Source organism: Sus scrofa, chromosome 2 (assembly GCF_000003025.6).
Source record: "Sus scrofa isolate TJ Tabasco breed Duroc chromosome 2, Sscrofa11.1, whole genome shotgun sequence".
Classification (NCBI taxonomy): domain Eukaryota; kingdom Metazoa; phylum Chordata; class Mammalia; order Artiodactyla; family Suidae; genus Sus; species Sus scrofa.
In genome coordinates, this window is record NC_010444.4 from 48,984,755 (window position 1) to 49,128,933 (window position 144,179).

The 144,179-nt window shown below is 44.8% G+C and overlaps 2 protein-coding genes across 9 annotated transcripts; one reads left to right on the forward strand and one right to left on the reverse strand.

Annotated features, from left to right (window-relative positions):
• On the forward strand, positions 765-44,137 carry RNF141 (ring finger protein 141). 2 transcript variants are annotated; one of them, NM_001252196.1, is given in 6 exon segments: positions 765-800; positions 14,348-14,547; positions 17,822-17,930; positions 30,385-30,569; positions 35,837-35,944; positions 40,966-43,736. In NM_001252196.1, coding segments are annotated over 5 exon segments (696 nt in total). In that variant the 5' UTR covers positions 765-800; positions 14,348-14,404; the 3' UTR covers positions 41,117-43,736.
• AMPD3 (adenosine monophosphate deaminase 3) lies at positions 41,941-100,228 on the reverse strand. Of its 7 annotated transcripts, none has more exons than XM_013994571.2 (15): positions 100,047-100,228; positions 84,956-85,181; positions 72,228-72,432; positions 70,857-71,019; positions 67,238-67,457; positions 65,173-65,302; positions 60,064-60,258; positions 58,234-58,365; positions 57,084-57,247; positions 55,689-55,815; positions 54,084-54,247; positions 52,996-53,116; positions 51,444-51,617; positions 48,670-48,780; positions 41,941-47,409 (listed from the first exon to the last, which is right to left on the reverse strand). In XM_013994571.2, the coding sequence occupies exons 2-15, from the start codon at positions 85,174-85,176 to the stop codon at positions 47,236-47,238; spliced, it is 2,301 nt and encodes a 766-aa protein (XP_013850025.1). In that variant the 5' UTR covers positions 85,177-85,181; positions 100,047-100,228; the 3' UTR covers positions 41,941-47,235. The 7 variants fall into 7 exon arrangements, with proteins under 7 accessions (XP_013850025.1, XP_020938994.1, XP_013850024.1 ...); XM_021083335.1 differs by lacking the exon at positions 100,047-100,228 and adding an exon at positions 99,129-99,273; XM_013994570.2 differs by lacking the exon at positions 100,047-100,228 and adding an exon at positions 98,784-98,896.

Here is a 144,179-nt window from a genome sequence, read left to right on the forward strand (position 1 = left end):
CCAATTCCTGGAGTTAAACCTTTGCCTTGCTGTTTATATACGGAGTGAACTATTTAAACAAGAGCAATGCCTGTAAAGTGCCTAGTAAAGTATTTAGTACACAATAGATGTTTAATAGAGAGTAATTATTACCTACAAATGTTCTGAAACGCCAAGATTTGGCCAACATAAGTTCATAATAATAATAGTTGCCATGTATTAGGCTTACAATTTTGAACCTGTACTTTGTATTCTCTTTCACACTTCTTAACCTAGGTAGGTGAGCATATGGTCCCTTTTCATGATAAAGAAACGAGACGATATTTGTGTAGCTATACCAGTGGGAGGTTGGAAGCCTAAGTAGTGGCTTGCACTACAACACTCGACCAAACCGGAGCTCGCAGTGCCTTTGTCACCAGCTGGGCTTTTGCTAGGGAGATGGGGCCAGGAGAGGCAGCAATCTGCCAGGCCGCAGCCATGGCCGCCTCATGGAGCCTTAGCCACGGGGAGCCTGCCAGGCAAGGCCTCTCCCGCCGCCACTAGGTCACGGCACCCTTCTCGCCTTTCGCCGCCACCGCTCCCTCTCGGATGGCCTCTGGGCCTGGCCTGGAAGGTGTTCAGAAGAAGGGAAGCCAGAGATCCTGAGCCGAACTTTGCGGAGGAAGGTTGAACACTGTTTCCAAGCAACGCGCTGGAGGCGGGGCTTGTGCGTCACTGAAGTGCGACCAAGTAGCGGACCTAGCAGCCCCGCCGCCCGTGGGGCTGAGCCGCTGGCTGGGGCGGCGCCGCAACTGCCGGAAGCGGGATGCCTTGAACCTGGGGTGAGCTCCGCCTGTCGCCGCTTCTTTTCCCAGCCTCTCTATCACCCTCGGTACAGGAGTAGAAACATAGGCCAGGCTTTGAGTGCCGCTCCGGGCTTCTGTAGGGAAACAAACCCCACCCCGTCGCCTTTTCTAGGCCTCGGCTTAGGACTGGCGCAGTCTTTCTCACTTTGTTTGTAGTAGCTGGGTGTGGAGGTGGCTTTTCCCGTTGTGAGGGGGCGGGTGGTGGCGTTGGAGGGGCGGGGGCGGGAGAGAGCTTTTCTTCCTCGAGCGCGGACCCGCTTTTGAATATTGGCGCCGGTGCAGTCTGTCCGCCAGTGGAGGCAACTGTTGGTCGTAGCGCAGGTGCGCTTGAGGAAGGGTGGTGGTGGGAGGGTGGCGGTTGTGTTTAGTAAACGCCCTGGTGGGGCTGGAAACTGTGAGCCCACAGCGCACTGGACACCCGGTATTAGAAAGCCTTGCCTGGGCTCGGTCTCCTTAACCTGCCTTCCCTTTCTAAATTAGCTTAGACTACTCTTCTTCCCAAAGGTCTGGCCTTGTCGAACCAGCTGCCGTGAGACCCGAAGTTTGCTTGTTAATGGTGGTACTAATTCCTGGAAAGGAAACTTTCTGTTTTCGTTTTTGAAATGATTTATTTCAGTTGTTTTTATTATGTTACAAAATGTAGGTTTATTGTTATTGTTCAAGTTTATCCCCAGTCCCATTAAAATTGTAGTGTACAACCATATTCTGACCCTGTCCTGTTTCACAGTGCCAAATGATTCAGTTATCATCTCTGGCGTATTTTTAAAGAGGCATTGACACTTCCTATGGTTTATAATTCTTTTTTTTTTTTTTTTTTTTTTTTTTTTTGTCTTTTGCCTTTTTAGGGCCCCACTAGCAGATATGGAGGTTCCCATGCTAGGGGTATAATGTGAGCTGTAGCTGTCGGCCTGTGCCACAACATCGCCGGATCTGAGCCATGTCTGAGACCTACACCGCAGCTCACAGCAGGGCCGGATCCTTAACCCACTGAGGGAGGCCAGGGATCCAACCATGCCCTCATGTATGCTAGCGGGGTTAACCACTGAGCCAGGACGCGAATTCCCCTATGGTTTATAATTCTTAGCTCTTGTGCATGAAATGATTCTTTTCCACCACCTTCCGCCCATTTTTTTTTATTATAAAATGAGCTTCCAGTTCTGAATTTCTTCTGGAACATGAAGTGCCCCGGACAAATGATTCTGAATTTTCACCTCTGTATTGAAATCACTCCACTAAAAAGTGTTACTTTCTGAATTTAAAACTCAAAAATAGTGGGAATTTTTCTCCTTTCCTTTGATGCTGACTGCCCGCAGTTTCTAGATGTTTTCTTCCAGGATATGGTTATATGTTTCCAAAATAACCATTTGGTATAAATGAACTTTATATTTGGTGTCTGTAGCCTGATCCTTCTTTTCACATCTGAACTCTTGACACACTTCCTGTCCCCTTCTCCTCCCCAAAAGGCAGAGAAGATCCAGAGAAAATTCTTACAAGTCTAGTTAGTGCATTTTTCCAAATATGAAATTTATCTAGTAAACACACTGGTGATATCAGAAATCTGTTTCGGTCTTAAAGTACTGTCCTTTTATAGTTTTTCTTTCTGTAAAATTTTTGTCTGATTAAGATCTTCGAGCCCAGAAAAGTATTCCAGACTCCATAGTGCTTCTGACTAGTTGTTATAACTGCTGTTAATTTCTTGTCTTGAAAGACCCTGGATAATCTGTTTATAGATTTAGAGTCTGGGTAAGGAATGAGAAGCTATCTTTAGGAACCTAGTTTTTTTGTGCTTAGCACTGATACTAAAGCAGACTTAACAGTGAAATTAGTTGATGATTATTTGGACTATAAATATCTGGTAAGTAAAGAAGTTGATACAAAATTTCATGGAGAACAGGTTTCAGAGGGTTTTCTCAGTACTACAGTGTTTGTGAACCAGTCATGTTGCACTTCCAGGCTTTTCATCTTTGCTTTAATCCTTTTATGAATGGATATGGTTTAAATTTTCATGGAGATTTTTTTTTTCCCCAGCTACCCATGATGTGATTTTCATATCTTTCTAAAGAATATTTGAATCACAACAGTTCATTTGTTAGAAAAATAAGTAACTGAGTGTATGTTACCACCCATCAGAGAATGTGGCATTTTTGGAATCCCTGATATTCTTATGAGTTTCAAAATAACAGTTATTCTTTATTTAGAAAATCCTTCAAATATTTTCTGAAAGCACATTGTTATCCTGCTTGAAAGGACTAAATTATAGGTGGTACAATAGTATGAGAGCTGCCAGTCCTTTGAGAAATCTTAACCAGAGATTTGTCTTGATGAATTCTATGCCAGTGGTTTGCAAATTAACTCCTATTCAGTACTACTGTTTCATGATACAGAGGGAAATATTCTGCTCATAGCAAATAATGAACATTTCTCAATTTACATAAACATTAATGATAAGTTTTTTACAATTTTTATATTTTTTCTTCCATGTATTTTTTTTGTTTGTTTTTGTTTTTGTTTTTGTTTGTCTTTTTGCCATTTCTTGGGCTGCTTCCGTGGCATATGGAGGTTCCCAGGCTAGGGATCTAATCGGAGCTGTAGCTGCCAGCCTACGCCAGAGCCACAGCAACGCAGGATCCGAGCCGCGTCTGCAACCTACACCACAGCTCACGGCAATGCCGGATCGTTAACCCACTGAGCAACGGCAGGGATCGAACCCGCAACCTCATGGTTCCTAGTCGGATTCGTTAACCACTGCGCCACGACGGGAACTCCTGCATGTATTTTTTGTAATTTCAGCATCTCTCCAACTAGTAGGTGACTGAACAAGTTAACAAATGTCAGAATACTAAATTAATAATAAAAAAAACTGTCGACAATATTTACTATATCCATTCGTAAACATTTATGGTGTGCTTATGTATCTGCTAGGAGAAAGAACACAGCTTCCACCCTCATAGAGGGGGATGTTTAAGTGACCTCACTGATGACATGTGCTGTGATAGAAGAATGTGCCGAGTCACCAGAGAGGGACTTTGAAAAACCTGGGGTGGGTGACTAGAGGGTGGCCTCAGCAGATTGTTTTGTGAGCATGCTTGCACACTCTATTGTGATTTTATTGCATATAGATCACAGAGGCATTTTTTTATGCTCATGATGGAGATTAATATTTATCAGTTTATAGTATTCAAAATGAACTGTAAATCTCAGGCCTTTCCACTGAACCAGGTTGAGAACCACTGTTTTTAAGAACAGTGATCATCTCATTTGGAGTGGATAAGCAATGAGATCTTGCTATATATAAAGTGAACAGTGAACTGTATCCAGTCACTTGTGATGGAACATGATGGAAAATAATGTGAGAAAAAAAATGTGCATATATATATATATGTATAACAGGGTCACTTTGCTGGACAGAAGAAATTGACAGAACATTGTAAGTCAACTGTAATAAAATATCTTTTAAAAAGAACATTGAAATAAAGAACAGTGAGGAGTTCCCATCATGGCTCTGGTAACGAACCCAACTAGCATCTATGAGGATGCGGGTTCAATCCCTGGCCTTGTTCACTGGGTTGAATGATCCGGTGTTGCTGTGAGCTGTGGTGTGGAACACCTGCAGCGTATGGAGATTCCCAGGCTAGGGGTCAAATGGGAGCCCTAGCCGCTGGCCTAGACCACAGCCACAGCAATGCCAGATCCAAGCCATGTCTGCAACCTACACCACAGCTCATGGCAAAGCAGGATCCTTAACCCACTGAGTGAGGCCAGGGATCAAACCTGTGTCCTCATGGATACTAGTCAGATTCATTTCCTCTGAGCCACAACAGGAACCCCAATACTGTTCCCTTTTAATCTGAGGAGTTAATGATCACATTTCCCAGATACTAAGTGCAATTATAAGATAACAAGTTAATATGTGACCTCAAATTTTAAACCTTAGTCAAAGTTAGGACATCAGATCAAAACAATGCAGAAACAAAAGGTACTATTTTATTTTAGCGTGGGGGGGGGGGTTTATGGCCACACCAGCAGCATATAAAAATTCCAGGGCCAGGCATTGACCAAGCCACAGCTGCCAACTGGGGCAACCCACTGTGCTGGGCCAGGGATCAAACCCTCACCTTTGCAGCAACCTAGCAAACCACTGCAGTCAGATTCTTAATCCACTGAGTCACAGTGGGAGCTCTGGGAACATTTTTATTGAGGTATAATTGAGGTAGAGTATTATATGAGTTTTGGATATGCAACATAGTGATTCACAATTTTTAAAGGTTGTATTCAATTTATAGTTATAAAATATTGGCCATATTCACTGTATTGTACAATATATCCTTATAGCTTATTTATACAACAGTTGTTTGTACCTCTTAATGCCCTATCCCTGTCTTGTCCGCCCCACTTCCCTCTCCCCACTGACATCTACAAGTTTGTTCTTTATATCTGTGAATGTTTCTTTGTTTTTTTTTGTTTGTTTGTTTTTATGTTTTCTTTGTTTTATTCAAGGCTTATGCTAGGTCTTGGCAATTTCACATAAGTTAGAGAATTAGCCTCTAACACAAAAGGTTGCTAGTGATTTGATTGGGATTGTGTTAACTTATGGATTTATTTAGGACAATTGGTATCTTAACACACAGTCTTTAGATTCATGTGATATCCTCTTTTTTTTTTTTTTTTAAACATAGGTCCTCTCTAATTTCTGGTATTAATGGAGTAATTTTGGGGTTTTTTTGGGTTTTTTTTGTTTTTTTTTTATAATTTTTTTATTTTCCCACTGTACAGCAAGGGGGTCAGGTTATCCTTACATGTATACATTACAATTACATTTTTTCCCCCACCATTTGTTCTGTTGCAACATGAGTATCTAGACAAAGTTCTCAATGCTATTCAGCAGGATCTCCTTGTAAATCTAATCTAAATTGTGTCTGATAAACCCAAGCTCCTGATCCCTTCCACTCCCTCCCCCTCCCATCAGGCAGCCACAAGTCTCTTCTCCAAGTCCATGATTTTCTTTTCTGAGGAGATGTTCATTTGTGCTGGATATTAGATTCCAGTTATAAGTGATATCATATGGTATTTGTCTTTGTCTTTCTGGCTCATTTCACTCAGGATGAGAGTCTCTAGTTCCATCCATGTTGCTGCAAATGGCATTATGTCATTCTTTTTTATGGCTGAGTAGTATTCCGTTGTGTATATATACCACATCTTCCGAATCCAATCACTGTTGATGGACATTTGGGTTGTTTCCATGTCCTGGCTATTATGAATAGTGCTGCAATGAACATGCGGGTGCATGTGTCTCTTTTAAGTAGAGTTTTGTCTGGATAGATGCCCAAGAGTGGGATTGTGGGGTCATATGGAAGTTCTATGTATAGATTTCTAAGGTATCTCCAAACTGTTCTCCATAGTGGCTGTACCAGTTTACATTCCCACCAACAGGGCAGGAGGGTTCCCTTTTCTCCATACCCCCTCCAGCACTTGTTATTTGTGGACTTATTAATGATGGCCATTCTGACTGGTGTGAGGTGGTATCTCGTGGTGGTTTTGATTTGCATTTCTCATATAATCAGCGATGTTGAGCATTTTTTCATGTGTTTGCTGGCCATCTGTATCTCTTCCTTGGAGAAATGTCTATTCAGGTCTTTTGCCCATTTTTCCATTGGTTGATTGGCTTTTTTGCTGTTGGGTTGTATAAGTTGTTTATATATTCTAGAGATTAAGCCCTTGTCGGTTGCATCATTTGAAACTATTTTCTCCATTCTGTAAGTTGTCTTTTTGTTTTCTTTTTGGTTTCCTTTGCTGTGCAAAAGCTTTTCAGTTTGATGAGGTCCCATGGGTTTATTTTTGCTCTTATTTCTATTGCTTTGGGAGACTGACCTGAGAAAATATTCATGATGTTGATGTCAGAGAGTGTTTTGCCTATGTTTTCTTCTAGGAGTTTGATGGTGTCCTGTCTTCTATTTAAGTCTTTCAGCCATTTGGAGTTTATTTTTGTGCATGGTGTGAGGGTGTGTTCTAGTTTCATTGCTTTGCATGCAGCTGTCCAGGTTTCCCAGCAATGCTTGCTGAATAGACTTTCTTTTTCCCATTTTATGTTCTTGCCTCCCTTGTCAAAGGTTAATTGTCCATAGGTGTCTGGGTTTATTTCTGGGTTCTCTATTCTGTTCCATTGGTCTGTCTGTCTGTTTTGGTACCAGTACCACACTGTCTTGATGACTGTGGCTTTGTAATATTTCTTGAAGTCTGGGAAAGTTATGCCTCCTGCTTGGTTTTTGTTTCTCGGGATTGCTTTGGGTTAGGGTTTTCCCTTAGGGTTTTCTAGGTATAGTATCTTGTCATCTGCATACAGTGACAGTTTTATCTCTTCTCTTCCCATATGGATGCCTTTTATTTCTTTTGTTTGTCTAATTGCTGTGGCTAAGACTTCCAAAACTATGTTGAAGAGCAGTGGTGAGAGTGGGCATCCCTGTCTTGTTCCAGATTTGAGTGAGAAGGCTTTCAGTTTTTCCCCATGGAGTATTACATTTGCTGTGGGTTTATCATAAAGGGCTTTGATTATATTCAGGAATGTTCCCTCTATACCCACTTTGGGGAGGGTCTTGATCATGAATGGATGTTGGACTTTGTCAAATGCTTTTTCTGCATCTATTGAGATGATCATATGATTTTTGACTTTTTTTTTGTTAATGTGGTGTATGATGCTGATTGATTTGCGTATGTTGAACCATCCTTGTGAACCTGGGATGAACCCAACCTGGTCATGGTGTATAATTTTTTTGGCATGTTGTTGGATTGGTTGGCTAAGATTTTGTTGAGAATTTTTGCATCTATATTCATCAATGATATTGGCCGATAGTTTTCTTTTTTGGTGGTATCTCTCTCTGGTTTTGGAATGAGGGTGATGGTGGCATCATAGAATGTCTTTGGGAGTATTCCTTCTTCTTCAACCTTTTGAAAGAGTTTAAGGAGGATGGGCACCAATTCCTCTTTATATGTTTGATAAAATTCACCTGTGAAGCCATCTGGTCCTGGACTTTTATTTGTAGGGAGTGATTTTATGACCTCTTCAATTTCATTTCTAGTGATCGGTCTGTTCCGTTGGTCTGTTTCTACTTGATTCAGTTTTGGCAGGCTGTAAGATTCTAGAAAATTGTCCATTTCTTCCAGATTGTCAAACTTGTTGCCATACAGTTGTTCATAGTATTCTCTTATGGTTTTTTGTATTTCTGCTGTATCCGTTGTGATTTCTCCTTTTTCATTTATAATTTTGGTTATTTGGGTTCTTTCTCTCCTCTTTTTAGTGAGCCTGGCCAGGGGTTTGTCAATTTTGTTTACCTTTTCAAAGAACCAGCTCTTGGTTTTATTAATTTTCTCTATTGTTTTTTGAGTCTCTATTTTATTGATTTCTTCTTTGATCTTTATAATTTCCTTCCTTCTGCTGACTTTAGGACTTTTTTGTTCTTCTTTTTCTAATTCATGTAGGTGGAGGGTTAAGTTGTCAATTTGGGATCTTTCTTCTTTTTTGAGAAAGGCCTGTATTGCTATAAATTTCCCTCTGAGCGCTGCTTTCGCAGCTTCCCATAGATTTTGAGAGGTTGTGTCTTCATTATCATTTGTTTCAAGGTATTTTTTAATTTCCTTCTTGATTTCCTCATTGACCCATTGGTTTTTTAGTAGCATGTTGTTTAGTCTTCATGTAGTAGGTTTTTTCTCTTTCCTTTTCCCATGGTTGATTTCTAATTTCATGGCATTTTGGTCAGAGAAGATACTTGAGATAATTTCTACACTCCTAAATTTATTGAGATTAGCTTTGTGTCCCAATATGTGGTCGATTCTTGAGAATGTTCCATGAACATTTGAGAAGAATGTGTATTCTGATTTTTTTGGATGTAGTGTCCTGAAGATATCAATTAAGTCTACCTTTTCTATTGTTTCCTTTAGGATCTCTGTTGCTTTATTGGTTTTCTGTCTAGAGGATCTGTCCATTGATGTGAGGGGGGTATTAAGGTCTCCTACTATGATTGTATTCTCATCAATATCTCCCTTTATGTCTGTTAATATTTGTTGTATGTATCTGGGTGCTCCTATATTTCGGGCATATATGTTGACGATCCAAGGATCCTCTCCTTGGATGGATCCCTTAATCATTAAGTAGTGTCCTTGTTTGTCTTTCTTTATGTCTTTTGTTTTAAAGTCTATTTTGTCTGATATGAGCATTTGGACTCCTGCTTTTCTGTCATGTCTATTGGCGTGAAATATTTTTCCCCACCCTTTCACTTTCAATCTATATGTATCTTTTGTCCTAAGGTGAGTTTCTTGTAGGCAGCATATTGAAGATTTTTGCCTTTTTATCCACTCAGCCACTCTGTGTCTTTTGATTGGGGCATTCAGTCCATTGACATTTAAGGTAGATGATTATTTATTGCCATTTTGAACCTCATGTTCCAGTTGATTCTATGGTTCTCCATTCTTCCTTTCTTTTTTTTTTTTTTTTTTTTTTTTTTTTTTTTTTTTTTTTTATTGGATGGTCTCCTGTTATTATCTGCTTGAGTGTATTTTTTTTTTCATTTTTTTGCAAATGCAATATTTGGTTTTGGTTTGTGGTTGCTCTGTTTTTTAAGTATGCTAACCCCTTCCTATAATTGTGTGTTTTAGCCTGATGGTCCTGTAAGTTCGAACACTTCATTACTATATTAAAATTAAGAAGAGAAACATACAAACAAACAATCAAAAAGGGTTATTTATTTCCTAACATCCCTTGCCCACATTTTATGGTTTTGATGACTCTTTTTTATTTTTTTCTTTTTAATTTTATTTTGTTTGAAGCATGTTCATGATTAAATCTGTATGCTGGCTTATTTGAGTGACTGCTCTCTGATTGCGGTTTTCTCAGTCCTAGTTCTTCCTCTTCTTCTTTTTTTTTTTTTTCTTTTCTTTTTTCTTCCCTTTCCTTCCTTTCTTTTTGGTTTAGAGAAGCCCTTTCAATATTTCCTTTAACCTGGGTTTTGTGTTGCTGTATTCTTTTAGCTTTTGTTTGTTGGAAAAAAATTTTTGTTTCCCCTTCTATTTTAAATGATATTCTTGCTGGATAGAGTATTCTAGGTTGCATATTTTTTCCTTTGAGCACTTTAAATATCTCTTGCCATTCCCTCCTGGCCTGTAGTGTTTCTGTAGAGAAATGAGCTGATAATCTTACGGGGGTTCCCTTGTAGGTAACATTCTGCTTTTCTCTTGTGTTTCTTTGTTTTATTATATTCACTAGTTTGTTTTATTTTTTAGGTTCTACAGGTAAGTGATATCATACAGTATTTGTCTTTCTTTGTCTGAATTATTTTACTAAGCATAATACCCTCCAGGTCCATCTATGTTGTTGCAGATGGCAAAATATTCAATTGTTTTATATATATATATATATTTATATATTTATATAAATAAATAAACACACACATCACATCTTCTTTATCCATTCATCTGTCATGGACATTTAGGTTGTTTCCATGTCTTAGCTATTGTAAATAGTGCTGCTTTGAATATGGAGGTGCATGTATCTTTATGAATTAGTTTTTTCCAGATATATGCCCAGATGTGGAATTGCTGGATCATAAGGTAGCTGAATTTTTAGTTTTGTGAGGAACCTCCATACTATTTTCCATAGTGGCTGCACCAGTTTACCTTCCCACCAACAGTGTAGGAGGTTTCCTTCACTCCACACCCTGTCCAGTATTATTTGTAGTCTTCTTAACAGTGGACTTTCTGACTGGTGTGTGGGGATACCTCATTGTAGTTTTGATTTTCATTTCTCTAGTAATTAGTGATGTTGAGCATCTTTCCTGCCTGTTGGCCATCTGTATGTCTTCTTTGGAGAAGTGTCTGTTTAGGTCTTCTGCCTATTTTTTTATTGGGCTGGCTTTTTTTTTTTTTTTTTTTTTTTGTCTTTTTGTCTTTTTGCTTTTGAGGGCCACTCCTGCAGCATAGGGAGGTTCCCAGGCTAGGGGTCCAATCTGAGCTGTAGCCACAGGCCTACGCCACAGCCACAGCAGCAACTCAGGATCTGAGCCACATCTGTGACCTACACCAGAGCTCACAGCAACGACAGATCCTTAACCCACTGAGCAAGGCCAGGGATGGAACCTACAACCTCATGGTTCCTAGTCAGATTCGTTAACCACTGAGCCATGACAGTAACTCCAGCTTTTTTTTTTTTTTAATTGAGTTGTATGAGCTGTGTGTGTGTGTATGAGATATATATATATATATATATTTTTTTTTTTTTTGGACATTAAGCTCTTGTTGGTTGCATCTTTTGCAAATATTTTCTCCCATTCTCTAGGTTCTTTTGGTTTTGCTTATGGTTTCCTTTGCTGTTCAAAAGCTTGTAAGTTTGATTAGATCCCATTTATTTTTGCTTTTATTTTCATTGTCTTGGATGACTGACCTAAGAAAACATTGGTATGATTTATGTCAGAGAATGTTTTGCCTATGTTCTTTATATTTTAGTGTTGTAACTTTTAATTTTTTGATTAAGTGATAAAGCAGATTTCCTGACAAATTTTTTAGTATAAATTGTTAATGTTTTACCTGCGTTATATGATATGAGTGTTAATTCAGGTAAAGTAAAATGATAGTCTTTTTAAAAATTTTATTGAAGTGTAGTGTTACTTTCTGCTGTACAGCAGAGTGATTCACTGATACATATACACATGTTTCTCCCCATCTAGTTTATCACAGAATGTTGAGTAGATTTCTCTGTGCCATACATAGCCAGAAAATGATAGTCTTTGATAGGTAAATAAGATGGAATTTCTTGGAGGAGGGGGTATCAGATTTTTTTTAATTGTAATGCTTTTTTTTTTTCTAACTTTATTTTTTAACTTTACTCTTAGCTTTGTGACTTTGTTATTTTAACCTCTGCACTTATTTCCTTAACCATCCTGTTTCTTCATCTATAAAATGGTTATCATGGGGATTTAAGTGATTGAATTCCTGAATACATGTAAAGTTCTTAGAAGATTGTGTTACACAATGGAAGTGGTCAATGGGTATTAGTTAATTTTACTATTATTAATGGTATTCTTACTGAATTAGGATTTCTATCTTCAGTTATAGAATATATCATGATATATAAATACCAAAAAAAAAAAAATTATAGGAGTTCCCGTTGTGGCGCAGTGGTTAACGAATCTGACTAGGAACCATGAGGTTGCGGTTCCATCCCTGCCCTTGCTCAGTGGGTTAACGATCCGGCGTTGCCGTGAGCTGTGGTGTAGGTCACAGATGTGGCTCGGATCCCGAGTTGCTGTGGCTCTGGCGTAGGCTGGCAGCTACAGCTCCAATTAGACCCCTAGCCTGGGAACCTCCATATGCCGCGGGAGCGGCCCAAGAAATGGCAAAAAGAAAAAAAAAAAAAAATTTATTTTCTGTTTTAACCATATCTCAATGCTTGATATTCTGATAAATCATTATTTACCAAAAGGGAAAAAAAACTGTCTAGAATAAAAACATTGAACTCTTCTCTAGCCATAGTACATAGAATTATGTCTTTCAAGAATTTAGAATAAGTGATGATTAAATGTTTCGTGATTAAATTTAAAGCCAGTTCTGTAAATTACTGATTTACACTGATAGTAGATTATTAAAGTAGTGATGCAGACTTGTAACTAAAATATCACCTTCATATTTAGGAAAAAAATTAGATAAATTTTAGGTTAAAAATACCAGAAGGAGGAGTTCCCGTCATAGCACAATGGAAATGAATCTGACTAGTATCCCTGAGGATGTAGGTTTGATCCCTGGCCTTGCTCATTTGGGGCTCTGGTGTTGTCATGAGCTCTGTTGTAGGTCAGACATGGCTTAGATCTGACATTGCTGTGGCTGTGGTGTAGACAAGTAGATGCAGCTCCAATTAGACCCTGAGCCCAGAAACTTCCATATGCCACAGGTGCGGCCCTAATCAACAACAACAAAAAGCAAAAACAAACAAAAGCTAAAGGAGTTGAAAAGCAAAAGGTGATTTTTTTTTCCTAATTGGAAAATGTAAGGTAGTTGAATAAGCTAACTTTTTTTTTTTTTTTTTTTGATCTTTTTAGGTATATGCAGCATATGGAGGTTCCCGGGCTAGGGGTCGAATTGGAGCTGTAGCTGCTGGCCTACACCACAGCCACAGCAACATCAGATCCGAGCTGCGTCTGTGACCTACATCACATTTCATGGCAATGCCGGATTCTCAACCCACTGAGCGAGGCCAGGGATCAAACCCACATCCTCATGGTTACTGGTTGGGTTCGTTAACCACTGAGCCATGACAGGAACTCCAAATAAGCTAACATTTTAATTTCTAGATTTTTCAAATAAAAGTCTTTAATTTACATATATATATATGTATATATATATATATAGTTGTTGTTTTTGTCTCGTCTTTTTGCTATTTCTTGGGCCGCTCCCGCAGCATATGGAGGTTCCCAGGCTAGGGGTCCAATCGGAGCTGTAGCCACCTGGCCTATACCAGAGCCACAGCAATACGGGATCCGAGCCACATCTGCGGCCTACACTACAGCTCATGGCAACGCTGGATCGTTAACCCACTGAGCAAGGGCAGGGACCGAACCTGCAACCTCATGGTTCCTAGTCAGATTCGTTAACCACTGCGCCACGACAGGAACTCCTGTTGTTGTTTTGCTTTTTAGGGCCACACCTGCGCCATATAGAAGTTCCCAGGCTAGGGGTTGAATTGGAGCTACAGCTGCCAGCCTAGGCCACAGCCACAGCAACACTGGATTGGAGCTGTGACTTTGACCTACACCACAGCTCACAGTGACACTGATCTTTAACCCACTGAGCGAGGCCAGGGATTGAACCAAATCCTCATGGATACTAGTTGGGTTTGTTACTGCTGAGCCACAACAGGAACTCCTTAATTTACATATATTTTACAATTAAGTTGTACATTTATAAAAGTAAACAAAATTTTTAGCTAGCCTATTTATATCATGATTATATCATTTATAGCATGTATACATAGTATATCAGTGTTTATGAGCAGTAGAATTTGAAAAACATGAGTTCAAAGTTCACTCAAGCCATTTACCAACTGTTTAACTTTTACTCAGCTCTATTTCTCTATTTACATTTTATCTGTAAAATAGGATTATAATAATGCCTACCTCTTAGGGTTGTTGGGAGAAATAAAGGAGATAATATATGGAAAGCCCTTAGTTTGGAACCTGACATGTGGTAAGCAGTCAGGAAATGTTCTTAGGAAAATTATATAAGATAAACAAGCTCCCTGTTAAATACAGTCACTTAAATGTGTGTGTGTGATGGTTTTGACTTGGCAAAATTACAGGAATTAGAGGTTCATTGCCCTCCCAGTAAGGTAAATGAGTCCTCTTCTCATTTAACTATATAATCTTAAAAAATAAAACTGTAAATCTCTACTTAAAATATAGTTGTTTAAATATATTCCACTTTAGGCTTATGTAAGTCTGTTGACATCTCACTTAAAGATATTCCTATTTTTCTTCATTTTCTCGAAGGAATAGAAACTATGTGAAGCAGTATTCTTTCTGGATTTCATAAGACGTCACTTCATCATGGGACAGCAAATTTCGGATCAGACGCAGTTGGTTCTTAACAAGTTACCAGAAAAAGTAGCAAAACATGTCACATTGGTTCGAGAAAGTGGCTCCTTAACTTATGAAGAATTTCTTGGGAGAGTAGCTGAACTTAATGATGTGTAAGGCGTGCTCTTTTTTCATTTTATTTTCCCCTCTGATGTGTGCCCCGATGTTGTGACTATCTGAGAGGTAACTGGAAGTATTGATTGGTAAGACAATATTTTCAGTAGCAGAAAATATTTATTGAATACTCTAAGCTTCTATGTGGCTACTTAAAAAAATGTCATAGGACCAAAAGAATGGAGGGAACTTCAGTTTGAACACAAACGTATAAATTGACCCTTGATTGAAAGCACTAAAGGAGGTGCATATCAGAAGTGAATATAGGAGTTCCCGTCGTGGCGCAGTGGTTAACGAATCCGACTAGGAACCATGAGGTTGCGGGTTCGGTCCCTGCCCTTGCTCAGTGGGTTAACGATCCAGCATTGCCGTGAGCTGTGGTGTAGGTTGCAGACATGGCTCGGATCCCGCGTTGCTGTGGCTCTGGCGTAGGCCGGTGGCTACAGCTCCGATTCAACCCCTGGCCTGGGAACCTCCATATGCCGTGGGAGCAGCCCAAGAAATAGCAACAACAACAACAAAAGACAAAAAAAAAAAAAAGAAGTGAAGAAGTGAATATACCAGTTAGTCACTGTAGAGAATGGCTCCTAGGACAGTTGAAGAGCACTCAGGTTTCTGTACATCAACCAGTTCATCTAGATAATAAATCTTCTACTTGTTCGCTGAATCATTATTTTGCCATATATATATATATGGTAATAATTGATTTGTCATCACTGATAAGACATTTTGTTTATAAGTATTTTCTAATTAGCTAACATCTTTAAATCTCTACTTAACTTTTTTTGTTAGTTTTTTGTTGTTTTTGCTTTTGGCTGCACCTGTGTTAACGTGTAAGTTCCCTAGCCAGGGATCGAACCTGAGCCACAGTTGGGACCCTAGCCACAGCAATGACAATGCTCGGTCCTGAACCCACTGTGCCACCAAGGAAATCCCTCTACTTAAAATTTTGAATGGATTTCTAAATGGAATATAAACTTCTCTACCTCCTTAAAGAGCACACCTACTAGAATTTAGTTTAGCTTTCTCTTTGTGAGTTATTCTTTGTTAAAGCAATTTTTAAATTGATCTCTATAGAAATTATTAAAATACACAGGGCTCTTTTTCCCTGAATAACCCCAGATTGTCACACTTTTAAATATTCCATTTTTGTTTCTGTGTTCTTCCCTAGTGACAGGAGTGCAGATGTCACTTCTCTCTGTTAAGTCTTCCTTTAGCACCACCCATATCCACCTTTCTATGTCTACATATCTTCATTCTCCCTGGAGTTATAACTTACTGGCATAAGTGAGATCTTAAAGATTCTCTCTTTGGTCTATTCAATTTAGCTAACATTCACTGAGCACAGAGTATATGCAAGGCACTCTGCCTAAAGTGGTTAATCCAAGTATTAATGACAGATCCAGCTTTCCCTAAGCCTGAAGTTCTTCCCACTATCACAAATTACCTTTCCTTATACCCCAAAAAGGCCAAACAAAATCACCTAGCAGTCTGGGGCCACTTAGTGTATATAAATTTATATTATAGTTGTTATTAATGGTTTAGAGTAAAATACACGGGTGTACTCCCTAAGCTTTGTGATAGCTCTGTTGGGTAAGTGACGTACTTGGCTATCTAGAACACACTAGATAAAGAGAGAAATACAGCCTTTTTATGGACATGGCTGGAATATCCTGTTATAAGCCAGTCATGAAGAATAAAAGCAGTCTTAACTCTTAGTCTTAGAAGATCATTTTTTTTAGGAACACTGGATTTCACTCATTAAAAAAAAAGTATATGTAAATGCATAAAAAATGGACTAGAAGGATGCACACTGAGTCTCAGGAGAGTTGATAGAAGGCAGGGAGCAGTGAAGGAAGGTTTTATATTTAACTGTGTATAATGTGTATTGTCTGATCTTTTATAATAAAAATGTCATGGGTTTTTAAAACTCTAGCATTTTACTTTGTTCCCTTTTTTTCCTTTCTTTTTTTAAAGGATCATCCAAATGGTAACATTTGGGGCATTACTTTTGAGACCATATTCTTAAGGAATAAAATTATATTGAGAATTTAATTGTGTCATAAGGTTGTAATACTTTTTTATGTTTGTTGTTTCAACTTTTTTGAAGATTAATCAATGACATTTACCATCCTGTTAGAGTCTTACAACTTACGTACAATCCACCTAGTCTACTCTGTGAAATTTTGTTTTCTGGCCTAAAGATACTGGATAAATCGTATCCTTTGAAAGCATCCACAAGCTCAGCTCACTGCATATTACAGAGGTGATGGCAAAGAGTATCTCCCTTTTATTTATTCTTTTATTTATTTAGCACAGAATGTTTCTGACTGGATTTGCTTCTTAAAACCAACTCCCCAAGTTCAGTGGTGTCTGAGAACTGTAAAGTTAAACCTACACAAAAGAAGCCTGGCTTGGTATCTAGAAAACAGAACTGGAAACTGGCAGTACTACTTTTCACTGGCAGACTTTGTTACCTAGGGCTGGTTGCTTAATTTTCAGTGACCTCAATTTATTTAGCTGTAAGTCCCTTAGTTCTGAGTGTGATATCCCCACTGGTACTCAGAGAGAAATGTGAATAATGATAAAAGGGAGCTGCAGTACTTAATTATGTCTTTGAATTGATGTAAATTGGCATTGAAGCACAATATTGAATTATCCTAAAAAGTGTTATATTTTTATGTTAGTATCCTGTCACTTTCTAAATTTGAATTACTCTGCTAGGGGAAGACAGTAAAGTTATATAAACATCTCAAAATCATTTGCTTCACTGACAGTTTCAAATTGTCTAAAACTTTTCTTCAAAGAGGTATGTAAATGTTGTTTAAGGAAAGACTTAACCAAGAGCACGACTTTTTCCTGCTTTATGTATACCCAAGGCAATAGTCAAAATTTGGATAAATGAAACCAGCTAACTTTTTTAAGTATCTGATTCCTTGCACATGTTTCTCCTAGCTGTCTTTGTTAGAAATTTAAAGACCATTGAGATATAGATATGACAAAAAGATATTTGGAAATACCATTCCCTTATGTTGTTGACCTTGGAAATTAAATTGTATGTTTATAGTCAAACATTCTGTATACCCCAGTGTTTTAAGAATCTAATTATTACAGTCATTGTTATTTGTCTTTGTGTGTTTTCTTCACATTCCTTCTCTGTTTTAAACTTTCTCTGTTTTTAAACTTCTCTGTTTTAAACGAAACCTGGTTTCGTAGCTCCATTATTTTATATAACTTTTCGTAAAATTAACAAATGTGTTTGTCTCTTTTCAGGACTGCTAAAGTTGCTTCTGGCCAGGAAAAGCATCTTCTTTTCGAGGTACAACCTGGGTCTGATTCCTCTGCCTTTTGGAAGGTGGTTGTACGCGTAGTCTGTACCAAGGTGAGAGTGATAGAGACTTCCAACTTCGAGCTTAGACTACTGTGGTGGTTAGAACCACATTTAGTAGTGTAATATAATGTAGTGGAAATAAATGTTTATAATTTGGTTGTTATTAACATTTATTTGTACAACTACGTAGAACAGTTTTGATACTATTTTTGCCTACCAAGTTAACTGTTTGAATCTCACTAGTTGTGTAATTGCCGTATAGCAGAAATTGTTATAATCAAGAAAGATGGTAGTAAACTCTCATCCTTACCTTCTACCTCACTTTTTGGATTTCAACTGACTGTGGAATCCTAAGGTGACACCTCACTTAGTTCTAGGATGACTCTTTCAAAATTTAGTTATCTTAGGAGATCTTTTCTTTTAAAGAATACTAGGTTTTATTCATTAAATGATAATTTAAAAATCCATTAGAAAGTTTCGGTTTTTTGAAAGGTTTTTACAAGCTGACTTTTAATTATAGAATGGATTGTGAGTTTTTTGGATTTTTTTAGTAATTTTTAGATATTGAATGGATTTTTCATCATCAATGTGCTGTCTCAGTTCATCTTTAAATTTTAGGTAATTGAATATATCAACTGTGCTAAAAAAGAAATATAATAAAAGCTATCATAGAGAATAAGGAAGGCTCTTCCCCTAATAGGTAGATTAGAATAGCTGGTTCTTAACCTTTTCAAGGCCACAGAACTTTGGGTGAAAATGAAGGAATGGATTTTATTAAGCTTCCTCCTGTCCCAACCCCTACTCTAAAATCATCCATATGCATATAAACAGCAAGTTGGTCATTCGTGAATGCCCTTAATTCTACCCCTCATCAATCCATAATGAACTTCTGGATAAGGAGATTTTTCTTCTTTTGTATTATGGACTCTGAAGTTACCGAAATAAAATGCTGCATTTTCCCAGAGGATTGTTTGCTACTACTGTGCTATGAGTATGGTAGGATTTTGATCAAACTTGAAAGGTAATCAATTTAAGTAGTAAAAGAACTTTAAAAAGGATTAGAGGAGCAAAAATCTTAATTTCAGACTTGGCCAAGTACCTGAAATTGAATGGAGCCTGTTAAAGATTACAGTTGATTAAGAGAAAATATGCAGTATAGTTTAATACCATTCAGCTGAATCTGTCCACATCTAACATTTGCTTATTTTTTTTAAAAGTCCAAATATTAAAAAGCATTGTAATAGCTGCCAGAGAACCAAATTTTTTTTGCATTATTCATCACAGAGGTAGCTAATGTGATTCTAGTATGGGTAGCAGTGTAACTTTATATAGTGTATATATAATGTGTTACAAATCATAACACAGTACACGGAAATATTGACAACTTGGATCATATTTTGTTATTTATACTTCAATTCCTGGGCTCAAAAATTGTATACCAATTATACATTTTTCCATTTTCTGTTTTCTTTGTTTCTGTTAGTGGGTTTGTTAATATCTATATTTATAAATAAATATTAATTATTTTTATATTTATATTTTTATTTATATTTAATTAGAGGTTTTTATAGTGTTATAAATATGCATACTCCCAAAAGAATTTTGGGGATATGAAACTTTTGACTTTGCAAAGGAATAAGGTAAAGAAGAAATGACCAGTTGGGCTTAAAACATGCAAAATCTGGAGTTCCTGTTGTGGCTCAGTGGAAACGAATCTGACTAGCATCCTTAAAGATGCAGGTTTGATTCCTGGCTTCACTCAGTGGGTTAAGGATCTGGCCTTGCTGTGAGCAGTGGTGTAGGTCGGGGGGATCCTGCGTTGCTGTGGCTGTGGTGTAGGATGGCAGCCGTGGCTTGGATTCAACCCCTAGCCTAGGAACGCCATATGCAAGTTTACACTAGACATAGTCTTTCGGGACTATTTGAAAGTCAACTTCAGAGGACACATGGGTGAATTTATAAGAACTCTAGTGAAAAAGGTCGTTTCTGAAAAACACGCTTTTTTTTCTCCTTTTCTTGCTCTCTCCTCAGTAACTAGCCAGCTGATCTTGCCAGTTTTACCTCTACCAAGTTTCACTGGAGTTTATTTGTAAGACAAAGTTTCACACTCTAAAGAAGACTATAATTAATGCTAAGGCCCCTCTTTTCTCATCCAGATTGCCTTAGATTCTGTGGTTAATCTCCACACCTTAAGACTTTTCTCCTAATTCTAATTTACAACGCTGTGAGAATAACCTTTCTAAAGCACAGCTCTTATCAGGCAGCTTTTCTGCTTAAAATTCCTCAACAGTTCTTTGGCCTCAAAATAGTCCCAACTCTTTAACCTGGCATTTGAGGCCCTCTATAATATGGCTCCAAACTATCTTTTCTGTTTTACCACTGTCCCCTTTTGCAGTCTATTAGTCTCACCAGGTTTAACTAATTTAAGACTGTATAGCTGTTACTTTCCCATCTTGGTGCTTCTGCTCATTGAGTTCCCTCACCTGAATATCCATTCCTTTGTCATTTAAATTGCCGTCAGCTGTAAGTCACAGAAAACCCCTGTCCCACCATTTTAAACAAAAACACATTTATTTCCTCACTTGACAAGAAATCCTAATATAAAGTATCTTCTGGACTGGCTAATTCAGAGACCTAGCAGATCCTTCAGTATTGGATCAGTATTAGCTCACATCATCTTATAACTATGCTGGCAGAGGATGTGACTCCTGTGATTGGTTTAGATTAGACTAACCAGGATTGATTCCTGAATCATTTCAGGGAGTGTTAAGCACCAAAACAAAATTAGGACTCTACTGGCAATGAAAAGTAGGAATGGCATATGAAAAATCAGTTTTTGGCCCATCATTTATTTCTGAATGTCTAAACTTGATGTCTCTTTAAAAGTCCACCTCAAATACTATCTCATCTGTAAAGTCATCCCTAACAAATTCTCTTGGCTCTTCTAAACTCCATCAACACTTTGTTTATACTTCATGATTAAATCCTACATTAAGAATAGAATTATTGGAGTTCCCGTCATGGTGCAGTGGTTAATGCATCCGACTAGGAACCATGAGGTTGCGGGTTCAATCCCTGGCCTTGTTCAGCGGGTTAAGGATCCAGCATTGCTGTGAACTGTGGTGTAGGTTGCAGATGTGGCTCGGATCCCGCGTTGCTGTGGCTCTGGCGTAGGCCGGTGGCTACAGCTCCGATTCGACCCCTAGCCTGGGAACCTCCATATGCCGTAGGAAGCGGCCCTCGAAAAGGCAGAAAGACAAAAAAAAGAATAGAATTATTTATTTAGGTTCTTAGTTCACCTGGTAGATAGTAAGCTCCCAAGGGCAGGAACTCTGTCTAGGTTCATCCTTGAATATCTTACAGCCTGTAGTGCTTTGTACTTAGTAAGAATGCAGTATATGTTTTTTGTTTGTTTTGTTTTGGGGCTTTTTTTTTTTTTTTTTGCTTTTTTTAGGGCCGCACCAACAGCATATGGAGGTTCTCAGGCTGGGGGTCGAATCAGAGCTCTAGATGATGGCCTGTGCCACAGCCCCAGCAACGCAGGATCTGAGCCATGTCTGCGACCTACACCACAGCTCACAGCAATGCCACATCCTTAACCCACTGAGCAAGGCCAGGGATCAAACTTGGGTCCTCATGAATGCTAGTCAGATTCATTTCCCCTAAGCCACAATAGGAACTCCAAGAATTCAGTATATATTGAGTGAACAAAAATCTGTTGAAGAAATATTCTCATTTTAAATGGAATAGGTTGAAGCTTTCCTTATTTATTATTTTTAAAGTTTAATTGAAGTATAAATCAATATTGTGTTAAATTCTGTACAGCAGAGTGATTCGGTTATACATAAATATTCTTTTTCATTTTCTTTTTCATTATGGTTTATCACAGGATATTGAATATGGTTCCCTATGCTATAGAGTAGGACCTTGTTGTTTATCTGTCTTATATATGATAGCTTGCCTCTGCTAATCCCAAACTCCCAGTCATTTCCTTCTCCACCTCTCTTCCCCCTTGGCTGTTCTCTATCCATGGGTCTGTTTTTGTTTCAAAGATATGTCAAATTGTGTCATATTTTAGATTCCACCTATAAAGTGATATGTGGTACTTAATCTTTCTCTTTCTGACTTACTTTGCTTAGTATGAGAATCTCTGTGGACATCCATGTTGCTGCAAATAGCATTATTTAATTCTTTTTTATGACTCATATTCCATTGTATATATCTACCAGATCTTCTTTATCCATTCATCCATCCATGGACATGTGGGTTGTTTCCATGTCTTGGCTATTGTAAATAGTGTTGCTAAGGAAGTTCCCATTGTGGCTCAGCAGTAACGAATCCAACTAGGATCCATGAGGACATGGGTTCAATCCTTGGCCTCGCTTCGTGGGTTAAGGTTCCAGTGTTGCCGTGAGCTGTGGTGTAAGTTGTAGATGCAGCTTGAATGTGGTGTTTCTCTGGCTGTGGCATAAGCCAGCAGCTGTAGTTCTGATTTGACCCCTAGCCTGAGAACTTCCATATGTCATTAAGTATGGCCCTAAAAAAGAAGTGTTGCTATGAACACAGAGGTGCATGTATCTTTTTGAATTAGAGTTTTCTCCAGAAATATGCCTAGGAGTGGGATTGCTGGAATATATGGCAAGTTCTATTTTTAGTTTTTGAGGAACTTCCATACTGTTTTCCATGGTGGCTGCACCAATTTACTCTCTCATCAACCATGTAAGAGGGTGTCTTTTCTCCACATCCTCTCTAGCATTTATTATTATTTTTTTTATTTATATATATTTTTTTCTACTATACAGCATGGTGACCCAATTACACATGCATGTATACATTCTTTTTTCTCACATTACGTGTTCCATCATAAGTGACTAGACAGAGTTCCCAGTGCCACACAGCAGGATCCCATTGCTAATCCATCCCAAAGGCAACATTCTGCATCTATTTACACCAAGCTCCCAGTCCCTCCCACGCCCTTCCTTCCCCTTTGACAACCACAACTCTGTTTTCCAAGTCCATGACTTTCTTTCCTAATGAAAGGTTCCTTTGTGTCGTATATTAGATCCCAGATATAAGTGATATTATATGGTATTTGTCTTTCTCTTTCTGACTTACTTCACTCAGGATGAGAGTCTCTAGTTCCATCCATGTTGCTGCAAATGGCATTATTTTGTTCTTTTTTACGGCTGAGTAGTATTCCATTGTGTATATATACCACATCTTCCTAATCCAATCATCTATCAGTGGACATTTGTATTGATTCCATGTCTTGGCTATTGTGAATAGTGCTGCAATGAACATGAGAGTTCATGTGTCTTTCTTAAGTAGAGTTTTGTCTGGGTATATGCCCAAGAGTGGGATTGCTGGGTCATATGGTAGTTCTATGTATACATTTCTAAGATACCTCCACACTGTTCTCCATAGTGGTTGTATCAGCTTACATTCCCACCAGCAGTGCAGGAGGGTTCCCTTTTCTCCATACCCCCTCCAGCATTTCTTATTTGTGGACTTATTAATGATGGCCATTCTGACTGGTGTGAGGTGGTACCTCATGGTAGTTTTGATTGGCATTTCTCTAATAATCAGGGATGTTGAGCATTGTTTCACCTGCTTGTTGGCCATCTGTATCTCTTCCTTGGAGAAATGTCTGTTCAGGTCCTTTGCCCATTTTTCCGTTGGGTTGTTGGCTTTTTTGCTGTTGAGTTGTGTAAGTTGCTTGTATATTCTAGAGATTAAGCCCTTGTCAGTTTCATTGCCTGAAACTATTTTCTCCCATTCTGTAAGTTGTCTTTTTGTTTTCTTTTTGGTTTCCTTTGCTGTGCAAAAGCTTTTCAGTTTGATTAGGTCCCAATGGTTTATTTTTGCTTTTATATCTGTTGCTTTGGGAGACTGACCTGAGAAAATATTTGTAAGGTTGATGTCAGAGAATGTTTTGCTTATGTTCTCTTCCAGGAGATTGATGGTGTCTTGCCTTATATTTAAATCTTTCAGCCATTTTGAGTTTATTTTCGTGCCTGGTGTGAAGGTGTGCTCTCGTTTCATTGATTTGCATGCAGCTGTCCAGATTTCCCAGTAATTCTTGCTGAATAGACTTTCTTTTTCCCATTTTATGTTCTTGCCTTCTTTGTCAAAGATTAATTGTCCATAGGTGTCTGGGTTTATTTCTGGGTTCTCTGTTATGTTCCATGGCTCTGTTTGTCTGTTTTGGTACCAGTACCACACTGTCTTGATGACTGTGGCTTTGTAATATTGCCTGAAGTCTGGGAGAGAGAGGCCTCCTGCTCGGTTTTTGTTCTTCAGAATTGCTTAGGCAATTCTGAGTCTTTTGTGGTTCCATATAAATTTTTGGATTGTTTGCTGTAGTTCTGTGAAAAATGTCATGGGTAATTTGATAGGGATTGCATTGAATCTGTAGATTGCTTTGGGTAGTATGGCCATTTTTACACTATTAATTTTTCTAACCCAGGAGCATGGAATATATTTCCATTTCTTTACATCTTCTTTAATTTCCTTGATTAATGTTTTATAGTTCTTGGCATATAACTCCTTTACCTCCTTGGTCTGGTGTATTCCCAGGTATTTGATTTTGGGGGGTGCAATTTTAAAAGGTATTGTATTTCTGTATTCCTTTTCTAAAGTTTCGTTGTTAGTATACAGAAATGTGACTGATTTCTGAATGTTAATCTTATATCCCACTACTTTGTTGAATTTGTTGATCAGTTCAAGTAGTTTTTGGTTGAGTCCTTAGAGTTTTCTACATATAGTATCATGTCATCTATATAGAGTGACAGTTTTACCTCTTCTTTTCCTATTTGGATGCCTTTAATTTCTTTTGTTTGTCTGATTGCTGTGGCTAGAACTTCCAAAACTGTGGTGAATAGTAGTGGTGAGAGTGGGCATCCTTGTCTTGCTCCAGATTTTAGTGGGAAGGCTTTCAGCTTTTCTCCATTGAGTATTTGCTGTGGGTTTGTCATAAATAGCTTTGATTATGTTAAGGAATATTCCCTCTATACCCACTTTGGTAAGAGTTTTTATCATGAAGCAATGTTGGACTTTGTCAAATACTTTTCCACATCTGTTGAGATGATCATGTGGTTTTTGACTTTTCTTTTGTTAATGTGTATGACGTTGATTGATTTACATATGTTGAACCATCCTTACGAACCTGGGATGAATCCCACCTGGTCGTGGTGTATGATCTTTTTGATATGTTGTTGGATTCGGTTGGCTAAAATTTTGTTGAGAATTCTTGCATCTAAATTCATCAAAGATATTAGCTGATGGTTTTCTTTTTTTGGTGGTATCTTTGTCTGGTTTTGGAATTAGGGTGATGGTGGCATCATAGACTGTCTTTGGGAGTGTTCTTTCTTCTTCAACCTTTTGAAAAAGTTTAAGGAGGATGGGTAGAAGTTCCTCTTTGTATGCTTAGTAGAATTCTCCTGTGAAGCATCTGGTCCTGGACTTTTATGTGTAGGGAGTGTTTTTATGACATATTCAATTTCATTTCTAGTGATCAGTCTGTTCAGTTGATCAATTTCTTCTTGATTCAGTTTTGGCAGGCTGTAGGTCTCTAGAAAGATGTCCATTTCTTCTAGGTTGTCGAATTTGTTGGCATATAATTGTTGATAGTATTCTCTTATGGATTTTTGTATTTCTGTGGTCTCCATTGTGTCTTCTCCTTTTTCATTTCTTATTTTGTTTATTTGGTTTTTTTCTCTTCTTGGTGAGTCTAGCCAGAGGTTTGTCTATTTTGTTTACCTTTTCAAAAAACCAGCTCTTGGTTTGATTGATTTTGTCTGTTGTTTTTTGAATCTCTACTTTATTGATTTGCTCTCAGATCTTTATGATTTCCTTCCTTCTCTTGACTTTAGATTTTGCTTGTTCTTCTTCTAATTCATTTAGGTGGTGGGTTATCGATTTGAGATTTTTCTTCTTTTTTGAGGAAGGCCTGTATTGCTGTGAACTTCCCTCTGAACACTGCTTTTGCAGCATCCCATAGAGTTTGAGTGGTTGTGTCTTCAGTCATTTGTCTCGAGGTATTTTTTAATTTCCTTCTTGATTTCCTCATTGACCCATTGGTTTTTTAGCAGCATGATGGACTTCCCGTGTGGCTCACAGCATTTATTATTTGTAGACTTTTTATTGGTGGCCATTTTGATTGGTGTGAGATGTTACCTCATTGTAGTTTTGATTTCCTTTTATTAATACTTAGCAGTGATGAGCATCTTTTCATGTGCTTACTGGCTGTGTGTCTTCTTTGGAGAAATGTCTATTTAGGTCTTCTGCACCTCCCTTTATTTAATTGGGTTGTTTGATCTTTTTGTTATTGCATTGTATGAGCTGTTTGTATATTTTGGAAATTAATCCCTTCTTGGTTGCATCATTTGCAGATATTTTTTCCCAATTTGTAGGTTGTCTTTTCATTTTGTGTGTGGTTTCCTTTGCTGTTCTAAAGCTTATGAGTTTGATTAGGTGCCATTTGTTGCTTTCCTTGTTTATTGATACAGTATAGTACCTAAATTACATTCTCTGTCTTTATTTTATTAAGTATTCCACTTACATGAGAGGGGCTGGTATGAATTTTAGAAAGATGTAGGAATATAAATGTAGCAGATTTCTGATCCTGTAGTTTTCTCTTGCTCCATTTTTCAAACACAGAATTAATGTTTAATTTTATTATTAGTCAAAAAAATTGTTTTGCCTCAGTATCTCTAATCATTACATCTGTATGGTAATTAAACATTATCCTGAAAATAAGATTCTAAGTTAGAAAAACAAAAGTATTGAAGACCTAGGCAATCAGATCTTTCATTTGTGTAATTTTTCTCGATTTTAGGTCTACTCCAAAGAAATGTTTTACGTGCATTTCTTAGTTTCTTTTTGAAAGAATCTGTGAGAAATCAGTGTTTACATTAGAAAAAAAAGAACTGAAGTCCATTGTAAAGAAAAAAAATGATAGCAGACTGAAATTTCATACTTCTTAATCTTAAGCAACTAAAAAACAATTTTCAATAAGACCTTATCTTGGCTATCTGCTGTGATGGTTATATTCAAACACTATTTAAAAAAAAAACCCTAAACAATGTTTAAATGGGATGTTTTGTGGGAATGATAGTAGAAAAATTAATGGGTTAATTAAAATTATGGACAAAGTTGGCTGTTAAGGAACTTCATGAATTATATTTTTATCCATCTTGTTACTTAGACCAGAATCTTGGAGTCATCCTTCTCTTTTTCTCTTATACCCCACAATCAGTGCATAAGTGAATCCTGTCAGTTTTTTCTTCAAAATATACTTAGAATGTGACCATCTCTAACCAAAATCATTGCTATCACCTTATTCCTACCGACCGTCATCTCTCACCGGGATTATTCCAGTAGCCTCCTAACTGTTCTCTTTCTTTCTGCCCTTGTCCCCATTCTGTCTCTAGTATTAGCACAACCACCAATCTGTTCCACTCATAATCTGAAATGAAATCATCTTTTTTTTTTCTTTTTGCCTTTTTAAGGCCACACCCATGGCGTATGGAGGTTCCCTGGCTAGGGGTTGAATTGGAGCCACTGGCTTACGCCACAGCCACAGCAATGCCAGATCCGAGCCACCTCTGCAACCAGCACCACAGTTCATGGCAATGCCAGATCCTTAACCCACTGAGCGTGGCCAGGAATCAAACCCACATCCTCATGGATCCTAGTTGTGTTCGTTAACTACTGAGCCAGAAAGGGAACTCCTGGAATCATATCTTAATACTCTTTGACTCCAAACCCTCCAGTGATTTGCCATACACTTGGAATAAAAGCCAAAGCCCTTTACTAAGATCAGCAAAGTCCTATGTGTTCTCTCCCTACCTCACTCCCTAACCTTATCTTCCGTCTCTCATCCTGTTGCAGCCACCCTGGGCTCCTTGCTGGACTCTGCTCCTTGACAGGTTCACTTCTGCCTTGCACTTCCTATCTCTCAGGCTGGAATACTCCTTCTCCCAGATATCCATATGACTCATTCTTGCACCTCCCTAGTTCCTAAATGTCACCTCCTCTGTGAGGCCTTCCTTGTAGCCTTTCTTCTCCTCATTTTAATATTCTCCATAGCACTTATTTCCATTTCATCTAACCTGAGTTTCATTTGTCTGTCACTCCTGCCTATAGTGTAACCACCATGAGGGCAGGAGTTTTTGTCTGCTTTTTACACACCATGTCACCAGTGCCTAGAGCAGAGCACATAGTACCTAGAACATCCACATGATGGGTACTATATTTGTTGGGTGAATCCTGCAATTATAATAATTACAGTTTGTGTTGAATAGAACAAAAAAGAAGCAGACTTACAGATACAGAGAACCAGCTAGTGGTTACCAGGGAGGAGATGGAGCGGGGAGGGGGGAATATAAGGGTAGGGAATTAAGAGGTACAAACTATTAGGTATAAAATAAGCTACAAGGATATATTGTAGAACATAGGAAATAGAGCTAATATTTTGTAATAACTGTAAATAGAGTATAACCATTAAAAATTAGGAATTACTGTATCGTACGCATGTAACTTATATAATTGTATACTGACTGAACTTAAGTTAAAAAATTGCAGCTTGATAAACTTTTGCTATTTTCCCGAATTTCTTCTGAAGGAAGACTGGCCCAGTTTGCTCAGCTCTGAAAGTCTTCTTTTGTAAGGCTATGTATATCCCTATCACCTTTAATTCTATTTATATGTTCCTTATCCTATATATAGTCTTTTATTACAAAGGATCTTACATATTTGCATATCTCGTGGATCTTTTCACATTTAATCAATTTTTTGATGATTAGAGATGGTTCTACCGTTTTCACAATAAAGAATCTTGATTCCTACTTGATTCTCAGTTTTTTCTCTTACTGCCTTCTCAAATAATAAACAATTAGTAGGGAGTTCCCTTTGTGGCACAGCGGAAATGAACTTGATTAGCATCCATGAGGATGCGGATTCCATCCCTGGCCTCACTCAGTGGGTCAGGGATCTTGTGTTGCTGTGGTTGTGGCGTAGGCCAGCAGCAACAGCAGCTCTGATTACCCCTAACCTGGGAACTTCCATGTGCTGCAGGTGCAGCCATTAAAAAAAAAGAAAAAGCAGAAAATAAACAAGTAACAAATGTTATTCACAACTGTTATTTTATCACAAATATTGAAATGTTGCTACAATTGTGTGTTTTAAATATGTAACCTATTTCACTTTCTCACATCCCAATTCCATCAGCACATTTAAAAACCTACTTCATTTGCAGTTTTAAGCCCCTCTCCGTATCTCTCCCTCCATTCTTGATTTCTTTCTGAGTATTTTATGTTGTTTGTTCCATTTATTTTCCTGTGTACTTAATAGATTTCATTGCTTACTTCCGTTCCCACAGTCTTCCCTATCATCTCCTGTGCTGAAAGGAAGTCTTTCACATCTCTAGTCTGTTTCTGATTACTTCAAGTTCTTCATCCAAGAATATTGTACCATCAGCTTTCCTAGCTTTGGTCATTTTAAAAGAGAATATATGCCCTACTGCTTGACTTCCCAAGATGTATGAAGGCAATATTATCTATTATATAGAACTTAAGATACTCAGGAGCTCAATGGAAGTGAATCTGACTAGCATCTCTGAGGACACAGGTTTGATCCCTGGCCTTGATCAGTGGGTTAAGGATCTGATGTTGGTGTGAGCTGTGGTGTAGGTCATAGACTCGGCTCTGATCCTGCGTGGCTATGGCCATGGTGTAGGCTGGTAGCTGTAGCTCCAATTTTACCCCTAGCCTGGGAACCTCCATATGCCAAGAGTGTGGCCCTAAAAAGACAAAATATATATAAATATATATACATATATATTCAAGAAAGCAGTCTGGTGTTTCAGTTATGGTAGAATGGCATGTGGTCATTGGACTCAAATCTTTTTTTTTTTTTTTTTTTTTTTTTTTTTTTTGCTTAAAAGGCCCACACTCACAGCATATGGACGTTCCCAACTAGGGGCTGAATCAGAGCTACAGCTGCTGGCCTACACCACAGCCACAACAACTCAGGATCCTTAACCCATTAAGGGAGGACAAGGATCAAACCCACATCCCCATGGATCCTAGTCAGGATCGTTAACTGCTGAGTCATGAAGGGTACTCCCTCAAATAAATCTTTAATTAAGAAATTCTTTAAGTAAATGAAAATGAAAAGAATTGTCAATACTGATCTCTAAAATTCATTTCTTAAGTTTGGGCAAGTTGCCTGACCTCAACACCTTCTAAACAGGATGATGCCACATCAACCCTACAGGTTACTTTGAGTATCACATGAGATAATTTTGTGTATTTGAACCCCACAAATGTAGGGGACATGATATTGTTCATTTGCTCAGACTCTTGCTCTGTTGTTAGGTAATTTGCAGACTTGAAAACTTCTATTTCCTAGGAGGTTTGACTAAATATTTGCTTCCCTTTTGGGGAAAAATCAATCAGAAAAATTACCTTTTTTTTTTTTTTTTTTTCATTTACTTTGTGTTTAGATTAACAAAAGCAGTGGCATTGTGGAAGCATCACGGATCATGAATTTGTACCAGTTTATTCAGCTTTATAAAGACATCACAAGTCAAGCAGCAGGAGTATTGGCGCAGAGCTCCACCACCTCTGAAGACCCTGACGAAAACTCATCATCTCTAACATCTTGTCAGGCTAGTTTTTGGATGGGAAGGTATACAGTGCATAAAGACCATGTTTCTCTTATTTTCCAACTTGCAAACTACTGAAGTCACATTAATATTTTTGCTGGTGTTCTCCATGAGGTCTTAAATCACATTGCTTTTTGTCTTAGTTGATACTATATCACAGTTAAGCTTTTGCATTATTCCGCGCTTCAGGACAGTGATATAGCGCCAAATTAAATAATACTTAAAGGGACTCACAGCAGGTAATGTTTTTTGTCAACCAAGTTTCCATGAATCCTCTCTGCTCTCCCTGCTCACATTTAATGACAAAGGATATAGTTAATACCCCTCTTAAAATAGGTGTTGAGGATCTTAGAAAACCAAAGGGGATTGAGGGAATTAGGTCCAAGAATCTGGCAAAACCATCCCAGTTTGTCATAAAGGTATCTGATAGGAGCATGAACATTGTAAATATCGGCTCCAGGACCTGGCAGTCATTCAGGAATGAACAAGTAGTTGGTTCACATGTTGCTTGTACCGAGTTATCAGAAGGAAATGAAGTCAGCCAGCATTTTCTGTGATGGTGCTTGTTTACTCAGGCCTAATATATTATTGCTGTATCTAAACTTTCTTTTCCTTCTCTATAATGCTTTTGGCATGTGAAAGCTCCCACCTGTTGCCATTTGACAACTATGACCATAATTGAAATTTGTAAATGCCTCATTGGAAAAAGGCTTACGTGGGTCCAGAGATGTTGACATCCTGCCGGGGGGGACAGCACAAATCTGTATTGACAGTGGAATTTCTTTTTTTTTTTTTTTTTTTTTTGCTTTTTAGGGCCTCACCCACGGCATATGGAGATTTCCAGGCTAGGGGTCCAATTGGAGCTACAGCTGCCGGCCTACACCACAGCAACAGCAATGCAGAATCCGAGGTGCGTCTGTGACCCACACCACAGCTCATGGCAATGACAGATCCCCAACTCACTGGGTAAGGCCAGGGATTGAACCTGCAACCTCATGGTTCCTAGTCAGATTCATTTCTGCCGCACCACAATGGAAACTCCTTGGCAGCGTCTTTTAGTTAAGAATATGCTTAACAGGAACTTCTTTTTTCTTGCTCTTTTTACAGGTGCATTTTCTAATCCATTCTTAACCAACTAGTTTCCCAGTACTATGTTACAATAAAACTGTATCTTTTCATTTCCTATTTATCTTTAATAGGGTTTTTGGTTTTCTAGGTTTGAGCTGTCAGGTGTTACTGATAAAATGCCAAATGAGTGTTAAGAGTATTTTAGCAGCATTTAAGCATATTTTTACTATATTTTGTAAAGTTAATCTTTCAACGACAGACATCTGATTTTCTCTTTTTCTTCCTCTCCTTCAGAATGGTGATTTTTTTTTAAAGCATTGTGAAAGTCAAGAATAATATTCACTAAGCTCTATGGTAGCAAATGAAATTAATGTAACACTTTTTTTCTTGTTGCCGTCATTTTAATGAAGGAGGTAAGGTTGTTACCTTTTCATGTGCGCTTGAGGCTGGGAAACTCAATGCCTGGTTGGTAGGTTAGTGCTGCTTCTTGCCTTTGTATGTTTTTTGGTCTTTTGTTATACCCTGATATACTTAGTTCATAGAAAAATAGCCTTTTCGGGTTGAGAGGAATCTTAAGAGGTATTTTATTTGGTTCAGCCTTATATCTGATGCATATTTCTATTAGTGGTTTACATTTATGAAGTCCTTACAGGGTATTAGGCTTTGTGATGAGTGATTTACAGGCATAAGCTCATTAAATCTTCTTCGCAACAACCCCATAGGAATACAATTGGCTTATTACAGATACAGAAACTAAGATTTAGAAAAAAAGCGACATGGCTAGATATTGGCCTAGGTGAGATTCCCAGTCAGCCCTGTCTGGCAGTACAGCCATCCTCCTAGCCTCTGCTTTAGTACTCTCTGGTACACAAACGTCCTGTGCTGCAGTGCTGCTTAAACCTGGATATTCTTGGTTTTGAGAAGGAAGGGGTTTGAGAGTCTATCAAGCTTCCAGGTGTTGTCACTACTGCTTATCCACAGATAGCACTCTGAGTAGTGAGACTCTACTTACCACACTTAGCCAGGTGGTAGACCAGCTTGTACTTGAACACCTGCAGTTGTATGGGACTCACTGCCTCAGAAAGCCTTATAAGACACAAATGGCTTTAATTACTATGCAGTTTTCCCTTTTGCATGATATCCCACAAGCCAAAATCTGGCTCTCCTGAGCCAGCACAGCTTTGAGAACCAAATTGCTTGTGTTCAAATCCTGGCTCTATTCCTAGCTGTGTCACTTTGAGCAAGTTATTAAACTCTTTCCTCAGTTTCCTCATCTTTTAAAAGAGGATGATAGGAGTTCCCATTGTGGCTCAGTGGGAACCCAGCTAGTGCCCATGAGGTTGTAGGTTCAATCCCTGACCTCAGTCAGTGAATTAGGGATCTCGTGTTGCCACAGGCTGTGGTGTAGGTCATAGACGTGGCTCGGATATGGCGTGGCTGTGGCTGTGGTGTAGGCCTGTGGCTGCAGCTCCTATTTGACCCCTAGCTTGGGAACTTCTATATGACGCAGGTGCAGCCCTAAAAGGACAAAAAGAATAAATACATAAAAGAGGATGATAATAAGAAATACTTGAGAGAGTTAAGTGAGTTAATATATGTAAAATGCTTAAAACAGTGCATGGCCCATTAAGAAATGTCTGTAGGAGTTAACATTATTATTAAATTAATACTTATTTCTACTTAATTCAGTGACAGTGACTTCTGGAATTTCCCCAAATTATGTTTTCTCTTTCAGCCCTTCAAAGACTTAAAAACAGTAATCGCTGAGCCTCTGTTCTGCTGGATAAGCTTCCCAGTTCCTCCAGCCTTTGTTTATATGGGTCTTTTCTACATCCTGGAGGCTTTTCCTAAATCTTTTATCTGTCAGTTTATCTTTCAGGGTAGGGAGCAGAGAACTGAATTCTCCACTCGATAAATAATCTGACAGGGACAAACAGAGCAAAACTTTCTCCTTCCTTCTTCTGGTCACTGTACTCTAGGAAGGTAGTGAAAAAAATCAAATGAACATAGTACAGGTTCCACTGGCTGCATCAGTGTCTCCTGTTCTTTCTTTCACCTCAATCTAGAATGCTTTTCTTCACAACTTTCTACCCCTCACTTTAAAGTCTAACCTTCAGAACTCTGTCACTCTGTAAATTCAGTTATATTCTCTGCTACTGACACCCAAGTCCATATCCTTAGACATAGATTGTAAGCTCCTCAAAAGCAGAGGCCCCAGTTCTTTGGGGTCTGGCATAGTATATGGCACCTAAAAGGCATTTAAATGTTGAACTGAATAGATGGAGAAAAAAATCAAATCTGTTAGATCCACATCTGTCTAGGTTTTCATTCAGATTCCCCATTTTGGTTCAGGGACTGCCCTGTTTTACACATTGCTGAAGCAAAACATTTAACCTGTTACCACATCCTGATGATTTGTCTTTTGTAATGCCCCTTGGACCAGACCCTAATTATCTCCCAGGTGAATTGCTGAACTAAGGATCTAGTTGGTGTTCCTCCCTCTAGACAATCTCTTTTAGTGCTCTCCCAGTTAATTAATCTGCTGAAGCATTATTTCCAGTGGGTGTTCACTTTCCCCTTGATTAAACTCTGTCAGAACAAGTTTAAACTTACTGTTTGGACATAGAAGGATCAGATTATCTCTGCAATATTTAAGCAATCTTTTAGTTTTCTCTCCAGAGCATCACGCCAGCCTCCTGGTTACACATATACACAGAATTTTGTTTTGTTTTGTTTTTTTCCCCTACCTCTGTAGCTTTGTTTATGCATATAGAATGAACTCTGCCTGTCAGAATCCTATCGTTTTTCTACCTCATCTTTCTAACAATGTTGGAATATACTCATTTCTTCCTTCTTAATACCTACTACATGTAATGTACGTTTGCCTTTGCTTATATTCTACATGCAAATTGACAGATTTTAAAGTACTGTATCACTGTCTTGTAGGCAGTGGTATGAGCACAGCAGGGAATGACATTCAGGGATAGTTCTGCCCTTAAGAAGCTTATAGTCTATACTTTTAAACATTTAATTTTTGTATAATTATAAAAGTAATAAATGCTTAGTTAAGAAAACTTAAAAATTACAGAATAGCACAAAAATTAAAACAAATTAAAATCACTTTAAGGAGTTCCCATTGTGGCTCAGCAGAAGTGAATCTGACTAGCATCCACGAAGATACAGGTTTGATCCCTGGCCTCGATCAGTGGGTTAAGGATCCAGCGTTGCCATGAGCCATAGGTCACAGATCACAGGTCACAGATGTGGCTCAGATCTGGCATTGTTGTGGCTGTGATGAAGGCCAGCAGCTGCATCCGATTTGACCCCTAGCCTGGGAAACCGCCATATGCCTCAGGTGTGGCCCTAAAAAAACAAAAAAATAAAATAAAATGACTTTTAAGAAACATGTTTTGACAGCCTACGACAAACTCCTTATGTTCGAAGAACTTACAGTTTAATGGAAAGACCAACCAATAAACAGCCAATTAAAATGCAGTATTTAAGTTCTTTAGTTGAGGGAAATGCTGGTTTTGAGAACAGAGAGAAGATGATATTTTGAGCCACATTACTGAGGTTGGCATTTACCAAACTCACGAGGGTATTCCAGGGAAGAAAAACACTGTATACAAAGGCCTTTGGCTCATTCAGGGGCTTTCTAAATTGTGGCTGGAGTAGAAGGTTCAACATCTCTTTTTCTTCCCAAGATGAAAGAGCTCCTTGAGGACAAATACTTTGCTTTCTATCTCTTTTGCATTTCATATAGCACCTGATCCTTAAGACTAAGCCATCTTTCACTTATATTCACGTTAGCAGTAGCAGCATAACCAGACCCTGATTGCAAGGTTCATATTTTAGAGAGTTTTGTATCCAGCATGGTGAATAAATCGTATTGGTTGATTTTATTTGTGAAAATTCATGTGATTAAAATGGGCCAAGTTATTTCCAGAAAGACCTGAATATTTCCAGTTTAGATCCACATTTTCTTTTTAACTATCACAGGATTTATCTTTTATCCAGTCTTTATGAAATTTGCCCCTCTAGTTCTCCTTCCCCAATACATTTGCCATCCCTAAAAAATAAGTTAATTTACTCTGATATTGTATGAATCATACTGTGCTTTATGTTGAGGGCACATAAATGCTTGGGAATTGTTTTTAAGGCATTGGAAAGAAAGTTTACAGCACTGTGACATCGTTGCTCCAGCTCAGTTTTCACATTGCAGGGTCAAGCAGCTGACTGACGAGGAGGAGTGCTGTATCTGTATGGATGGTCGAGCTGACCTCATCCTGCCTTGTACTCACAGCTTTTGTCAGAAGTGCATTGACAAGTGGTAAGTAATCTGCTGTCTTCACGGGGTAGGCAAAGGTCAAATGGGAGAGTGTGTATGAATAAACTTCCAAGAATGCAAAAGTATTGTAGTTAAGTATAAGGGATTTTATTCTTTTTTTTTTCTTTTTCTTTTTAGTGCTGCACCCGTAGCACATGGAGATTTCCCAGGCTAGGGGTCTAATTGGAGCTACAGCTGCCAGCCTATACCACAGCCACCGCAACTCGGGATCTGAGCTGCGTCTGTGGCCTACACCACAGCTCACAGCAATGCTGGATCCTTAACCCACTGAGCAAGGCCGGGGATCGAACCCATGTCCTCATGGATGCTGGTCAGATTCATTAACAGCTGAGCCACGACAGGAACTCCAGACATGGAGAGAACTTCAGAGAACATCTAGTCAAGCTTATTATTTTACAAAGTATGTAAGATTCCAGCATTTGGGAGAATTATAATTAATACATAATAAACTACATGTACTTGAAGTACAATTTGATATGTTTTTATATAGATACATATCCATAAAAAACATCATCACAGTCTAGATAATGAACAAATTCATCACCCTCAAAAGCTACCTCATGCCCCTTTGTAAGGTTTCCTTCACCTTCACCTCTCCTTCTGGTCCCCAGACAACTACTAATATGCTTTCAGTCACTATAAAATAATTTGGATTTTCTAGGATTTTTATAAATAGGATCATTCCTTTTCATTGCTGAGTAGTATGCATTGTATGGATATACCACTGCTTATTTATCCATTCACCCATTGATGAACATTGTAGCTATTATAAATAAAGCTTGGTATATTTTTGTGGCTAGTTGTTTTTATAGACATACATTTTGTTTTTTTTTTTCATGGATAAATACCTAGAAATGAAATGGCTAGATCATATGGTAGGGATATGTTTAAGAAACTGCCAACTGCTTTCCGAAGTGGTTGCGCCATTTTATACTCCCACCAGCAGTGTGTGAAAGTTCCAGTTGCTCCCCGACTTTGCCAGTACTTGGTATGGTCAGTCCTTTTGATTTCAGCCATTCTAATAGATGTGTAGTGGTATCTCATTGTGGTTTTAATTTGCCGTTCCTTGCTGACTGATGATGTTGAGCATCTTCTCATATCCTAATTTACTCACTGTGTTATTTCATCTTTGATGAAGTATTCATTCAAATCCTTTGCCCATTTCTTTATTGGATTGTTTTTGTATTAAGTTTTGAGAATTCTTTATATATTATGGACACACGTCCTTCTTCAAATATGATTTGCAGATATTTTCTCTGTTAATTTGTCTTTTCATTCTCTTAAGAATGCCTTTCAAACTCTAGAAGTTTTGAATTTTGATGAGGTCCAGTTTCTCAGTTTGTGATTAATAGAAAGTTATTTTTTACTGTTACATCTAATAAATCTTTGTGTTACCCAAGGTTGCAAAGATTTTCTTCTATTTTTTTCTTCCAAAAGTTTTACCGTTTTAGGTTTTACATTTAGGTCTGTGATCCATTTTGAGTTAAGTTTTGTATATGATGTGAGGTATAGATCAAAAGTCTTTTTTTTTTTTTTAATCCCATATGGCTTTCCAGTTGTTTCAGCACAATTTATTGAAAAGACTAGATCGTGGCTCAGTGGGTTACGAACCTGGCCAGTATCTATGAGAGTGTGTTTGATCCCTGGCCTCGCTTAGTGGGTTGAGGACCCTGCATTGCCATGTTCTGTGGTGTAGTTTGTGGACACAGCTCGGATCTGGCATTGCTGTGGCCGCAGCTCCGATTTGACCCCTAGACCGGGAATTTCATATGCTACAGGTGTGGCCTTAACAAAAGCCAAAAAAAAAAAAAAAAACTATCTTTCTTCACTAAATCGCCTCTGCACCTTTGCTGCAAATCAGTTGTTAAAATACGTGTGAGTCTTTCTGGGCTCTATTCCATTGATCTGTTTTCTGTTTCACACCAATACTATACTACCTTGATTAGTATAGCTTTGTAAGTCTTAAATTCAGGGAGTGTTAGTCCTCTAACTTTGTCCTTTTTTTTCAAGGTTGTTTTGGTTTTTCTAGATCTTGTACATATCAGTGTGAATTTTAGAATCCATTTGTCATTTTCTACAAAAAAAGAGCCCTAAGAATTTTGATTGGGATTGTGTTAAATAATTTGGAGAGTGTAGACTTCTTAACAATATTGAGTCTTCCACCCCACATCACAGTATATTTCTCCATTTATTTAGGTCTTCTTTAATTTCCATGATGAATTTTTATAGTTTTCAGTGTGACATATCTTTGACAGATATATCCCTAAATATTTTATAATTTTATACTACTTTAAATGGTATTTTTTATCATTTATTTATATTTTTTCTACTGTACAGCATGGTGACCCAGTTACACTTACATGTATACATTCTTTTTTCTCACATTACATGTTCCATCATAAGTGATTAGACAGAGTTCCCAGTGCTACACAGCAGGATCCCGTTGCTAATCCATCCCGAAGGCAATATTCTGCTTCTATTTACCCCAAGCTCCCAGTCCCTCCCACTCTCTCCCCTTCCCCCTTGGCAACCACAAGTCTAAATTTTAATTCTGATTGTTTATTGCTAGTGTATAGAAATACAGTAGATTTTTGTGTATCAATCTTGTATCCTGCAACCTTACTAATTTATTTGTTAGCTCTGATAGCTTTTTAGTAGATTGCATAGGATTTTATTGAGTGTCTGAACAGTATGTTTGAAAGATATTTTTTCTGCATGTAGAATTCTAGACTGATAGTGTTTTTTCTGTCAGTACTTTAATGATGTTGCTCTAGCTTCTTTTTTACGTCGTTTCCTGTGAGAAATCTGCTGTCACCCTCATGTTTTTACAAAACCCTGTAGGTAACATGCCTTTTTTCCTCTGGCTGCTTGTAAGGTTTTTTTTTCCCCTTTATCACTGATTTTGAGCAATCATTTTGATTATGATGTGTCTTAGTTTTTCTTCATGTTCTTTACACCTAAGGCTCATTGAGCTCCTTGGATTTGCAGGTTTACAGTATCATCAGTTTTGGAAATTTTCCAGCCAGTTTTTTCTCAAATGTTTTTTTCTGTTCTCTCTTGTCCCCTCTCCTGGGAATCCAGTTACACATGTATATATCACTTGAGGTTGTCCCACAGCTCAGTGATGCTATTTTCCTTCTTTTTTGAGTCATTTTTTTTTCTGTATTTCAGTTTGGAAAGTTAATGTTGCTGTATCTTTTCAAATTCACTCATCCTTTTTTCCCCTTCAGTGTCTCACTTGCCATTAATCCCAGTCAGTGTGTTTTTTTCTTCAGATATTATAATTTTAATCTAGAAGTTTGAGTTTTTTAATATCTTCCATGTCTCTGCTTAATATGTTTAGTCTTTTCCTGTAGCTGTTTAATATATGGAATATAGCTATCATAACCTTTCATTTTCTCACTGCTAATTCTTATTTCCGTATCAGTTCTGGATTCTTTTTGATGGATTTATGCCTCTTTGTGTGACTGGTAGTTGCTAACTGGGTACCAGACACTGTGGTTTTTTACTTTTTGGGGTACTGGATATTTTTGGTATTCCTGTAAATATTCTTGAGTTTTGTTCTGAAATATAGTTACTTGGAAACAGTGTGATCCTTTCGAGTCTTGCTTTTATGTTTTGTCAGGCCAGACCAGAGTGATGTTTAGTTTAAAGCTAATTATGCGCCCCGAATGAGGGAAGCCTTCAGAGTATTCTGCCCAGTGCTCCATGAATTATGAGGTTTCCACTCTGGCTGGTGGGAACAGGCAGTGTCCCAGGCCCCGAGCGAGCTTTGGGTGCTGCTCCTTCAAATCCTTTCAGGTGATTCCTCAGCCTTGAGTAGTTTCTTTACAAGCACACACTCATCATTCCTCTACTGAATATACTCTCCGGAAACCTTCAGTAGACCCTGGGATTCTCGATGTGTAGCTTTCCCTCTCCACGACTCTGTCATATGAACTCTAGCTGTCTTGGCTTCCTGCCGTTCTCAGGTCTTTTCAGTGTCCTCTGTGGCCTGGAAACTCTCAAGGCAGTAAGCTGGGGTGATTATTGGGCTCACCTTCTTTTGCTTCCCATCTCTCCAGGTTATACTCCTTTGTCATCTCATGTCTAGTGTTGACAACCATTATTTCATGTATTTTGTCCTATGTTTTAAGTGGGAAGATAAATTTGGTCCCAATTGGCCAGAAGCAGAAGTTGACTGTTTTAAAATCATGATTTTTGTGCACAGATGAACACACATAATTATCTTGAAAAACATCTCTGAGAAACCAGAAATTAGTCTGAATAATATATGCCATCTCTACTTTGCACATTTGGTTTTGGGAACAGATTTCTAACTTTTTGCACAAAAGCCAAGGAGCAATTGATATAATTTAATTACTTTGGTTTCAGACTTCACTGAGGGATAGAGAAAAAACATTTTCCCTGTATGACATGTTTCTGGCTCAAGTATGTTATTTTTGAAATTTCCAAAATAATATTTGACAAGACAAAAAAAAATCCCTTTGGAAAACATAATCTTATTTAAGTGATTATATAAAGTTCTTTCCTCCCCCCCAAAATCATTCTGTATATAAATCTCATTTTGTATTTTAAATCTTGAATGCTTCCATTTCACTGTTTGTAGCAACAAAAGATAGGAAAAAACCTAAATACCCTTTTATGGAAGACAGGTTAAATGAAAAGGCCTGTTCAAACAGTGTATGTTTAAAAAGAATAGACAGCTCTAAAATGGGCTGATACCTAATAGCCTACAAGATATATTGACAAGTGAAAAGAGTAGGATGTATAGATACACACAGCTTGATCATGCCTAGTCTCTCTCGAAGAATATTTAAGAAACTTCGCAGTACTTGCCTCTGGGGATAAAAACTAAAGATCAGGATAGGAGGGAGAGATATGTTTTTCACTGTATACTTTTTATGCTGTGTACTTTAAAAAAAAAATCATATACTATGTTTCAAATCAATTTTTTAAAAAGAAAAAGAAAACAAACTATTCTTTATTTGACCTCTCTATAGGAGTGATCGACACAGGAATTGCCCTATTTGTCGCCTACAGATGACTGGAGCAAATGAATCTTGGGTGGTGTCAGATGCACCCACTGAAGACGATATGGCTAACTATATTCTCAACATGGCTGATGAGGCAGGCCAGCCTCACAGGCCGTGACCTTGGGGTAAAGTGTTCTGTTGCTATTGTGGGCTACAAACACTTTGGTCACAGGGGAAGAATGCAGGGTTGCTGTAGCACAGAAATCATTTTTTCCCTACCTTCTTATTTTCGCTATTCTAACACTTTGTCTCATTGCTTTTGATAAAGTTTCCATGTCTTCCATTTGTGGTAGACTATAATTTGCTACTGTTTTAGGCCAATTTTTCCTATTTACCTGTTCTAATATATATTAGAACTAATTGCTCTTGAATCCTTTGCTGAGGTAACAGCAACATTTCCAGGGGCTTCTGAAACATGACTGATTTTCAGGGCAAGAGTATTCTGGAATCTAGTTAGTTAGGTTTAAAATAAACCTTGAATGTTAAGAAGTTGTAGCCATCTGAGAGAAAAATCCAAAATGACTGAAAATGTAGACTCTGTCCAAGTGCATGTTACTACTTAAATTAGTCTTTCTGCTGGAATCCAAGGAGTATGTATGCCCCCTTGTGGTTAACTATTGCTCCTTTCATAATTTTTTACTTGAAATCATCCGCAATTGTTTCATAACTTTAACAGTGTTTTGGAACTACACTTTTTTAATTTAAAAGTCTTTCCCCCTCCCCCATGCCATATAATTTGGGTGAGAACTATAAATTTGGGCATGTCTTTGCCTTGTAAATAGATTTCTGCTGGGGAATCTTCTTGGCTGTTCTGGAAATGCTTTCCCAAAGCTGGGAAACTGTTCTAGCTTTAGATGGAAATTTTTATTCATCACAGACCCTAAATTTTATGTCCAAATTATAGTAAATCATTAAATATTGGTTTATGGTGCTTTTTTTTTCTCTCTTAACTTGAAGGCATCTGAGGTCCCAAAGTCTTCAAATTTCTTGGATTAAGAGAAAATAGAGTATAATAGCCTTTTAAGCATACGTACATAAAACACCAATGAAAATTAGGAGATCGACTCTGTTACTGTTTCAGTGTATTTTATTTGAAATACTCTATAAAATAGTTATAATGGAATTATAATGTTCAGTGGCACTTGAACCATTTTTTTTAAAATTTTGCCAATAGTCAAAATAAGTAGGTACTTTTACTTATAAGTTTTTATTTTCTGCTAAGCATTAACATTTCAGCATATAATAAACTAGGGTCTGATGACCTTTTCTGACTTGTAGCAAATACTGCTATTTTTCAAAGTACCAAAATATACAATCTAAGTTGCTGCCTATTGTTTGGCAAAATTTTCAGATACTAGGATTTTACTATGCATGCAAATTAAGTAATTCATTTTTAGGAAAAATATCTGACCAAAAGTAGCTTGATTTTACCCCCAAATACTGATGATGAAATGGTTGACATTCATGGTGAAGGCAGCTCAGTACCAAATAGCTAAACATTTGCTATGGATGTGTGCAGGCGGAGTACTGGGGACTCTATCCTGTCAACCTGGCAAAGCATTTGATGGTTGTATGACCTAGAGAAAGCCCTGTCCTCTAGTTTGTAAGTTCTTATTTTAGAACAGGCTTTATCTATTGTTTTCACACTTTAATTCAGCAGTAGAACCTTTTTTCCCCCAAGTAAAAATCTTAGAACCCCTAAACACACACACACACACACCCTACCCTACAATGTATGTCATTTTATTATTACAAATTTCCTTATATAAACTTTATATACCATATAACTAAATATTTATGAAGTCAACCTACAAAAACATGTAACAATGCACTGGTGATATCTGGTATATTGGAATTTGACGAGCAACACACAGTGGCATGTTGGGATTTGTTTTGTAGGGTTTTTTTTGAAAAAATTTTAAGTCAGAATTGCAGAACTCTGAATTTCCTCGATGGATTCTTAGTATTCCACATTTTAATAAAGGACATATTTTGAAAGCCTTGAGATAAGATAATCTTCTGAGGTCTTTTCTAGCTGTAAGATTTTAAATTGCCTTTTTGGATTAGACTGGCTGAGTCTAATTTAGAATGCTCACTTTAAGAATGTTTCTGAAAATGAGCAAAGTTGTATAGATTTTTTGATCTTTCCAGGTATAGCCAATGACTTTATCCCCCAGCATCCTTCACCTTTCAAGGAAATAAACAGCGAGCCTAATGACTTGATATTACCCAGACCTCTTCCTTTTCTAGTATAAGCTCCAAGGTACTAACTGATCTACTGTGAAATATGTTTTTACTAGCCTTATCAAATAAATGAGCACAGTTTTTTGCTCACTCCATTAAACTGGGTGATAATTCCGTAGATGTGAATGTTAGGTTCTACTGTGATAACTAATCGTAAAAGTTGTAAATTTGTTAAATGGATGAAATGTATACTTTTTGTATTCTGTACAGCTTGTCTTTTATAAATATGAACTACTTATATGCACTTACTATGATAGGAAATATGGGTGCCTTCTAGGATTTATGAAGTGGTTTCATGAACTCTAAGAAGTTTGTTTTGTAAGTTATAAAGTTTCCCTATCCTAACTCAATAACAAAGGGTTTACTCATAATATTGTAGAACTTTAGTTTGAGAAAATGGATTTGACTGTGTACTGAATTTAGAAGTTGAGGATAATATCTGTTTTATTCTTAGGGCAAACTGACCTATTGTGCAATAAATAATCTTTAGCAAGTAAATTTTAGCTAATTGAAGAGGGTTTTTTTCTTATCATGTAGTTTCACACTCTTATATACTAATTGTTTATATTCCTTAGAGGATTGTTTTGTATTGTACTCTGGGGGGTTGTGATGTTTTATGCTGTTTGAAAACTCATTTAAATTAGGCTTGATTTCATAATATAATGTATCTGGGTAATAAGGTTGCTTGAAAATATCTTTCGGTTCAGTGATTTTTTTTAACATTGGGAAGTTGGATTCATTAAAAGGCAGTCCAAAGAATTTGCATTTTAACTTTTTTTTAAATTAAGTCCAGCTTACTTTATCTAGGAATAAGAAAGCTCCTTAGAGATTAATCAGCTGATCACTCACATTTATAATGGGCAACACAATGACAATATAGACAGCTGGCAACAGACTTTGTTTTCATGTCTTTTTTTTTTTTTACTCTATTGGACAGTAAAAATTACTGATAAAATCTTGCTATTTATAGTCTAACTCTCTGGCATCTTCTATCTTTCTAATAAGGTATTTCTTTCTTTAGAGGTTAAAGGTACAAAAATTTTCAAGAAACTGTGTCTGGTTAGTGTTCCTTTTATTGCAGGTACTTATTTATGCTTGTTCTTTATAACAGTCATAGATCAGGTTGAGAATACCTGGGTATATTACCAACATAGCACCTCAGTTGTGTCTGCAAACCCAGAAAAAGATGAATATTGTTTCACCAACACAGCACTCAGAACCCAGAGAAAACCTAGAAGGATGTGCTTTCAACATGGCTTTATCAAGGGTAAGAAAGTCAAGGCTCAGGACAGGCCTTGGTAAGGACCAATCCTGGAGCTGTGATTTGTTTCCATTAGGCAAAAATAAATAAATAAATAACACTGGTCATTTCAACAATGCATGTTGAAGTGATACATAACATGAACTTGAGCTTTTGAGGCAAGGGATAACACCTGCCTCAAAAACGTTTTTTTAACGTGGGCTAGTATCAATTGGCTTTGATTCCAACTGTGATCACAAAACAAAGTAGAGATTCACCCAAAAAAAGCCAGTTAGGTACAATGATGTAATAAGAGTGCAAAGGGCTATAGAAAATGGTGTCTGAAAAAGCTTACAGGACAAGGAAAATCCAGTAGGTGTTGGCTGAACAGACTGAAGTTATATCCAGGGAAATGAACATGACCGCATGAGGCTTTGCTCATGAACTGTAACAGCAGAAGTTAGAGAAAAAGAGCAAAGGTTTACCTTCTGGATCTAGTGTGCTTCAGTTCAAAATCTTGAGTTTTCCTAGTGAGTGTCATCCATAGTGACTGTCCGAGTCTTAGAAAAGATAAATTAGTACTTATTACTGATAGTTGATTTTCATGATGCCCATCTTAAAAACTTAAAGGAGTGCCTGCTGTGTCCCAGTGAGACTGGCAGCATCTCTGGAGCGCTGGGACCCAGATTTGATCCTCAACCCAGCACAGGGTTAAGGATCCCATGTTGCTGGTGTCTGACCCAGGAACTACATATGCCATGGGACAGCCAAAAATAAAAATAAAAACTTAAAAGATTTGCTTTAAATAGTGTTAACTTAAAAGTTTTAAATTATTGATCCATGGTCCTAACAGACTTTATTTAAAAACTAAAACCAAATACTTCATACAGATAAAATGACAATGAAAAACTGTACAATACTTGGCTATATTAGGGCAAATACAAATGGGGGCTTTTCAAAAATAATGCCTAAGATAAATTCAGTTTCATGATTAGCTGTAAGATAGCATATGTTTGCCTAATAAAAAGACCGAATTTATGTCCTCTATGCTGAGTTGACCGGTGGAGGAGACAAGTATTATACAGTAACAGGAGAAGACAATAACGTCAGGTAAGCATTTTCACAGGCAAAAATTTCTTCCAACTCTGAACGATTCAAAAGGGCTTCCCATAGTCTGTGTTTGCCCACAGAAATGGAAAAGTCCTTGAGCAGCTTGTTGAGTACTAGGAGCACAAATTCTCAAAAAGTTGCCAGAAGAGGAAATCCATTCAGTTATTTAATAACATTTATTGAGCACCTACTATGTACCAGGCACTAGTAACACACACGAAGAGTACCTTGGTAAAACTTGACTTCACACTGGCCTTTAAAAATGCTTTCTACCTGGCCCCTGAGACCACTTAGATCTTCTGAGAAGTCTGTGTATTGGTTAAGGAGATTTCACCGGCAGGGCGGGGGGAGAATGCAATGGTTAAAAAAAAAAAATCTGGAGTTCCAGTCGTGGCGCAGTGGTGGAAAGGAATCCTACTAGGAACCATGAGGTTGCGGGTTCAATCCCTGGCCTCACTCACGTGGGTTAAGGATCCAGCATCGCCACGGTGTAGATCACAGACGCAGCTCGCATCCTGCATTGCTGTGGCTGTGGCAGAGGCTGGCAGCTATAGCTCCAATTAGACTCCTGGCCTGGGAACCTCTATATGCCGTGGGTGCAGCCCTAAAAAGAAAAAAAAAAAAATTTAAATTTCTGAGGCCTGATGGAATAGTGGGGAAAGGACTGGATTAGGATCAGGGAAAGCCAGTTCTAGTCCTAGTACTTAAGCAAATTTCACTTCTCTGACCTGAAGTCTTCATAAGTAAAATAATTGGGCTATAATCCTAGAATATTGGAGCCAAAAGGACTAGAAATCATCTAGTCCTGTGCTTTTTTCACAGTCCTTAGTTCAAATGTAAATATGTAGAAGCCCCAATGTAAAACTGATGAAAGCAGAGTCACCTTGAAGAAATAAGAGCAGCAACCCTGGAGCCTCCCTCCCCCGCCACTGTCCATCCCTGCCCTGAATGGTCCAGGAGGGGGGACTTGAAAACCAACCACTCACCTAGTCTAAACCCTCACCTTTCGGATGAGGAAACTGAGACGCAGAATAGGAGTGATGGTTTCAGTGTGAACATTTGGTTTCCTAAATAGAAAGGGAGGAGGTCTAAATAAAACAGTTTTAAAATTCATTTAAAAAAAAAAACAATCAAAAAGAATGTTTTCTAATTCTCTTCAAGTGGTTCCTTTATGAAAAAGAGCTTTGAAGTAGAAGGTTTTAAGGCAGCCAGCCAATCAGAGGCTGAAACAAACAACTACCAACGAGCCTGTAGGGCCTACAGAGAGGACTATGGCAGACCGCCCCTCAGACCTCATGTCTATCACTGGGCACTGGACCATGTAAGATCCTGGCTCCAACAATGCAAACAATAGCACTTTCAAGAGAAACATTTGGAAAACTAGGAATGAGCATAGACAAGTGTCCAGCTCCCAGATCCCCAAGGAGGAGTCACCATCTTTTACTCAAAAATATTAATACAAGTGGGCATATATTAGACCTTAAAGTGAACAGTGCAACCAAAATCACTAGTTTTTGAAAGTTCTTCAGAGGCATCATCCTCTTGATGGAGGAAAGTCCTAGTTTGGTATCTTGACCACTGTTAACCACAGCAGACTTGAAATTAAACCAGAAAGTTAAAATGCATGTCCAGTGCTGGACCTCTTAGGTCAGGGCTGTGATCTCTTCTGATTTCATGGCATCAGACAAGAAGCTGAGCTCATTGCACAAGGTCTCATATCGGAACGCCATCCGGATCTGAGCCACATTTGTCTTTCGAATATCATTTCCTTCAGGGCCTTCTTTATAATAATTTTGTCCCAGAAATTTTTGCTTTTCCTGTAGACCAAAAGAAATACAAATGAAACAACATGCCTTGGAGTCACTTTCTTTATCCACCTGGCAGCTCTGACATGAGTTACACCAAAGCAGGCTAGTCCCCCAACGCAGTTCCTGCATCAAAACATCTTTCCCCACAGGGGAAATTCCTCCAGGCCTCTGACAACCACAGTCATTCTCTTCACTTCTGACTGTGCTTTCCTTGATCAGAGAGGAAAGACAACTGCAAGAACTGCTGGTGATAAAGAAGCAAGGTGACGGTGTGGTCCCTCCCAAGAGCTGACCAGGGCAGACAGGTGATTCTAGGGAGGGCCCATCCTAGGAACCAAGTCCCACACAATGAATCTTGAGCCCTATTTATTTGTCTTTTTAGGGCTGCACCCATGGCACATAGAGGTTCCCAGGCTAGGAGTTGAATTGGAGCTGCAGCTGCCGGCCTTCACCACAGCTTCAGCAACACCAGATCCGAGCCACCTCTGTGACCTACACCACAGCTCATGCAACGCACTTAACCCACTAAGCAAGGCCAGGGATCGAACCTGCAACCTCATGGTTCTTAGATTCGTTTCCACTGCACCACACCGGGAACCCTGAGCCTTATTTTAACTCGTCTGCGTCAGCATCCAAAAGGAGCAACCCAATGCAGCCCTCTTGCTGTACCGGTGACACCCCCATGGGAGGTGCCCAGGGACCTAAGACATCAGCTAGAGCAATGGTTCTCAACCCTGGCTCCCCATCACAATCACCTAAGGGAGCTGGGTGGGGGGGGAACAGGGGAGGAAGGAAGGAAGAAAAAATAGTGTCTGGGTCCCATCCCTAGAATTTGATCTAGATACTATTCACCTGGGTCTATTCTAGGCCCTACGAATATAATATGAACTTACATTCTGGAAGGAAAGGCAGAAAAACACATGACTACATACACATGACTACATATTGCAATGTCAGTAGTAAGGTTATGAAGAAAAACAGATTAAAAGGATAGGGAATGAGGACAAGTGTGTGGCTATTGTAGAATGGGTGATCAGGGAAGGCCTCTCTGAAGAGGTGACATTTGAGCAGCCATCTGTAAAGGTGACAGAAAATTTAGGCGTTTCCTCAGGGGTCTCCCCTAGAATATGAGTTTTCAGTGTGACAGAGACCCTCTTGTTCCATTCTTTCCTGATCCCAGGGCTGAGAAAGCACATGGCACAAAATAGGCATTCATTGTATGTGCGTCGAAAGAATGGGAGGGACAAGCGGTGCCACCCCACAGAGTACCTGATGCGAGAGGCCGCTCTGCAGCACGCTGTTCCTGGCGATCTCGCACAGGTCACATGTGCTCAGCTTCCACACTTGAGCTGCAATCGCATATTCTTCCATCAGTGCTTCCTAGATTCCCCCAAAAGTAAATGCATTATTATATGGGAGACTCTCCATTTCAATGCTTCACGTGTATTTCCTAAGCTAGAAACATCAGACAGAGCAGATTTCATTTTTCTTTCATGACTGGCACCTGGACAATCAACACCCCCTCTCCCCCTTAAGTTACAAACTCTTGAGATCTTTTTTTGTGTGAAAGCTCAGATTACCAAAGACAGACAACCCCTAGGCAGTTATCTGTTGACCAGCACGTGTTCAAAGCCCTGTGGTGGTGACTGGGGACACCAGCGGTCAGACCTATGCCCATCTCCTCTTGGGCACCTTTTAGTAACTACTCTACAGCCTTGCTAAGAAAATGTGTTTCATACAAAGCACTGTCCAAATAAAAGTTAATCTCAGTAAAGTACAGGAACAGAGATGGAACATTGGATAACAAAGAGAAGTGGTCAGGGATCAGGAGTGAGAGCGTGAGCCCAGGAGGATTTTGGGTTTGGGTTTGAGCTGTGCTTTCGCTTTATCTTCCGGGATGTGAAACGTCTGACAGTTAACACAAGCCCTTCCGTCACCTCTTTGCCACCTCACTGCCTCTGTATCCTGGAGCACTGGTTCTAAAAACACGGCATCAGCATCCTTGAGGGTCCCCATGACCTTTTGAAAGGACCTCCCCTTTCTAACTATGTATTTTGTGAGGCAATGTTTTCTTCATATATGTTGATAAAAACAATTTATCACAGCAGATGGACTGCAGAAGCAGAGATGAGAATCCTTGTGCAAAAATGTAAAGCAATGCCATTCTTGTTATTGTAGTTTATGGAAATATGGTTCTTTCTTATAAAATTGCCGTGTTAACATTTAATGGCTTATTCGTGCCATTCTTACCTGACTTAATATTTTTCAATTTCCCATAGTTTTACACATAGTTAAATGTCAGTAGATACAAGGCACATCACCCACCCTCTCTGAGGGCCTCTTCAGAATATAAAGGGGTCCTGAGACCAGAAGCTTGCAGCCTATCTTAGAAGACCCAGGCTCTTCTATTTTTATTAATCAGTGGCTGGTCTCATCAGTACAACCCAAACGTGCTGCTACACCAGTGGCTGGTCCCCATGCACAGCATCACCTTTAACCTCCCCTTCTCTTCCCCAGAGTTACACGCAGCGTACTAGTAATAACTGTGGTAACAAAATGGTAGCTCACACAGCAAAGGAAACCATAAAAAAAAAAACAAAAAGACAACCTATGGAACGAGAGAAAACAGTTTCAAATGATGCAACTGCCAAGGGCTTAATTGCTAAAATATATGAACAATTCACACAACTCAACAGCAAAAAAGCCAACGACCCAATTGAAAAATGGGCAAAAGACCTGAATAGACATTTCTCCAAAGAAGATACACAGACGGCCAACAAGCACATGCAAAAATGCTCAACATCACTGATTATTAGAGAAATGCAAATCAAACCTACAATGAGGTACCACCTCACACCTGTCAGAATGGCCATCATTAATGAGTCCACAAATAACAGATTCTGGAGAGGGTGTGGAGAAAAGGAACCCTCCTACACTGTTGGTGGGAATGTAAATTGGTACAACCACTATGGAAAACAGTATGGAGGTACCTCAGAAAAATATAGAACTACTATATGACTCAGCAATCCCACTCTTGAGCATATATCTGGACAAAACTTTCCTTGAAAAAGACACATGCAGCTCTATTCACAATAGCCAAGACATGGAAACACCCTACATGCCTACCAACAGATGAATGAATTAAGAAGATGTGGTAATACATACACAATGGAATACTACTAAGCCACAAAAATGAACAAAATAATGTCATTTGCAGCAACATGGATGGAACTAGAAACTCATACTAAGTAAAGAAAAAGACAAATACCATATGATATCACTTAAATCTGGAATCTAATATATGGCACCAATGAACCTTTCCACAGAAAAGAAACTCATGGACTTGGAGAACAAACTTGTGGTTGCCAAGGGGGGAGGGGGAAGGAGTGGGATGGACTGGGAGTCTGGGGTTAATAGATGCAAACTATTACATTTGGAGTGGATAAGCCTGAGATCCTGCTGTCTAATACTGGGAACTCTATCTAGTCACTTGTAATGAAACATGATGGAGGATCATGTGAGGAAAAAGAATATATATATGTGTGTGTGTGTGACTGGGTCACTTTGCTGTACAGTAGAAAATTGACAGAACACTGTAAACCAACTGTAATGGAAAAAATAAAAATAATTTTTAAAAATGGGGAAAAAATGGTAGCTAACATTTTGAATGTGCTATAAAAGCACTGTCTTAGACGCTTTGATTATCTTGATGAATCCTCACAATAAACTGGTAGAGGTGGCCAGAGAGATAGGTTTATCCCTGTTTTACACTTGAAGAGGAGTAAGATACAGAGGTCAAGTAACTACCAACATCACAGAACTAGTGAGTATCAGGGAAAATAGAAAGGCAAAGAAATGAGACTGCGCCCTCAAGGATTCGAGAACCCCGAAAGAGGGCTTCTGGCTAGAACACTCCTTCCTCACCAGGAGCTTACCTCTGGTCTTCACTGGCCACCAACACCACCCCGAGGGCAGAACTAAGCCGTGGGCCCAGGTGCCCGTAGTGGGAACCAGACACCTGCCAAGGCACCTACAGTCCTCACCTTGGTGTAGTGGAACTGCATGGGGTCATCAGTGGAGAGGGACACATGCAGTCCCTTGTGCAGGAACTCCCTCAGAGGGTTTTTGGAATATTCGAGGAACAGGCTGTTGTTGCTAAGAGGAGACATGGCGATGGGGATCTGAGCAAGGTAGTAGAGATACTGCAGCACCGGACTCTGCAAAAGAAGCACCAAACTCGGGATGAGAGCCAGCAAGGGGAGGGAGGGTTTGGGGGAAGCATTCACCAGGGGAAGCCAGGGATCTGGGCAGCGTCCCTGCAAGCCCCAGTCAACCCAAGCCCCCGATACCAGGACGCCCAGACCCCACCCTCTATGTTCATCTCACACCCTGGGACCAGCTCTTCTGTGCTCTGTGGGAAGCGCTCCCTCTTGGCTCCAGACTGAGACACAGCACAGGGCAGGAAGGGCACCTGTAAGGCCCAGGACTGACCCTAACCTATGTCCTTGGCTCCCCTCCTGCAGGCACTGACCCCAAAAGGTCAGTCCTGGAAATTCCCCACTTTTGTTGTTTTCTTGCTTTGATCACAAACATTCAGGTTGAGACCATAAACACTGCAGCTCCTCCAGGGTGGGAAGGGGCAGACCTGACCGGGCTGGACAGGTTTTCTGATGCAGCAACCCACCCCACAAAGAACCCTGAAACGATGTGGTTAGACCTCCCTGGGAACAGGGAGGGAGAGGAGTTTGAGCAAATATCGTTCCTATGAAAGTGATTCAAACTACGGAGAAGACAGAAGGCATAGAGTTCACAGTAGCATTACTGACAAAGGAAGAGGCAGACGGGCTCTGTGCAACAGTGGGAGACTGGCTGAGTCAGTCACAGCCCACCTGAGGGGTGGTGGTCCTTCCAGTAGCACTGGAATGAGCAGCACAGATGTCATGTCGCAGCACAGAAAAACGCTTGTGATGCAAAGTTAAGGGACAAAGAAGGAATCAAAAATCTGTGTTCAGAAAAGAAAATCATGGACTTGGAAAATAGACTTATGGTCGCCCTGGGGGAAGGAGTGGGAGGGATTGGGAGCTTGGGGTTAACTGATGCAAACTATTGCTCTTGGAATGGATTTACAATGAGATCCTGCTGTGTAGCACTGAGAACTATGTCTAGATGCTTACAGCGCAGCACAACAATGGGAGGAAAACATATGTACACATGTATGTGTAACTGGGTCCCCATGCTGTACAGTGGGGGGAAAAAACTGTGTTGGGGGAAATAATAATAAAAACTTAAAAAGTAATAATAAAAATCTGTGTTCATTATGCTAATGAGTATACTAGAGATAGGCTCTGGAAGAAAGATGGGAATTGGAAATACTAAGAAGCTAATCATGCTGTTGCTATTAAAGTAATAGCAATAAGCATTTTTTTCCCATTTCTCCATTTTTTCAAAAATGTAAATTGTGATGTATGTACATTATTTCCTAATTAAATATGAAACCAGGAGACTTCAGACCACACAGCCCAGAAAAAGACCTGGCCTTACTGCATCACTGGCCAGGACCTCCCCAGGGGAGGTATCTGGGAGGGTCCTGCTTACCTTCTTGAGGAGCAGCCCATGGGAAATATTGTCGGCGGTCAGGAAAGCAGACACCAGGTGGGTAATGGAGCCGGCCTCCCCGCAGTGAGGCCGGAACAGGAACGTGCTCAGGCCCCGTTCCCTGTAGAGTGAGGCTTGTGGTGAAATAGAACCCCTGGCCCACCTGCCCTGGGCCCCGTGGGTCTGTGCTGCTAGCTCAGGGCCCACCCCAGTGGCAGGCTTGGTACCACTGACCCAGGATGCCCTGGGAACTGCTTCTCCCCACATGCAGAGGCCCAGGCCCAGAGCTCCTCAGAACCAAAGGACACCCTCTCTGGGGAACAAGAGAGGGCCTAATCCTCTATACCCCCCTCCCTCCCCTTCCCCAGGGCCTGGGAGCCCAAATTCATAGACCTTCAGAGCAGGAGGGGCTACAAGAAGCCACTGAGTCTAGCCTCTGTTATAAACATGGGCAAAAGCAGAGAGTGGAGTCAGATGTCAGAAACCACTGAGCAGGCCAGCAGCGGAGCTTGAACCTTAGTGCTCGTCTCCCAAAGCTCAGCCCAGGACTCCCCACTCCAACCTCAGCCATCTCCTTTCAATCACGGTCCCCCTCAAACCTCCACACCCACAAACTAGTGCAAGCCAAGGCTGAGGTCTGAGGCCCAGCAGAGGCAGGAAGATGCCCAATGTCCTGCCGTGTGGGCTGTGTCTGCGTGCACACGCTAGGGGAGCCTGGGCGTGCACAACCACCAGATGGAAGTTCCGAGGGCACATGGATGGGCTCTGTTTGGTTCCCTATCCTGTGTCCTGTGATCAGAACGGTACCTTCACCTGGCAGGTGCCAGGATTTGTGGAAGGGAGAGATGCACGTGTGAACACTGCTGATGTGGAGGAGAGTGAACATGTCAGCAGGTCCTACATCTGTCGTATCAGGGCCAGACACGCACACGTTTAGGTGTTGACAAGTGTGTGCACAGACATGATGGTGTCTGTAGCGGTAGGCGTGCCTGCTGTGGGCGTGGCCCTTTGGGCATGCGCCCTGTCAGTGGGCCTGGGAGCATCCCCAGCGTGACGCGTGACGCGTGCGCAGGGGCCGGCTCACCCACCTGCGCAGGTTGTTGAGCACCATGATGTTGGCGTACATGTAATACAGGTAGTAGCTGTAGGGCGGGTTCTGCTCACTGGTCCAGATGTCCGGGCTGGGGCTCTTGTCGGAGAACATGTGGTCGCTGTGCTTGGACTCATCGTCCACGCTGTCAAACCCTGTCACCTGGGCAGGCGGAGGGGTCCTGCATCAAGCCAAGGCCTTGGAGCCAGGCCTCTCAGATGTGAAACCTCAGCAGGGGACCCCGTGGCCTGTCTGAGCCACCTTCTTCCCAGGGATGGGGAGTGGCCACAGGGCCCCAGTCTGTCCCTCCAGGGCTTGCAGAGATACCCAGGAAGTCAGACTGGAGAGTCTCAAGCCCCTGTGTGGCAGCAACAGTGGAGGGAAACTCAGGCCAGGCCCAGTGAAGGGTGAGGCAACCGTACCCACCATCCATCCCTCTGCTGCGCCAAGGAGGAACCCAGCGCTGCAGGATGGCCAGTGGCCACTGCCATCAGTAAGAGTGACAATGGCTATGAGGATGAAGGAGACAAGCATTTCCCATGACCCCACTGTATGCCAGACTCCGCTTGAAGCACTTACGACACATCAGCTGATTTAACACTTGTGGACCCTAGGAGGGAGGGCTTGGCAGGGAGAGTGAAACAGGGCCAGGTAAGGAGTGTGCCCACATGAGACAACCAGCTCTGAGCCTAAATGAGCTCAGGGTCTGCAGCCTTTGGGGCTACAGGTGGAGGACACCTGAGGGCATGTCCCAGGTGTGGCCATGAGAAACCAGCTGAGATGCCTCACAAACAGGCCGAGGTGGGCACCACGTAAGAGGGCCTCTTGGAAGGCTGAGCCGTGGCTGTTGGGAACCACCCACTGAGCCGGGCCAGAGCCGCTCAGGACTGGGTTCCTAGTGTAGCTCTCAGTATGGCCCTTATGGGTCTGGGGGCTGGTGTGCAGGGGACCTTAATTCTGCTCTGTGCTCACCAGCTCCATAATGCATCTGAACTCTCAGGGCCTGGCACGGGGGTAATAGCGCCTCTCCTGACTCTGCGTCCCACCAGGCAAGGCCCAGAACTGGCCCTCCCCTGGGCTTCAAGCCTTCCCAGTACCCCACCCACAGCCACAGGGCCACCCCTGAGGAGAAGGGAAATTCCCCTCCCTGTGGCAAGCTCATTATTCTACAAATCCAGCTTCTTGATTTGTGACCACCCCACATCTTGGGCACATGAGTGACAGCACATGAGTCACAGGATCTTAGACAAGAAGGCTGGGGAGTTCCTGTCGTGGCTCAGTGGAAATGAATCTGACTAGTATCCATAAGGACCCAGGTTTGATCCCTGGCCTCGCTCAGTGGATTAAGGATCTGGCGTTTCTGTGAACTGCAGTGTAGGTTGCAGACGTGGCTCGGATCTGGCATTGCTGTGGCTGGAGTGTAGGCTGGCAGCTGTAGCTCCCAACTGACCCCTAGCCTGGGAACTTCCATATGTTGAGAGGGCGGCCCTAACAAAAGACCAAAAAAGAAAAAGAAGAGAAGGCTGACCCAACCCACCTAGAATCCTCTCCTCCCTCACCCTCACCCAACTAGGCACATCGCCTGGGTGCCACCCACGCTTACATATTTGAGGAAGAGGTGAAGCTCTCGGTGATCTTGGGGGTTGATGGTGGCCTCAAAAAGGGGCAGGAAGATGTTCTCCAGCATCTTCCCAAAGCTTGGCAGCAGCTTTTTTGACCTAAATATGTCACTGGAGGAAGGCAAAGACTCAGTGATTAAGGTGGACCCTGGCCCTGTCAGAGACCTGCCCCAGCCCCTTCCTCAGGCTGAGAGGGTCCCCATTAAAGACCCAGAGTAGGAGTTCCCACCGTGGCTCAGAGGAAAAGAATCTGACTGGCATCCATGAGGACGCAGATTTGATCCCTGGCCTCAATCAGTGGGTTAAGGATCCGGCATTGCTGAGAGCTGTTGTGTAGGTCACAGACACAGGTCAGATCCCGTGTTGCTGTGGCTGTGGTGTAGGCCGGCAGCTCTAGCTCCAATTTGACCCTTAGCCTGCAAACCTCCATATGCCACGTGTGTGGCCCTATAAAGGCATAAATAGATAAATAAAGACCCAGAGTAGAGTCAGAAGTGGGATTCCAACACAGATCCTGCCCCCCCCCCCAACTCCTGACAGGTTCTGCAACACTAAGGATTGGTTTGCACACTCAACACCTACCCATGCTCATCACAGAGCTTTTCTCCAGCTGGAGGGTGAGCTGGGCTCCAACTCTGTACCACTCAGCTCACTTCCCCTAAACCACACATCCTGGCCCATCCAGGGGCTCCACATTTGCCAAACTGGAGCAGACAGTGCTAGTCTGCATCATATCCAGGCAGAGGGTCAGCAATGTAGGTCCCCCTAGGTCATTCATATCCCAGGCCTCACCCAAAAGGATGGTTCATCCTAAACCACAGTGAGAAGAGGGGCAGTAGTCCCCACCAGGCATCTGCACATATACATTCTTCAAAGAACAGAGTCTAGGAGTTCCCTTCATGGCTCAGTGGTTAACAAACCCGACTAGGATCCAGGAGGATGAGGGTTCAATCCCTGGCCTCGCTCAGTGGGTTAAGGATCTGGCATTGCCATGAACTGTGGTGTAGGTCGCAGACACGGCTCAGATCCTGCGTTGCTGTGGCTATGGCGTAGGCCAACAGCTATAGTTCCGATTGGACTCCTAGCCTGGGAACCTCCATATGCCACAGGTGTGGCCCTAAAATAGCCAAAAAAAAAAAAAAAAAAAAAAAAAAAGGAACAGAGTCCAAGTGTCACAAGGACATCTTTGCTAACCACCAAGGGTGGAAAATCCCTGGGGAGGAGAGGCTAGGCTGGCACCAGAGCAGCCACCACACCACCACTTACACACACACACACACACACACACACACACAATTGCACGGACTCAGCAGCTCCTGCAGGACGGGAGGGGTTGGCATCCCCAGAGGACACAGGCAGACAGCAACTGCCTCACTTACTAGATCCGGGGCACCTGAATGATCCAGCGCATGTTGGGGGAGTAGACCTTGTGTTGGATGAACCAGCGAGCCAGGTTGGGCCACTCCTCGGGGCTGCGGCCGTAGATGGAGAGCCTCGGCTCTGAGTACTGGTACTTGCTCTCCTCCAGCTCCCGGGCCACCTCCTGGCACCAAGAAGAGCTCAGGTCAGCCCAGAGCACCCCAGCTGCTAGAACCTGCAGCTCCCTCCCTCAGCCACCTGCTTCTGGCCTCAGAAGATCTGATCTGCATCCTGTCGCTGATCTGCCCCCCACCCCAACTTGCCCCAGGATGTGCCTTCCTTGCTGTACAACCAGTACCTCGTGGGCCCCAGAGGACTGCTCCCTGCCTACCTGATTTATGGCTACCACAAGCTCCAGATGCTGCAGTCATGGCTACCAATGGTTTACTATGGGCTTCCTTTCACTACACCCCCAGCCCCTGCCAGATGAGATGGGAGCCTCACTAATAACTCACTCAGGCCAGTGTGAGTCAGCATTCACTCCACCTCCCTGGAGGAAGGTCTTGGGCCCGCACAGTTACATGGGTGGCCAGGCTGGCAGCGGAAGCATCTCCAGATGGGGCTAACCTATACCAGTGAAGGCAGCAAATACACAGAGTGGCAAGTCTGGATGCCGTGAGTGCCGCTAGGGATGGACACCCTCTCCTTTTTGCCTGTAGTCGGCACTGTCCACACATAGCACAGCCAGAACTGTGGGAGCTGCTGGCTGGATGGTGAATGGAAGAGGATTCAAGGAGAAGAGGAGGACAGGAGGCGTTCCCATCATGGCTCAGCGTTAACAAACCCAACTAGTATCCATGAAGGATGCGGATTTGATCCCTGGCCTCGCTCATTGGGTTAAGGATCCACCATTGCCATAAGCTGTGGTGTAGGTTGCAGACGTGGCTTGGATCCTGCATGGCTGTGGCTGTGGTGTAGGCCAGGGACTACAGCTCAGATTCGACCCCTAGTCTGGGAACCTCCATATGCTTCGGGTGCAGCTCTAAAAAGAGAAAAAAAAAAAAAAAAAAGAAGAAGAAGAGGACATGAAGCCCTGCAGGGTCCCCACCCCGAGGGCAGATGCTGTCAGGAATCCAAAGAAGGCTGGGAAGAGGCCCAGGGCTCACTTACCTTGACCATCCGAGCAAAGTACTCTCCTCCCAGGTAGTTTTCAGTTTTCAAATACAGGTCACGCAGCTCACTGGCCCCTACTGGGTTGTATTTGGAGTTGAACTTGTCAAAGCGGTGGAACGTCTGCCGGCCCTGGAGAGCGAAGACACCAGCCAGCTGATCAGGTTGTTCTGCAGCCACTGCACACACACCCACCTGCTTCAGGCCTTCACAAGAGGCCTGACGTGAGCCATGCTGAAAAACACCTCCTGGGTCAGTTCTTGCGGGAAAGCTTGCAAAGTTCCAGGACCAGGGCCAGGCATCCTCACGTGGTCAGGCCTGGGGTCCTTTGGTGAGGCCCTCTGTGAAGGAGGATGGAAGGCCCTCATGCTCCCAGGAGCAGGGCTGACCAAGGTAAGCAGAGGACAGTGAGCCATCAGTAATAACCAGTGTTCTACTACTGCTGAGACTTCAGAAGGCGCTTTCTCCACATTGCCTCTTTCAGTACCTGGTTTAAGAGCTTTTTCATTGTGGTGTAATTTACATAACACAGAAGTTACCATCTTAACTAATTTTTTTGGCCGCACCCACACATGGAAATTCCCATGCCTGGGATCAAACCCGCACCATACCAATGACCCAAAGCCCCTGCAGTGACAACACCAGATCCTTAAACCACTGCACCACAAGGGAACTCCACCATCTTATTTTTTTTTTTTCTTTTGTCTTTTTAGGGCCACGCCTGTGGCATGTGGAGGTTCCCAGGCTAGGGGTCTAACAGAGCTGTAGCTGCCGGCCTATGCCAGAGCCACAGCAACATGAGATTCGAGTCCATCTGCAACCTATACCACAGCTCACGGCAACACCAGATCCTTAACCCACTGAGTGAGGCCAGGGATCGAACCCGCTACCTCATGATCTTAACTATTTTTAAGTGTATAAATTAAAAATGTATTTTTATGTATTTCAGTGCTATAAAATATATTCGCCTTGTTGTACAACTGTCACCGACATCCATCTCTAGAACTCTTTTCATCTTGTAAAACTGAAGCTGTACCCATTAAGCATTCATTCCCCATGACCCCCTCCTCCCCACCCCTGGGAACCACCATTCTCCTTTCTGTCTCTATGAGTTGCCTATTCCAGGTGCCTCAGACAAGTGGATTACACAGTGTTTGTCCTTTTGTGTCTGGCTTCTTTCACTTGGCATAAGGTTTCTAAGGTTCATCCATATTGTGGCAGGTATCAGCACTGTATTCCTTTTTAGGGCTAATATTCCAATGTGTCTGCATTTTGTTTATCCATTCAGCTATTGATGGATACTCACATTTTGTCCACCTTTTGGCCACCGTGAATAATGCAGCTAAAAGCTCTAATGTGCAAGCATGTGTTTTAGTCCCTGCTTTCACTTATCTGGGGCACATACCTAGGGGTGGAACTGCTGGCATATATGGTAATTTCACATTTAACTTTTAAAGGAAATGCCATACTGTTTTCTATAGCCACTTCCCACCTCATTTGGTATTTTAATAACTTTGGAATGTCAGTAAGACATGTGGCAGTCACCATTTTATAAGCAAGGAAATAAACACTTAAACGAGTTGCCTAAGGGCAGAAGTGGAATCACCCAAAGGGGACTTGTCTGACTCCAAGTCACATACTCTTTTCCCCTGTCCCAGAGCTGCTCCCAGCCCTGTTACTCTGTGAGGTCAAACAACCTCTCACTGTCCCCATGGCCAGAAGAGAAGGATGCCTTCAGAGCCAGCTCCTCTTCAAGTCCAACTGTGGCTGTTTCCCAGGAGGCTAAGCCCCCACCCAGGACTGTAAGGCCCTGGGGCCAAGGTCACTCACCGCGTGGACATCCAGCGAGTCCACAGTGAGGTCGTACGGGTCCATGTGCAGGCTGTCAAACACCTGCCGCAGGGTGATCTTCCGGCCCCGCTTCTCGGCCACTGTCCGGTCGGGTTCCGTCTGGTACGTGTGCTTGATGAAGCGCAGCAGGTGCTTCTGGTTCATGCAGGCAGCCGCGTGGATGTGTGTGTCCACCTGCAACACAGTCCCCCCGGCCCCGCACCAGCACGTGAGCTGAGCCATGTCTCTGGCAACATGAATCAGGATGCTGGGGCCTCAGTCCAGAGCGCAGAGCCTCAGCATCTCCACTGATGCTGGAGCTCCTGCCCCATTTCTCGTCTCGACTTTGGAATGGGTCTTCCTCCCTCTAGCTCTTCTGCCCAGTCCCCCTCCTTACAGCATCAAGAGATGGATCCCACTCCTGTTAACAAATCATCCACGCCACCCCCCGGCCCCGCCAAGTCTTCGAGATAAAGCTCAAGCTCCTTAGCCTGGGATTCAAGGCTTACTTCAAACCTAAGTCTCCCTTGCCACTGCCCAGTTCTCTGCTCCAGCCAGGACACCCCACTTAGAGGTCCCCGAGGCACTGTGCTAGTCTACTCCGAGTGTTCTCAGCCTGGCATGCCTGCCTTCCTCCTCACCAGTCTCATCTACCTGGTAATTTCCTAAGATCTCCTCCAGTGAGAAGCCCGTTCTGATCCTCAAGTACAATGGATCAGTTTTTCCCTTATCCAACCTGGGACCCTAGCACGGACATTCTTGTCACCATATATGTCCTCCAATCCATAGTTGTAACTGTCTGTCTCCTTTGTCACTAGATGGGGAACTCAGCTCTCAAGGGCAGGGACCACAATGGATGGATCTAAGTCTCCAGCGCCTACCCCAGAGCCTGCTATGACATTGAATCCATGGATCAAGGAATGGGCCAAGGGTGGGAGATTCTAATAGCTTGGTTCTAGCCCACCAAATGCTCCACAAAATCCCACTCCTCCCACTGGCCTCTCTTGGAACACACAGCACCTTCATTCCCTCAGCCACCAGCCCTAAAGAAATAGAGCCCTAGCTGAGCTGAGGGATGGTCTGAAGTCACAGTGAGAGCATCCTGACCCCTGCCATGAGCCCAAGGGGCCTGAGCAAGGTCCCTGGGGAAGGTGGCAGCGGCCTCGCAGACCAGCGCACGGCCAGCCGCCAGCCCGCACTGCGCAGCTCTTACTGCAGCCAACTGGGCACTCCGCCAGGGCCAGGACGAGGAGGCGGCTGACCTCAGGCCAGGGAACGCTGTCCACAGCTGGCCAGGCATCTCCGATTCAGGCCAAACCAGACATTTGATCCACTGAACCTCTGTGAGCTTTTTTACCAGCCAGCTCATGTCCCTGGCCGCATCACTCACTCATCGGGGCCCTTCCTGCCCTGAATCCTGCCACTCCTCCGGAAAGGCAGACCACTGGGCATCGGAGAAGGGAAGTAACAAAGGTTAAAACATCGCCCAAAGCACAGCACACAGATTCAGGCACCTCAGGGATGGGCTGGGCTCAGATGGGATCCACCAGGGAAGGTTGGCCAGGCTTAGCTCGGCTGGACACAGCTGGACTCTACTGCCCAGCATGACTTAGCATGTTTTGGGCTTTCTTGCCGTCCTACAGCAGACCAATGACACACCGCAGGGGGTGCAGCCTGTCCCTACCCCCATGAGTCACAAGATGAGGGAGGAAAACACGCAGCCAATCCAGGAAGCATCTGATCCCAACTTTAAGATGACCAAGGTGATTATTTTAGGCCCAAGTGAAAGAACCTGTCACTGGAGGTTAGCATTTTCAATTCGCCAGAAGATCCAAGAGCGTCCCTTGCTTTCACCTAACATCCAGGGCTAAACAAACAGTTTCGAAACAGGGCTGGCCAGTACCTGGCCCCTAAGCCAACACTGACTGTTTGCACACCCATGGCAGACAGCGGCCAATTAGAACATGCTTCACTAAGCTTGGGGAGTAGCCTCAGGGGTTCAGTCCCAGGGGTCATGTTTAGCACAGAAGATGAAACCTATTTTTTTTGGGGGGGGCCCCACACCCATGGCATATGGAGGGTCCCAGGCTAGGGGTTGAATGGGAGCTCTAGCTGCTGGTCTACGCCACAGCCATAGCAATGCAGGATCAGAGCCGCATCTGTGACCTACACCACAGCTCATGGCAATGCCGGATCCTCAACCCACTGAGCAAGGCCAGGGATGGAGCCGCAACCTCATGGTTCCTAGTCAGATTTGTTTCTGATGCGCCATGATGGGAACTCCAAAACCTATTTTCCTATCCCTGATATGACACTGACACTAAACTGGGAAAGGCCTAATCTTCCCCCAACTCTCAAGCACCAAACACACTCAGCCCCCGGTTCTCAGCTCTGAGCAGAAAACAACCGTCTCAGTTATACAACCCTGCTGGTTGGAACTTCTGGGGCCACGACTCATGACCTTCTGTGATGCTGCTGGGGATTTGCACAAATACCGCCCCCACCAACCCATGACCACACACAGCCCATGCCTCAGGGCCGGCCCGCACAACACTGACAGCCACTTGGAAGCGTGGAGGCCAGCTTCCAGCCCATCCTGGATTTCAGAAAGTCAGCTGTCTTCCACTAACAGAGGCTCCGGAGTAAGAGGAAGCAGCCAGGGGGCAGGGGGCAGGGAGGGACAGTCACAGCCTGACCTGGAACAGACCTGGGCCTATGTTTATGGTCTGCTGTGGCGCCAGAGAACAGGCCACTATGTCACAGCACAGGGCTCAAGGCCATCTCTCTAGAGAGCGCATGAACGCCCAGAGTGACAGGTAACCCCAAGGATCAACTATAATATGTCCACGCCAGAACTCTCGCCCACATCATGGGCCACTGGTTAGCCCAGGAACACCCCCTGCGGCCGCAGCCCAGAAGCAAACAGTGTCAGAGCCACTGCAGTCAGGGAGGATTCCGCCCCCACAGCAGGAAGCAGTCAGGCCCAGAGCACCCACGTGTGCAGAGGGCTGGGCTGCACGGGGCGGGCCAAGGAGTTCCCTGGGACACCCATTTGGGGGTGTAGGTGCATTCGGGCAGGGCTGAGAGGAGCTGGCCCAGTAACAGGCACCCACCTGTCTGAGCACCTGAGGATTGCAGAGAAGAAACAGATGGTGCTAGAAGGTGAAAATGGCACGTAGGTGGTGTCTGACACATGTCCTTTCATCTCTGCCAAGAAATCCTCCACCACGAGCCTCAGAGCCCAGGAGCTGAAGCTTAACACACTTATAAGGCTCTTGCTCCCAATCCAAGTAGGAGTCCACCCTGGACCCCATGACAACAGCAGAGGTGATCTGGGGGCCTCCCTGGAGGAGGCCCTCTGTGTAGCTTGGCTGAGTGCTCCCAGGCAGGTGGTCAGGGAGGCCTGAGCTGGGCTCCCCAGAGGAGACGCAACCTCCTCTGGCCACTTTGACAAAGCTGACTCCAGGGAGGGGCAGTCCTCAAGGAGTGGCATCCAGAATAGAGCCCCATGCAGTGATAAGGCCCCATGGTGACTCAGCTGGGGTTTGGCCCTTCCTCCTCCAGGCAAAGCCAAACCACCACCCTTCCCGGTAAGCTTTGGACACTGCCATGGCCCTGCCTGCCTCCAATAACCAAGGGCCCCTGCATGATCCAGAACCTCACACGCATCTGAGGGCTCACTCCCCACTGCTCTCTGCTACCTTCTCCCTTACCCCTTGAGCCCAGGACCTCAGGTCTCTCCTGTCTCGGGCTTGTTCCCTCCCACCATTTGTACCTGCTGCTCCCTCGAGCTATCACTCCCCGATTCCCCCACCCCCCGACCCCACTTTTTTTGTCTTTTTATTTATTTTTTTGTCTTTTTGCCTTTTCTAGGGCCACTCCCACGGCATATGGAGGTTCCCAGGCTAGGAGTCTAATCGGTGCTGTTGCTGCTGGCCTATGCCAGAGCCATAGCAATGCCAGATCCGAGCCTCGAGTCTGCGACCTATACCACAGCTCAGGTGACACCAGATCCTTAACCCACTGAGCGAGGCCGGGGATCGAACCTGCAACCTCATGGTTCCTAGTCTGATTCATTTCCACTGCAGCCTGACAGGAACTCCCCTACTCCTTCTAAGTCAGCTCAGTCAACTCCCAGCCTCTTCCTGCAAGAAACCCTACCACCTCTTCCTGCAAGACATCATACCAATAACAACAGGCTGAGAACTGGACGTGCACCAGAAGTGACTCTTATTTAACATGAAATGCCCCATGCTTGGCACAGATCCCAGGCTTGCAGTATATTAGTTATATGGAAGAAAATGGAAAATCTGGTGATCGTTTAACCTATGCACCTGCCGCAGCTGAGGCCCCTGCAGGCACCTGAGCCCAGGCGGCTCAAGCACTCTAGGGGAGGGCCGGAGAGGGGAGCACATCAGATGCTCTTCCTCAAATACAGCATATCCAGGAGGAAGGAGAACCACAAACTCTGAAGTCCAAAGAGGTCTTGATAGCTTTTTTGGACCCAAGATAAATTTAATATATTCTCAGGAGTTCCCGTTGTGGCACAGTGGAAACAAATCCAACTAGGAACCATGAGGTTGCGGGTTCAATCCCTGGCCTTGCTCAGTGGGTTAAGGATCCGGCGTTGTGTGAGCTGTGCTGTAGGTCGAAGACGTGGCTTGGATCTGGCATTGCTGTGGCTGTGGTGTAGGCTGGCAGCTGTAGCTCCCATTGGACCCCTAACCTGGGAACTTTCATATGCCACAGGTGCAGCCCTAAAAAGCCAATAATAATAATAATAATATATTCTCTACCTTAAAAGTAGGCTGGTCTCAACTTTTATAATCAATTAATAGACAATGCCCTATTTTTCCAGGAAGAGAACACATTCCAAAACATATACAACATGGGCAAAAATTTCCACCTAGAGTCATACCAAGCACCATCTGAGGCCTGGCCCCATGCAGGGGAAGCAACTGGCCAGTCTTCCTCCTGCATGTACACATCACACACCTCTGGCCACGAAAGGCCACATGGGGGACCAGCCCAAGACTGGCACAGGGCACCCCAGTGGGTTACCAGGGGGGTCCGGGAGGGGGGCTCTGAGCACTGGCCCAGCCAACGCACCTTTCTCACATTATAGAAGTCTCGGTGGGGGTTACTCTTCAACTCTTTGAACTCAGACATTTCATTTAACATCTCGTGAAGGCTGAACTTGGATTCCAGAAAGTTCAGTCGCCGATGACAGTATGTTTTCCTGCGGGTTGGGAAGGGGGAGAAACCACCATTGAGGAGAAGTCACATCTCAAGTGCTCCAGTATGGAGACGTCCTGTGTCTGTGGGGACTGACCCACCCTCGGATGGAAGGTGAGGACAGAGCCAGAGTGGGAGGGGTGAGGAGGGACCAGTTTTTGCAGACCCGGCCCAAGGGTGCAGCCAGGTGCTCTAGGAAATGTGTGGAGAGTCGATAGGGGGCAGTAGAGAGCTGCCTCTACAAGCTCATACAGCTGCAACTTCTGGCTTTATGGGCTTAGGCAATTAATCTCAAGCTTTGGCCTTGCGTGAACAAGTATGGAAGTGACAGTACCCAGGACTGAAGCGAGGGTTAAGCTGGCTTCTGTGCGTGAAGGGCCCAACTCTGAGCACAGCGGAGGCTCGATGAAAGTTTCCTTCCTCAGCCCTTTCATCTATCCTCAGCCACTTTTAATTCCTTGAAAGGAGTTTCACTTCCGCCCAAAAGATCGGGACTAAGTCAAAACCTAAGGCGTGCCTTGCCCACCTTGACTGCAGAAACCCACCCTGTGACCGGATGCCATCCCTCCTCCCCACACCCCGAGACCTGAACACGCTTCTCAACTCTGCAATTTCAGAGAGGAAGATGTTGTGTATCACGGGCATTTGAGGAACATAGGAATGCTTGTCACCAGGACAGAAATCTCTGCAAGGACTGATGTCCCCACCAGTGGCAAAGGCCACAGGGGATGGAAGCACTCGCTGTCCTCGGCCAACTGCCAGCCCATACCCAGCCCAGGTGCCTGGCCACGTGCCTTGTGCCCACAGCCGCACAGAACCTTCGGCCCCGATTCAGGCCACCCTGCTCCCTTGTGGGCCCCCAGACACACAGAGCCCCCTTGGCATCCAGTCACTCAGACTTTCATAAAGAGCAGCTGCCAACCCTGGGCCAGCACCAGCATCTGTCTGCCACGATGAGCCCCAGAGCAGAGTGTAGCAGAGGCTGAGTTGGAAGGGATTCATTCCCAAGGTCATCTCACCCAGTCTCTTCCCCGGAGCACTCACCCTGACAGCCTCCTAGACCGGACATCCCCTGCTCATACATCTCCTGGAATAGTCCCCATCCCCAAGGCTTCCCCTAAAAGCTGCTCATATTGGTGGCAATGTGCTCCCAAAACTGTCCTTCTCTCTGCCAGGTCTTGGCTCTGCCTTCTGATCCCCGAGGACCAAGACCCAGGCCACCCACCTCCTGGGCCTACTCTTTTTCCCTTAGAAACTGGTGAGACCCCATTCGCAACAAAACCCCAAAGACGGTCAAGAGAGACGTGCCTCAGCCATGCCAAGCACCTCTCCCTCCCCAGGACTTCCGGTCCTGGCTGGGCACTCATGGCACAGCCTCTCGGAGGCTCGGGGCCCAACCAGCAGAGCCTCCATCACTAATTAGCTTAGGTGCTTACCCAAGTTCAAGAAGGCAGCTCCCTGCCGGGTTAGTTCAAACCAAGCCCACGAGCATCATGGGGTCATGGCTCAAAGTTCCCAGGCTCCCTGAACTCTCCCCTCCAGAAACACAGAAAAATGCAACACCAGAAGCAATGGTCTTCATTGCTCCTCTACCACCTCCGGTAACACTCTAGGCTGTGACTCTCCACAAGTCTGCAGGCAGCTTGGGCGGGTGGGGTGGGGTTGGTGACACCAATTTAAGGTGCACAGGTGGCCAATGGCAAGCAGAAGCTTAACACCTGTGCATGCAGAAGGGGGAAGGTAATACCAACTCTAAGAATAAGCCAGCCCGTGGTGGAAAATTGATGCAGAAACCCACTATGCACAGGGGAGAGGAGACACCCCTCTCTTTCTGGGATCGTTCAGCTGAAGGAAAGCCCAGAGCGAAAGGCCGTTCTCAGTCCCTTCCCAGAATAGCACCCCTAAAAAGAGATGTGGACTCAGGGGAAAGCTGGCTTACGTGGGGCCATCAGTGATGAGAGCCAGGATGTGGCTCATGTCCACTGTGTAGGTCTCCAGGTCGGGGTAGGGCAGGCTGTGGGGCTCCTGGCGCTCCAGCATCTTCTTGTTATCGTACACAAAGAGGATGCCCCCCTGCATGCGGACCAGGTAGCCCAGGTTCGGGGGAGCATCATCCAGGCAGTAAGGGTCTTCCTGGGGCAGTGGGGGTGGGTGGAAGTCTGCAAAACAGCACTGAGTGAGGGCCAAGTGTCTTGCTTGACCTCAGGAGCTCAAAAGTCGTGTTTCTGGTGAGACCTGTCCTGGTCCCTCTGGTCTAAAACCCAACCACCCCACCTGCCCTGACATCTCATATTCCCTTCCCTGCCTTATTTTGTCTGCTTAGCACTTACCACTATGTAAAATAACTTCTTTTGCTTTTTAGAGCTGCACCCACAGCCTATGGAAGTTCCCAGGCTAGGGGTGGAATCGAAGCTATAGCTGCCGACCTACACCACAGCTCATTGGCAACGCCAGATCCTTAACTCACTGAGCGAGGCCATAGATCAAACCCGAATCCTCGTGAATCCTAGCCGGGTTTGTTAACCACTGAGCCACCAAGGGAACTCCCAAATTCTCTTCTTTATCTTGGGTAGTATATTGTTCATTGGTATCCCCATTTCCTAGAACAGTTCCTAGCACAAGGCTGGCACTTCAAGACTTTTTTTTTTTTTTTTTTTTCTGCACCCACAGCATGTGAAAGTTCCCAGGCCAGGGACTGAATCTGAGCCACAGGGCCGGGCCAAGGATTGAACCTGCACAGCAATGGAGACACCACCAGATCCCTAACCTGCTATGCCATAGCGGAAACAACAAGACAGTTTTTTAATTTAACTAAAATAAGCCTCAGCCTCCTGGGTACTTCCAGGACACAGGCTTATTAAAAAGGGTGGCTGTGTTTTCTCCTAAGTAGAGTACAGAGAGGACCTGGGACTGCCCAGTGGGAATAACTGCCCCTGAGCTTCTATATCTTCCTGAGTCCAGGGTGGCCAAGGGCCTAGATGCATAAGCCACCTCCCCCCTCCCAATAATCACAGAATAGGGAGCTTGTCTCCCTCAATGACAGAGCTGTCTGTCCCCAGGTTGTGAGCACTTAGCCCACAGGAGGCAGAAAAGGCCTCCTGGCTATTTCCCAGCCACAAGACTTGGAGCAAACCACTTTGTCTCCTGCTCCTGTCTACTCAGCTGAGCTTGACACCACTGCTTTAATGGGCTGCTGTGAAGGCTGCAGTAGCAGGTAAAGAAAAATGCTCTGTAAACAGTAATACATCCTAGGCATTATCGCATTACTCTCTGAGTGGGTTTTCCTGACTCTCGATAAGCTCTGTTCTGGCCAAGGACCAGGCTACGCTAAACTGCAGTGGAACCAGGGGCTTCAGCTCTGCACATCTGCCAGCCCCACTAGGGTCCAGCCTAGGCAGCAGGAAACCCTGGAATCTTCATCAAAGGAAGGAACGAAGGTGGGGTGACGGCCTGAGCATCCCCCGTCAGTATTCCTGGAACAGATGTGAGAGTCACAGGGGATGAGGCAACAGACAGCTGGGAACTGACATTACCCCATCAGGCATGGCTGCAGAGAGTCCCTGACATGTGCCAGCACTTGGGGGAAATCACGACCTTCATCTCAGCACATTCACGCCCAGGATCACTGGGTACTCTGGTTTGTGTAAAGCACACTTTTGGAGTTCCCGTTGTGGCACAGTGGTAAACGAGTCCAACTAGGAACCAAGAGGTTGCGGGTTCGATCGCTGGCCTGGCTCAGTGGGTTGAGGATCCTGGGTTGCTGTGACCTGTGGTGTGGGTTGCAGATGCAGCTCAGATTTGGCATTGCTGTGGCTCTGGCGTAAGCCGGCAGCTACAGCTCCAATTAGATGCCTAGACTGGGAACCTCCATATGCTGTGGATGCGGCCTTAAAAAGACAAAAAATAAAATAAAATAAAATAAAGCACACCTTTGATGGTCATTCCTGCCTGCTCTTGCCAACAGTGGGGCTGATGGGACCAACTGTCCTCAGATAGTCTAGGAAATGGTCCCAGGAGGCTGCAATTTACCCAGGGCCCTAGCAGGTAAGAGATACCCAAAGTCCAGGTCCAGAGCTTCAAGGCAGTCAGAGACAGGAGCATCTTAGCACCAACTGCACACCCAGGGGGGCCGCCAGGGTCCTGGGAGCTGGCACAGACCACAGGGCCCTCATTTGATCCCCTCAACCACCAACTTTCAAGATCAACGTTTCCTGTTCTCTTCATTCCTATTACAGCCTCTGCTGCTCCTGGGTCCATCACCAGCCAAACAGACTCCACCAGAAGCCTTCCTGCCTTCTCCAAACCCTCCTTCCCCAAACTCCACGGCATCAACATAGCTACCATTTATCAAACACTAGATGCCAGGACCACACTCACTACTTCACAGACATTCTCTCATCTCATCCTCCCAACAGGCCCAAGGGATACATATTATTAGTATTCCCATTTTACAGATCAAGAAACTGAGGTCTGGGAGTTCCCATCATGGCACAGTGGAAATGAATCCGACTAGGAACCAGGAGGTTGCAGGTTCGATCCCTGGCCTCACTCAGTGGGTTAAGGATCTGGTGTTGCTGTGAGCTGTGGTGTAGGTCGCAGACTCGGCTCGCATCCCGCGTTGCTGTGGCTCTGGCATAGGCTGGCAGCTACAGCTTGGATTTGACCCCTAGCCTGGGAACCTCCATATGCCAAGGGTGCGGGCCTAAAAAACGAACGAAAGAGAGAAAGAGAGAAAGAGAGAGAGGAAGGAAGGAAGGAAGGAAGGAAGGAAGGAAGGAAGGAAGGAAGGAGGGAAGGAAGGAGGGAAGGAGGGAAGGAAGGAAGGAAGGAGCGAGCTAACTGAAGTCTGGAGAAATACCTTCTTTGCCCAAGAAAGTGTGGAGCTTACATCAGCAGGCAGGTGTGTTTGACTCCAGACTCCCCTGCCCTGGAACTTCTTCTCTCCTCTAACCCCCACTCCACCCACCCCACCAGCAGCGTGGCATTTACTACATGTGTTTAAAATCCAGCAGGAGCCTGCCTGTCTCCCTAGAGGATTCCCAAGATCAGGGACTGTCTTTCACTTCTCTGTCTCTTAAATGCTACAGCTCAGCTCAACGCAGGGCAAGACACACAATGCACCCAGAATCCATCCTGGGGGGAGCCAGCAAAATAAAAAAATCAGTGTAGGGAGTTCCTGTCATGGTGCAGTGGAAAGGAATCTGACTAGGAACCATGAGGTTGAGGGTTCAATCCCCAGCCTTGCTCAGTGGGTTGAGGATCCGGCATTGCCGTGAGCTGTGATGTAGGTCCCAGACACAGCTTGGATGCCGTGTTGCTGTGGCTGTGGTGTAGGCTTGCAGCTGTAGTTCCGACTGGACCCCTAGCCTGGGAACCTCCATATGCCTCAGGTGCAGCCCTAAAAAGAAAAAAAAAAAAAATCAGTGTAGGAGAAGCCAATACCAGGGCTCTGCCCTTAAAACACCATCAGGGGGAAACATATCCAACCAGGGAAAAGTCCTGACCAACTCCCATGCCGTGCACCACTTGGAATCCCACCTGCAGCCACAGCACCGTACCTGGGAGCCCCTCTTCCGGAGGTGCAGCGTCTGCTCGCCGATGACTCAGGTACTGGGCTGTGGTCCGTGGAAAGCGGTGGTAGGCAAGCCGGGCATACTTCTCCCGGATCATCAGAGCCTTGGCCAGGCTCTTGGCAGCCTGCTCATAGTCCTCCACAGTGATCTGCAGAAAAGGGTTCCCACAGCAGGCCTGAGACCACCATCCTACCAAGATCTACCACAAGGTCGGCCCTTGGCTGGCAGCTCGGAACTTGGGCTTGGGGGGCAGGCATTCCCACCACAGTGGGCACAGTGGTTCCCTGTGCTTAAGTGGTCTGTACAGTGGATGCTGGACATCCAATTCCTTTTAGGAACCTGGAATGCAGGGGTGTGCTCTGCAGATGTGCAGCCAGCCCCAGTAAAACCTCAGGCGCTGGGTCTCTATGAGCTTTCATGGTAGACGAGTTTCACACATGCTGTCACACTTTAATGCAGAGGGAACTGATTTTGCTCTGGCCACTCCACTGGAAGGGATTCCTGGGAAAAGCTTGACATTAGCCTCCTCCAGACTCTCACCCACTTCTTCCCTTGGCTGCCCTGGCTCTGCATCCTTGCACAGCAACAGATCCTAGTCATGAGTATAGCCATGTGCCGAGTCCTAGGAGTCCTCTTGGCAAATCATGGAACCCAGAGGTGGTTTGGGGGACCCCAACAAAGGAGGAGAGTTGGGCCGATGAAACGGAGGTAGGTGTTCCCGCCTGCACACCCCGGGCCAGCCTCAGTGCTGCAGACTGAACCTCAAGGCAGCTGCTACTGCACCCAGCAAATGAAGTGGCAAAGCCTGGACCTGATGAGGGTGAGCATCATCATTTTCAGCTAAGAAAATACCTGGGTCCTTCAGAAGGAAAGACCAAAACTTCTGTGTGCTCAGTCTGCCGCTTTGCCAACCCCAGGCTTCTGACTCCACTGGCAATCGCCCCAATTCACCCCGTCCACAAGCGCTTATGTGTTATGGGACAGACCCTGGCCATAGATTTCATTTGGTCCTCACTGCAAGCTCTTTCGCACCTGGGCGAACGGAGACCCAGAGAGAATAAATCACAGGAAGTGACAAAGTCAAACTTCAGACTCTGATCTGATTGATTTCCAAAGTCCAAGGATGCTCTGTTTTCCCAGAGCGGCCTCGTCTCAGAAATGAATGAGATAAATTACCCCCTTCCAGGGAGTTCATCAATCTTGGTCTGCTGGGCAAAGCGCGTGTGGCAGAAACCTGAACATGCTCAGGGAGACAAGCAGCTACACAGACAGTTGTTTATAAGAGGGGATGAGCGATGCAGCAGAGGGAGGTACCAGCTGGAGCACAGAGCCCTCAGAGAGCGGGAGTCGCCTTACCCCAGCACAGTAATCTCCGCTGATGGTGACCCGCTGGAACTCGGGCATGGCATACAGTGCAGGCGCGGGCTGGGAAGTGATTCCAGGGAGCACAGGGGTTGCAGGAGACATGGCCGGACTGGCTGTTGGGGGTCCCTTCCAATCTTGCTGCGTCGGCATTTGCAGAGACAGGGACTGGGACCGAATCATCTTAAAACTTTTCTTTCTAAAAGTCAAGAGCAAGGAAATGTGAGAGATAGAAGCAGCTAATTTGAGGGGAGTGATAAAAGAGTCTTTGTTCTGGACATGGCAGGACAATCTGACTCTGATTAATCACTAGTGCTGGACCCATTATTAAGAAGTTTCTAGGAGTTCCTGTTGTGGCTCAGAGGTAACGACCCCGACCAGTAGCCATGAGGATAAGGGTTTGATCCCTGGCCTCCCTCAGTGGGTTAAGGATCCAGCATGGCCATGAGTTGCGATGTAGGTCATAGACGCAACTCAGATCTGGTGTGACTATGGCTATGGTGTAGGCTGGCAGCTGCAGCTCTGATTCAACCCCAAGCCCAGCAACTTTTTTTAGGGCCATGGAAGCAGCCCTTAAAAAAAAAAAAAAAAAAAAATTCTCAACTCTGACTAGCATCCATGAGGACATAGGTTCGATCCCTGGCCTTGCTCAGTGGGTTTAGGATCTGGCTTTGCCATGAGCTTCGGTGTAGGCCACAGACCAAAGCTTGGATGTGGTGCTGCTGTGGCTGTGGCATAGGCTGGAGGCTGCAGCTCCAATTTGACCCCTAGCCCGGGAACCTCCATATGCCAAGGGTACAACCACCACCCCCAAAAAAGTTTCTAATTATTCATGCCTTCCTCTCCCTGAATGCAATACTCTAGGCACCCTGTGGTCACTAAGAACTGCTGTGGGCTGTGTTTGCAGGGTGCGTGGAGCATCGGAGTAGGCAAATGTCTCAGGAGACAGAGGGAAGACTGATCTGTGGGGGTCTAACTCTGAGGGCAGACGAGGTGAGGACCATGTCAAATCAACCAGCATGCTGTCTTCAGATAAAGCCAGACCCTGAGTCCCAGTACACAGAGTCTCAGATAATCACCGTGCATTTCACAGAGTTAGAAAACGGGGGCACTGGAGCCAGAAAAGCTCATGCCATCAACCCGTCCCACCTCCTGTTTTCATAAAGGACTCAGGGGACCAGGGATGGGAAACAAATTCTACAAAGTCATGGCCAGGTGGCAGCTAGCCCTTCGCACCCCACCTCCCTGGCAGCCTGTCACCCTGGCTGCTCCTTCCTGCAGCCTGACATGTGCCTTCCTGGCTGCTCTGGGCAGGCACAGATCTGTTATTGGAAAGGGACTGATCAGCATCAATTCCAGTCCTCTCAACTTGTCACCTTGGCACCAAAGGCTGATTTCACAAACTCCTGGGGAAGCAGGTGCAAGGTTGGTTTCAAATGCCACAAGCTCATGCTTATCTGCAATGCTGACTTAGGAACATTCATTTTCCTGTTAACTAATTAGTAATGTTTCAAACGACACCACCCCAAGTCCTAGGATCCCCAGGAAGAAAGTCAGGCAAGAGGGAGGTGAGGACCTCAGCACTTCCTCTCCCATGTCTTTTTCTGCCTCTGAGGGAACCCAGACCCCCAGCAATGCCAGAAACCAGCTGACCAGAGGGCCCAGCAGTGGGCCAACTAGCCCGGTACAACCAGAGCCTCCAGCCAAGAATTCAAGAGCAACTGTGACCACTCCCTGCCCCCAAAGCCCACAAAAACCCCTCCTCTTCTCCAGGCACCAGTGACATCTACAGGGTATGGAGAAATTTGTTATCTCCAAACGGACCTCATGACTCACCCGAAACCAGCTATCTTCCTCCTGGCTCTTGGCCAGGTCTCTCCTCACTGATCCATGGCCAATTTACAGGAACTACAGTTCCCTGACCTCTCTCTACACCCAATGCTTGCCATGGCTCTCTGGTCACTATCCACCCACGTGTGTTATCACTTCTTTGGGGACAAGGCTATTTCTACCTGGAAAATGGAGGCAGCCCCTTTATCAGAAGTCTGTCTTTGCCCTGCCCTTAAATGCTAGGTTATTCAGGAAACCCAGGCTGAACTTCAGGAACCTCCAGCCCAGGTTTTCCCCAGCTTGCCCTCCATCTATCACATGGAGCTGAGTCAAGCATCTTGTCCCAAGAAAGAGGCCAACTGATGCCTGTCAATCATTCCTCAGAGGCAGGCCCACGTTGAGTAATGAGGTTCCCACTTTGGCATCTTTGGGATGGTCACACCTAGAAGAAAAGCCATTACGTTGGGCTCCGTCTCATGTTCTGACAGGCCCCATGAGACCCTGACTCCTGTGTCACTCACATGCCTGCTAGGTCACTATCTTTATCTCCATGCCAACTTAACCCCCACAAGCCTCAGCCAATGCTGCCTAAGGACCAGTCCTGATAAGGAAAGAACCGAGGTAACATCTAAGGTGAACAACAGGTTAAAAAGGCTTTAAAAAATAATAATAATAACTCGGAAGTTCCCATCATGGCTCAGTGGTAACGAGCCCAACTAGGATCCATGAGGACTCAGGTTCAATCCCTGGCCCTGCTCAATGGGTTAAGGATTCAGCATTGCCGCAAGCTGTGGTATAGGTCACAGACATGGCTCAGATCCCACATTGCTGTGGCTGTGGTGTAGGCTGGCAGCTGCAGCTCTGATTTGACCCCTAGCCTGGGAACCTCCATATGCCATGGAGTGTGGCCCTAAAAAGACAAATAATAATAACCCAACCATGATCAGAAAGCTGGAAGGCTGCCTAAGCCAAGAGCCCACCAGGCTTGTCCAAGAAACATCCATACTCCTCTGCCACAGAGAAGACACCAGTACCCACCAGCTGTGTCCCCAAGTTCACCTTCTTAAAGACACCCATTATGGCTCCAGCCTTGGACTTGAGGTGAGCCCCAGAAGGTCACATGTGGACATCCATGGGCTGGGAGCTCTGACTCTGCAGGGACAATGGACAGGTTTGACAACAGATGGGTCAACTCCTCATCAACCATGGGCAAGGGCTTGCAATAAACCAGCATTAACCACCAAACTTGTCTCCACGAAAACTAAAAAAGCTAAATGGAGGGAGTTCCCATTGTGGCTCAGCAGGTTACAAACCCAACAAGTATCCATGAGGATGTGGGTTCGATGCCAGGCCTCACTCAGTGGGTTAAGGATCCTGCGTTACTATGAGCTGTGGTGGTCGTCGCAGGTGCAGCTTGGATCCCGAGTTGCTGTGGCTGTGGTGTAGGAGGGCAGCTGCAGCTCTGATGCAACCCCTAGCCTGGGAACTTCCATATGCCGCACATGTGGCCCTAAAAAGCAAAGCAAAGCAAGAGAGACAGAGAGAGACAGAGGGAGAGGAAGGAAGGAAGCGGGGGAGGGAGGGAAGGAGAGAGAGAGATAGGAAGGAAGGAAAGAAGAAGAAAAGAAGAATGGAGCCCCAGGAAAGAGCCCTGTGCTTATCTTCTGCGGCTGTGCTACGCATTGCCAGAAGCCTGGTGACTTCAAGCCCCCAGTTGCTGGCTCACAGCTCAGGAGGTGAGATATCCAAGTGAGCCTGGCTGAACTCTATGCCCCAGGTATCAAAGGCCAAAATCAAGGGGTTATCCACACTGGGCTCTTAACAGAAGATCCTGGAGAAGCATCCACATCCAAGCTCATGCAGGTGTTTAGCAGAATTCAGTTCCACATGGCCCTAGACCGGCCCCGGTTCCCCACTGGCTACTGGGCAAGAGTAGGCCTCTGCTTCTTGCACATAGCGCCCTCTGTCTTCAAAGCCTGGCACTGGTGCTTGGAATCCTCCCTCACTACTGCTGAGAAAGCTCTCTTGCACTAAGGGTGCGAGAGATCAGATCAGGCCCATTCATAACCTCCCCATCTTCAGGTCCACAGAGTCACACACCACAGCGTAATCACAGGATCGATGTCTCATCCTATTAAAGGGTCTGGAGATTAGGGAAAGACACTTCCTGGGGGACATTTTAGAAGTTCTGTCAACCACCCATATCTAGTATCCATTCGGTACTGCTGAGGCTCAGCCACAAAGGGGCAACTGAGTGACCAAGAATTTGCAGATATGTGTGTGTATGTCCACACGTCTGTCCTTTCTCTCCCAAAGCTGCTGAAGCTCCACGTGTGTCACGAGAATGAAGAAGTTATCATAAGCTTTTTTCTGAATTATAGAACCATGAAGTGTCCTGGTTAGAAAGGGCTTTACAGATCACATGCCCCAATCCTCTCACTAAGGCAGCCTTTGCTTGAATACCTCAAGCGACAGTGAGCTCACTCCATTTCTGAGTAAAACATCCACTGTCAATCATTTATTCAAAAACCATTTACCAAGCACCTACTCTGGGCCAGGCCAGTGCTAAGCACGTAAATACAAGGTGAACAAAACATGAGCTGTTGCCACTGTTAGAAAGCACTTCCTTGTGATGAGCCAAGATCTGTCTGTCCACAGTTCCACCTGTTGCACCCCATGTTAGCTCTTGGGACACAGAGTAAGCCAGCTCGCTCTGCCACAGCTGGCCCGCCCCTTCCTTCCCCTACCCACATGTCCATCTGGCAGAAACTCACTTCTGCCAAAGACCTGGGCCATGCAAGCACCAGCTCCAGGCCAAGCCCAGGGGCCCAAAGGGCCAGAGAACAGCTTTACCCTCCCTCCTGGGCCACAAGAACCTTCCTGCCCAACCAGGCCCTCAACCCAAGGACATGCCCTGCTCCTTTGGGCTGTGATTATGGCATCTCTCAGCACCTGTCTGCTGTCCCCACTCGTGCTATGGCACCCTTGTCTGCCATTCTGTGTCCCCACCCATACCCCACCCCTCTCCCCAGCCCTTCTCAGCTCCTAGACACCTTAGTCAAGAACCCTGGGGCCAGAGTTCCTGTTGTGGCTCAGCGGAAACGAACCCACCTAGGAACCATGGCCTCACTCAGTGGGTTAAGGATCCAGCATTGCCGTGAGCTGTGGCATAGGCTGCAGATACTGCCTGGATCTGGCGTTGCTATGGCTGTAGCTCTGATTGGACCCCTAGCCTGGGAACTTCCATATGCCACAAGTGTGGCCCTAAAAAGACCTTTAAAAAAAAAAAAATAGGCCCTTCCTCCCAAAGAGGAGCTTCCTCCAAGGGGCCTGCTGCCCACTGCCCTTTTACTAAAGGCTCTCAACTATGCACAGCCAGGAGATCACAACGAACTCCACTTTATTTGATAAATAACCATGTGCCAGCTCCCGGAGGGCAGAGCTGTAAAGTATTCCGCTGACTCCAGAGGCTGAGATGTGCTGGTGTCAGTGGCCAAACATTTCAATAGACCATCATCATACAGCATGGCTGGTATGACGAGATGCCTGGCTAATTTGGGATCCCAGAGGAGACACCTAATCCAGTCTGGGGGTGGGAACCGTGGAGCAGAGGGGGTCAGGAAAGACTCCCTGCCTCCTTCTCAGAGGGGGAAGGGAACATTCCGGAATGGGACAACTTGTTTGAATCCCTCCCACGCACACACTCAGACCATTCTGGCAGCGCCTACCCTCCAGGTAAGAGCTACCATTCTAAAGATTCAAGGCAGGGGTCACAAACCGGCATGAGGGTTCATTAACAATTTGAATCTGGAGTTCCTGTCATGGCATAGCAGAAACAAATCTGACTAGGATCCCTGAGGATGAAGGTTTGATCCCTGGCGTTGCTCAGTGGGTTAAAGATCTGGTGTTGCTATGAGCTGTGGTGTAGGTTGCAGATGCAGCTCGGATCTGGCGTTGCTGTGGCTGTGGTGTAGGCCGGCAGCCACAGCTCCAATTCAACCCCTAGCCTGGGAACCTCCACATGCCATGGGTGCAGCCCTAAAAAAGCAAAAAAAAAAAAAAAAGCAAAAAAACAATTTGAATCTGATGTCATTAGTGAGGCTGGCATTCTTCATGTCCACTGTCCCCACTGTCACTGCCCTGATTCACAGGGAAGTAAGGACCCTGGTCTATGGAGGGAGCGGCTGAAGGGCTGGCACCTGCTCTGACTGAGACCATTGGTCACAGCCTATCCGAAAAGGAGAAGGTAGAAACCGCTGCCTATGATGGGTGTTGCCTGGTAGGTGCTACAAGAGGGGTGTGCAGTGGCCCAGAGCCCTACTGAGTGCACAGCCAGGGACCAGCGGCCTGACCACGTGGGTGCAGCTTTGATTTGCACACTTGAAGCCCATCTGGTATAAAGACAACCTCAGTTACTTCTCCCCTCTGATAACCCACCGTCACCTGCCACCTGCCGTCACCTGTCACTGCCCTGCCCCGATCCCTGACCAAGTGCAGGTCTCCACTGACCCCTCTTCCCTTCCTCCCTTTCCCCAGTCCCTCCCAGGTGCCCTTCTTCCTGAGAGCAAGATGAAGTACCATCTCTACTACCTGGTAAATTAAGTCAAACTCTATTCTTAATTTTACAAGCCTATGAATTAAACTGTTTCATATGAAGCTTTTGTCAATGGCCCCGAATTTAAAAAGGGACCTACCCTCAGTTTAAGAAGTTTCCCAAAACAAAATGATTTAGCTGTGCTATGCTCAATTCATAATAAACATCTGTTTATCTGTTTTACAGGGAAGTAGCTGTTCTAGACAGCTAAATTTTTCAGATAAAATCTTTCCCCTTTATACCCTAATCAAAAAAAAAAAAAAGCAACTTCAGTGCGGCTTTTAAAAATGAAATTCAGGAATTCCTTTTGTGGCTCGGAGGTTAATGAACCAGACTAGGATCCATGAGGATGTGGGTTCGATCCCTGGCCTCACTCAGTGGGTTATGGATCTGGCATTGCCGCGAGCTGTGGTGTAGGTCTCAGACGCGGCTCAGATCCCGAGTTGCTGTGGCGTAGGCCAGCAGCTGTAGCTCCAATTTGACCCCCAGCCTGGGAACCTCCATATGCCATGAGTGTGGCCTGAAAAAGCAAAAAGAAAAAAAGAAAGAAAGAAAAAGGAAATGTATAATTCCTGTATCTGAATCAGAACATAAGTTAAACTTTGCTCTGTGACTCAGGGTCATCATTGCATTATTCAGTCATCATCTTTAGAGGCGTTTTTGTCCTGAGACTGTTGTGCTTTGAATTCTTGTGACTGCTTTTCCTAATTACTCTGTTTCCTCCCTCACTGCTGACTGTCACATAATAACAACAAAAGCAGGAACACTGATGATGCCTAAGCACAGTGCAAAGCAATCATCTTCATTAGCTCCTTTCATTCTCACAAGGAAGGCCCTTCTATTATCCTCATTCTGCAGATCAGGAAACAGGCTGCTCCAGAACTTAAGATCCTTGCCCGAGGCCACTCAATAGTAAGAGATGGGCTGTCATTTAAACCAGTCAGTCTGAGCTCACAGCCACCATGCCGCACATACGTGACTCTGCCTATAAAAGTCCCTCTCGCCATTTCTAATTGGCTTCCTTCAATCTGTCACAGGATTAGAAACAAAATAACCAAGCTTATTAGGACTCTGTGTAAAGAAAGAATAGGAGTTCCGGTCATGGCTCAGCAGAAACGAATGTGACTAGCATCCATGAGGACATAGGTTCGATCCTTGGCCTCGCTCAGTGGGTTAAGAATCTGGCTTTGTCGTGAGCTGAGGCGTAGGCCAGCAGCTGCAGCACTGATTCAACTCCATATGCCACAAGGCAGCGAGAAAGAATAGATGATGTTGGAATGGATAAGCAATGAGATCCTGCTGTGTGGCACCAGGAACTATGTCTAGTCACTTGTGATGGAACATGATAATGTGAGAAAAAGGAATGTGTACATGTATGTGTAACTGGGTCACCATGCTGTACAGTAGAAAATTGACAGAACACTGTAAACCAGCTATAGTGGGAAAAAATAAAAGTCATTATATTTAAAAAAAAGAAAGAATAGACGATGAGGTGAGAATATGGGGGGGTCACAGCAAAAGGGTACAGGGTTTCTTTTGGGGGGTGATAAAAATGTGCTAAAATTAATTGTGATGACGGTTGCACCAACCGCAAACACGCTAAACCACAAAATCGTATACTTTAAGTGGCTGGATTGTATGTTATGTGGAGTTTGTCTTAATAAAGTTGCCTAAAAAGGAGAAGAGGAAACAGGGAGAGTCAGAGGAGCCCTCCTGTGCATTCTGGTTGCCCATCAGACATTCTGCATGCCAACAATGTCCATTCACAGTGTGGATGAATTCTGGCCAGGTACCCATGGTGAGATTTCAAGTGAACAGCAGATGGCTGCTGGGTACCAGCGGGGTTTTCCTGTCTTCGCCTTCTAACTTTGATTCCATGCACAGTCTACCCCTCCCATTCACCCTGACTCACAGGAGTCTCAACGGAGACCTGGCAAATGTCATCTTTTGCTGACCTCCCAATCTGGCCTGCAAAACAAGCACCTCTCTGAGCAGCCTGGGGTGCTGGCTCCCTAGAGTTGGCCCCTAGTCCTTGAAGGGTTCTATCCGACCCAGCTCAGCTCCTGCAGCTGCTAGAATCCTAATGGCAGCCTCCATGGGTTTTTTTTGTTTGTTTGTTTTGTTTTGTTTATGCTTTTAAGGGTCACACTTGCAGCATAGGGAAGTTCCCTGGCTAGGTATCAAGTCAAAGCTGTAGCTGCCTGCCTACACCATAGCTCACAGCAACGCCGGATCCTTTAACCCACTGAGCGAGCCCAGGGATCAAACCCACATTCTCATGGATACTAGTCGGGCTCATTACTGCTGAGCCAAAAAGGGAACTTCCAAGCCTCCATGTTTTAGGTGCTCATCTTCCTTACACACAACCCAAGCTTTTCATTCTTTTCGTAAAAAGCTGCTTTTACTTTCAAGTTTTAGCTAGTGCCTTTATATTAGACTTTAGCTCTTAGCTTTTTTTTGCTTTGCTTTTTAGAGCCGCACCCAGGGCATATGGAGGTTCCCAGGCTAAGGGTCTAATCAGAGTTACAGCTGCTGGCCTACACCACAGCCACAGCAATGCTGGATCTGAGCCTAAACTGCAACCTACACCACAGCTCATGGCAACACCGGATCCTTAACCCACTGAGCAAGGCCAGGTTTCAAACCCTCAACCTCATGGTTACTAGTCAGATTCATTTCTGCTGCACCACAACGGAAATCCCTTTAGCTCTTATCATTTTTTTTCCTTTTTATGACCTCACTTGTGCCATATGGAAGTTCTTGGGCTAGGGGTCAAATCAGAGCTGCAGCTGAGGCCTACACCATGGCTTGCAGCATTGCCAGATCCTTAACCCACTGAGTGAGGCCAGGGATCAAACCTGCATCCTTATGGAGACTATGTTGAGTCCTTAACCCACTGAGCCACAACAGGAACTCCTTTTCTTTTTAAATAAGAGAAAAAGAAAATGTTTGTAAAGAAAAGCCTTCTCTAAACACCAGGAACATTCAGGCTTATCAGAGGAGCCAGGGCGAGAGAGAGCTTTTGCCAAACAGGAAGGCCCATCTCATGTCACAGTTTGAAACACAAACCCACAGACTCTGGGTATCTGGAGACCTGCTTCTGGCTCTAAGCCTGGGGTTCCTTGCAAGAGGGCTGCATATTACCAATTACATTCCAGAATGTCAGGGAGCAGCCAGAGATAAAGAGGAAGCTGTGGAGAGGGCTCCTCCCTCAAACAGTTCACATCTGAATATTTGCATAGCAGCGCCTCTACTGAGCAGTGAGCCTGAAAGAAAAAATTGGGGGTGCACAGCTCCAGAGGACACTGGGACGTCTGACAGGTAGTCTAGAGGCCAGGTTGTCATTTGGCAGAAAAGCCACTGCTGGTTAGCAGGGAGCTGTTGTCCAGCTTTTCCCTTCGGTTCATTCAGATGCCTGAAATTTATACCCTGCAGAGCTGCACCTACTGTCACTCCAGTGTTTCCACATGGAACCAAAGACCCTGGCTCTGACTGGAGGTAGACAGCCTCGTGAGTAAAGTGTGGGGTACTACATTCAAAAGATGTGGGTTTTAGTCTCTGCCCTGTCACTTACTGGCTATGTATCCTTGTGCAATTTAACTTGTGAGCCTTAGTTTCCTTTTTTTTTTTTTTGCTTTTTTCAGGGCTGCACTCACAGCAAATGGAAGTTCCCAGACTAGGGGTCAAATCTGCCAGCCTACACCACAGTCACAGCAACACAGGATCTGAGCAGCATCTGCAACCTATACCACAGCTCATAGCAATGCTGGGTCCTTAGCCCACTGAGTGAGGAGACCAGGGATCAAACCTTTGTCCTCATGGATACTAGTCAGGTTCATTACCGCTGAGCCACAACAGGAACTCCCTGAGCCTTAGTTTCCTAATCTGCAAAATCAAGACAAGACTATCTACTTGAGAAGCTTAATGTGGGTATTAAAGAATGAAAGTCGACTGCACAGCCCAGTGCTTAGCCCACAGTAAGCAGTAGCTGCCACTGCTGCCCATCTCTGCCACAGGAAGTTGGACAAATAATTAACATTTCCATGGGGCTTACGGTGCTCCAAGCACTGCCCTGAGCCTTTTACAATTCCCTCATTCAATACCACACCCTAGTGGGGATGGAAAGAAGCTTCTTACCATCACTGCTTTACAGATGAAGAAACTGGTGCACAGAGAGGGTTCCTAATGGACTCAAGGTCACACAACATACTAGTGAGTGGCAGAATACAGCGGGGTCCAGGGAGCTGTAGCCATGCTGAGGTAGCATCAGTGGCAGCAGTGGAGATACAGGACATCTTTCCTCTGCCACATGTCCACTGCTCACCAACACAGGCTAAGTGCTGGGCTGTATCCTGGGCATAGAGTGGGAGCCAGATACAGTCCTTAAAGGGCTTCCAGTTGAAGCGGGCTGGTAGATGCAAACCAAGACCACCACAACTTAATAAGTAGGGGAAGAATAGCGTTTCTGGAGTGTAGCTTGCAGAGGAATTTCTGGAAAGCATAGAGCGCTGTTTGGACTTATGTAAGAAGGCTTCCAGGAGTTCCCGTCATGACTTGGCGATTAGCGAACCCGACAAGCATCCATGAGGACACAGGGTCGATCCCTGGCCTTGCTCAGTGGGTTAAGGATCCAGCATTGCCATGAGCTGTGGTGGAGGCCACAGACACAGCTCGGATCTGGCGTTGCTGTGGCTGTGGTGTAGGCTGGCAGCTCCAGCTCTGATTGGACCCCTAGCCCGGGAACCTCCATATGCTGCAGGTGAGGCCCTAAAAAGACAAAAACTAAAAAATAAAAATGCACCGTTTAAAAAGAAAAAGGAAAAGGACTCTTCATGTGTCGGCTGGCTCCTGGCTAGGTTTGGCCAATGGCAACTACTGAGGACAACTGGAACATGCCAGAAAGATTTAGCTACTATCTCCTGCCTCCATCTCTCCCTTGGGATCCATCTCTGCAGCTATTGCCTCTCCCTCTAGGCTCCAGTTTCCATTGGAAAAGCCACTGCAGTTCCAGCTTCTCCACCCTGGGCTCCAGCAACACCACTTCTCTCTACTGTCTCTCCAGCCTGGGGTGGTAGCAGCTTCCTACGGTGTCTCTGGGCTGCCTCTCTCCCCCTTTGCTTGCCTCCCGCGGTTCTCTACCACCTCTGTAATCAACTCCTTGCATTAAAATCCCATTTCCAACTTGCATTAAAATCCCATTTCCAACACTCAAGTAGATTCTGTTTTTCTGGGTAGACCCTGACTGATACAGCACTTATCATAGCTTGTCATTTTTTTAATTAATTTATCCAGTCGCTTAATTATCATCTAGACCAACGATAATCTTTACAGGACAAGGACTTATCTATCGTGTTCATGAATGCGTCCCCTGTGCCCAGCACAGCACCTGGCAAATGGCGAGCTGAGGTAATTAATCATGCAAAGTATGCGTCAAGTGAAGGAAAGAAGCAAAATTGGTGTTTCCCAAGAAAGCCTCACATTTCCAGAAAGAAAATGGAAATGGCACTCGTGTGTTTGTGCACATGATTTGTTATTAAAACAGCCGTAGAGGAGTTCCCGTTGTGGCTCATCAGTAACGAACCCAACTAGGATCCATAAGGATGCAGGTTCAATCCCTGGCCTCGCTCAGAGGGTTAAGGATACGGCAGTGTCATGAGTTGTGGTATAGGTCGAAGATGCGGATCAGATCCTGCTTTGCTGTGGCATAGAGCGGCAGCTGCAGCTCCAATTTGACCCCTAGCCTGGGAACCTCCATATGCCGAGGGTGCGGTCCTAAAAAGACAAAACAAAACAAAACAAAAAAGCAGTAATCGAGAAAGTGGGTTCTGATATTCTCAACCAAAGGCAATAAAACCGGCTTCAGTGAATAAGTGGTGAGTTAAGTAGCCCTGGTTAAGAAATCAACTCAGGAGTTCCCATCGTGGCGCAGTGGTTAACGAATCCAACTAGGAACCATGAGGTTGCGGGTTCGATCCCTGGCCTTGCTCAGTGGGTTAAGGATCCGGCACTGCCGTGAGCTGTGGTGTAGTTTGCAGACGCGGCTTGGATCCCGCGTTGCCATGGCTCTGGCCAGTGCTTACAGCTCCAATTAGACCCCTAGCCTGGGAACCTCCATATGCCACAGGAGCGGCCCTAGAAAAGGCAAAAAGACAAAAAAAAAAAAAAAAAAAAGATAAAGAAAGAAAGAAATCAACTCAGCACCCAGGACAGTCAAATTCACACAAGGCGCCTCAGCACAGAACAGGCACCTACAGCCTGCCTGGGTCTGCACAGTCACACACAAGTCAGGGGAACAAACCTTTTCGCAGTCTCCACGGACTTCTGCTCCGCCAGCTCCTTCTGCAGCTCCCTCTCCTTGGCCTCCTTCTGCCCGATGGGGCAGTCCTCAGGGACGGTGAAGAGGGACAGGGCATCTTTGCTGTCCTCTTCTCGGAGCACTTTGGCGAACACCTTCTCAGCCAGGAGCCGGACTTGCTCGTCCACCTCGGAGATGTTCAGCTTGGGGAACTGGCGAGGCATCTCGGCTAGCAGAGAAAGAAGCAGCGTGAGCCCTTGTGATGTAGTCGCCAGAGCACGGTAGGAAAAAGTACCAAAATAAAGGCAGCAATCTACTTGGAAAGACCCCAAACCAAACCCAGCATGCAAATTTTTCAAACTAGCTCCAGAAGTAACCACATATGAAGGGTGTGGGCCCAGTTAGGTTTCATGAGAAACCCAACGTCCAGAAGTGAAAGAGTCAACCACCCAAGTGGGCTTCCGTTTTTGCCAAGCCAGAGGTCCTCAGCACAGGGGTAGCCCTGCCGACCCCCACCCCCTGGCTCCGGTGATGGAGCCGGGGGAACAACATCCAGAGCCCCTTCCTGCAGACTGTGAGGAAGCCACGCTGGGGCTGCTCCCCCACTGCACAGGGGGGAGACCAAAGCCCAAAGGGTTTAATGATTGGCATAAGGTCCGACAAAATGACAGCAGAGCCCTGGGGACTCCACAGCTGCATCCCTCACCACATAAAACGAGGCCTTTTGGAGTTCCCGGCATGGCACAGTGGAAACGAATCCACCTAGGAACCATGAGGTTGCGGGTTCAATCCCTGGCCTCGCTCAGTGGGTTAAGGATCCAGTGTTGCCCTGAACTGTGGTGTAGGTCGCAGCTGCAGCTTGGATCTCGAGTTGCTGTGGCTCTGGCATAGACCAGCAGCTACAGCTCCGATTGGACCCCTGCCTGGGAACCTCCATATGCCGCAAATGTGGCCCTAAAATGGCAAAAGATCAAAAAAAAAGGCCTTTTGCAGAAAAGACATCAGTGCCACCACCTCCCAAACCCTCTGGAACTTCTATCAAGGCAGCAAATAAAATAAAGGCTTGGGGACAGGACTTTTCACCACTCAGAGCCCAGCTGAAAACTCACTCCCTCTAAGAAGCTTGCCCTTAGCCTCCTCTGTACCCTGGTTCCTCACTATCAGGAGCGGCCCTCAATCAACTGGTTGGTTCCTTTCTTTTCTGTCTTTCTTTCAACACTTACATAGCACATAGTAAGTACTCTCTTCCAACCCCTTTTTACTGTGAACTGAAGTCTGGCACTTGCCAGCAGCCTCTACATGGATTAAATCATGAGCCGCTGCAGCTGTGGACCCACAGCACCTCCTGCTCGGAGCTCAGGGTGAAAATCAGGCATGGAGCACTCTGTGCTCTGGGGAAACTGGAAGAACGGGTCTTCAGATAGATATTCTTAGGTGAAGATTTTATGTGCCCAATTTTTGCATTTTCTCCTATCTAGAAAAACACTCTCATCCTTCATGGTGATGTCTGCTCCTTGTGACTAGTAGTAACCTTTGTGAGACCAGTGGCAAACTTTGGTAATATATGTGCCTGGCTGCACACACCTCCCCCTCACCTTTATCATATCCTGAGATTCCCCCTTTTCCGCCTTGGGGCAGTATTTCAGATCTATTACAGCCCGGGCAGTAGTTAAGGATAAAACAAAGAACGTCATGGTCCTCTGTGAATGCGGTCACCTCCAAGGGTCACCTCCAAGGGCGAGAGCCTGAGAACGGGTGAGTCTTACAGGCTGTGAAACTCAGGATTCCGGCCTTGATAGCGAGGTGCATATCAAAGGAATGATTTCCGGGAGCCCAGGCCTCTTTTGTTCCTGCTAGGTGCCTTTTGTTGCAAAACCTCCTATATATCCTAGCTAACCCCCTGGCCTCCTCAGAGCAGTTTTTTAAGGCTACCTGAGATGCTGTCTCCCAGGCGTAAGTCCTAATTTTGTCCCAAATAAAACTTAAGTCCCAACTTTCAGGTTGTGCTTTTCTTTTTTTTTCTTTTTTTTTTTTTTTTTTTGTCTTTTGTCCTTTTTTTTAGGGCTTCACCCACGGCATGTGGAGGTTCCCAGGCTAGGGGTAGAGTCAGAGCTGCAGCTGTCAGCCTATGCCACAGCCAAAGTGACTCAGGATCCAAGCTGTGTCTGTGACCTACACCACAGCTCACAGCAACGTTGGATCCTTAACCCACTGAGCGAGGCCAGGGATCAACCCTGTGTCCTCATGGATACTAGTCGGATTCATTAACTGCTGAGCCACGATGGGAACTCCATCAGGTTGTGCATTTTTTTTCAGTCAACAATATTAACTCAGTTAACCCCACTATTCCCATTTTACAGGTAAGAAAATGAAGGCACAAAGATAACTTGCACAGGGTCAATGCAGGCACCTGGTTCCCACATCTGTCCTCTGAATCACTATATTGTGCTGCTTCTCTTTGCCCATTTGAGAATCAGGGCAGGTCTCCTCATTGTCCCCAGCATCACACTTATGGAATGATCACAGCATCCTTTCCACAAGCCGTCTTCCCCAGAAATGGCTCTGGAAGAGGAGTTTCCTGACAGTCCATTACCATGGTTTCTTTCAGCAGGGTTTAAAGAGAAAAGTGGGAGTTCCCATCGTGGCTCAGTCAGTGGTTAACGAATCTGACTAGGAACCATGAGGTTGCGGGTTTGATCCCTGGCCTCTCTCAGTGGGTTAAGGATCCAGCGTTGCCGTGAGCTGTGGTGTGGGTTGCAGACGTGGCCCAGATCTGGCGTTGCTGTGGCTGTGGTGTCAACCGGCAGCTACAGCTCCGATTGGACCCCTAGCCTGGGAACCTCCATATGCCGCAGATGCGGCCCTAAAAGGACGAAAAGACAAAAAATTTTTTAAATAAAGAGAAAAGCAGTTTTGGTTAGCCTGATAGAGGAGGATGAAGGTGAGACAGTGCCCAGCTGCCATCTGGCAGGAAGAGGAAACAATTACAGGGGAGGCAGGACTCCCTGGGCAACCTTGGGACAGCCATTCTCTGCACCTCAATATTCTTGCCTTTGAGACAAAGCGATTGGACTAAGGGGTCTCCAAGGCCCTCTCGGTTCTAACCACCATAATTCTAGGTACCAGAGAGGTTTCTGGTGCCTGGGGAGACTTGCTGCTCTGGTCTTCTCTGCAGCCCATGACACAGCCAGGAAGGAGGGAAGCAGGCAGGCAAAGTACCCCTGTGGGGCCCTAGACTGTGAAACCAATTTCCTCTCCTCCCCACCCCCGCCCCACCCTCAGGGGCTTGAGTGGGAGGGAGCTGGGAGGAGAGAGACAGCCCTGCACGCAACAGTGCTGGTCAGTGGTAGCGGAGACCAAGACAGCAAAGGCCTGTCTTGCAAAGAGGAAGAGCTGACTGTGGAGATTTCCACATCCTGATAACAGAGAGAAAGGGAAGCTGGAAACCATCAGAGCAGAGGCCAGAGAAGAAGGGGACAGGGGAAAGACATGGAGAGAAAGACAAAGAACAAGACCCAAGAGGAGCCGTAAGGAAAAAACAAAGCTGGACCCACCCCACCACCCCCCACCAGCTCTAAGGCCATGGTCAAGTACAACCTCAAAATCTCACATTGCATCTCCGAAGTAGACTCCCAACAGGCCCCAGGCAAGGAGCAGCACATGCCTTAACATTCAGGCACCTCACAGAGTAAACCCACTGCTAGAAAATGCTTCTCAGAAAAGAATCTGAAGGAAGGAAAAGTGCAAAGGTGTTTCCCTGCACTGTTTATATAAATAGCAGTAAAATGTCCAAATGAGAACATATTCACTTGAAAAAAAAAAAAATTTAAGCAACCAAAATTATACTTACGAGGACAGTGCAATCACATAAAAAATATACTGTGAAATAAAAGTGAAAAAAAACTAATACGTGAAACTGTACCCAAGATTTGATTACAATGATACGCATTTGATACGCATTTGCACCCCCTTATGGGTGAGGGCTGCAGGAGACACACACTCAAATGACCAGATGGCAGGACTGCGTGTGTAAGAGGCAACATCTGATCATTAATGCTATCATAATGTCATTTGCACAAAAAAACAAAAGATGAGGGCGTTCCTGTCATGGCTCAGGGGAAACGAATCTGAATAGCATCCATGAGGACACAGGTTCGACCCCCGGTCTCAGTCAGTGAGTTAAGGATCTAGCATTGCCATGAGCTGTGGTGTCGGTCGCAGACTCGGCTTGGATCCCTAGTTGCTGTGGCTGTGGTGGAGGCCAACGGCTACAGGTCCAATTGGACCCCGAGCCTGGGAACCCCTATATGCCACTGGTGCGACCCTTAAAAAAAAAAAAAAAAAAAAGACAAGGAGATCCTGTCTATGGCTCAGTGGTTATCGAATCTGACTAGGAACCATGAGGCTGCGGGTTCAATCCCTGGCCTTGCTCAGTAGGTTAAGGATCCAGCATTGCCGTGAGCTGTGGTGTAGGTCAAAGATGTGGCTCAGAACTGGCATTGCTGTGGCTCTGGCATAGGCCAGCAGCTACAGCTCCGATGCGACCCCTAGCCTGGGAACCCCCATATACATGGGAGCAGCCCTAGAAAAGGCAAAAAAGACAAAAAGACAAAAAAAAAAAAAAAAGACAAAAAACAAAGATGGTAGGAAGAAAATGAATTAGACTGAAGTTATAAAAAGAGAAAAAAAGGAAAACGAATCAAACCTCTACCTTCTAGATTTTGGCAGTAAGCATCCTCTCCCATCTAACCCACACCAGAGAGAGAGGGGCCAGTCCAAAGAGAATGCAAAGGCCATTTCTGCATTAGCTCTTGTCCTGAATGGAAGCTGCCCACCACCACCTTCCTACCCCGGACAAACACACACAAGCCTGACCCAGCCACATCCCTCAGACCCCCTCAGAAATGGGCATTTAGGGGGTCCTTTGTGTCTGAGGGCTTTAAGGCCAGATCCTGCCATGTTTTTTCATGCAGTGTTTTTAGCTTGCTCAAGTCAACCACACACATTTTTCAGGACGCATCTTTCTACGGAAGATCTTCCTTTTTCTTTAGCTCAAAGTGCTTAAATCATTCTTTTCCAAACTGGGACCCATGAGAAAGAAGTCCATACCGGTCACTATGCAGTAGGTCTATGGTCAGTTATTCACGGCTCCTTCACCCCAGAGTCACAGAGCACATCAGAGACTTGAGGATCAGAGTACCATCCTGATAGACCCCTTTATTTCAGAACCCACAAGAATCTCCTGCAAAACGACTCCCAGAATCTGAAATCATTGGGAAAGATGCCATTCCTTGCCTTAGGATTGACCAAGGAACCCAGCTGGGCCTTAGGAGCCTTCTAGACATTTGCCAGCTTCTGGACATCCAAGGCAGACAGCTCCCACCTGTTACTAACCCTCCCTCCAGAGCTCACCTCTCTTCTCAGACCCAGAGACCCCTGCCAGGCCAGGCAGGTGGAGAAAAGCCCACCATATACAAGCCAAGCAGAGCTTCAGCTCCAGCTGCCTGTTCAGGCCTGGCTTTCAACCACTTGTCACTGAAGCCAGCACGCTTGGGAGGCTTCACTGTGACCCTGCTGGCACTGGCTGGGAATACAGCTTATGTTGTTGTTATATCCAATACCCTCCAGTGAGCTTGGAGGAAAAGTGTCCCCAAGTTAGAGAGCTGTAAAAATGCCACCAATTTCAACAAATAGGAACTTTCTTATGGCATCACGGCCCCTCCAGAAAGGGAACACAGGGGGCCTCTTAAATTCCCTCCTTACACAAATGAAGCCATGCTTGTCCTCACCAGACTCCCACGATCAGAACCCACAACACAGACCTGAGCCTGGCGCTGGTGTCTCCATGGCTGATCCTGAGGACGCCACCCAGGCAACGCACTCATGCCAGGTGTGCGTGCTGCCAGGGAGCTGCGCTGAGTCAGTCTAAGTGCAGCTAGCTGGGTCCTGTCTGCAGCTGCTGCAGAGGTGGGAGGTCTCTATTTTGCATATCTGTGAGCAGCCCTGAGCAAGAGCAGGAAGAGTCTGGGCTGGAAATTCTTCCGTGAATGTGAAATGGAAGTGGAAAATGTCCAACAGTGCAAAAGGGCCCAGGTAATGCCAGTTATCACAGCTGCTGTGTCCAGAAGGCAGCGTCCTGGCCCCATTCACAGCCCTCTTCGGAGCAGGAAACTGAAGCTGCTGCTGCCCGATGCCACAGTGCATTCAGCCTTCCTGACCAACCACAGACGATAAGCCACGGCCTCCCTCGATCATCCAGACCCCTCCTGAAAGCTGAGTAGTAACTGCGATACCATCTCCCGTGCTGCTTCTATGTTGAAGGGCACTTCAGGCTCAGCCCAGCGACTGGGCTCTTCTCACCAGGGGGATTCGTCTATACACACACAGCCTGCCCGGGTCTCCTCAGAGAGCCCCCAAAGCAATCCTCCTGAGGGCACCCCAGGGCTGGCTGGGCACCTCTGGGCCAGTAGCCAACACGAGCCCCTCCCCCCACGTCTAAAAGAAGGAGGGACTCTGAACTGGAAGGGACAGAACCTCAGCGGCAGGGAGGGCTCAGCACAGGGGCAAATGAGGATGAGAAGCTGGCATGCCCTGCCCCATTCCTTCCTTTCTTTCCTGAAAGGAGCTGCACATCACAAGTGACAGGGCAGCCGGACCAGTTCTGCCAGAGCACGCGTGCCCACTCGCCCACCCACCCCCAGGAAAAGGGGTGCCTCCCACCTGACCCGCCTACCCACCCCAGCCTCCCCTCCTTACTGCCAGTCCCGGCTCCCAAGGCTCCCACGTGGGCCTCCAGCTCGGACGGAGAAGCTCCCTGAAAGCTGGCTGGACGCGGCCACCCCTGCCACCAGCAGCTGCCGCTCTCCCTGCCTCAAGGAACCCACAGCACAGTCAGGGTGATCACGACAGCATCACGGGGCACAAAGCTCCACTCTTCATCTGTCCTTTAGGAGAAGGACGGTCCTTTGTGGGGAAGTTCACAGCAGACGCACGGCCTCCCGGGGACTTAGACCAGCGGCGTGGGTCTGGGAAATAACCCTGAGCAACAGGGCTATTTCTGTGGTGCTGTTGAAATCCGGGGGAGAAGCGCCCAGAAAGGATGGGGCCAGTTGTTTACCAGGAGGCCAGCTCCAGCCCTGACTTGGGCCTGAGTCACCTCCTCACATCCAATCGTGAGGTTGTGCCTTCCTGAGCCCACATAATAATTCCTGTGCCCACAGAGCAGGATTACAGGGTTGACACACGATCCTCCAGCCGCTCCTGGGCTTTAGCTACCCAGAGATTACAACCCACCTGTCCTCACAACTGTTTCATAAACAGTGTGACCAGCAGACTACAGGCAACCTAGAGGGAGGGTAATGTGTATTCATTAAATAATTAAACGGCCTTAAAACAGAAGGAAAAAAAAATCTGAGTGCTTAGTACAATGCTGCCAAAGGGAAGAGAGGCAACTTATTCCCTCTGCTAGCAGGGGGTGGGGGGGGAAGTGGAGGAGCTATGATGAGGCTGCAGTGTGAGCATGCTAGCCCATCCAAGAACCAACTTGGACCCAGCATATCAGGGAGTCTTTTTTTTTTTTTTTTTTTTTTTTCTGATTTTTAGAGCTGCACCCATGGCACATGGAAGTTCCCAGGCTAGGGGTCCAATCAAAGCTATAGCTGCCAGCCTACACCATAGCCACAGCAACGCTGGATCTCCGACCTACTGAGCAAGGCCGGCGATTGAACCCGCATCCTCATGGATCCTAGTGGGGTTCACTGCTGAGCCATGAAGGGAACTCCCACGCATCAGGGAATCTTATTCTGAACCTTTAAACAGACCATGGAAAGCCTTGATCTAAACAAGTATTTCCAAAGTGTGGGCTGTAGAACCTGAAACGTCAGAAGTCTTGGACAACACTGCATGCCAGAGTCCTTTATGAGGCTTCACACACAATCCTATTAGCAGGTTCTAGACATCCGAGAAGTCCTCCAGTCAGGAAAGCTGCCTGACTTTGTTTAACCCAACACATTGATGTGACCCTCCCACCACTGCCGCCATAGGAAAAAAGACCTATTAATATCCTGTGGCATAGGCTTTGGAAAATGCCTTCCACTTTGAGACTTCATTTTCCAGCTTGGAGAAAGCTGCCCTCCTGGGGCCCAGCTCTGGGTGTGAGATCCACTCCAGACAGAGATGGACAGCAGCCCCACTAAGATGACACAGGTTGGGACAGTGGCCAAGGGTCCCCCTGGAGAGTTGTGAGACCCTCCAGGACAGTAGCCACTTAGAAGGCAACTATAGCTCTGACCTGGGAGGGCAAACTTTGCTCAGGACCTAACAGCTCCACTTGGCGCCTACATATGGCTTAAATGTCTTCTTGGACTGAGGAATACTCATCTCAGACACAAAGCCTTATTTCCCTTTTGGAGAAGCATTAAGACAATCTATGATTCCACTGAATGGAAGAAAATAGTTGCTAATGATATGACCAATAAGGGGCTAATATCCTAAATATATAAACAGCTCATACAACTCAACATCAAAAACAAACAACTCAATTTTAAAATGGGTGTGGCGGGGTTCCCATCGTGGCTCAGCGGAAATGAATCTGACCAGCATCCACAAGGACACAGGTTTGATCCCTGGCCTTGATCAGTGGGTTAAGGATCCAGCCTTGCCCTGAGCTGAGGTGTAGGTCACAGACACAGCTCAGACCTCACCCTGCCGTGGCTGTGGTGTAGGCCAGCGGCTACAGCTCTGATTCGACCCCTAGCCTAGGAACTTCCATATGCTATAGGTGCGGCCCTAAAAAGACCCCCCTCCCCCCCCAAAAAAAGTCTGAATAGACCTGAATAGATATTTGTCCAAAGAAGACATACAAATGGCCAACAGGCACATGAAAAGACACTCAACATCATTATCAGAGAAATCCAAATTAAAACCACAATGAGATATCACCTCACACTTGTCAGAATGGCTGTCATCAAAAAAACCACAAATAACAAATGTTGGTGATGATGTGGAGAAAAAGGAACCCTCGTGCACTGTTGGTGGGAATGTAAATTGGTGCAGCCAGTGTGGAAAATGGTACGGCAGTTTCTCAAAAAGCTAAAAGTAGAACTACCATATGACCCAACACTCCTGGGTATATATCGGAAAGAAACGAAAACACTAATTCGGAAAGATACATGCACCTCAATGTTCATAACAGCATTATTTATAATTGCCAAGCTACAGAAGCAATTTAAGTGTCTACCAACAGAGGAATGAATGAAGAAGCTATCCGGTGTGTATGTACACTCCATATACACACAATGGAAGACTACTCAGTCAAAAAAGAATGAGGAGTTCCCTCATGGCTCAGTGGTTAACGAACTCAACTAGTATCCATGAGGACGCAGGTTCGATCCCTGGCCTCACCCAGTGGGTTAAGGATCCGGCGTGGCCGTGAGCTGTGGTGTAGGTCACAGACGTGGCTGGGATCCTGCGTTGCTGTGGCTATGGTGTAGGCCAGTGGTAACAGCTCCTATTGGACCCCTAGCCTGGGAATCTCCATATGCTGCAGGTGCACCCTAGAAGGACAAAAATAAAAAATAAAATGAAATTTTGACAGTTACAACAACCTGGGTGGACTTGGAGGGTAGTATACAAAGTGGAATAAGACAGGAAAGACAAATTCTGTACAATATCACTTACATGTGGAATCTTAAAAACGCAACAAACTAATGAATATAACAAAAGGGAAAAACACCCACAGATAGAGAAGGCAGATTGGTGGTTACCAGGGGAGAACAGGAAGGAGGAGGGACAAGATATGAGTAGGAGATTAAGAGGTACAAACTATTATGTATAATATAAAAAAGCTACAAGGACGTATTGTACAACACAGGGAATATAGCCAATATTTTATAACTATAAATGGAGTATAACCTTTAAAAATTGGGAATCATTATGTTGTACACCTGTAACTTATGTAATACTGCACATCAACTATATCTCAATTTTTTAAAATAGACTTAAAAACAGACAATCTATGATAACCAGGCCCAGGCCTGCATCTCCTGCCCAGAAAACCAGACTTCATCCACTTTGATCACTTAAGACTCCCTCACAAAACCCCAACAAACAGGAAAGGCTGGAATCAAATTACATCTCATCTAAAAAGATACCACTCTTCCCTCCCCAAAAGGATCCTGTGGGCTTTCCTATAGGGGTCCACTTTGTTTCTCATTTCTGAGGAGTGCATGACTCAGAGGGGCTGGGCACAGAGGCTTTGCCTATTAAATACCACTCCCATGACACACTTTGCCCATCTCATTCACTATTGTATCCCCATGCCCAGAATATACTGGGCACCAGGAAATATTTGGGGTTTTCTGTGGCTTTTGTTTTATTTTTGTCTTTTGGGGGGGGGGGCCACACCTGCAGCATATGTAAGTTCCCAGGCTAGGGGTCAAATCAGAGCTATAGCTGACAGACTACACTACAGCCACAGCAACGCCAGATCCGAGTCTCGTGTGCAACCTACAGCACAGCTCATGGCAATGCCGGATCCCTAACCCACTGAGCGAAGCCAGGGATCGAACCCGCAACCTCACGGATACTAGTCGGGTTCTTCACTGCTAAGCCACAATAGGAACTCCAAGAAATATTTCTTAAATGAATGAATGCATAACATAATGCATGAGTGGATGAGCTAAGGGATGAATCTACCTACATCAATGTCAAGCGCCAGTACAGTGTGTGGTTAAGAATATGGACTCAAGCCAGACTACCCAGGTTTGAATCCTGTCCCACCACTAAGTTGAATGGCCTTGGGCAAGTCATTAATTTCTCTGGCTCAGTTTTACTCCCTATAAAATGGGGATGGTAACAGTATTGACTTCACTGGTTGCCATGACAATTTAAATTAGCATGCGTGCTTATTATAGTATGCATATTATAATTAGTGTTTAGAATAGCACTAATTCTAAGCACTAATAAATATGTGCTTTATAAGTATTATGTCTTAACATCATTGTCATCCTGATACCAGGTACGAGAAAGTCCATCTGGGAAAATGAACATGACATCTCATTCAAGACACCAAATCCTTCCATTCAGCATTATTTATTGAGCACTATTATGTTCCAAGAACTCTTTCAACTCCTATTTGGGGGCAAGAAGGAAACCATGTTCAAATGTGAACCCCAGATGAGGAAAAAGAGCCTCGATGCTGACTTTGCATGGCCAGCACTCCAGCCATGAGTCCATCCTCTCAGGCCCTAACCCCCTCCTAGATCCAAGCCCAAAGCCATGGTCTTCTGTCCTAGACGTGCGGCCAGCACACAAATGAAATAAAAGATTAGTACTTGGGGGGAAGAATACTATTCAGCCATAAAAAAGAACGACATAATGCCATTTGCAGCAACATGGATGGAACTAGAGACTCTCATACTGAGTGAAATAAGTCAGAAAGAGAAAGACAAATACCATATGATATCACTTACAACTGGAATCTAATATACAGCACAAATGAACCTTTCCACAGAAAAGAAAATCATGGACTTGGAGAATAGACTTGTGGCTGCCCAGGATTGGGGGGGGGGGCGCAGGGAAGGGAGTGGGAGGGATCGGGAGCTTGGGATTAACAGATGCAAACTATTGCTCTTGGAATGGATTTACAATGAGATCCTGCTGTGTAGCATTGAGAACTATGTCTAGATATTTACATTGCAACACAACAATGGAAGGAAAAAGTATGTATACCTGTATGTGTAACTTGGTCCCCATGCCGCACAGCGGAAAAAATAAATCATAACTGAGAATTAAAAAATATATTTTTATATACATTATATATATATATATATATATATTTGGGGGAAGAACCTGCAAAGGCCAATGAGTATCTTTCAGGGAGAAAAGATATTCTCCCTGCTTAACCCTAAGGCTACATTTTATCTGTCCATGATATTTTCAAGACCTGGGGTTGATTTCAAAGCTACCTGAAGAGTGATTCACCTAGTGTGAAGACAAGGTAAACAGAGCCCCTCACTCCTTATTGAGGATCTCAGGAGGAGGAGGTGGTGGTGACTCAGAGGTCCAAGAGTCTCCCAGCAACCCACCCATGCAAGTCCCATGATTCTCAGGGCAGCCCTGTACCAGCATCTTCAGAGCAAGCCAACCCCTCAGATTTGCTGCCAGCATTGCAGCCCAATCAGGCTAACTACCCCAAACCTGCAGTCAACACTCTGGAAGGTGAGCACTGAGAGGGGCTCTTCTACCTGGCTCTGCAGCTTGACTGCCACTCAGCATTGATGCTTCACAGCCAGGGGTGGAATTGTTCCTCTGAGGGTTCCAGCTGCAGCCAATTGCCCCCTTAAAGATGGCCAAATGTTGGTCACCACATCCAGAGGGATAACCAACAAGGGCCCAGGACTACACTGAAACTCCTCCTAGTGCTTCCAGCTTTCTTCACCCAGCTCCTTTGCTAATTTGTCATCACCAAGCTTCCAGCCACATACAAGGACCTAACAGGGAAAATGACACTCTAGTTATCAAGCCTCTCTTACTCCAGGGCTTCTCAAAACTCACCCCGGAGGCCTCTGCCAGCCAACTGGAGCCATTTAGCAGCTCCACTGGCAAAGCTGCTCCACTGGCAAAGCAGCTACCAGGAAGTTCAAGGGCAGAGAACAGACTGCCAGAGGCAATACACCTACCTCCCTTGGTGGCAAAGAGCCAGAGAGGTAAAGATGAAGGCCTCCAGTGACCCCATCACCCTACCATCCTGTCCATCACCCTGCCTCCAGGTGGAAGTCCACCTCAGCCACTGGCACCCCGCCAGTTCTCAAGCACCCAGAAACCAGTCTGGCCGCTTAAGTGGCAGCAAGTCCCAGGTGCCTTCATTTCTCTAAGCCTTTCAAATCCAAGGCAAGTCGCCAGGGAGCTGAGATGCGACGAGCTCACCTGAGGCCTCTGGAGCCCAGGCCACTACAGGGACTTGGACAGGCACAGGCCTAAGGCCCAGGCAGGGAAGGAGCCTGGGGTCAGAGCTGCTGCCTCAGAGGGCAGGGAAGCCCAGGGCCGAGGTTCTGACCCGGGGCGCTGCGACTCCCCTCCTGGGCCACCCAGGGGCCGCGGGGCATGGGTCCAAGGTCAGCAGCACCGCATCGCACTCACTCACCGGGTTCAGGGGACAGGGCCATGCCGTGGGCCAAAAGGGGCGACCCGCAGGCTGGAGCGCAGGTGGCGGTGCGGGGCAGAGCGCAAGGCAAGCACCGCGGAAGGGCTGCTCCGCACTGCCGCCGGCCCGCGCCCGCCCGGGGCCGGGCCTTGCCCCAGGCGGGCGCTGGGCGGGAGCCCGCTGTGCGCCCCGCCGCAGGGGCGGGGACCAGCGCTCCCAGGGCGCGGTGCTGCAGCGTCGCAGCCCGGAGCTCCTGGGCCCGCCCGGCGGGAGGAGGAGAAAGAGGGCCGCGCGCCGCCCCAGCCGGTGCCCTACCTGGGCGCAGCGCAGAGAGGAGAGGATCCGACAGCAGAGGGGCGCGGGCCGCCGCCGCCGCCGCGCAGGTCTGTCCTGCCCAACGCCTGCCCACCAGGCCCGGCCGCGGCTACCTGAACCTCCGGCCGCTCGGCCAGCAGGAAACTTGCGAGCGCCAGGGACGCGGCGGCCGCCGTGTCCTCGGCCGGAAGCGCGCCGGCTTCAGCCGGGGGTCAGGTTCACCCCGGCTCCTCGGACCTCGCCTCCGCGGCCAATCCTCCGGCCCCGAGAGGGCACTCCCCACAGTGTTCGGATCTTCCTGAACCTCTTCCCCCGCCAGGACTTGTCCCAAGGAGAGATTCTGGGGTCACGGCCCCTAAACAGGTGACTTACTCCCTGGAGCTGAACAGACCCGCAAGCATTGGTTTTCTCCCAGGCGTCCGTCTGGGCTCCTGGGTCACCTTCCTGCTCCTCCCAATACACGCGCGCACACACACTCTCCCTCCTCCAACCCTCTGCTCTGGCTTATACACCCGCCCCTCCAAGTCCGGACTGACCGCCTAGTTGCCGAAAGAGAGTAGGTGCCTTGTAGCCTCCCCCTTATTCAACTCTCCCCAGCGTTTGAACCTGCTGACCACACCTTCCTTGCTGGAACCCTTGGGGTACGGAGTTTCCAGAGTTGGCGCCAGCCGCCCCCCTCTCTCTCTCTCTCTCTCTCTCTCCAAATTTTCTACATACCTTAATGACTGTAGCTTCTTGGCTTCCAGGGCCTGGCTTTGCTTAACGGTGTTGTTCCCTGGGATTCCACAGCTGGGCTGCTTGCCTCTTTTCTCATTCTGCCTGTCTCCTCTGGGCATCTCACCCACTGCCATGGCTTGAACCTCCTTTCCAGCCCAGAATGCTCAGAGCTGCAGTTGGTCTATCCAACTTCCTGGACACATCTCCACTAGCGGCCCAGGAAACGTGTTGGAACTCCAACTCCGAACTTCCTTCCGGAATGTACCAAAACCTGCTCTTGTTCCTGTGTTTCTGCAAGGAGCGCGGACCCTCTGGGGCCTTCCTAGGACACACCTCCCCCACCATGTCCTCCACCTGCCTCTTTTTATTTTTTTTTCTTTTTGCCATTTCTTGGGCCGCTCCCGCGGCATATGGAGGTTCCCAGGCTAGGGGTCCAATTGGAGCTATAGCCGCCGGCCTACGCCAGAGCCACACAACGCAGGATCCGAGCCGCGTCTTTGACGGACACCACAGCTCACGGCAACGACGGATCGTTAACCCACTGAGCAAGGGCAGGGACCGAACCTGCAACCTCATGGTTCCTAGTCAGATTCGTTAACCACTGCGCCACGACGGGAACTCCTGCCTCTTGTTTGTAGAAAAACTTTAGCCTCCTAGGCCTTCCTTGAGTTCCAAAGAAGAAATTTAATCAGAGAAGTGAGGAAAATGCAGAACCAAAACAGTCAAATATGACAAAAGTAATAATAGTTTAGCTAGAAAACAAAATCAGAGACCTTTAGTTTCTCCTCAAGGGCTAGAGATGATACTTTGAGCAAGATCCGTGAGCTATTTCACAGGGAATGAAACCCCCACCAGATGGAAGATATCCACTGCATGCAGACCCCAGACAATTGGAACCAGATTTTGACTCCCAATTACCTCACCACCAACCAGTCAGAACAATGTCCACGAGCTGATCAGGCGCCCTGTGACGCTCTCCATCTTTAAAAACCCTTCCCTGAAATCCATTTGGGGAGTTCAGGTCTTTAGCACTTTCTGTGGCCATGGCTACTCCTTGCTTGGCATCCTGCTAAAAACGTGGCACTTCCTTTCACCACAACCCCGCGTCAGTAGATTGGCTAGTGGACCCAAGTTTGGTTGAGTAATATTTCCAGTCTTCTGGGCAATAGCCCCACCACCTCCTTGGAGCCACGCTCAAGTCTTTCTCCTTTTCATCTCTCACACCAAGTTAATCGTTAAGGGGGAAATGAAACTATTCATTAGGGTCTTGACACTGCCAACTGCTTTCACATGGTCTCATTCATGCACAAAGTTTTATCCTTTCTGTATATCTTAGCCTGATGTTTACAACTTACTTATAGGATTTCCCGTCGTGGCACAGTGGAAACGAATTTGACAAGAACCATGAGGTTGCAAGTTCAATCCCTGGCCTCGCTCAGTGGGTTAACGATCGGCATTGCTGTGAGCTGTGGTGTAGGTTGTAGATGCAGCTCGGATCCTGCATTGCTGTGGCTGTGGCATAGACCAACAGCTGTAGCTCCGATTAGACCCCTAGCCTGGGAACCTCCACGTGCCACGGGTGCGGCCCTAAAAAGACCAAAAAAAAAAAAAAATTTACTTATAAGTTATATGCACATGTAACTGTATAAATAAACTGTATCAAGGACACTAAAAGCCGTTAAAGGATTTGGTAAAGATGAAACTTTAAATTACTCCATTTTTAATGAATAGTACATTATACTGTTTTTCTTTCATTTTAAAGTTATTAGCAAAAATCAGTTTAGTGAGAGCAACATGATTAAATACGGTTTTAATAATTCTTAGTTTAACATTTTATGGGACTAGAAAGTAAGCTTTTAAGTTCGGTGAATGTCAATAGTCCTAATGGCTGTTATTGCAAAAAAAAAAAAAAAATCACAAAATAGACCCAAATAGAAGAATTTTCTTTGCAAAAAAAAATTCTATTTTTGACCACGTTCATTAAACCACAGTTCTCACCACTTCGATCCCATCTTCCAGTTTCGTAGATGTGAAATTCCCCCAGACAACTCTTCTTTGTCCATGAAGCCCATGTTTCTCATGTTTTTGTTAACAAGCAAGGGCTGGAGCCTAATGTCCATAGAAGCCAATACTATGGCACCATAGTATTTGCGAAAAAGAAAGAGCTTGATTGCAAGGTTGACCAGCAAAGAGACATGAGACAAAGCTCTCAAATCTGTCTCCTCGATCCAGCGTTGGGGTGAAATTTAAGGGGTTAGGGGAGTTCCAAACTTGGAGGCTGATTGGCTGGTCTTGTTCTTTTTTTTTTTTTTTTTTTTTTTGCTTTTTAGGGCTGCCCCTGCAGCATATGGAGGTTCCCAGGCTAGCGGTCGAATCCGAGCTGTAGCCACTGGCCTACACCACAGCCACACCAGATCCAAGTGGCATCTGCGACCTCCACCACAGCTCATGGCAAAATTAACCAGATCCTTAACCCACTGATTGAGGCCAGCGATCAAACCTGCATCCACATGGATGCTAGCCAGATTCACTTCTGCTGAGCCACAATGGGAACTTCCGATTGGCTGGTCTCGAATGAGACTATATAGCCTATTCATGCTAGTGGAAGCCAGATTTTCCTTATAGAAGGACTTCACCTTTCCCTTCATTAAGGTCTCCAAAGACTCCTTGAGTTCCATAGACTGAAAATTCTTGGTTGGGGGTCATCCTGGAGATATGGTTTCCCATCTTGCACATGTGCACTGCTGTCTCTGGAAAATAACTCAAAGGTATGATCAATCAGCCTATTTAAGGAGGCAAAACCAGTTTCAGCTGGTGCTGTTTCAACAACCTATTTAAGGAAGCAAAACCAGTTGAAGTTGGTCAGTATTTTATGAGCTGTTTCATTTTCATCACTTGTTCCTGTGGATATTTTTAACAATGGAATTTTCTTTTTTTTAAACTCCAGAAACTCCTCTTTTGGAAGAACATAAAATGGGTTAAAAGTATACTTCTTAATTTTGAAGACTATGGATATGACAGTCTATATAGTTGACAACGACACACTTCATTTTGGCATTAAAATTGCATGATCAGGGAGACAGTTCCAAACATCAATTTTCAAAGTGCTTTCCCAATAACATGATTATTTTAAAGCACAGTTATATTCATTGCTAAAATATCACTTTTACCAGAAAGGATACAGTGTGTGTGTATCACACACATACTTGTGATAGTCACAAGCCAGCACATGAGAAGTCAGTAAATTTGAAATACTTGTCCTTTTCTCACAGACATAGAGAACAGACTTGTGGCTGCCAAAGGGGAAGCAGGAGGGCGTAGGATGGACTGGGAGTTTGGTGTCAGTAGATGCAAACTATTACATTTACAATGAATATGCATCGAGGTCCTACTGTATAGCACAGGGAACTATGTCCAATCTCTTGGGATAGACCATGAAGGAATATAGAAAGGGAATTATATATATATATATATATATATATATATATATATATATATATATGACTGGGTCACTTTGCTGTACAGTAGAATGGCCCAACATTGTTAATCAACTATACTTTAATAAAAAAATAAAAGATCCATATTCACAAAAAGAAGTCTTTGTCCTTTTGTTAAAGAAATACATCTTTAAATGCCACAACTTTTTAAGTTTTTTGCCTAGAGATAATCAGTAAACCTTGAGTAAGACAAACGATTTTCATGGTCTCATTCCACATCTTATTGCAAATTATTGTGAAGATTCCATTTGATTTTTTCAGATTAACCATATTATTCACATCCTGTAACATTTTGTGCCCTTCTAACTTCAATTTCTTTGTTGTTGTAATTTGCGAATGAAGCAATTGATGAGTTTCATATGGAGTCCCTCCCTCCCTCAGCTCCTAGCCTTGCATTCCAGTCTGAGCAGCCACTCCATCAGTGTGTGGAAACCACACATAAAAACCACAATTTGTTGTACTAAATATATCATTCACATTATAAACACATCTTTTCTTGATGGACCTAGAGATGATCATATTAAGTAAGTCAGACAAACAAGTATCACATGATCTCCCATATGTAGAATATAATTTTTCTTTTTTATCATTTTATTTTATTGCTTTTTAGGGCCACACCCTCGGCACATGGAGGTTCCCAGGCTAGGGGGTCAAAGCAGGGCTGCAGCTGCTGGCCTACACCACAGCCACAGCAATACTGGATGCTTAACCCACTAAGTGAGGCCAGGGATTGAATCCACATCCTCATGGATACTAGTCGAATTCGTTTCTGCTGAGCCATGATGGGAACTCTGAAATATAATTTTTAAAGTGATGCAAAAGATCTTCTTTATAAAACAGAAAAAAACTTAACAGATTTTGAAATCAAACTTAGGGTTACCAAAGGGGAAACTGTTGAGCAGAGAGATAAATTGGGAGGATGAGAGTAACACATACACAATACTATATATAAAATAGGTGGCTAACAAGGATCTACTGTTTAGCACAGGGAAGTCTACTCAATATTCTGTAATAACCTATATGGGAAAAAAAATGGATATATGTATATGTATAACTGATTCACTTTGCTGTAAATCTGAAGCTAATACAACATTGTAAATCAACTATCCCTCAATAAAATTTTTTGAAATAAACACATCTTTTCCATAGTAGATCACAAGTACTTCTTTATGAATGCCATCATTGAAAAATATGGCAACTGGCATTCAACCCTATAGCCAACCTCTACAACACAACACGTGTTCTAAAATATTTTCAAGTTTTTGACAAGGTTGTCTGTGTGTCTTTCAACAGAATGCATTTTTTTTTATATGGGGTTATCTTCTCTCTTGCACCAGTTCAGTCACTTTAACCACAGCAAAGAGAACAGCATGTTTTTTTTCCAATGATATTGATAGACATTTTGCCTTTTACTATTAAGTAAAAGATTTGACTCAAAAGAGATTTCAAAAACACGTTTATTACATTCAATAATGGTTCACAAAAACACACAGCTAAGTATTGTGTAACTTGGAAAAATTGTAGAGGTTTGTCTGCATGCTCTGGGCATGTGGAATGTACATGTCTTACTAATTGTGATCCCATGTTTATATCATTATTAGCTAACACGTCAAGACCCAATATGAGCCTTAGGTTGATTGTTAACTATAGTGATGTAAGTCCATATTTTGACTGGTCTCTTTTATCAATTTGAACTTTTTCTCTGGTAGAATTTCATGTTAGAGATATCATCATAATGGATCTCGTTTGAATAGTAGGAAATTGTTGGCTCTGCCATTTTTGAGTTTGTGTTTGCTGGCACTATTCATATCACAGTGTCTTTTCCAGGACCCCTGCAGATACTAAAATCTACGGATGCTCAAGTCCCTTATAGAAAACTTATATACATATAGTATCTGTGTATAACCTATACACATCTTCCCATTCACTTTAAATCATCTCTAGATTATGCATAACGCCTAATACAATAGAAATGCTGTGTAAATAGTTGCCAGGCACACTGAAAATTCATATTCTGCTTTTTGGAACTTTCTGGAAATGTTTACAAAATAGTTTCCATCTGCAGTTGGTTGAATTGGCTGGTGCAGAATCCACAGATTCAGAAAGCCAGTTGTATTTCCGATCTGTGGACTTCTCTGCAGGAGTTGTTTCAAGCTACTTGTACTTTTTATGAGAATTAGTTAAATGAACAGATAATATATCTATCTACCGCCTGGGATACAAGCAATTCATCGTACCTCACAATCCCCTTGAAAGTACCTGGACCAGTGAAGGTGCCACTATCACTGTGTGGGAGAAACCACTCTCTTCCCTGAAGGCACCACCACTATGACGCATAACATGGAGACCTGACAAAAGCATTGAGAAAGGGTGCCTCATCAAAACACACCATAAATACTGGTGAGTCTTAACTTTTAAAACGTAAACGCAGACATACCTTATTTTATTGTGCTTCCCATCAGTGCACTTAGCAAATATTGCATTTTTTACAAATTGATAGTTTGTAGCAATCCTGCATCTGGCAAGTCTTCTGGTGCCATTTTTCCAACAGCATTTGCTCACTTCCTGTCTCCAACACATTTTGGTAATTCTCCAGATATTTCAGACTTTTTCGTTAATATATTTGGAACAGTGTTCTGCTATCAGTTGATGTTACTGTTGTAATGTTTCATTTCATATTTTTTTAATTGAGGTATGTACATTTTTTTTGAACATCATGCTCTTGCACACCTAATTGACCACAGTAGAAACATGACTTTTTTTTTTTTTTTTTTTTTTGCTTTTTGCTTTTTTAGGGCCACACCTGTAGCATATGGAGGTTCCCAGGCTAGGGGTCAAAATGGAGCTGTAGCTGCCTGCCTACACCGCATCCACAGCAATGCCGGATCCGAGCCTGTCTGTGACCTACACCACAGCTCATGGCAACTCCGGATTCTTAACCTATTGAGTGAGGCCAGGGATTGAACCCACACCCTCATAGATACCAGTCGGATTCGTTAACCACTGAGCCATGACAGAAACTCCTAAATTTTTCTTTTATATCCCAGTGGATCATCCATCCAACACACCCCACTTGGAAGGCCACTAATTTAATTCATCCCTCCCATCGCTTCAGTTTAATGTATATACCAACTAGTTTCTGCCAACATAGCCCCCCAACCCCCAACCCCATCCCCCAGCAGCCGCACTTGTCTCTTCTCCAGACTTCTGCCGTCAGGAGTGGACATCCTGAGTCCTCTCCTCCTCTCCTCCAACCTGCCCTTCCCTCCAGTCATTCAGACCTTAACACTTCAGAGAGCATGAGCCACCAGTTATCTCCAAGAGCTCTCTGACTCCTAATACCCCTGGGGGATAGGGGTTTTTTAAGTATTTTTGGAAGCCCAGGGAGGTCTGGGTTCTGTATTCCATTTCCCCAACCCCTACTAACACTCTTCTCTGGGTAAGTGTCTCACAATGCGCTTGCACGCATGCATGCAAACACATCCGAGATGGGTATGTGGCAGTCTCCAATTTCTCTCTTTTTTTTTTTTTTCATTTCTTTTTCTTATTTTTTTATTGTTATTTCCCAAAAACAATTTTTTTCTACTGTACAACATGGTGTTCCAGTGATACATACATGTATACATTCTTTTTTCTCCAATTATCATGCTCCATTGTAAGTGACTAGACATAGTTCTCAGTGCTACACAGCAGGACCTCATTGCTAATCCATTCTGTCTTCTTTTACTGTCTTCTGAGCCAAGATCTGCCCCCAGGAGACAAAAAGAGAAGGGCTCGGCTTCTGAGAGTGCTTTAGCAGAGCCTCAGCCAGTACATCCAGTTTTCAAACTAAAGTGCTCTGGGGCCTTCTACTAATTGAGTGGACCGAAGTCCTGGCATATGGTCTGACAATGGGGCAAAATCAGGAGTGCCTGGGGGCTGGAAGAAGAGTGCAGTGTTCCTGGCTTTGGGCATGGAAGGACATCATGGCTCCCACTGATGCTGCAGGATAATGGGGTTACCCCCCTCCGCCCTCTCTCCACACTTGCCTCTCCACTCCAGCTGGAGGTTCAATTCCCTCCCCAGGAATTTTAAACTTCTGTGTGGTCAACCAGCCCTAAGCAAGCTAAAGCCCGACAATGGGCCCCCTTAGAGCTGATAGCCAGTTCCTTCTTCCTGAAATGGTTTCTAGAAAGAAGAGAGACAACCCTGAGCAATTTGCAAATAAGCATGAGTGAGAGCTAGGCCCACAACCCAGAGCATGCACACTCAGGATTGGAAATGGAGCTGTTGGGACAGCAAGTGGGGGATGTCTGGTCCATATGCCCAGGCCTGGAGTGGGAGAGAGCTCAGGAGTAGGACTGGTTTGGAGTCTTGGGGTGGCTGGGGACCTGGGGCTTAGAGTCCCTCGGTCACTCCTCTCTGGACTGGAGTGAAGAGGGTTGATAGGTGGGTATTCCAGACTTGGGACCCACAGCACGCGAACACAGAACACCCTCTCAGCCTGCCTGCTGTTGGGGACACCGTCTCTGTAACTAAATTGAAGTCTGGGAACTGGCAGCCCTCTGCCCCACCTGAGAATGGCCTGTTGTCCCCGCCTTCCCCCCAGGACGCGGAACAAGACAAGCAAGGCTCAGCTATTGCTCCAGTCTTACCCCCAGCTCATTCCCCCGTGTGTGTTTTTCATACTCTCCAAACTCTACCATCAGCCTAATCATCATACCATCTGTTGAGACTCTGCAGCTGGAGATGGAATCACAGCCTCAAATGCTTTGCCCAGTGAACTCATTGTCTGAACACTCCCAAACCATCTGCCCCCAACTTCCTTCATCTCTCACTTTATAACTTGAAATTCAGATGGCAAATTCTAGCGTAAGTGTAGCCTTCCAGAATTATTTGGGAGGGGGGCAGGGAGGTGGGGAGAGTAGACCCTCAAATGAGGTTGTGATCTCTGTCTCCTAGTCTCCTAGAGATGCAGTCTTCCCCTGTTCCCCCCCCCCCACACACACACACACCTCAAGCCGTACTCATATCCAAGATCCCTCCTGAGTGCAGCTTTTAGTATTCCCAATCCCAGGCCATCCTCTTCCCAATTCCTGATTCAGAATCACTCACCCAGGAATGCTTGTTGTGGCGCAGCAGAAACAAACCCCACTAGTTTCCCTGAGGATGCGGTTTGATCCCTGGCCTTGCTCAGCGGGTCGGGGATCCAGCATTGCTGTGAGCTGTGGTGTAGGTCGCAGATATGGCTCGGATCCCACATTGCTGTGGCTGTGGCATAAGCTGGCAGCTGTAGCTCCAATTTGACCTCTAGCCTGGGAATTTCCATATGCTGCAGGTAAGGCCCTAAAAAGAAAAAAAAAAAAAAATTGCCCACCTAACCATTCAATGAACAATAAGGTCAAAGGCTGAAACAGAAACAAGAGCCTGCAGCTGTCCTGTCTCAGTGTCTGCTTCCCAGATGAATGTTAGACTCCAGAAGGCTGGCCATCATCAGTCCTGGCAGTATTGTCAACACCCAATCCATGCTCAGCACTGTGGATTCTACTGGGGACATCTGGGCTCTGTGGATTCTGCTGGGGACATCTGGAGGAGTGGGAGCAGCTTAGATTGTATCAGAGAGAAACAGAGGCACTTTTCCAGTTCCTGAATTCCTACTATTTAAGAAGGAGCCTAACTATGATCTCACTGAGGATAATGACATGTCTGGGTGGAAGGAGGACTCTGAATAAGACTTTGATTTGGTGAAAAATGGGCAGAAGATCTAAATAGACATTTCTCAAAAAAAAAAGGCATATGGATGACCAACAGACATATGAAAAGATGCTCATCATTGCTAATTATTAGAGAAATGCAAATCAAACTAAAATAAGGTATCACCCCACACCAGTCAGAATGGCTAGCATTAAAAAGATTCCAAATAACAAATGCTGGAGAGGGAACTCTCCTGCACTGTTGGTGGGAATGTAAATTGGTACAACCACTATGGAGAACAATATGGAAGTTCCTTAAAAAACTAAAAATAGAGTTGCTGTATGATTCAGCTATCCCACTCTATATCCAGAGAAAACTCAAAATCAAAAAGATACATGCACCCAGGAGTTTCTGTTGTGGTTCAGCATTTTACAAACCTGACTAGTATCCACGAGGACGTGGATCCCTGGCTTCTCTCAGTGGGTCAAGGATCGGGCATTGCTATGAGCTGTGGTATAGGTTGGAGACATGGCTCAGATCTAAAATTGCTGTGGCTGTGGCATAGGTTGGCAGCTACAGCTCCAATTTAACCCTAGCCTGGGAACTTCCTCATGCCATGGGTTCACCCTTAAACAGCAAAAAAAAAAAAAAAATACATGCCTCCCTATGTTCATGCCAGCACTATTCACAATACCCAAGACATGGGAACAACCTAAATGTCCATGGACAGATGACTGGATAAAGAAGATATGGTATATATATGCAATGAAATATTACTCAGCCATAAAGAGAATGAAATAATGCCATTTGCAGCAGCATGGATGAACCTAGAGATTCTCATACCAAGTGAATTTAAGTCAGAAAGAGAAAGACAAATACCATGTGATATCACTTATAACTGGAATCTAAAATACAACACAAATGAATATATGAGATAGAAACAGACTCACAGACATAGAGAACAGACTTGTGGTTGCCAAGGGGGAGGGGAGTAGGGGAGGGAAGAATCAGGAGTTTGGAATTAGCAGATGTAAACTTTTATATACAGAGTGGATTAACAATAAAGTCCTACTGTTGAGCACAGGAAACTGTATTCAATATCCTATGACAAACCATAAAGGAAAAGAATATGAAAAAGAATGTATATATATATATATATATATATATATATATATATATATATATGTATAACTGAATCACTTTGCTGTACAGCAGAAATTAACACTGTAAATCAATTCTACTTCACTAGGAGTTCCCGTCGTGGTGCAGTGGAAACGAATCCAACTAGGAACCATGAAGTTGCAAGTTCAATCCTTGGCCTCGCTCAGTGGGTTAAGGATCAATCTGGAGTTGCCGTGAGCTGTGGTGTAGGTCACAGATGCAGCTTGGATCTGGAGTTGCTGTGGCTGTGGCATAGGCCGGCAGCTGTAGCTCTGATTGGACCCCTAGCCTGGGAACCTCCATATGCCGCAGGTGTGGCCCTAAAAAGACAAAAAAAATTTTTTTACATTCTATACATTAGAACATTGTTAAAAAGAACTAAAAAATTGATTTTTTAAAAAAACCTGTTATTTCACAATTCCACCATTTCTTTGCACCATTAAGTGTGAAGCCCAGGGCAAATGGCTCTTCGTCAAGTTTCCAACTCCCTCCAAACCTTCAGGCAAAGTGGTTTAAGAGGTGCTCTGAGGGAACAAAGAAGGGTCATGTTCCATGCAGGAAGGACCCAGGAGAGAAAGGAGATCTGCTGCCAGAGGGGGATCAGCACAGAACAAGGAATGAGCATCCCAAGGTCACCATGATGCAGAAGCTCCACCCAGGAATCCTCAGATATCTTAGAGAGATCACTGGATGAGCCCCAAACAGCTCAGGGTGGGTAAAAGTCCCCACAGCTCATGAGGTGTCTAAAGGGTAAGTTTTTGAGAAAGAGAAACTAATCAGTTGGAAGTCACTGGTATCCATCACCTGTCAACTAGCCCCAAAAGGTAACCCCCTGTCCCTGGCCCATCTACATAGTTCCTATCTACAGTCACATTCCAGACAACCCCCACTGAGCCAGATCAATTTCCAGTGACATGTGGCAGATCCTTTCTAAATAAACATAGCAAAAGCTTGTGGTTTACCAATAACTTAATATTCTCAAATGTATTAGTCAGAATTAGAGTCAGCTGAGGGTAACAGAGACGTAAAATAACAATGAGACCAATAAGAGAAAAATGTCTTTCTCTTTCTTCCAGTAAATAATCTAGAGTTGGGAACCACAGACCCTTCACCAATCCTCTAACTCCTTCCAGCTACCACCCTACCTGCCCTCATCCTTGTGAGAATTAGCCATCCCCTTTCCTTTGAAAAAAAAAAAGCCTATAGTGAGATCTTCAGTCATTACATGTTTCATGAAGGAAGCAAGGAGAAAGACTTGAAGGTACTTCTATTTTTGATTTTTAGAGGAACTTCCATACTATTTTTTACAACAGATGCTCATTTTGCTGTACCCCTAACAGTGTATACAGGGGTTCTAATTTCTCCACATCCTTATGACACCTGTTGTCTTTAAGGCTATCCTAACATCTGTGAAATAATACCTCACTATGGTTTTGACTTGCATTTCCCTGATAATCAGTGATGTTGAACATCTTTTCACATACCTGTTGGCCATATGTATGTCTTCTTTAAAGAAGTGTCTATTCAAGTCTTTACACCATTTTTCTTTTTTTCTTTTTTTTTCTTTTTTTCCAGGGTCGCACCTGCAGCATATGGAAGTTCCTGGACTAGGGGTTGAATTGGAGCCGCAGCTGCCAGCCTTCACCACAGCCACAGCAACACCAGATCCAAGCCGCATCTTCGACCTACACCACAGCTCATTATGGCAACGCCAGATCCTTTAACCCACAGGGCAAGGCCGGGGACCAAACCCACATCCTCCTGGATACTAGTCGGATTCTTAACCCGCTAAGCCTCAACAGAAACTCCTTTAGGCCATTTTTAAATCGAGTTATTAGGGTTGGTTCGTTTGGTGTTTCTGTTTTTGTTTTTTTGCTAGCAACTCCACTTCTGTGTAGTTATCCAAAAGAACTGAAATCAGGATCTCAGAGATATTAGCACTCTGTGTTCACCGCAGCACATTCACGGCAGCCAAGATGGGGATGCCGCCTACATGTTCATTGATAGATGAACAAAGAAAATGTTAAACATCCATTCAAGGAATCCCATTCAGCCTTAAAAAATCAGGAAACCCTGCAATATATGAAAACATGGATGAACCTTAGGACGTGATGCTAAGCAAAGTCAGCCAGTCACAGAAGGACCATTACTCCTTTCATTCCTCTTATACAGGTTATCTAAAATAGTCAAACTCACAGAAGCAAAGAATAGAATGGTGTCACCAGGGGCTGGGGAGAGGGGGAAATGAGAAGTTGCTCATCAATAAAGGTAAAACTTCAGTTATGCAAGATGAGTAAGTTCTAGGGATCTGCTCTTCAACATTGTGCCCCAGATAACAATACCGTATTACATTCTTAAAAGTCGGGAGAGAGTTCCCGTTGTGGCGCATGGTTAGGAACCATGAGGTTGTGGGTTTGATCCCTGGCTTTGCTCAGTGGGTTAAGGACCCGGCGTTGCCATGAGCTGTGGTGTAGTTCGCAGACGCGGCTCGGATCCCGTGTTGCTGTGGCTCTGGCACAGGCCGGCGTCTACAGCTCCGATTTGACCCCTAGCCTGGGAACCTCCATATGCCACGGGAGAGGCCCTAGAAAAGACAAAGACAAAAAGACAAAAAAAAAAAGAAAGTCAGTTAGGAGGGGAGATCTCATGTTAACTGTTCTTAGCACCCAAAAAAAGAAGGACAAAAGAAGGAAGGAATGAAGACTAAAAGGGAGAGGGCCATATGCTAAATGCCTTTTTTTTTTTAATTATCTTTTTAGGGCCCCACCTGCGGCATATGGAGGTTCCCAGGCTAGGGGTTTAATAGGAGCTGTTGCTGCCGGCCTTCACCAGAGCCACAGCAACACCAGATCCGAGCTGCATCTGCGACCTACACCACAGCTCATGGCAACACCAGATCCTTAACTCACTGAGCAAGGTCAGGGATCGAACCCGCAACCTCATGATTCCTAGTCAGATTCGTTTCCCTGTGCCACAACGGGAACTCCTAAATGTCTTCTTTTATATACAACATATTAAATTAAAAAACTTTTTTTCCTACACAATTTTTTTAAGGTATAGTTTATTTACAATGCTGAGTTGATTTCAGGTGTACAGCAAAGTGATTCAGACATATATATATATATATATATATAAGAATATATATATACATTTCAGACTCTTTTCCATTATAGGTTATTACAAGATATTGAATACAGTGCCCTGGGCTATACAGTAGGTCCCAAACGTCTTTTAATGAAGCTGCCATATCATATCACCACTTAGCTTCCGTTGGCTACACTGAGCAGCTCTGTAACCTCCAAATATAGATTTTGTGATTCACCTGATTATACCAGACCTAAAATCTTACCTCTAAGAAAGCAGGGGAAACTACAATACAGTGCAGTTTCGATATCCTCACGCCTCCCAACTTTTCCAAGTCAGGGTCGGTGCATTGTGGTATTTGCATAGTCACAGCAACCACTCCTGAGATCCAAAACCTCTCCGTTAAGGCTAAACCTTGTGGCAGTTTCAGGGAAATCAAAGGAGTTGTGTGTCTTTCATGATGGGAGGGCAGGATTCTATCTGACTTGGGTCTTCACTACCCTTCCTCGTGAAGTCCCAATGTGAGCAGGTACCACACTGGTACCTGGTACCATGTGCCCACCCTGCTAGTGTGGTGTCAGAAAAAGGGTCTTTACAGAGCAATGCAGGCAGTAGAGATCCAAGATTAGCAGAATTATATACTGTGATTCACCCTCCCTTACTTGGGAAGCCAGACTAGACATGCTCTAAAAGTCCTCCAGGTGGCCATACTCATGAAATAGCTACTGAGTATCTAGCACGGGTCAGGCATAGGTCCTAGAGCAACAGGGGTCAGCAGAACAGTTTCTAGCCTTCATGGAGGTGACAGCCATTTAGGAAGACAGGCCATTAATCAGATGACTGCCCGAACACATTACTTCAACAGGGCTGGAAGGAAGAGTACAGCTGTATCAGAGCACAGTGAGGAAGCCTGACCCCCTTCCAAGTATGAGGAAGGAGAAGAAGGTTCTGACCTTGGAAACAGCATGTGCAGAGCCCTGGGAGAATTTAGGGGAACAATATCCGAGTCATTTTCCCCCCCATTTTATTTCTGTCACATATTCCTGATTGGACATTCTGTTAAGTTTACACAAGAAAAACACAATGTCCAATGTGTAGAAATTCCTAATTTTACTCAAGGAAGTGCCGCATGGCCTGGCTAAGTAAAACCAGATTTAGTGCTCCAGAGTGGTGATGTTTTCAAATTAACTTTTCCAAAAGCCTGTCACTTTTCCAGCATTTATTAAATTTACAATAAACCTGTTTGAAAATCCCTCATGCCCACCCTCCCCAAACCCTCGTGTTTTCTGAATGTGTCCAGTTCTGTCTCTCTCAAACATTCCTTCCATGTGAGTATAGCCTGGAAGTCACTGGAGAGGAATGTCCTCTTCATGCTGTTTTGTAAGCATCTTTATTCCTTCTGCCAAAAGTTCCCGAGGGGCCAGACCCTGTCCGGGCACTCCAGGGCCATGGCCTGGCCCTCCCAACCTTGCTCCTGCTTCAGGGGGCTCTTTAACCATTCATTCTCCCCCAAGGGTCTGGACTTCTGCTCGGCCCTTCTCCAATGAGAAAGTGGAATAAGATATGGGTGATACTGAGAGTTCCCTTCATGGCTCAGCAGTTAATGAACCTGACTAGGAGCCACAAGGATGCCGGTTCGATCCCTGGCCTTGCTCAGCGGGTTAAGGAGCCAGCATTGCCATGAGCTGTGCTGTAGGTCACAGACGCGGCTCAGATCCTGAGTTGCTGTAGCTGTGGTGTTGGCCGGCACTGTCGCTCCAATTCGACCTCAAGCCTGGGAACTTCCATATGCTGCTGATAATTTAACAGAAGGACAGCACTAACAAGACACACACACACACACACACACACACACACACACACACACACACACACACACACACACAGAGATATGGGTGATATTGACAGTCCTGCCTCCTAAAACCAGCCCCCGCTTCAAATCAGGTCTGTCTGATTGCTACCCATTCCTAGGAGTTAGGTCTAAAGGCACAGCCAAATTCCATTCTTACCAGGAATCTCTGGAGTATGTCCAGAAGTCAGTCTCTGTCCTTACCTTTTGTGCTTTTCCTCACACACTTTCCCTGCAGGCTTCCACCGTTTAAACCCCTGACTGTATCTTTCATCTCCAGAGCTGGTGGCTGAGAGCCAGAGTTCTAGGGTGCCTCCCCAGAGCCAGCAACAGAATGGCTTCTGTATCAATAGGGTCCCAGAACCAAACAGATGCTACATCCATATTAGGATTATTTATTTGTTTATTTATCTTTTTTTAGGGCCATGCCTGCGGCATATGGAAGTTCCCATGCTAGAGGTTGAATCAGAACTGCAGCTGCCAGCCTACACCACAGCCACAGCAACACGGGATCCAAATCATGTCTGCCACCTATACCAGAGCTCACAGCAATGTCAGATCCTTAACCCACTAAGTGAAGCCAGGAATCGAACCCACATCCTGATGGATAGTAGTGAGGTTCATTTCCACTGTGCCACAATAGGAACTCCTAGGATAACTGATTTAACAGATAACTTAATAGAGGGACTATTAGGGACATAGATAATAGTAGATAATTTAATAGAAGGACAGGCTGGGATCATTGACTGAATAGATAACTTAATAGAGGGACTATTTACAAAGATGTGGGAAGAATGGTGAGAGCCACCAGGATCTATAATGATACTCAAGTGCTAGTAGCATCGGGGTGTCACCTCCTGGGGCCCAAAGGGGAAAAAGGCAAAAGAGCATCTACATTGCTTTTTTTTTTTTTTTTTTTTTTTGTCTTTTTGCCTTTTCTAGGGCTGCTCCCGTGGCATATGGAGGTTCCCAGGCTAGGGGTTGAATCGGAGTTGTAGCCACAGGCCTGCTCCAGGGCCACAGCAACGCCAGATCCAAGCCACATCTGCGACCTACACCACAGCTCATGGCAATGCCAGGTCCTTAACCCACTGAGCAAGGGCAGGGATCGAACCCGCAACCTCATGGTTCCTAGTCGAATTTGTTAACCACTGCGCCACGACGGGAACTCCTACATTGCTCTTTTTTACTACAGGCTTCCAGTAATGCCAGATTCCAGCAACCTTCCTTATCTCCTATTCCCCAGCCAACTCTTTTGGTCCCTGTAGGCCCTTTTCCTCACAGGTTCAGCCTATATCACCAGACCCCTCACTAAGCCCCTATGCAGGAGTTACCCTTCTGCATAGGGTTTTCCCGTCTCTAACCTGGCCCACAGAACCCAATGGCTGCAGGCACCTGTCTGCCCACCTGGCCCTCTAGCTTCTCTCTCTTCCTCAGTTGAGGATCTGAGAACAGTGCTACAAGTCACTGTCTTGGCCTTCTGCCATCCTTCTGACCTCTGGCCTTTCTGTTAGCTGATGACTCATACCCAGTCAGGCTGAACACTGAAGTCATGGCCAATTGTTATGGGCCCCCGACACGGAGGTCTTCCAACGCTCCTTTTCCAGACCAACGTAGTTTGGTCCACCACAGCTAAGGCAGCTGTATCCAATCTGTTCCCAGAGTTACCTACCACCAGAGGGAAGGGTCCCTCCCACCATCCCCTTCCTGTCCTTCATAGGTCACTATTACAGGGAACACAAAGCAAGGTGGCCCAATACTTCCACAGAAATCAGTGAAATGGCCCTGTTGTTATTCACTTTCCATTAGAGCCCCACCTTCTGAGGATGGGCCAGAGCAACACGAGCAATGTGGGCAAGCTGGACCCTTCCCCAAGAGGTTCCTGGATGGTTTGGAGAGCAGACTGCTGCCAGACCCCCTCGCCACAAACACTCCAGACACACCCAGATGCATCTGAGCCTGGCTGTCCTGATTTCCAGGACACCGGGCTAACCCACCAGGACCATGGCTCTGTTACAGTTTGATAAGGGACAGCTCTGTCCAAGCAGTCTGTGCACAGACTTTCCAGATATTCCTCTTTCAGTCCAGCCGTCAGCAGCTGAAGTCATGCAACCCAAAGTATTGGATGCTCTCTGTCCAGGGGGTGGGATTTCGGGGAGCAGCTTGAGCTGCTTATACACCTTGGGATCGATCATTGTGTTTTTAAATAGGAAGAAGATGTGCATGTCCAAAGATGCTTACCAAGATCATACAGTAATATGGTAAATGCTTATGATAGAAAAGTATGACACAGAACATACTTTCCACTGTGTGAGACATATAAGAAATAAAACTCGAGCATAGAAAAAAAAAAGTGGCAGGAAAAAAATTTTAAATACAACTCTAGGTTCTGGGAAAAACCTCTTAGCTTGGAAGGCACACATGGATTCTCCAATAGGCTGCCCACAGCCCCATTTCTGCATCAGAAGTTGGGTTGTGATTTGGCCAGTAGCAAAGACACCATGACTAGGAATTTGATTTTATCCAAGGTAAAGAAAATCAATATGTAAAAGCTGGAGAATTTTGAAGTGCTCTGGGATATGAGCAATGGGAAGAAAAGCAAATATGAACTGTGAGGGAAGAGTTTAAACAGAGAAGGAAACCCAAAAACTTGGCTGTGGGGCAGGAGCAAACCCAAAAGGGAAGCAATGAAAAATTTTCTATGGAGGAGTTCTCATTGTGGCTCAGTGGAAATGAATCTGACTAGAATCCATGAGGATGCAAGTTCGATCCCTGGCCTCACTCAGTGGATTAAGCATCCAGCATTGCCATGAGCTGTGATGTAGGTCACAGATGTGGCTGAGATCTGGCATTGCTGTTTCTGTGGCATAGGCCAGCGGCTGCAGCTCTGATTTAGCTCCTAGCCTGGGAACCTCCATATGCCACAGGTATGGCTCTAAAAAGGCCAAAAAAAAAAAAAAAAAAAAAAAAAAAAGCAAGAAGGAAAAAGAAAAAGAAAATTTTCCTATGGGATGAGGGGAAGGCATATTCAATGTAAAGTTGTTTTCCTGTGCAGTGATGTACTACCCCTCAATTACCCTCATATCTTCAGTTAAAACCTCTTATAACAATAATCTCAAAATATTGATATTTGGGAAAATAAGGGAGAAGAGGTCTTCAGCCATATAGGTCAATACAGGACCTGAGGTAAGACAAGCCCTCTTGTCCTAGTTAAGTTAGGCTGTGGCAGGCCTACTCAAAACAAACAAGCAAAACTCAGAAGTTCAACACATCAAAGTTCTGTTTATTTTTTTTCTTTTTTTCTTTTCCTTTTTGCTTTATAGGGTTGCCCTCAAGCATGTGGAAGTTCCCAGGCTAGGGGTCTAATCAGAGCTACAGCTGCCGGCCGACATCACAGCCACAGCAATACAGGATCCAAGCCACATCTACAATATACCACAGCTACAGCAAGCCAGATCCCTGACCCACTGGGCGAGGGCAGGGGTCAAACCCACATGCTCATGGATACTAGTCAGATTTGTTTCTGCTGTGCCACAACAGGAACTCCCAAAAGTTATGTGTCTTGCTTACATCACAGCCAGTGCAGATCAGGCAGCTCTCCTGCATGGCTTTCCTCCAAATAGTGACTCAGAGATTCATGTAGCTTCCACCCACCACTTTGACCATCTAGGAGTCTTTCACTACTTGATGTGTGGGAGGTCAAGTGTGGCCAAAAGCACTACTGAAGCTATGCCTAGAAGAAAACCTATACCATTACATGCATATGTTTAAAAATAAGAATGGTTGAACACCAATGATCTAAGTGTTCAACTCAAAATTTTTAGGAAAAAAACAGCAAATTAACTGCCCCCCCCCAAAAAAAAATAGAAGGGAGGAATAAAAATAAGAGCAGAAATCAACAAACTAGAAAAAAGACATGCAATAGAGCAAATCAACAGTCAAAATGCATTCTTTGAATAGAGTGATACAATTAATAAACCTCCGGCAAGGCAGACCTAGAGAGGGGAAAAAACAAGAGAGAGAGAGAGAATACAAATACCAAAATCAGGTATAAAAAATGGGACAGCATACAGATCTTACATACATCAAAAGGATAATGAGAAACTATTATAACAACTTTATGCCAAAAAATTGGCCTTCTATGTACCCATATTTACACCAATAAATTGGAAATTTTAGGTGAAATAGTCAAGTTCATTAAAATACAATTCACCAAAATTGCCACAAGAAGAAATATAAAATACCAATCATCCTATATCTATCAAAGAAATTGAATCTGACATTAAAATTCTTCCACAGGAGTTCCCATGGTGGCTCAGCAGAAACAAACCAGACTAGTATCCAGGAGGTTGCAGGCTCAATCCCTGGCCTCGCCCAGTGGTTTAAGTTTCTGGTGTTGCCATGAGCTGTGTTGTAGGTCCCAGATGTGGCTGGGACCCCACATTGCTGTGGCTGGGGTGTAGGCCAGCAGCTGTAGCTCTGTTTAGACCCCTAGCCAGGAACTTCCATACTCCACAAGTGCAGCCCTGAAAACAAAACAAAACAAAACAAAACAAAAAACTCCTCCACAAAGAAAACTGCAAGCCCAAACAGAGTCACAAAAGTTTAAGGTATAAATAATACTGATCTAAACAAATGCATCCAGAGAATAGAAGAGAAGAAACATCCAGACTCATTTGATAAGACTTACAAAACTTTGATACCTGGATATAGAAAGATATTACAAGAAAGAAAGATTACTGGCCATCATCATGGGCTGAAAAATTTAGAGGAGCACATGGCAAGCCTATGTGATAAACAATAACAGTCTCCACCACAGTGTCCTCTTCTGGTCATTAAATATCCCTTGTTCCCTTCTTCCCACAAATAGAACACCTTCAACTATTCCTCGTGGACAACAATGCAAAATCCAATCTGTCATTGCATTTGATAATCTTCTCCATCAGGAATAAATGTGACTTCTTCTAGACCATGAGCTAAAAAGGCAAGATGTCTGTCTCAGACCCACACCAATATACAAACATGCAGTGATGCAGCAGGAAGAGGATAACATCAGAATAACTTTTCCCATTCAGAAAAGGGAAGACTGAGAGACCCACAGTAGTCTGTGCCACAGATGCACTGGTATGACCCTGCTGAATCCACTGGTATAACACTGCTGAGTACCTGGTATTATAATGCTGAAGTACCAGTGGACAGACATGAGTATGGTTGGTTCCTAGCCTGGGGCAGGAACTCTCCCCTCCACAGTTCTTTGTGATCTGTGATCGTAGCCACCACCTTATTCTCTTTGGCTACATCTAAAGAGGAAGTTGTGAGGAGTGCTCCCTTAGGGGCTAGGCAACTTCCTGCTAGAGGTTGTTTTAAGGCTTAACTAAAAGACTTAAGCTTTTTACACAGGCTTGTGGTTTCTTTGACAATGCAGTTTCCTCAAACATTTGCTAAGTTTCTAACCTATTTGCATCCAGACCCATCCATTTGCCAATATTCACACTCAGTGTTCCTTTTGGAAGACATAGTTTTCAAGTTTGTTTTATTCTTTTGCCTTCTTGGGCTCCCCACCCCCCTTCATCCCACGGACCCCAACACACGCGCACACAACACACACACACACACACACACACACACACACATTCCCTTCAATGTGAGAGTTATTTCCTTAAAGCTAGCTGAAATCAAGGAATACCCCTTTATTCAGATATTTTCCACAATTCACTTAAATCACCTGAAACATTTTCTTGGACCTTAGATGCACACAGCCTTTTAAACTCCCATCCTTTACTATTTGGAAACTAGAAGCACTCAGATTTTCTAATTCTGCAGGCTTCACTCTTCTGGAATTGTCTATTCTATTTAAGTAAATTGGCAAAATAGCCAATCGCTTGCTTTTTTAGTCTAAATTGATACATCATTTTCACAGCATAATAGTCACTCTTTTAAGATACACAATTCAGTGTTTTTTGGTTGTGCAAACCGCAAAGTTGTACAACCATCACCACTGTCTAATTTCAGAATATTTTCATCATCCAAAAAGAACCCGGTAACTGTTAGCAGTCCCTCCCCATTTCCTGTTCCCTCTATCCCATAGAAACCGTTCATCTGCTTTCTGATGTGCTAGGTTGCCTATCCTGGCTATCTCAGGTAAATGGAATCATACAATATCTGGTCTTTTGTGTCTGGTTTCTTTCACTTAGCAAAATGTTTTCCAGGTTCATCCACAATGTATATGAATCAGTATTTCATTTTTTATGGCTGAATAATATTCCCTTGAATAGATATACTATATTTTGTTTATCTATTCATCTGTTTGTGTGTGTGGACTGTTTCCACTTTGGGGCTATTATGGATAATGCTGCCATGAACACTGTGAACAAGGTTTTGGGTGGATGGGTGTTTTCATTCCTCTTGGATATCTAGGGTGGAATATGTGGGTCATACAGGAGCTCTATGTTTCAGACTTTGAGAGACTGTCAAATGCTTTTCCAAAAAGGCCATCCCATGTGACATTCTCACCAGCAATGCATAGGGTTCCAATTTCTCCATATCCCCACCATCACTTGTTTGCCTCTATTTGATTATAGCCAACTTAGTGGGAGGGGAGCTGTATCTCATGGTTTTATTTGCATTTCCCTAATGACTAATAATGTTGAACATCCTTTTGTGCTTATTAGCCATTTATACATCTTATTTGGAGAAATGTCTATCAGAGCCTTTGCCCATTTTTTCATTTTCATTCACCTCAAATTATTTTCTAATTTCCCTTGGGATTCCTTCATTGATCCATTGGTTATTTGGAAGATATATGTTTTGTTTCAACATGTTTGTGAATTTCTTTCTGTTACAGCTTTCAAGTTTCATTCTATTGTGGTCAGAGAACATATATTACTATAAACGTCTTAAATTTTTTGAGATTTGCTTTATAGATTGACATATGGTCCATCCTAGAGAATGTCCCATGTGCACTTGAGAAGAATATATATTCTGCCATTGTTAAGTGCAGAGTTCTACTGCTCTCTGTTAGGTCTAGTTTTCTTACATTGTTGTTCAAATCTCTATTTTCCTATTGATCATCTGTCTGTCCAGTATTATCTGTGTGTTCCATGTATTACCGAAAGTAAGATACTGAAGTCTTCAACTTTTCCTGTTAAACTGTCTGTTTCTGTCTACAATTCTCATTTTTTGCATCATGTATTTTGTGGCTCTTTTGTTAGAGGCATATGTGTCTATAATGCTATACCTTCTCGATGGATTGATTCTTTTCTAATAATAAAAGAATTGAAAATATTCTTCTCTGTTTCCAGAAACAATTTTTGTCTTAAAGACTATTTTGTCTGATATTAGTATAGCCATTCCAGTTTCTTTTGGTTACTATTTGCATGATATATCTTCTTCTGTCCTTTTACTTTCAACCTATATCTGTCTTTGAATCTAACATATGTCTCTTGCAGACAGCATATAGTTGGGTCATGGGTATTTGTTTCTTTGTTTGATCGGCTTTTATTCATTCTGCCAATCTCTGGCCAATTCTAATCTGAGATCATTTTTTCTTGTAATATCTTGACAACTGCAGCCAACAGTAGCCAACATACATTACTAGTGTTCTAGAGATATCACATAAATGAACATGGGTTCTACCTCCCAAGTTAGATAAATTAATACTATTTCAGCACTACAACACTGAGGTATGTCTATTCTCCAACGTTAGTTTTCTGCTCAGCATGCCACCAGATAATTAAGCTGTTAGGGCAATGCTATACTTAGAGGTACCAATATCTGTAGGAATATGAAATTTATATTAATCAGAGTATGATAAGCTATACTGTGGCAATAAGTAAACCCCAAACACTAAGTAGTCTAATCCAGCAGAGGTTTATTTCTCACTATGTCACTGTCTACCTAGGCAACTCTTCTGCACTGCCCTCTCCAAGCAGTAAGAAGTTCCTTACCTATGGCAATTTAGCTCTCTTGAAGTTCTTGACCTCTAGAACAACTGATAAGAAAGAGAGTAGCTGATAATGCAAGGGGTATATTGCCAGGTTTGAAAATGGCATACGCCACTCCTGCCACACCTAATGGGCCACCCTTAGTCACAGGTCTCCAACTCAACTGCAACACAGACAGAAACTTTGTAGGAATACATTGATATTTGGCAGTCACTAGTAATCTCCACCACATCTCTGTCCCCTAAACATTCTAGAATTCCACCTCTAAAGTTGAAGAAGGAGGATTAGAGTCCACTATTTTATGAATACAGGCCATCCAGAACAGGAGGAAGCAACATGATTAAAGTGCTATGGGCTCTGGAGCCAGGCTGCCTGGGTTCAAATCTTGGATCTACTACTTAGTAATAATTCTGTCACCTCCAGCTCCATATTTCACCCCTGTAAGTTTTAGTTCCTCATCCTAAAGTTGGGATTAAGTAGTACCTAGCTAGCTCCTAGGTTTAGATTCAAGATAAAATGAGACAATCCATGTAACAACAGCACAGTGCCTGTCATGGCAAGTGTATAGCAGATGTTGCCTCTTCTTAAAGAGCTAGAAAATAATGGGAAGGGAAATGAAACCATACAGCGAATCTTATTGCCATTAATGATATTTTCCTCTGCATGCCTGATTGGAAATGTGATTGTCTTGGTGGGTGGGGGAGTCTAAGAAGTGGCAGAAAAGTGCAAGGCCAGACAGAAGAGGTGCTAATGGGCCTATTTATAGGAGCGAAATGGGCATCTGATAACGGTATTAGCTCTCGCAAGTGCATGGTCCGAGCCTGAGAATGCTCCCCTGAGGACTTAGAGAGGAGGAAAAGAGCCTTAATTGGAGTGTGATTTACAGCTTTATCATACTGCTACCCACAGGAGAGTAGAGCTGCCTGCATGGTGTCAAGAAACTTGGACTTGACTTTGCCTGCCTCTGATATTCCAAACCACCGAGTTCTGCAAAGCCCAGGAGGAAGGACTGCAGGGAAACCAGCAAGTGGGCATCTGTCACCACCACTCTGGGGGCTGGACCATGGGCTTTTGTGGTTGCAGCTAAGGGGCAATGTTGCAAGGAGACCAGAGAGATAAAGGCCTCACCTGAGCTGTGTGTGGTCTGTCTGGCATTTGAATTCAGGATCTTCGTCTGAGAGCCCTGTGGTTAAAAGCACAGGTTCTGGAGTCAGACTGAGTTCAAACCCAAACTCTGACCTTGAATGAACTGTGTGATTTTTTTTTTTTTTTTTTTTTTTTTGTCTTTTTAGGGCCGCACTTGCAGAATATGGAGGTTCCCAGGCTGGGGGTCTAATCGGAGCTGTTGCTGCCAGACTACACCACAGCCACAGCAACGCCAGATCTGAGCTGAGTCTGCAACATACACCATGGCTCATGGCAACGCCAGATCCTTAACCCCACTGAACGAGGCCAGGGATCGAACCCATAACCTCATGGTTCCTAGTCTGATTCATTTCTGTTGCACCACAATGGGAACTCCGAGAACTATGTGATTCTAAACCAGTCACTAACTCCCCAAGTCTTCATCTATGAGCTGAAATTGATATTTTTGTGTTGGCTGTCTTCTCTCTGCCCTTCCATGTCTACTCTCCAGCCTTCCCTACATGCCCAGGCCAGAGTCCTGGAAGACTGGCCTCTAAGAACCATAATCAAGGGACTCCATCGCTCTCTGGCTTCCAGTAGTGTCCAAGAGATGGGCAGGTAGGAGAAGAACAAAATCTTGGTATTTATTTCCATAGACCCCACACTGCTGGGCCATTAAGGGTCAGCTGTGACCCTCTCCAAAAAACCGCAGTTACTTTTCAGACAATCTTCTTATAGATTTCTCCAGGGGTTTCAAAAACTACTACTTCCTCTGGATTTCCCGTCGTGGCGCAGCAGAAATGAATCCGACAAGGAACCATGAGGTTGCAGTTTCGATCCCTGGCCTCACTCAGTGGGTTAAGGTCCGGCGTTGCCATGAGCTGTGGTGTAGGCCAGCAGCTGTAGCTCTGATTAGACCCCTAGCCTGGGAACCTCCATATGCCACAGGTGCGGCCCTAAAAAAGCAAAAAACAAAAACAAACAAAAAACACAAAAAAACCCCACTACTTCCTCTTTCCTCTTCAGGCCTGGCACGGCCCACTGCCATGAGCCCCAAGATACTCTAACCTGCCTTTCCTTAAACTCTCCCCATTTAATCCCCTTGTTCATGCTCTTCAGTTGCTCACTTTTGTTTTTGTTTTGTTTTGTTTTGTTTTTTGTCTTTTTGTAATTTCTTGGGCCGCTCCCTCAGCATACGGAGATTCCCAGGCTAGGGGTCTAATCGGAGCTGTAGCCACCGGCCTATGCCAGAGCCACAGCAACGTGGGGTCCCAGCCGCGTCTGCAACCTACACCACAGCTCATGGCAACGCCGGATCCTTAACCCACTGAGCGAGGCCAGGGATCGAACCCACAACCTCGTGGTTCCTAGTCAGATTCATTAACCACTGAGGCACAACAGGAACTCCAAGTTACTCACTTTTGAGTGCCAAGATCTTGTCTGATTCAACTGTGTTTGTGATGAGTAGCTAGCTAACTGGTTCACAGTGATTCCCCTTCTCTGAGAACAGCACTTAGAAAAAGATGAGGGGGGAGTTCCCGTCGTGGCGCAGTGGTTAACGAATCCGACTAGGAACCATGAGGTTGCGGGTTCGGTCCCTGCCCTTGCTCAGTGGGTTAACGATCCGGCGTTGCCGTAAGCTGTGGTGTAGGTTGCAGACGCGGCTCGGATCCTGCGTTGCTGTGCCTCTGGGGTAGGCTGGTGGCTACAGCTCCGATTCAACCCCTAGCCTGGGAACCTCCATATGCCGCGGGAGCGGCCCAAGAAATAGCAACAACAACAAAAGACAAAAAGACAAAAAAGACAAAAAAAAAAAAAAAAAAAAAAAAAAAAGAAAAAGATGAGGGCCCCCAGTGGTCGTGCCCTTCAACCTGATTGGCCCAGGAATAAATGCCTGACCCAACCAGATTCTCCCTCAAAGGCATGTGGTATTTTGAACAAAGAAATAGCAGGAATTAGGAGCCACTAGGCCTGCCCAGATTTATGCCCAATACTACCTTCTAAGGAGCCTACAAAATTAAGCAAGAATGGATTTCTACCCTTTCAAATTTTAATTATTCAAGCCCCTTCCTATTCCATGAGATATCCTATTATCCTTTCAATATATCTCTTCTTTACTTAGCTAGCAGGATTGGTTTCTGCTGCTTACAGTCTAAAGAACCTCAATAATCACAGCACCTCACAGAATTTTTATGAGATAATATGTATAGGATGTTTATCACAGTGCTAGTATCTGGGAAGTGCTCCATAATTTGTAGCATTTAGTATTTATAAAAGAGGAGCTATAATATTTTTTTTAAATGCAATCAAAAATGGGCAGAAGGGAGTTCCTATTGTGGCGCAGTGGTTAACGAATCTGACTGGGAACCATGAGGTTGCGGGTTCGATCCCTGGCCTTGCTCAGTGGGTTAAGGATCCGACGTTGCCGTGAGCTGTGGTGTAGGTTGCAGTCGCGGCTTGAATCCCGCATTGCTGTGGCTCTGGCGTAGGCCGGTGGCTACAGCTCCGATTAGACCCCTAGCCTGGGAACCTCCATATGCCACAGGAGCAGCCCTAGAAAAGGCAAAAAGACAAAAAAAAAAAAAAAAAAAAATTGGGCAGAAGACCTAAACACATATTTCTCCAAAGAAGATATATAGATGGCCAATAAGCACATGAAAAGATGCTCAACATCACTAATTAAGAGAGAAATGCAAATCAAACTACAATGAGGTATCGCCTCACGCCAGTCAGAATGGCGGCCATCACTAAAAAGTCTACAAATACTAAATGCTAGAGACAGTGTGGAGTAAAGGGAACTCTCCTACACTGCTAGTGGGAATGTAAATTGGTGCAGCCACTATGTTGTGAGCCACAAGTCTGGTGCAGCCATTATGAAAAACAGTATGGAGGTTCCCTTAAAAACTAAAAATAGAGTTCCTATATGATCCAGCAACTCTACTCTTGGGCATATATCCAGAAAAGATAAAAACTCAAAAAGATACATGTGCCTCAAAGTTCATTGCACCACTTTTTTACAAAAGCCAAGACATAGTAACAATCCAAGTGTCCATCAAATGATGAATGGATAAAGAAAACATAGTATATATATACAGTAGAATATTACTCAGCCATAAAAAAGAATGAAATAATGCCATTTGTAGCAACATGGATGGCTTAGAGATTATCATATTAAGTGAAATAAATCATACAGAGAAAGACAAATACCATATGATATCTGTTACATATGGAATCTAATATATGGCACAAATGAATCCATCTATAAAACAGAAACAGGAGTTCCTGTCATGGCGCAGTGGTTAACGAATCCGACTAGGAACCATGAGGTTGCAGGTTCGGTCCCTGCCCTTGCTCAGTGGGTTGATGATCCAGCATTGCATTGCCGTGAGCTGTGGTGTAGGTTGCAGACGTGGCTCGGATCCTGCATTGCTGTGGCTCTGGCGTGGGCCGGTGGCTGCAGCTCTGATTAGACCCCTAGCCTGGGAACCTCCATATGCTGTGGGAGCGGCCCAAGAAATGGCAAAAAGACAAAAAATAAATAAAATAAAAAGTAAAAATAAATAAAACAGAAACAGACTCACAGACATAGAGAACAGACTTATGGTTGACAAGAGAGGGTGGTAGTGGGATGGACTGGGAGTTTGGTGTTAGCAGAAAAACTATTACATTTAGCATAGATAAGCAATGAGGTCCTACTGTATAGAGCAGGGATCCTACTATATCCTATATAGTCTCCTGGGATAGACCATGATGGAAAACAATACTTCAAAAGAATGTGTGGGAGTTCCCGTCCTGGCTCTGTGGTAAAATCCGACTAGGATCCACGAGGATGAGGGTTCAATCCCTGGCCTCACTTGGTGGGTTAGGGATCCGGCATTACCGTGGGCTGTGGTATAGGCTGCAGTCCCAGCTTGGATCTCACATCGCTATGACTGTGGCATAGGCCAGCAGCTGCAGCGCCAGTTTGACCCCTAGCCTGGGAACTTCCATATGCCATGGGCATGGCCCTAAAAAGCAAAGAAAGTAAAACAAAGTAATAGAAAGAAAGAAAAAGAAAGAAAGAAAGAAAGAAAGAAAGAAAGAAAGAAAGAAAGAAAGAAAGAAAGAAAGAAAGAGAAGGTGTATATATGTATATATGACTGAGTGACTTTGTTGTGTAGCAGAAATTGGCACAACACTGTAAATCAACTATATTTTAATAAAAAATAAAATAAACAAAAAAGATTCAATACCTGAACAAATGTAAGTACTATTCATTACTAAAAGGGTGCTCTCGGGGGGATAATATAAATTTGTGGCCCATATATGTGGTCATGAAATGGTTAAACACTAAAACCCCAAGTGGCTGCAGATGAAGATGTTTAATGGTAGGAGACCAGGAGGTGGGATTCCATGACTGGGCACTAAGGAGCCTTTTGTAAGTCAGCATCCACCGTTGTCGACAGCCCATGCTCAAGGCCTGGCCCAACATGAGGCACAGATGAAGCTGGCAAAGACCCTCAGATGCTTCTAGTTGCTGCTTTTCAACTGGACAAGGCCGACAGAAGCTGCCTAGACAGGTCTGAGCCAGGGAGGAACTTCGGGAGCAAGACCAGAAAGAGATTTTACCCAGGTGGCTATAGGCAGAGTGGAGCCAGCAGTATGGACCAAATATCAGATACAAAAGACAACGTGCGTTTAAAGATGAAAAAAATGCCAGGTCAGGAACAGGAGGGATCAAGGGCAAGCTAGAACACAGTGTGTGGGGCTGTCAGAAGGGGTTAAGATCCAAAGTTGTCAACCAGGAGTTCCCGAGGTGGTTCAGCAGGTAAGAACCCAACATAGTGTCCATAAGGATGTAGATTAAGGATCCAGTGTTCCTGCAAGCTGCAGTGTACGTCACAGATGCGGCTGGGATCTGGTGTTGCTGTGGCTCTGATTCAACCCTGAGCCCAGGAACGTCCATATGCTGCAGGTGTGACTGCTAAAAAAAAAAAAAAAAAAAAGTTGTAAACCAGAGGACATTAGAGCCTGTTTTCTGTTTTTTGAGTTTTTTGTTTTGTTTTGTTTTGTTTTTTGTCTTTTTAGGGCCACGCCCAAGGCATATGGACGTTCCCAGGCTAGGAGTCAAATCAGAGCTATAGCCAACAGCCTAAGCCACAGCTCACTGCAATGCTGTATCCTTAACTCACTGAGCGAGGCCAGGGATCGAACCTGTGTCCTGATGGATGCCAGTCAGATTCATTTCCACTGAGCCATGATAGCACAACAGGAACTCCTAGAGCCTCTTTTTTTTTTTTTTTTTTTTTTTGCTTTTTAGGGTGGCACCCACGGCATATAGAGGTTCCCAGGCTAGGGGTCAAATCAGAGCTACAGCTGCCAGCCACAGCCACAGCCACAGCAACTCAGGAACCAAGCCAAGTCTGCGATCTACACCACAGCTCACAGCAACACCAGATCCTTAACCCACTGAACAAGACCAGGGATCGAACCCGAAACCTCGTGGTTCCTAGTCAGATTCGTTTCCTCTGTGCCACAATGGGAACTCCTAGAGCCTGTTTTAATGTCATGTTGACTCTGTGGTCCAAAGGCCATCCCTAGTATCTTAAGAAGTCCATGCACAGGCAGACACACTGGATGAAATTAAACCTCTTCGAAAGCATGGCGACTGAAGATTAGCTCATTTACTGTGAACTTGGAGCAACTGCTGGTGGAAAGACTGGGAATTCTCCACTGTTGATACTAAACCACATTCTAAGAAAATAAATCATTTCAGGATAGCCAATGTGGGACGCAGACGGCTTGAGACCAAGAAGAGGATTAAGAACTAACACAGGGATAAAACAACAAAAAAAGGGAAAGCCAGAGTTCCCTTCGTGGCTCAGCGGAAACGAAGCTGACTAGGAGCCAGGAGGTTGCGGGTTCAATCCTTGGCCTCGCTCAGTGGGTTAAGGATCCGGTGTTGCCCTGAGCTGTGGTGTAGGTCACAGACGTGGCTCAGATCTGGCATTGCTGTGGCTGTGGTGTAGGCTGGCAGCTGTAGCTCCGATTAGACCCCTAGCCTGGGAACCTTCATATGCCGCAGGTATGGCCCTAAAAGGACAAAAAGACCAGAAGGGAAAAATAAAAAGAAAGAAAGAAAAGGAAAGTCGACAGAATCATGACAGAGCTGATTCCTCAGCCCCAGCTGGCTGTGGTGAAGAGGAACTAGCATCGATAACTGAACAATGCTTTATCTTCTGTGTGATTACTTGTGTCTAGACATTTGCTTCAGTCTACTTGTACAGTTCTCATCCCTAATGTCAGTTCAGTCCTTCCAGAATAACATTTGTGTCATCATTGTCTTTCTAGACTTTCAAGGAAAGCCCTTCTCTGGGGATGGTAATAAGACACCTACCATCACAGAAAGACACCTTGATCTGATGGCTTCCAACACACAGTCAGCTGCTCAGGTCCTGGTACTCAGATTAAACAGACCAGGTAATAGCTCTCCCCGCCTCCCCCATCTACATCCTTAAATACCTGCAGAACAAGCCGGAACAGGCCTCATCACCATGTGGGTGTGCCAGCTATTACACAAGCACGTGGATTAATTAACAAATTAATTAATTAAGGTCCGGATGGAGAACTGGGTCAGACATGAAGGAGCCCAACAGACAAGTATGCAGATCGCTGAGAATGTGACCAGGGAACGTGCCAGCAGTTGTGCTAAGTCAATAAGAATGTGTTGCCGAGAGATGCCCGGTCTTGCAAGCTGACTGAGCATTCTTCTCCCCCGAGTACCTGAAGGAGCGTGGTCACAGCCCCAGAACAGCAGGTGAGGCAGGGGTGGGAGTTGGAGGGGTGGGAGATGAACTGGCCTTGGGGGGATGTTCGGGACTGTGAAGCCCCCGTGGGTAGCTGCTGCTCCTCAGCTCCCCTTGGGTAGAGCCTGCCCTGGACTGTGGGCAGCAGAAGAGGGGGCAGAGTTTCCAAAAGTCAGACCCACTGCTTCCCTAGTTCTAGAAGTGCCCCCAGTAAGAGCGCTGGGACCCCTGCCCCTAGAGCCTCAAGTCACTCACAAAGGAAACGCGCTCAAGGTTCTCCTTCCCGCTTTGCCCTCTTCAAAAAGTGAAAATGTTCTCTCTCCCTCTCTTCTTTTATAAATACATTTGTTGCTATTTTTATGCTTGCCCCCCCAAATTCAAAAATATCAATAACTGTACAGCAACACAAAGGAAAGGAAACTTTTTTTTTCTGTCTTTTTTTTTCTCAGGGACCCACTCACGGCATATGGAGGTTCCCAGGCTAGGGGTCAAATTGGAGCTAGAGCTGTTGGCCTACACCACAGCCACAGCAACACCAGATCTGAGCCACTTTAACCCACTGAGCGAGGCCAGGGATCGAGCCTGCATCCTCATGGATCCTAGTCAGATTCATTTCCACTGAGCCATGACGGAACTCCCCAGGAAAGGAAACTTCTAAATAGTAATTTCCCAGGCTACAAACTCTTGGAGGGGGTGGGGATTTGTGCCCCCACACCTCCTCCGAGATGCAGTTTTAACACTGAGGCAAAAGATCTGAATTTTAATAAAAATATGACATTCTATCAAAAGGCAGGGGGGGGGGCCTTCTTTCTTCTTTGAACCATTCCTTTTAAAAAGAGCTGCAGAGAAGCATCCTGTGTACCAGACTTCTAGCTCTCCTACACAAAGGACAACTGGGAATCTGTTTCAGGTGCGAACACCACATGTCCCCCCATAGTCTCAGGACCACCTCAGCCTTTCTGTGTCCCATTCCTCACGGTTGCAATTGATGGAGCTGACTAATCATGTGGAAAATTACCCACCAAAAGCTTCGAAAGAAAGTTGCATGGAAAGTTACAGAAGGTCACCAAGGAAAACTGGGCTGCTGGGGGTGGAGGAACACAGCAAAATCTTTGCAGATCTTTGCAGAGCTGTGCCACTGAGCCCGCCTCCCCACCTTCTTGTCAGTTCTTCTGGCTGACTCCTTATAACATTGCCAGACTTCATGTAACACTCTGGTCTAGAGTAAGAAAAGGAAGCAAATGTTCAAGACATGTTTAGAGGTACCTGTTCTGCCTGCATTTCCTTCTCTGGGAACTGGCCCTGCTTGGTTTTATTTATTGAGCACCTCCTGTATTTCAAACCAAATAAGTGGAGATACAAAAAGGGGTAGGGGGGCAGTTCCCATCATGGTGCAGTGGAAGCAAATCCAACTAGGATCCATAAGCATGCAGGCTCGATCCCTTGCCTCATTCACGGGGTTAAGGATCTGGAGTTGCCAAGAGCTGTGGTGTAGGTCACAGATTCAGCTCGGATCCTGCATTGTAGGCCGGCAGCCTGGGAATCTCCGTATGTTGCAAGTGAGGAGTTCCCGTTGGGGTTCAGTGGTTAACGAACCCCAATGACAAGGAACCATGAGGTTGCAGGTTCAATCCCTGGCGTTGATCAGTGGGTTAATGATCCGGCAGTGCCATGAGCTGTGGTGTAGTTTGCAGACGCGGCTCGGATCCCACGTTGCTGCGGCTCTGGCGTAGGTTGGCGGCTACAGCTCTGATTGGACCCCTAGCCCAGGAACCTCCATATGCCATGGGAGCAGCCCCAGAAAAGGCAAAAAAAAAATAAAATAAAATAATAAAATAAAAACATATGTTGCAGGTCAGGCCCTAAAAAGACAAAAGACAAAAAATAAACAAGTAAAGAAGATAATTTTGAATAACGATACTTGCTATGAGTTTTTTATTTTTCTTTCATTTCTAAAAGTTTTATTGAGGTATAGTTGATTTACAAGGTTGTGATCACTTCTGCTGCACAAGAAAGTGACCCAGTTATACTTGCTATGAGTTTTTTCAAACACAAACAAAACAAAATGATGTTCTAGAGAGTGATATGGGAGAAAGGCTGCCTATTCTAGGTAAAATAGATTAGGAAGATGTAAATATGAGCTTACGCGTGAATGAGAAGGAGTTGTGGCTGCAATGACCATCCTGGACAGAAGGAACAGCAAGTGTAAAGGTCCTGGGGCAGAAATGAAAGAGCAACAGAGAGGCCAATGTGGCTGAAGCCTATAAAACAAGGGAGGGTGATAGAAGGTGTTTGCAGAAGTGCAGAGGCCACAGTAAGAAGCTTGGGGTTTGGGGGTTTTTTTGTTTTGTTTTGTTTTGTTTTGTTTGTCTTTTCTAGGGCCACACCCTCGGCATATGGAGGTTCCCAGGCTAGGGGTCTAATCAGAGCTATAGCCACGGGCCTACACCACAGTCACAGCAACTGGGGATCCAAGCCGCGTCTTCAACATACACCACAGCTCACGGCAACACCAGATCCTTAACCCCCTGAGCGAGGCCAGGGATCAAGCCTGCATCTTCATGGATGCTAGTCGGATTTGTTAACCACTGTGCCACAACAGGAACTCCAGAAGCTTGGGTTTTATGTTAAAGGCAATGGGAAATCACTGGAGAACCTTAAACAAGGCAATGGCATAACCTGACATTTTTTTTTAGTACAAACTCTCTTCCATATTTTATTTGCTAATGTACAGCTGATTTCTAAATTAAGAGCGTGCTTACAAGACAGGTAAGCTCCTATTGTGGTGCAACAGAAACTAATCCGACTAGTATCCATGAGGATGCAGATTTTATCCCTGGCCTCACTAAGTGGGTTAAAGATCCAGTGTTGCCATGAGCTGTGGTATAGCTCACAGACACAGCTTGGATCCCGAATTGCTGTGGCTGTGGTGTAGGCCAGCAGCTGCATTTCTGATTAGACCCCTAGCCTGGAAACTTCCTTATGCCGCAGGTGTAGCCCTAAAAAGCAAGCAAGCACGCGAGCAAGGGAAAGAAAGAAAGAAAGAAAGAAAGAAAGAAAGAAAGAAAGAAAGAAAGAAAGAAAGAAAGAAAGGAAGGAAGGAAGGAAGGAAGGAAGGAAGGAAGGAAGGAAGGAAGGAAGGAAGGAAAGTAGCAAGAAAGAAAGGAAGAAAGAAAAGAGAAGGTAGGTTAGGAAGTTATTGACTCCAACCCATTTAATAAGTCTGGTTTTGATGGAACTTTTAAATAACTTTTGGTAATTAGTGCATATTGGCTCTTAGATTTCAAATGAGATGAAAGAATCTGGTTTCTTTTTTATTTAGAATTATTGTAGATTTAGCCCAATCCAAGGAGTTTCTCCTAATGAAACAAACAGTTTGAATAATTCCTTAATTCTCAAGGAAAACATGTGCTGTTCATATACTCCCATCACCTTTTTTCTTTCTTTTTTTTTTTTTTTTTTTTTTTTTTTTTGTCTTTTTAGGGCCATACTTTCGGCATATAGAGGTTCCCAGGCTAGGGGTCAAATTGGAGCTGTAGTCACTGGCCTATGCCATAGCCACAGCAATGTGAGATCTGATTTACACTACAGCTCATGGAAACACTGGATCCTAACCCACTGAATGAGGCCAGGATAGAACCTGTTTCCTCATGGATGCTAGTCAGATTCGTTTTCTGCTGAGCCATGACAGGAACTCCCCATCACCAAATTTTAAATGTTCAAAGTTTTGAACTCTGCTTGTGATTGGGTCGGAGTCAGAACACTTTTTCCATAAAGACCCAGATATTTCAGGCTTTGAGGCCTTACGGTCTCTATCACAATCTGCCCTTGTAGTGCAGAGGCAGCTGTAGATAATACATAAATGACTGCCTGTAGTTGTGTTCCAATATGACTTCAGTTATAAATACTAAAATGTGAATTTCATACAATTTGAATGTGACATGAAAAACTATTATTCCTTTGATTTTGATTTTTTTTGTTTGTTTTTTTTTTGTTGTTGTTGTTGTTTGCAAGATGTTAGCACCAGTCTTGGTTTAAGATTAATGTAAAAACAAGTGGCAGGCCAGATTTAGCCAGCGGTTTAGCCAGGCTGTATTTTCTTAATTCCTGCTTTACATGATTCAGGACCTGATAGACTTTTGGTTGTTGTTGTTGTCTCATTCTTTTAGGGCTGAACCTGCAGCATCTGGAGGGTCCCAGGCGAGGCGTCAAATTGGAGCTTTAGCTGCCAGCCTACACCACAACAACGCGGGATCCGAGCCACATCTGCGACCTACACCACAGCTCACAGCAACACCAGATCCTTAACCCACTGATCGAGACCAGGGATCAAACCTGCGTTCTCATGGATATTGTCGGATTCGTTTCCACTGAGCCACAACGGGAACTCCAGTGATAGACATTTTTAATGGAATCATTTTGGCTACTGTACGGAAAGTGACTCAAGGGACATGGGGAGCAATGATGGAAGCAGGAAAAACAATCAGGAGGTAATTGGCACAGTCCAAGCAAGACGTGATGGCAGCCTTGACAGGGTAGTTGCAGTGGAGCTGGAAAGAAGTGGACACAAAAGTACATTGTGGAGGCACTGACAGGGCTTGCTGATGTAGTAAATGGGAGCAGAGGAAGAAAGGACAGAGTGAAGCATGATCTGGAGTTTGGGTCTTGAAAAAATGTGGGCATGTCATTTACTCAGGTGGAGAAGATCGGGAAGGAAGAGGTTTGCGGGAAAATCAAGAGTTCTAGTCTGTGGAGTTCCCATCGTGGCAGAGTGTAAAGGAATCCATCTAGTAACCATGAAGTTGCGGGTTCAATCCGTGGCCTCGCTCAGTGGGTTAAGGATCCAGCGTTGCCATGAGCTATGGTGTAGGTCACAGATGCGGCTCAGATTTGGTATTGCTGTGGCTGTGGTGTAGGTTGGCATCTGTCGCTCCAATTAGACCCCTAGCCTGGGAACCTCCATAAGCCACGGGTGCATCCCTAAAAAGCAGTAAATAAATAAATAAATAGTTCTAGTTTGATACCTGTGAGGCATCCAAAGGGAGATGTCCATTAAGTTGGAGTTCAGGGGATACTGGAGCTGGAGATAGGGATAGGAGGACTGGCTTTGAGGAGATACTTAAAGCCCCAGGACTAGATGAGACCCACTGGGGAAAGAGTAGGAGAGAAGAGAGGACTGAAGAGTCCATGGGGATTCTCAGAAGAGGAAGAATTAGCAAAAGGAAATGAAGATAGCCAGGGAATGAAACAGACAAGTCAGAAGAATCGCTTATCATGAAGGTCAAAAGCAGCCAGTTGTTCAAGAAGAAGGGAGGGGTCACGTTTGTGGAATGCTGCTGAGAGACAATACTATGAGGGCAAGGAAGTGACCTTTGGACTTGGCAATAATGTGTGTCCTTGAGAAGAAGAGTTTCAGAGGATGGGTGGAGATGAAAGAATGTCTAGAATGAAAATGAAAAAAAGAAAAAGGAGTTCCTTTTGTGGCTCAGTGGTTAACAAATCCAACTAGGAACCATGAGGTTGCAGGTTCGATACCTGGCCTTGCTCAGTAGGCTAAGGATCTCGTGTTGCCGATGTAGGAGAAAATGTCCCTATAAAAAGGTAGAAAGGAGAGACCCTGGCCATGAGACTAAGCAAAGTCCAGCCAACTGCCCCTAACCATCCCTCCCCCACACATCTGCTTCTGTAAGCTTGCTCCCACATCTACTACCTTGCCTGATCTCACTCCGGTCTGACCAGCTAAGCTTGGACCCGGAAGAAGTAGCCCGTAAAAACCTTGTGAAACCCTTCTTCGGGGCTCAGACTCCTGAGAGGGATCTCCTCTGAGCCCGCCTGCGTAATACATCTGAGTTCTCCAACTCTCTGTGTGCTCACTTGGTTTCTCGCCGGGTAAAAGAGCTGATGCACTGCAGCCACAGAGCTGTCACTAGAGCTGATACACTGTGGCGTGGGGCTGCTGGGCAGCTGCTGTAACACTGTGAGCTGTGGTGTGGGTTGTAGATGTGGCTTGGATCCCACATTGCTGTGGCTGTGGTGTAGGCCAGGGGCTACAGCTCCAATTAGACCTCTAGCCTGGGAACCTCCGTATGACGTGGGTGCGGCCCTAGAAAAGACAAAAAGACAAAAAGACAAAAAAAAGAATGTCTAGAATGGTGACTGGGACTTCCATTAAGCTTGGGGGTTGGGGGAAGGTGGCTGAGACACACATGTAGCTCCTGACACCTGCTAAAGTAAAAGAGAGGGAACAAAACATCATGAGTCCACATGAACAAAAAGAATGGCATGAAGGTGACGGAGGACAAGAGAAGTTAATAAAACCTTGAAAGAGGTAAGAAGCTGGATAATGTTAACTAAGCAAAGCAGGGAAAGCTGAAGCCAGAGTGCCTGCAAAGACAGGGGGTTGGTGAGGGTGCCAAGACGAAGGAAGTTGGTTCCAATCACTGAACCCTAGCAAGGCTCCTGAATTTGAGCCAAGGTGAGAAATGCGGTTGAAAACGGGAGGAGAGAGGGAGAAAGGATGACCGGGCTCTCCCAGAGGCCCTCCCTAAGCCTGCCCTGCCAGGAAGCCATCCTGCTGGGAAATATGTGATTTTTGTCCTGGCAACAATTGATCCAGAGAGACTCAAGGATGGAGTTCCCGTTGTGGCACAGCAGAAACGAATCTGACTAGGAACCATGAGGTTGCGGGGTTCGATCCCTGGCCTGGCTCATTGGGTTGGGGATCTGGCATTGCCGTGAGCTGAGATGTGGGTTACAGACGTGGCTTGGATCCTGCATTGCTGTGGCTGTGGCATAAGTTGGCATGTGTAGCTCCAATAGACCCCTAGCTGGGAACCTCCATATGCCGCAGGTGTGGCCCTAAAAAGAAAACAAAAAAACAGAGAGACTCGAGGATAAGATCCCCGGGATGGGGAAATGAAAAAACAGAGAGACTCAAGGATGAGAGATCCCAGGACGGGGAAGATAAAGGTGAGCCTAGACTGAAATAGGGGCGTTGACTAAAATTTGCATACCGGTTGGTGAGGCTCCTGACACCCTCCCCAGCTCAGCAGCCAGCCAAGCTTATAGCTCTCTCTCTCTGGAGCAGACCAAGGAGCTGTGAGTGGCACCCCTGCTGGGCTGGCAGCCAGGCTGGCTGTGTGCCAGCAGAGGAAGCCAGTCAAGATGAGAAGAGATAAAGCAGCAAAGATGAAAGATGCTAATGAACCAGGATATGGGGACAGCTTTAGGGTGGCAGCCTAAAGCTAGCACCAGGCAGTTAGTTCTTCCTCTCCCGTACTGTGAGACTGCCCAACCCTCACACAAGCACCTTTACCAGGACAGCTGCATGCTCCCCAGATGAAGGCAGAGGACATCCTGTAGAAGATTGAGTTTCCAGACCCCGTCCAAGCCCCATCCGCAGCTTTCCTTGGTCACTGTGAGGCAGAAGTGGCCAATCGGGCTGCAAGCTGCCTCTCCCTCAGAGGCTCTAGAATGGCCAGGAAGAACCCAGCGGCATTGCCCATTTCGTGAAAGGCCAGGTTGCTAGAGAGTATCTTGTACAGTCATCACATTTTACAGGTAAGGAAGACCAAGCACCGGGGAGTGGAACAATTTGCCTAAAGTCACAGAGCTTAATTGTTGAGAGAACTGCTGGAGGATAAAATTCTTGACTTGCAGTCCTGGCTTCTTTCCACTGCCCTACATTCCCTCCAACATGCTGAAAGGCTACTTTGACATGTAGGATTTGGGGGTTCCCATGGTACAACTGAAACCAAAATACTAACAAAATACTAAAACATGACACTGGAGATTGACTTTCATGCAGCACACAGCATGCTAAATGCAGAGTCTGGCTGCGTGGATTCCAGTCCCACCCCTACTTCTTCTTCTTTTTTTTTTTTTTTTTTTTTTTTTTTTTTTTTTTTTTTTTTTTTTAGCTTTTTAGAGCCACATCTGCAACATATGGAGGTTCCCAGGCTAGGGGTCAAATCAGAGCTACAGCTGCCGTCCTACACCACAGTCACAGCAATGCGGGATCTGAGCTGCATCTGCGACCTACACCACAGCTCAAGGCAACACCAGATCCTTAAACAACTGAGCAAGGCCAGGGATCAAACCCTCGTCCTCATGGATCCTAGTCGGGTTTGTCAATGGCTGTGCCACAAAGGGAACTCCCCCACCCCTACTTCTCATTCTGTGCTATCACTTAGGCAAGTTACTGACCCACCTCTCTGGACTTAGTTTGTAAGACGTCCTTTGTAAAATGTGGAGAGAGTGACAGCACCCAGAGCAGAGGCAAATCTCAAGGGTCTGGGAGGACAGCCTGAATATGCTCTTTTGTTTTTGTTTGTTTGTTTGTTTGTTTTTGCTTTTTAGGGCCTCATCCACAGCATATGGAAGTTCCCAGGCTAGGGGTCGAATCGAAGCTACAGCTGCTGGCCACAGCCACAGCCACAGCAAGGCCAGATCCAAGCTGCATCTGTGATCTACACCACAGCTCATGAAATACTGGATCTTTAACCCATTTAGTGAGGCCAGGGATCAAACCTGCATCCTCATGGATACTACTACTTAGATCTACTACTTAGATTCGTTTCCTCTGAGCCACAACAGGAACTCCACGAATATGCTTTTGAAACTCGAGAGTTCTATCAGGGCTCCCTCTTCACTTATACATTTCTGCAAATTTTGCATTCTACTCCTATACATATATTTGTTTTCATAGACATAAGTGGGAGTGGTATTCCCCACAAATAATCCACATCAAATTGATGCTCTAGGAAGATGGTCTATAGTTGTCCTAACTTGACTTACCCTCAGCACAGCATCATGCATCCCACTTTGAGATGTCCAGAACAGGAACTCTTAAAAGATTGCCAGTTACTACCATTCTCTAAAACTTCTCAAAGCTGGAGTTCCCATTGTGCTCAGCGGGTTAAGAACCTGACATAGTCTCCATGAGGATGTGAGTTCGCTCCCTAGCCTCACTCAGTAGGTTAAAGATTCAGCATTGTCACAAGCTGTGGCATAGGTTGTAGATATGGCTAGGATCCTGCATTGCTGTGGCTGTGGCACAGGCCAGCAGCTGCAGCTCTGATTCAACCCCTAGCCTGGGAACTTCCATATTCCACAGGTGCGGCCATAAAATAAAACAAAAAATACTACTCAAGGGAGTTCCTGTTGTAGCGTGGAGGAGGTGAATCCGACTAGGAACCATAGGGTTTTGGGTTCGATCCCTGGTCTCGCTCAGTAGGTTAAGGATCCAGCGTTGCCCTGAGCTGTGGTGTATGTGGCAGACGCGGCTCAGATCTGGTGTTGCTGTGGCTGTGGTATAGGTCGGCAGCTGTAGCTCCGATTAGACCCCTAGCCCAAGAACCTCCATGTGCTGCAGGTGTGGCCCTAAAAAGAAAAAAAAAAAAAAAAACTACTCAAAAAAAAAAACACCAGCTTCAACAAGCCCAATCTCCACTCTGCTGACACAGGAACCAACATCCCCAAATCATCCATTCCTAGAAGGAAGTCAAATCTTGATGCTATTAATCTCCTCTGACACCTGAACGGGGGCCAGGATTCCCAGGGCATAAACTGGTAAATACACTGCTGTCTTAGAAGCTGTGAGTCCAGAGCAAACGCAGGTGTTAAGTGGGAGCCGGCCCCCCCACATTCCTTCGGGATGGCCTGCACCCACCAGATATCTACAGTCTGACTCTCTGACCCTGGGGGCGGCCACTCCAAAAATGGTCACACCCAGGGGCCTTGTTTGAGCCTCTATCTCATACTCCATATGCCTCAGGTGAGGCCCAAAAAAGAAGAAAATAAAAGAAAAAGAAATTACCATCCTCCTGCCTCCCAGCCACTTCTGCAAAAGTGCCATTTGCTCTGAGAAGGTGTTCCCAAGAGCTCCACCCCCAGGCGGAGTTGGACACCCCCTCCTGAGTCCCACCTCGTCGTTTTGCGCAGTTCTTTCTTACAGCGTACATGGCTTGACAAGCCCATCCACCCCCTTCCACGCTCTAGCCGTGAAACTTCCCCTTGGTGTCCATGGAGATCCTGCTGCCAGAAAGTCTCCTTTTATCATCCTTTGTGAAGGAAAGATGAAAGCAGCAGCCACAACGCAAGCTGGCATGGTGCCTGCCACCTCAATGGGCCAAGCTGTGTGGCTCCACCCACCAATCTTCCAAGACCTCCCAGGTGCCTCACCCAATCCACAAAACACTGGGCCTCAGAGAAATCCCCTTCCTGCCACCCAAAACTGCCCTTTCCCATAGCAATTATTCCCTGGAGCCCTCTGCAAAGGAAATCTGAGTGTTGAAACTCCTTCCCGTAAGACCCCAGAAGAGGTGGGAGCCTGGGTCTCCAGCCTCCATACTTAGACCCTAGAAATGCTGGGGGAGCTCTCCCGCTGCTGCCTGCTTAGCATGGTTCTCCCTGGGAAAGAGGTTGCCAGCTTCTCTCCCCAGCAGGGCAGGGCCCCAGCAGGAAACCCAGGACCAAGGCCAGGGCACGGATCTCACCACCACCACCCTTCAGCCTCCTCCCACTTTGTTTGTTACTCTCTCTGTCCTACCCCATGGCAATGTTCCTGCCAGAGTACCTTTTTTTTTTTTTTGCTTTTTTAGGGCTGCACTTGCAGCATATGGAAGTTCCTGGGCTAGTGGTCCAATCGGAGCTATAGCTGCCAGCCTACACCACAGCCAGAGCCACAGCCACAGCAATGCCAGATCCAAGCTGCATCTGCCACCTGAACCACAGCTCACGGCAACACCGGATCCTCAACCTACTGAGCAAGGCCAGGGATTGAACCCACATTCTCATGGATGCTAGGCAGGTTCATTACTGCTGAGCCACAACAGGAACTCCCGGAGTCCCTTTGTATAGCCCTGACATTGTCCCCATCCCCGTCTCCTTCCCCCTCCACCTGTGGTGTTACAGGGCCCCCTCCTGGGTCCCCAGCATTCCTCACCCCAGATGCCCTGTTAGTAGTCATGGCAGGGTGTTCTGGGGTACAGTGACCCACAGGCATCCTCAATGGCTAAGGTCCCTTGAGGACAGGTAGCAGGGGCTGGCTAAAACGCCCAGGTTCCCACCAGACTGGACAGATCCCACAAGTGAACTGTGGATTCAATTCCAGCCAATAAATATTATCAAGGCTCACTCTGCACTTGGCCCTGTTCTAGGTCCTGGAGGGACTCGCACAGCCCAACACAGCCCCTGAGGGGAGGCAGGCCTCAGAACCCACAATTAGGATCTGTTGACTATGCAGAGAAGACAGCTCGTGATGGAAAGAACAAAAGAGTGAGGGAAGGGAACAGAGAAGAGGTCAGGGCGGCCAGCCCTCTGATGGCCACACCATCCTGGGAGCAGATCAGAAGGCTGGCTTCCAACTGGGGAGCAAATGAAGGGAGCCAGGGATGCTAGCCAGCTTCACTATTCCTGAGCCAACCTGCCACTTCCCCACATCCCCGGCTCAATTCACAATTAATGGGCATAGGCGAGCCCCCAACAAGGGGCAGGGCGGGAGGACCACACGTGTGCCATAGTACCACCCTGGGGGACCAATTCCTGATGTCAGAAAAATACCCCAGAACAAAACCAAAATGACTGTGTGTGTGACAAGGAGGAGGAGAAGGGAGTATGGGAAGAAGGGATCCAGGGGTGCAGAAAGAGAGGGAGCCATGGGGCCCAAGAGGGAGGAGACAGGAAGCAAAAAGCAGAGTTGGCTGTGGACACAGCTGAATGCAGGCTGAACTAAGACACGCATGTGTCAGGCATCACGCATGCCCAGAAACAGGCCCTCTTCCAGCCCTTCCCACAGGGACCCAGCGTACCTGACCGGCCTGCTTTGAGTACCAGGGGGAGTGACTGCAATGGACTCTTGGTCCAGGGTCGAATTGGTTCCCTACCATGGTACCTGAAGAGGGCCCCATTCTGGACTTTATTCAATCAGATACACACCTGTTTATAGACCACAAAGGAGAATTTGGTTACTCAGAATCTTTGGTTCCTAACACATTTTTATGTCAATTCATGGCCCCCTTTTATTATTTTATATATGTCATGCCACATGATTTCTGAAGACCTATTTGAAGGTCAAAATCAAATGACTGAAAGTCAGATAACACATTTGTATATTCCGGATGGGGAACAAAGTTAAAATATATTCGCTCCTTCAGGGGCAGCGAGAATTTCTGAGTTACGTGCAAAACAAACAGGAACTGAAAACATCTTGGTAAAGCTAAAGGTCATGCATGGCCTCTTTAAATATGTTGCAACCAAGGGCCACCCCTTTCCAGAAGCCCTGTACCCTCAGTATCCCCGCAATAAACACATCTCTCTAAATCAGCAGATGGCAAGCTGTGCCTGACCAGCCAAATCCAGCCCACTGTCTGTTTTGTAAGGCCCCGTAAGCTAAGAATGTTTTTTACATTTTAAGTGGTTGGAAAAAAGCACAAGAAGCATCATATTTTGTGACACATGAAAATTACATGAATTCGGAGTTCCCATCATGGCTCAGTGATTAACAAATCCGACTGGTATTCATGAGGATGCGGGTCCCATCCCTGGCCTTGTTCAGTGAGTTAAGGATCCAGCATTGCCATGAGCTGTGGTGTAGGTCACAGACAAGGCTCAGATCCCACATTACTGTGGCTGTGGTGTGGGCCAGCAGCTACAGCTCCAATTCAACTGCTGGCCTGGGAACCTCCTTATGCCACAGGTGTGGCTCTAAAAAGACAAAAAAGAAAAAGAAAATTATGTGAATTCAAATGTCAGCATCCACAGATAAAGTTGTACTGGAATACAACTAGAGTCATTCACTTCTGTATTGTCCATGGCTGCTTTTTTTTTTTTTTTTTTTTTTTTGTCTTTTTGCCATGTCTAGGGCCACTTGAAGCTACAGCCACCAGCCTACATCACAGCCTACGCCACACCAGATCCAAGCTGCATCTGCAACCTACACCAGAGTTCATGGCAATGCTGGATCCTTAACCCACTGATTGAGGCCAGGGATTGAACCCGCAACCTCATGGTTCCTAGTCAGATTCATTTCTGCTGTGCCACAACAGGAACTCCTTAAGACCCATGTTTCTGACTGTTCTTTCTCTCCTCCTTCCCCCTCCCACTCTTTATCTTCTTTCTGGGGCCAGAAGTGGGTGTTGGTTTATTTCCTTTCCATAATATCTTCCTCCTTTCTGCCTCATGAGTAAGCCTTAGGGACTGGCATAGTGACACTCCCAAGGCCAGAGCTTTCTAGTGGGAGTGCCTCCAGCGGGCCATGGGTATGAAGAAAGTGGTATGGTGATGCCCACAGCCCTGAGGTGAGTGGGCAGCTACAGCACATGGGCTGGTCACTCCTGGGGAGAGCTTGGCCTATAGATCTCCTTGGAGGGCCACCTCCCTTAAGTTCGACCCTTTTGGCGCAAGGACAATGATCTTTCCCCAATCATTCAGGGAGGGGGGGGGCCCTCCACCACCTGCACATGTCCCCTGGCCACCAACTACAGAGTGTGGACCAGGAGGCATGTGTGTCCAGGAACTGCAAAGTGCCCGCCAAGGGATGGGGGCAGGACAAGGAGAGCAGGAGGGGGCTCCTGGTGGGCACAGCATCAGATGGCAGTGCTGAATCTCTCCACAAATAGCTATAGAAGCTATGCAATTTATTGTCCAAACTGGTACACTTTATTTTTAAAAATCAACTAAAGGAGTTCCCTTCCTGGCTCAGTGGTTAACGTACCCAACAAGGATCCATGGGGGTGCAGGTTCGATCTCTGGCCTCGCTCAGTGGGTTAAGAATCCAGCATAGCTGTGAGCTGTGGTGTAGGTCAAAGACACGGCTCAGATCCTGTGTTGCTGTGGCTATGATGTAGGCCGGTGGCTACAGCTCCGATTAGACCCCTAGCCTGGGAACTTCCATATGCTTCGGGTGTGGTCCTGAAAAGGATAAATAAATAAAT

What these genes read in the sequence shown, in the direction of transcription:
- AMPD3 (XM_013994566.2), bottom strand. Translation starts at nt 90,799, where the DNA reads ATGGAGACACCAGCGCCAGGCTCAG. An exon ending in ATGGGCTGCTCCTCAAGAAG is followed by an intron (nt 51,618 to 52,995) that starts GTAAGCAGGACC and finishes CTTCTTTTGCAG; the next exon opens with AGTCCGGTGCTGCAGTATCT. An exon ending in TGCAGTTCCACTACACCAAG is followed by an intron (nt 48,781 to 51,443) that starts GTGAGGACTGTA and finishes GGGGGAATCTAG; the next exon opens with GAAGCACTGATGGAAGAATA.
- RNF141 (XM_005661125.3), top strand. Translation starts at nt 14,405, where the DNA reads ATGGGACAGCAAATTTCGGATCAGACGCAGTTGGTTCTTAACAAGTTA. An exon ending in GCTAGTTTTTGGATGGGAAG is followed by an intron (nt 30,570 to 35,836) that starts GTATACAGTGCA and finishes TTCACATTGCAG; the next exon opens with GGTCAAGCAGCTGACTGACG. An exon ending in CAGAAGTGCATTGACAAGTG is followed by an intron (nt 35,945 to 40,965) that starts GTAAGTAATCTG and finishes ACCTCTCTATAG; the next exon opens with GAGTGATCGACACAGGAATT.